This window comes from Coregonus clupeaformis, chromosome 10 (assembly GCF_020615455.1).
Source record: "Coregonus clupeaformis isolate EN_2021a chromosome 10, ASM2061545v1, whole genome shotgun sequence".
NCBI lineage: Eukaryota > Metazoa > Chordata > Actinopteri > Salmoniformes > Salmonidae > Coregonus > Coregonus clupeaformis.
The window spans coordinates 50,345,157-50,489,335 of NC_059201.1; the positions used below are offsets into that span (position 1 = coordinate 50,345,157).

The window sequence follows — 144,179 nt, forward strand, 5'->3', positions numbered from 1 at the left end:
ACCCCAAGAACACCATCCCCACCGTCAAACATGGAGGTGGAAACATTATGCTTTGGGGGTGTTTTTCTGCTAAGGGGACAGGACAACTTCACCGCATCAAAGGGACGATGACCGGGGCCATGTACCGTCAAATCTTGGGTGAGAACCTTCTTCCCTCAGCCAGGGCATTGAAAATGGGTAATGGATGGGTATTCCAGCATGACAATGACCCAAAACACACAGCCAAGGCAACAAAGGAGTGGCTCAAGAAGAAGCACATTAAGGTCCTGGAGTGGCCTAGCCAGTCTCCAGACCTTAATCCCATAGAAAATCTGTGGCGGGAGCTGAAGGTTCGAGTTGCCAAACATCAGCCTCGAAACCTTAATGACTTGGAGAAGATCTGCAATGAGGAGTGGAACAAAATCCCTCCTGAGATGTGTGCAAACCTGGTGGCCAACTACAAGAAACATCTGACCTCTGTGATTGCCAACAAGGGTTTTGCCACCAGGTACTAAGTAATGGTTTGCAGAGGGGTCAAATACTTATTTCCCTCATTAAAATGGAAATCAATTTATAACATTTTTGACATGCGTTTTTCTGGATTTTGTTGTTGTTATTCTGTCTCTCACTGTTCAAATAAACCTACCATTAAAATTATAGACTGATCATGTCTTTGTCAGTGGGCAAACATACAAAATCAGCAGGGGATTTAAATACTTTTTTCCCTCACTGTATAAGCGCAAATGTTCCATTAGCGGGAAAACACCATTATCAAAAGTGACCGCAAATGTGATTATGCATGAAATGCTTTTATTATAAAGGTGCATTTTTACGGTGAAAATTATCTTCCCCAAACTTGAAACTCACGCGCTGCTTATGTATGCCAGCTAGGCCCCATACCCCTTGTAAAGCGGATTAATTTTAAGATGTTATTTGTGATACAAACCTTATCAAAACATATCGGCCTATGGGCTAGGCTACATGAGGGGGAATAGGCATGTTGTGCCCTCTTCACGACTGTCTTGGTGTGTTTGAACACTTCTCAGGCCGGAAGACCCTATTTATTGTTTACACCTGTTTCCCATTATGTTGTATTGTATTCCCTATATTACCCCCTGTCTCTCATTGGTTATTGTGTGTGATTGTTCTTTGTCATTCCGGCAGTTGCTTTGGTGTACGGGTTATTGTGTTTTCCTCCCTGTTTGGAGGTTTGTTGTTTTTGTACTATATTTACTGTGTTCAGTAAAAGTACGTTGCCAGCCGCTCTGTGTCCTGCGTTTGACTTCGCTGACCGCATACACGTCGCGTGACAGAATCACACACCTAGACATGGAGTCAGCAGGAGCGGCGGTGCCAGCTGGATCAATGGAGGAGCGCGTAGCACAACAAGCGGCCATGATCCAGGCTCTCGGCACCGCCATGGAACGGGTGGTGAACACCATGGAGCGATGGGAAAGAGGAGGTTTGACCACACCTCCTCCGACGATACCACCACCATCAGCTATACCCATATCAGCTTCACCTCCGGGGTCCAGTGGGATTCGGCTCTCGCTCCCGAGGGCTTATGATGGCACAGCGGCCGGGTGTCAGGGTTTCCTGCTCCAAGTGGAACTCTACCTGGCAACCATCCACCCGGTGCCCTCGGGATACGAGAGCGTGGCCGCCCTCATCTCCTGTCTGTCCGGCAAGGCGCTGGAGTGGGCCAACGCCGAGTGGGGGGGAATAGACGCCGCTACAGTCAACTATGCGGAGTTCACCAGCCGCTTCAGGGCGGTGTTCGATCATCCCCCAGAGGGGAAGGCGGCGGGTGAGCGTCTGTTCCACCTCAGACAGGGGAAGAGGAGCGCGCAGGAGTTCGCACTGGACTTCCGGACTCTGGCTGCCAGCGCGGGATAGAATGAGAGGGCCCTCATCGACCACTACAGGTGCAGCCTGAGGGAGGACGTACGTTGGGAATTGGCCTGCAGGGACACCAACCTAAGCTTCGATCAGCTGGTGGACATGTCGATTCGCCTAGATACCCTGTTGGCTACCCGCGGACGTCCGGAGTCGGGGCTGTCCATTCCATCCCCCAGCACTTCCGAGCCGAGCCCTATGGAGCTCGGGGGTGCTGGTGCTAGGGAGATCAGGAGAGAGACCAGGAGAGAGGCCGTCCCCTGCACCAACTGTGGCCGCAGAGGACACACTGCGGGTCGGTGCTGGGGAGGGTCTCCTAGGAATCGAGGCAGTAGGCAGCGCACTGATGAGTCATTCCAGGTGAGTAAGCACCCAACTCACCCAGAGCTCTCTGTTGCGCATATGTGTATTAAAGTTGTGTTTCCCGAGGTTTCTCCTCACTCCAAGCATAAGGCGCTAGTAGATTCAGGCGCAGCTGGGAATTTTATCGATCGCCGGTTCACGTATAAGTTAGGGATTCCTATTGTACCAGTTGATGTGCCCTTCCCCATCCATGCCCTAGATAGCCGCCCATTGGGGTCGGGATTGATTAGGGAGGTCACAGCGCCACTTAAGATGAAGACGCAGGAGGGCCATGAGGAGATTATACGGTTATATTTGATTGACTCTCCTGCGTTTCCCGTAGTGTTGGGGCTTCCCTGGTTAACATCTCATGACCCCAACATTTCATGGCAACAGAGGGCTCTCAAGGGATGGTCTGATCAGTGTGTCGAGCGGTGTGTAGGTGTTTCCGTAGGGGCAACGACTTTGGAAAGCCCGAACCAAGTTCCCACCATGCACATTCCTCCTGAGTATGCCGATTTGGCACTCACCTTCTGTAAAAAGAAGGCGACTCAATTACCACCTCATCGACAGGGGGATTGTGCGATAGACCTCCAGATAGGCGCTGCGCTTCCTCATAGTCATGTGTATCCTTTGTCTCAGGAGGAGACGGCGGCTATGGAGACATACGTCACCGAATCTCTGAGACAGGGATACATATGATCGTCCACTTCCCCTGCGTCCTCAAGTTTATTTTTTGTGAAGAAGAAGGATGGGGGTTTACGCCCGTGTATTGATTACCGTGGTCTCAATCAGATTACAATCAAATACAGCTATCCTCTCCGTCTGATTGCTAGTATTATGGAGTCATTACACAGGGCGCGATTCTTCACAAAATTGGATCTCAGGAGATGAATGCTCCTTCAGTCTTCCAATCGTTTGTGGTCGAGATTTTCTGGGATTTGCATGGACAGGGTGTAGTGGTGTATATTGATGACATTCTAAAATACTCCGCTACACGAGCCGAGCATGTGTCCCTGGTGCGTCGGGTGCTTGGTAGACTGTTGGAGCATGACCTGTATGCGAAGGCGGAGAAATGTCTGTTCTTCCAGGAGTCCATCTCCTTCCTGGGACATCGGTTGTCCGCGTCAGGGGTGGAGATGGAGATTGACCGCGTTTCAGCCGTGCGTAATTGGCAGACTCCCACCACGGTGAAGGAGGTGCAGCGGTTCTTGGGTTTTGCCAATTACTACCGGAGGTTTATCCGGGGCTTTGGACAGGTAGCAGCTCCCATCACCTCCCTGCTAAAGGGGTGCCCGGTGCGTCTGCAGTGGTCGGCTGAGGCGGACAGGGCGTTTAGACATCTGAAGGACCTGTTCACCTCAGCTCCGGTGCTGGCACATCCGGATCCCTCTTTGGCGTTCCAAGTTGAGGTGGATGCGTCCGAGGCGGGGATCGGTGCTATACTGTCCACCAAAACTCCGCCCCTGTGCTTTCTATTCTAAGAAGCTCAGTCCGGCGGAGCGCAATTATGACGTGGGGGACAGGGAGCTGCTAGCGGTGGTTCAAGCCCTGAAAGTGTGGAGGCATTGGCTTGAGGGGGCTAAACACCCTTTTCTCATTCTGACTGACCATCGTAACCTGGAGTACATCCGGGCAGCGAGGAGACTGAACCCTCGCCAGGCGAGGTGGGCCATGTTTCTTACCTGATTTGTATTTAAGCTCACTTATAGACCAGGGTCACAGAACGCTAAGGCAGACGCCCTGTCCCGACGATATGACACAGAGGAGAGGTCCATTGAGCCCACTCCCATACTTCCGGAGTCTTGTCTGGTGGCACCGGTGGTGTGGGAGGTCGATGCGGACATCGAGTGGGCGTTACGTGCCGACCCTACTCCCCCACAGTGTCCAGAGGGACGGAAGTACGTGCCGCTCGAGGTTCGTGATCGACTGATATATTGGGCTCACACGTCACCCTCCTCTGGTCATCCTGGTATTGGTCGGACAGTGCACTGCCTTAGTGGGAAGTACTGGTGGCCCACTTTAGCTAGGGACGTGAGGGTTTACGTTTCCTCCTGCTCGGTGTGCGCCCAGTGTAAGGCGCCTAGACACCTGCCCAGAGGGAAGTTACAACCCCTACCCGTTCCACAACGGCCGTGGTCTCACCTATCGGTGGATTTTGTCACGGACCTTCCCCCTTCCCAGGGGAACACTACGATCTTGGTCGTTGTGGATCGGTTTTCTAAGGCCTGCCGTCTCATTCCTATGCCAGGTCTCCCTACAGCCCTACAAACTGCAGACGCCCTGTTTACTCACTTCTTCCGGCACTACGGGGTGCCTGAGGATATAGTGTCTGATCGGGGTCCCCAGTTCACCTCTAGAGTCTGGAGGGCGTTTATGGAACGTCTGGGGGTCTCGATTAGCCTTACCTCAGGTTTTCACCCTGAGAGTAATGGGCAGGTGGAGAGAGTAAACCAGGATGTGGGTAGGTTTCTGAGGTCCTATTGCCAGGACCGGCAGGAGGAGTGGTCGGGGTATATCCCCTGGGCAGAGATAGCCCAAAACTCACTCCGCCAATCCTCCACTAATCTTACGCCTTTTCAGTGTGTGCTGGGTTATCAGCCGGTCCTGGCACCCTGGCATCAGAGCCAGATCGAAGCCCCTGCGGTGGATGAGTGGTTTCGGCGCTCGGAAGAAACATGGAACGCTGCGCATGTCCATCTGCAGCAGGCTATCAGGCGGCAAAAAGCGAGCGCCGATCGCCACCGCAGTGAGGCTCCGGTGTATGCACCGGGAGATCGGGTCTGGCTCTCGACCCGAAACCTGCCCCTTCACCTGCCCTGCCGGAAGCTGGGTCGGCGGTTTGTGGGGCCATTTAAAGTCCTGAGGAGATTGAACGAGGTATGTTATAGGTTACAACTGCCCATTAATTACCGCATTAACCCCTCGTTCCATGTGTCTCTCCTCAGGCCGGTGGTAGCTGGTCCACTCCAGGAGAATGAGGTACGAGAGGCTCCTCCGCCCCCACTAGACATCGAGGGGGCTACGGCGTACTCAGTCCGTTCCATCTTGGATTCGAGGCGTCGGATGGGGGGTCTGCAGTATCTCGTGGAGTGGGAGGGGTACGGTCCGGAGGAACGGTGCTGGGTCCCTAGGAGGGACATCCTAGATCCCTCCCTGTTGAGGGATTTCCACCGGAGTCATCCGACTCGCCCTGCTCCGCGTCCTCCTGGCCGTCCCCGAGGCCGGGGTCGGCGCACGGCTGGAGCCGCGTGTCAAGGGGGGTACTGTCACGGATTCAGCCGAGGCTGCTCCTCTTCCTTGCTCGGGCAGGCTTCGGCGTTCGTCGCCCCCGGAGTACTAGCTACTGCCGATCGATGTTTCGGTGTTTGTCTTGTTTGGTCTTTATTGTTTACACCTGTTTCCCATTATGTTGTATTGTATTCCCTATATTACCCCCTGTCTCTCATTGGTTATTGTGTGTGATTGTTCTTTGTCATTCCGGCAGTTGCTTTGGTGTACGGGTTATTGTGTTTTCCTCCCTGTTTGGAGGTTTGTTGTTTTTGTACTATATTTATTGTGTTCAGTAAAAGTACGTTGCCAGCAGCTCTGTGTCCTGCGTTTGACTTCGCATGGGGAAATATCCTGGCAATACAAAATACTAGGAGCTCCACCGAGCTTCTCTAACCTCACAATAAACAATCACAAACAAAGACAAGGGGGCAGAGGGAACACTTATGCAGGCACTGATGAGGGGATATGAACCAGGTGTGTGTAATAAACAAGACAAAACAAATGGAATGATGAGATGAGGAGCAGCAGTGGCTAGAAGGCCGGTGAGGACGAACGCCGAAGCCTGCCCGAACAAGGAGAGGAGGCAGCTTCGGAGGAAGTCGTGACAGTCTCTCTGCCTCTGCCTGTCTGTCCTCTGCCCCTGGCTCTCCCTCTACCCTAGCCTCTTGCCCTGCTAGTCTGACTGCCATCAACATTGTCCAACGCAACCTGCGCATACAATGAATGACGTTAGCTAGATGTTAGATGTCCTGCTATGTGAAATACTTTCTTACATACATTGGCTATTACAAAACAATTTGACAAGGTTGAAAGTATTGCAGCTAGCTATAGCTGCAATAGTGTCAAACTAGCTTTGGTTTAGCAAACGTTAGCAAGGTTAACAAGGGAACAGACAGAACACGTCACAGAAAGTTGACAAATTGAAAGTACAATGTTGCCATATGGTATTACAATACAAATACTTTTTGCAGTTTAACGTTAGATTTCACCTCATCACTCGACATTCTGTGTGTCCAGTTGTTAGCTAGTAGACTGCTGCTATAGCCATATAAAATGGCTAGCTAGCTATGCCTATGTAAACAAATCCACACGTTTTAGAATGAAAGAGACAGTGTGCAAAGGGGGAATGACTCTTGGCTTGTTGAGAAGGGGGAGGGGGGAGTTGTTTGAAAATAGCCTAACTGTTGTTATAATTCACCAAGCTTCCACAACTTGGGAGAAAAATTGTGATATCTCCTTTAAGCCGTTTACGTGCCCTAATAATTCAAAAGATTGCTCAGAAAACCAGCCGTTTTAAGCAGAGTAAGGTGTTTACATGAGCAATGCCATACTTGGCCTTCTGCCATAATCAGTTTAATATTGAATTATTAGTGTGCATGTAAACATACTCATTATAGACAACCTTTAAAGTCCTATTTGTGTGCAATGTCTGAAACAATGTTTTGTTGCATATTATGCATGTTTATGGCAGAGAAACAAGGGAATTGTCAGAGGTGGTATGTGTGTGTGTGTGTGTGTGTGTGTGTGTGTGTGTGTGTGTGTGGATGTAAGTACATCTGACTGTGAAAACATGCACCAATAAAATCCTCTAGGCATTTTAAGAGGTTCTCAATCATGCTTTGCACAAAATCAGCCAGAGTAAAATAAAATCCCATATACTTAATGAGCACTTACATTACAAAATAATTACAGAGTAATTGCAGTGAAAGCTGGAATAGGGGTTCTAAACGTTTTACCTCAGACTGTTTGAATTACCCAACACACAGCTTGGCTGTGTCCTGAAACGTGCTCTTTTTCCACAGAAAGGAGCCAAAACTTTAAAAGGTCAGTTATTTAATTCTCTCCTGTTTTTCCCGGTCATCACTAGTTACCACAGCCACAAAGTCAGAAGATCCGCCTACCCTACCAATCAGATGAGGGAGTGTGATGATGTGTATTCCGGTTTTTGGGGAAACGCCTCATTTTCGAAATGCCATATCTGGAGTTCAAGTTTGAGGACCAAATAACTAAATACATTCGGAAACAAGAATTGGCAACGTCACTAGAATTCATAACATTGTTTTTGGCAAAAGGGTAAGTTGTCTATTCTTTTTTGGATACTCTCATCTAGCTAGATAGCTAGCATAAGGGATTCCATTCCAAGCACAGAGGAGTTATTCTATTTGACAGAGCAATGTTTTTAGTTTCGCTACAAGCCTTTCATTCTAATAGTAATATATAATATTATTGAACTTCAACACATGCACAGCCTTTGGCAGGAAAACAACGCAGTTGGGAGAGTAAAAGTCTCCCATTCAATGGTGTTCCGTTTCAAGTTGTGTGCACAAAGACGTATGAATGCCACCGTGGGAAAGACAGACAAAAGCCAAAGAGAAATATGCTGCTGAAATGAACAAGAAGGCAGTAAGTTAAAAGACAGATCACTGTCATTTATACCATACACTTTTACAACATTAATTTCATTTTAAAATTGAAGATGGGACTTTAAACGGGTGTCCCAACTCTGTGGTCTGAAGATCCCATGGGGGGCTTATATTTGTCCTGTTTTCACTGCATGTGTATATCAAACTGTATTCCTATCATGTAATACTGTGCATAAAAGTACCATGTATGTAAAGTGTATGAATAATCTATACATAACAAAATCTGTAAAATAACAAAAAGTAAAACAACGTTTATTTTGTCCTCCGAAGAGGGGGGTGGATGGTCCAATAAAATAAACATAAATAAAGAGTATGTACAGTGGGGAAAAAAAGTATTTAGTCAGCCACCAATTGTGCAAGTTCTCCCACTTAAAAATATGAGAGAGGCCTGTAATTTTCATCATAGGTACACGTCAACTATGACAGAGAAAATGAGGGAAAAAAATCCCGAAAATCACATTGTAGAATTTTTAATGAATTTATTTGCAAATTATGGTGGAAAATAAGTATTTGGTCAATAACAAAAGTTTCTCAATACTTTGTTATATACCCTTTGTTGGCAATGACACAGGTCAAACGTTTTCTGTAAGTCTTCACAAGGTTTTCACACACTGTTGCTGGTATTTTGGCCCATTCCTCCATGCAGATCTCCTCTAGAGCAGTGATGTTTTGGGGCTGTCGCTGGGCAATACGGACTTTCAACTCCCGCCAAAGATTTTCTATTGGGTTGAGATCTGGAGACTGGCTAGGCCACTCCAGGACCTTGAAATGCTTCTTACGAAGCCACTCCTTCGTTGCCCGGGCGGTGTGTTTGGGATCATTGTCATGCTGAAAGACCCAGCCACGTTTCATCTTCAATGCCCTTGCTGATGTAAGGAGGTTTTCACTCAAAATCTCATGATACATGGCCCCATTCATTCTTTCCTTTACACAGATCAGTCGTCCTGGTCCCTTTGCAGAAAAACAGCCCCAAAGCATGATGTTTCCACCCCCATGCTTCACAGTAGGTATGGTGTTCTTTGGATGCAACTCAGCATTCTTTGTCCTCTAAACACGACGAGTTGAGTTTTTATCAAAAAGTTCTATTTTGGTTTCATCTGACATTCTCCCAATCCTCTTCTGGATCATCCAAATGCACTCTAGCAAACTTCAGACGGGCCTGGACATGTACTGGCTTAAGCAGGGGGACACGTCTGGTACTGCAGGATTTGAGTCCCTGGCAGCGTAGTGTGTTACTGATGGTAGGCTTTGTTACTTTGGTCCCAGCTCTCTGCAGGTCATTCACTAGGTCCCCCCGTGTGGTTCTGGGATTTTTGCTCACCGTTCTTGTGATCATTTTGACCCCACAGGGTGAGATCTTGCGTGGAGCCCCAGATCGAGGGAGATTATCAGTGGTCTTGTATGTCTTCCATTTCCTAGTAATTGCTAACACAGTTGATTTCTTCAAACCAAGCTGCTTACCTATTGCAGATTCAGTCTTCCCAGCCTGGTGCAGGTCTACAATTTTGTTTCTGGTGTCCTTTGACAGCTCTTTGGTCTTGGCCATAGTGGAGTTTGGAGTGTGACTGTTTGAGGTTGTGGACAGGTGTCTTTTATACTGATAACAAGTTCAAACAGGTGCCATTAATACAGGTAACGAGTGGAGGACAGAGGAGCCTCTTAAAGAAGAAGTTACAGGTCTGTGAGAGCCAGAAATCTTGCTTGTTTGTAGGTGACCAAATACTTATTTTCCACCATAATTTGCAAATAAATTAATTAAAAATCCTACAATGTGATTTTCTGGATTTTTTTTTCTCATTTTGTCTGTCATAGTTGACGTGTACCTATGATGAAAATTACAGGCCTCTCTCATCTTTTTAAGTGGGAGAACTTGCACAATTGGTGGCTGACTAAATACTTTTTTTCCCCACTGTAAGTGGGAATAGGATGGTGAGTTTCCCCTGTCACTGTAAAGAGCTTTGGGTGTAAGTGCCATGTAAGTCCAATCAATTATAATTATTATTATTAAATGTTTTGCCATCTGCCATAGCTTGAAGACCATGCCTTTGTACAGAGATGGAAACTGGTACAAAATAGCAGTTAAGTTAAATAAATGACTATAGTAAGTGCCTAACTGCCAAATAAAGTAACAGGGTTGAAGTTTAATCTTAAATCATCCAAAAAATCTGCCAATTAAAAAATTGAGATTTCTGTGAAAATGTGTGTGAAACTGTATGTTTTACTTGTGCATTTAAAATCTAAACTCAAGATGTGTCAATTTGTCTACATGCCATTTAAAAAAACCTTGCAGGTATTGAAGTAAACTATGAGTAAGGGCAAAATGATAATAAACTTGCAAGCTGAGTTTGAATAAGAAATCTGATTAACACTTTGCATTTATAACGGTTGGATTTATTATATCTAATAAATAACCAAAACATTGATGGATCAATAGATAAAAGAAACGCATGTCTCTCGTCTGCCCATGTAAGCCGGTTGGCATACGCGTCATCACACTCCCTCATCTGATTGGTCGAGTAGGTGGGCCTCCTGACTGTGGCTGTGGTAACTAGTGACAACCTGTTTTTCCTCTTTGGGTAACAGTACACATTGAGCACATCTTCACTAGTAATGTAACCTAATGTAGCAGGCATAAAAGAAACGGCTGAAACTAGATCCCCTGCATCAAGGGTTCAGAAACTTTTTTTTACCTGCAACCCCATTTTGATATTTTAACAAATGTGTGACCCCACCATATAAAAAAAGTGATGTAATTAACTGCCAATGTTTACTTTTTAATTGGGGCTATAACAGTCTATTACAAATCAATATTGAGTACTTTTGGCAGTATTTCAAGCTGAAGGAAGCATGGTTTGAAGTGACTGAAATGCATCAGAAAGGTAATGGGAAGTTCTGAAGATCATCAGGCAATAATTTTGTATGATGTTTGGTGTAGAAAATAACATCATCATTGATGATGTTCTGTTTCCCCCAGTCTGATTTGGTCTTGTCCACTCTGTTCTAAGGAGGCTTGTGGCCATTGTAGAGGGAAACAAAAGATGTGCCTGTTCCTGAGAGTCTTATCTTTCAGTGCTGGGGTCATAATATTTTGTAATTTAAACTGTTCAAAAGATAGAGCTACTGGAGGTTAGTTTCTCTCAGATCCCATTTTCAAATTAGGCGACCCCATATGGGGTTGCGACCCCTAGTTTCGGAAATGCTGCCCTACAACGAGGTCTTGATGAGAATAAAAAAAACTGTTGGGGGAGGTTATTTTCTGCACTGTTCAACCAATCCAGTAAATGTGGAGGAGTTAAGATGTAGTGTCGCCTTGTTAACGTCCAAAAGTGGAAGTCGTGTCACAGGCTCTCTTTCCATTTCCCCTGAAAACCAGAACATATGATTGTTGGGGACACGGCAGAGGCTACTAGTAATGGGGTCTGGTCTTTGGTGAGATTAGACACTTATTGGTTGGAGGGTTCCATGTGAAGTTGTTGAGACGACGAATATCCTACTTGGTGAGAGTTTCAATGCTAAGACAAGAGGGCTGCTAGCACACGTGGGGTTGTGGTGGCCTAACATATCACAGAAGACCAAACAAGTAAGATGATAGAAAGACCCAGCAAGATGATCCCAATCGATACATTTAACGGGTAGCGGTAGGATATCTAGCTGAGCCCATGTCCACACTTGGCTAGCGGATATCTAGCTTACAGACATGGCAGATGTGAGGGGAAAACGACCTGACTACTCCTCCATTTAACAAAGAAACAGAGATATTTGGAGAGCAGACAGGCAAAAAGGGAAAGTGTTAGAGCCCTTGCTAAGGCACGAGTAAACCTTGGATTTGTGTTTACACAGTGGAGAGAACTAAGAGAGTTGAAGGGATTCAAAACTGACCCAGAGTTTGCATTTTTTCTGCTGATAAGGTAAGACATTGCTAGCTAGATAATATATCTTGCTAGATATAGAATAAAATGACGGTTTTGCTATTTAGTTGTAAATATGTATGCAAGTGTTATATTTTGGATTACTTGTTTTGATTGTTGTTTTCAAGCCACACATCCAATAGTTCGTATTAGCTTTCTAGCTAACGTTAGCTAGTGTAGCTTGTTAGCTGACTGTGACTGGTTTGTTTCATTTGAATATAAAATGTCACTTCACTAGATAGTCATAATTAGTTAGCTAAATTATGTGTGTAGCTACTTTACCTTGTGTTATATTTCTGATGTCTGTGGTCTGAAAGCCACGCTGAGATTAGCTATCTAGCTAGCTACTTCACACACTACTCTACTGGCACGGAATAGCCCTGATCATAAAGCCCAGTTCACATACATAAGATGAGACACGACGCAACGGTTAGTTTGATCTGAACGGTCTACTTTTAGAATGTCTCATATCTTCGGCTGGAGTTTCCAAGAAGATTCAACATGTAACTAGGCCTAGCTAAACTCTTTAGACAAATTCTTGCGACGAGACGGATCGATTTAGCTTATCATATTAACAGCACGCTAACATTCTGTGATCAGCCAAGTAGCTAACTAGCTAGCCAGGCAGAGAGCAAGCTAGCTATTTTGCTGTACATAGCTAGCCAAGCTTGCTGATATTTATCTGAGAAGTCATAAAGTGTACCCTATTTCTGGTGCATGTACTGTATACCATGTGTTTCCCGTAAATACGACTACTAAAGCTTGAAACTAATGGTAGGTTCAGAATCTGCTGGCTACATTCTGCCTAATAACCTCCTTTATCCAATTATTTAAAAAATACTAACTCCCTTCATCCTAAACTGAATGTATTTACCCTGGAAATCTAAGACTGATGGTCATGGAAGACAATTCTGTTATAATTGTCAAATGGTATAATCCTATTCCAGGTATGAGTGCCCATCCCTGATCTAGGTCTTAGCTGGAGTCCTTCCATAATCACATACTCATGTACGCGGTTTGCTTTCCCTCCACCAGTCTACGAGGCTGGAACCGTACTGGCAGCACTTGACTCGACCTTTGTAACCATCATCCAGCCCCTTGGAGATCTTGTTCGTTGTCCTCTTGGTTGTGAAAAAGATTTGTATGATGTAATACCAAAAATGACAATTTATTAGGACTCATTAGAATATATTACATATTTTCGCTATTATATTTAACAGATGTCAACACTACAGTTCTGCGCTGATACTAATTACATTATATTATTACCTTTCAGCTAAAGGAGACTCCACAATAACGAGTTTCAAAGGAGGAGTGCCTACGCCAATGATGTATATACACCCTGGGTTGCTGATGCTATATGTATTGGCCAATGAAAGGCTTTGAAGCCACTGCTCAGCCTATTGGCACTCCCCAGTAGGAGCAGTCCTACATTTACATTTTTACATTTTAGTCATTTAGCAGACGCTCTTATCCAGAGCGACTTACAGTTAGTGAGTGCATACATTTATTTTATTTTTAAAATTTTCCAATCCGGTTTAGTCATTAGTAACTTGCTTTTTGGACAACAAACAGCAAGTTGCTGTTGGAAAAACAAAATTGATTTGAGCATTAACGCCTGCAGTTTGGACAAGGCTTTACAGAGGGAAGAAAAACACTGATGCAATACTGACTGTGGAGGTGAATGTGTGAGAGGGGCAGAGAATGACAGAAAGAGGCAGGGGGGTTTGCCTAGAAGAGATTTATAGATACAAATGAAAAACATCAAACACATTACATTTATTACAAATGTATTACATAGTAAACAAATCAAAAGCATTTGCTAATGTTGAGTGTGCTGTCCGAGTGGCACACATCAATAACACCCATCAGAACAGATACAAAATGTTTCAGAGGCAGTCATAACAGGTAAAATATTTGTATCCATTTTTTTATTTTTGACCAACTTCCCTCCTTTCCCCTATGAATCCCTTCCTCATCCAAGGAAGAGCTGGCTGACTTTTCCACTAACATGAAATGAAGGCTTCCAGTCATGCTGTGCAGTGGTTTTAGGGTTATTCTATCTGTGGAGTCTTCTTCTTCTTCGTTGGGATTTTATGGCGGTGTGCACACCAGTATTACGTGCATTACCGCCACCTACCGGGCTGGAGTGTGATGACACTATGAAGGTGTTCCGGATTCTGCACTCTATTCATTTTACATTACATTTTAGTCATTTAGCAGACGCTCTTATCCAGAGCGACTTACAGGAGCAATTAGGGTTAAGTGCCTTGCTCAAGGGCACATTAACGTCATTTAGCAGACGCTCTTAGCCAGAGCGACTCACAAATTGGTGCGTTCACCCTATAGCCAGTGGGATAACCACTTTACAATTTGGGGGGGGTTAGAAGGAACACTTTATCCTATCCCAGGTATTCCTTAAAGAGGTGGGGTTTCAAATGTCTCCGGAAGGTGGTGAGTGACTCCGCTGTCCTGGCGTCGTGAGGGAGCTTGTTCCACCATTGGGGTGCCAGAGCAGCGAACAGTTTTGACTGGGCTGAGCGGGAGCTATGCTTCCGCAGAGGAAGGGAGCCAGCAGGCCAGAGGTGGATGAACGCAATGCCCTCGTTTGGGTGTAGGGACTGATCAGAGCCTGAAGGTACAGAGGTGCCGTTCCCTCACTGCTCCATAGGCAAGCACCATGGTCTTGTAGCGGATGCGAGCTTCAACTGGAAGCCAGTGGAGTGTGCGGAGGAGGGGGGTGACGTGAGAGAACTTGGGAAGGTTGAACACCAGACGGGCTGCGGCATTCTGGATGAGTTGTAGGGGTTTAATGGCACAGGCAGGGAGGCCAGCCAACAGCGAGTTGCAGTAGTCCAGACGGGAGATGACAAGTGCCTGGATTAGGACCTGTGCCGCTTCCTGTGTAAGGCAGGGTCGTACTCTCCGAATGTTGTAGAGCATGAACCTGCAGGAGCGGGTCACCGCCTTGATGTTGGCGGAGAACGACAGGGTGTTGTCCAGGGTCACGCCTAGGCTCTTCGCACTCTGGGAGGAGGACACAGCGGAGTTGTCAACCGTGATGGCGAGATCATGGAACGGGCAGTCCTTCCCCGGGAGGAAGAGCAGCTCCGTCTTGCCAGGGTTCAGCTTGAGGTGGTGATCCGTCATCCATACTGATATGTCTGCCAGACATGCAGAGATGCGATTCGCCACCTGGTTATCAGAAGGGGGAAAGGAGAAGATTAGTTGTGTATATATATACATAAAAATGAGTGGAATTCTACAGTATTTCAATTAAATGTTTCAAGGACAAAATGACATGTATTTAAGTATTTTGTTTTGTTTTAGTGGGGACAGTAACAATAGTAATCAAAAAATATTTTGTTCATATAGATTTTTAAAAAGTATATACTGAACAAAAATGTAAACGTAACATGCAACAATTTCAACGATTTTACTGAGTTATAGTTCATATATATATATCACGTTTCAGCAGAAGACCCAGATGCAGACTACTGGAACACCGTTTCCCATAACCCCTCACATTGGGGTCCGTGGAAAAAAACGGGTGCTCTCGAGATGGTCTCAGTTCAGTTCTCTTCGGGGGCTCTTTTGAGGGGTCTGAGTTCCTTTGGAGTGTTCACACTGCACAAAAAAATTAAGCGAACCGCACTGAGTTCACAAAAATTGTCTGAAAGGGACCAAGTGTGAAAACACTGTGAGTTCCCTTTTTTAGGGAAATGTGAACACAAAGCTCCCCAGGTTCACTTTCAATGATCAATGTTATTTTCCCCCAAGTCTGATGTAGTGCCTGGTCCTGTTCACTGTTTTAGCGAGTCATGCGTGGCTTGTGAGCATTGTAGAGGGAAACTGAGTCTTAAAGGGAATGAACAGTGAAAACTGCATTTATATTTAATTTAATTAGCATAATTACTATCACCAAAGTCTGAAAAATCTATATTATTGCTGTATCTGAAAATCCAATCATGTGACTTGAGTCTGAATCACTCTGTTTTTTGCTTTGCCTCAGGTGAGGTGACGTCAGCTCACCTACTCATTTTAATATGTTCAATGAAATGCTTTGTAAACAAGAATGGCTCGTTACCGTGTCTTTGGCTGTAAAAGCAATTTACAGCAGTTGTTTAACTTCCCCAAAAATGAAGATTTAAGGGAGAAATGGCATATGTTTGTTTCCCAAGCTCAGGGTGCACCCAAAGTTGACCACAAAGAGTGCCATTTGCAGATGAGTGCTTCGAGAACCTATTGAACCAAAATATATATATACAGATATGGGAGATTTTCTAGATAACGCCATTAGCTGTATGATGATAGTGTCACACCTACTCCCGCTCCTCCGTTCCGGCGCTCGATGTCGCAGGTCTACTAACCACCAGCCCTGGTAATCTTCATTATGCCCACCTGCTCCCCATCATTACGCACACCTGCTCTCCATCATTACGCACACCTGGACTTCATCATCACCTTGATTACCTTCCCTTTATTTAGCCCTCAGTAGCCTCAGTCATCAGGCAGTATTGGTTTGTTTTCATTCACGGTCTGTATGCTTCTCATGTTTTGTTTATCTGTGTTCTTCATTATTAAACTCACCTTCTGCACCTGCTTCCTGACTCCCAGTGTATACATGACAGAATACTGCCTCGCAAATTATAGAAGTAGCAGAAGATAAAGACATCTCCCAGACGGTTGGTGAACAGGGACACCTACTCCGTCAACATCACGATCAGCTAGCGCAATTGGGTGTTGCTATGGATGAGGTCCTCTCCGTCCTCCACCGCCTCGACACCACCCAAGAGGATTCACCTCAACTAGCGGAGGGCCTTTTACCTCAAGTCGTCCCAGCGAAACAGCCCCCCAGCCTACCCAGCAGTCCGCCCAGGGAGGTAATGCCTGACTGTCCTTCCTGGACAAGTATGATGGTCTTCAACCATCTACCAGAGGGCAGAGAGGGAGGTGAGTGACTATTCCAGCTCCGGCATGGTGCCTAGACCGCTGCGGAGTATGCCCTCACCTTCCAGACAGTGGCAGCCTCCAGCGGATGGAACGAACCAGCGCAATGCACCCTATTCCGTAGAGGACTGCGTGAGGAGGTCCACACGGAGTGGATGTGACGGGACGACAACCTTTCCTTGGACGCGCTCATTGCAATGGCCAGCTGTCTGGACAACGTCATAAGCCCACCATCTCCTGGTCGAGGATGAAAATCACCACCTTGGCACCAGGATGCCAGAAGACCTGCTTTCCCTTACCTTGTGGTTCCACGTCAGTTGAGAGTCCTGCGAGTGCCCTCCAGCCCACCATTCCGTCCCCCAGTATCGTTAGCCCCGTGTTTTGGGACGTAGATGTGGACATCCGCCAGGCTCTGGAGAGGGAACCCGCGCCTGCTACCTGCCCTCCTGCACGCATCTACATCCCTGCGGGGGTGAGGGATCGGCTGATAACCTGGGCACACACATCCCTCGCCGCTGGACACCCAGGTATCACCCGTACCATTCAATCCATCTCCACAAAGTACTGGTGGCCCACCTTGGCACAGGACGTCACCCGCTATGTCAATTCATGCTCCGTATGTGCCCAAACAAAATCTCCCCGGCACTATCCAGCAGGGAAACTCTTTCCCCTTCCCGTGCCTCAGTGGCCTTGGTCCCATCTGTCCATAGATTTCGTTACTGATCTCCCTCCGTCTGATGGTTTCACCACTATTATGGTTCTTGTGGACAGATTCTTTAAATCCTGCTGTTTTATCCCTCTCTCTGGTCTCCCTACCGCTCTCCAGTGTCACGCTCTGGCTCCGGGACTTTGTGTGTTGAGCCAGGGTGTGTTCGTTTCGTGGTGTTTTGTTTGGTTGGGTGGTTCTATGTGTTGTATTTCTTTGTTGGGTTCAATGACTCCCAATCGGAGGTAACGAGTGTCAGCTGTCGGCTCGTTATCTCTGATTGGGAGCCATATTTATCTGTATGTTTTCCTGTGGATGTTGTGGGTTTTTGTTCCAGGTTCAGTCTTTGTCACTGTTGGACTTCACTATCGTCTTTTGTTTTGTATTTACGTGCTTTACTCATTAAAGTCATCATGTTCCATGTTCTGTCAGTTTAGCAGAGGACTTCACGAATCGTTCTTGTTTTGTTGTTTTGTTCCAGACTTTGAGTTAATAAAGTCATGTTCACTCAACGCGCTGCGCTTTGGTCTGTTCATTCGTCAGACGATCGTGACAGAAAAACCCACCTTAAAAGGACCAAGCAGCGTGTCAAGCGGCAACAGGACCCAGCTCCAAAGGCTTCCTGGACATGGGAGGAGATTTTGGACGGAAAGGGGTCCTGGACTTGGGAGGAGATCCTGGATGGGATGGATCGCCGTCCATGGAGCGAAACGGTGGAGAGGCGACGGCGAGAGGAGCAACGGCGTCAGCAGGGCCATCGTCGGAAGGACGAGAGGCAACCCCAAAAAGTTTTTGGGGGGCACATGGCTGGGCGGCTGGGCAGCAGGAGGCTGCCACAGGGAGACGTGGAGAGAAGGCTATCGGATTACGGGAGCCATTGGCGAGTAGAGGAAGGGAAGTTGTTGCGGCACGGCGTGAGAGACTGATGTGTGTTACCAGTCCGGTCCGGCCCGTTCCTGATCCCCAGTTAAAGCCAGTGGTGTGTGTTCCCAGTACGGACCGGCCTGTTCCTACTCCACGCATCAAGCCCACGGTGTGCGTCGCCAGTCCAGCCCGGCCTGTTCCTGCTCCACGCACAGAACCTACGGTGTGCGTCGCCAGCCCAGCCCGGCCTGTTCCTGCTCCACGCACAGAACCTACGGTGTGCGTCGCCAGCCCAGCCCGGCCTGTTCCTGCTCCACGCACAGAACCTACGGTGTGCGTCGCCAGCCCAGCCCGGCCTGTTCCTGCTCCACGCACAGAACCTACGGTGTGCGTCGCCAGCCCAGCCCGGCCTGTTCCTGCTCCACGCACAGAACCTAAGGTGTGCGTCGCCAGCCCAGCCCGGCCTGTTCCTGCTCCACGCACAGAACCTACGGTGTGCGTCGCCAGCCCAGCCCGGCCTGTTCCTGCTCCACGCACAGAACCTACGGTGTGCGTCGCCAGCCCAGCCCGGCCTGTTCCTGCTCCACGCACAGAACCTACGGTGTGCGTCGCCAGCCCAGCCCGGCCTGTTCCTGCTCCACGCACAGAACCTACGGTGTGCGTCGCCAGCCCAGCCCGGCCTGTTCCTGCCACTCGCACCAAACCTACGGTGCGCGTCGCCAGCCCGACCCGGCCTGTTCCTGCCACTCGCACCAAACCTACGGTGCGCGTCGCCAGCCCGGTCCGGCCTGTTCCTGCCACCCGCACCAAGTCTACGGTGCGCGTCGCCAGCCCGACCCGGCCTGTTCCTGCCACTCGCACCAAACCTACGGTGCGCGTCGCCAGCCCGGTCCGGCCTGTTCCTTCTCCCCGCACTAGCCCTGAGATGCGTGTCCTCAGCCCGGTACCTCCAGTTCCGGCACCACGCACCAGGCCTACGGTGCGCCTCAGACGGCCAGAGTCTGCCGTCTGCCCAACGGCGCCTGAACTGCCCGTCTGCCCAACGGCGCTTGAACTGCCCGTCTGCCCAACGGCGCCTGAACTGCCTGTCTGCCCAACGCCGTCTGAACTGTCCGTCTGCCAAGCGCTGCATGAACTGCCCGTCTGTACAGAGCCTGCAAAGCCGCCCGTCTGCCATGAGCCTTCAGAGCCGTCCGCCAGACCGGAGCCGCTAGAGCCTTCCGCCAGACAGGATCAGCCAGAGCCTTCCGCCAGACAGGATCAGCCAGAGCCTTCCGCCAGACAGGATCAGCCAGAGCCTTCCGCCAGCCATGAGCAGCCAGATCCGTCAGCCGGCCATGAGCAGCCAGATCCGTCAGCCAGCCATGAGCAGCCAGATCCGTCGGCCAGCCATGAGCAGCCAGATCCGTCGGCCAGCCATGAGCAGCCAGATCCGTCAGCCAGCCATGAGCAGCCAGATCCGTCAGCCAGCCATGAGCAGCCAGATCCTTCAGCCAGCCATGAGCCGTTCCAGCCAGGATCCGCCAGAGCCAGCCAGCCAGGATCCGCCATTGAGTCCGGTGCTGTCCCTTAGCCCGGTGCTGCCCCTTATCCTGGTGCTGCCCCTTAGTCCGGTACTGCCCCTTAGTCCGGTGCTGCCCCTTAGTCCGGTGCTGCCCCTTAGTCCGGTGCTGCCCTTTAGTCCGGTGCCGCCCCTTAATCCAGTGGGGTTTAGTTGGGGGGTGGTCATGTGGAGGAGGCTACGTAAGCGGGTAGTGACTTTGGTGGGGTGGGGACCACGGCCAGAACCAGAACCACCGCCGAAGAGGTATGCCCACCCAGCCCTCCCTTGTTTAGCCTTATTGAGGCGCGGTCGCAGTCCGCGCCTTTAGGGGGGTACTGTCACGCTCTGGCTCCGGGACTTTGTGTGTTGAGCCAGGGTGTGTTCGTTTCGTGGTGTTTTGTTTGGTTGGGTGGTTCTATGTGTTGTATTTCTTTGTTTGGTTGAGTGACTCCCAATCAGAGGTAACGAGTGTCAGCTGTTGGCTCGTTGTCTCTGATTGGGAGCCATATTTATACTGTCTGTTTTCACCTTGTGTTTGTGGGTTTTTGTTCCATGTTCAGGCATTGTCACTGTTGGACTTCACTATCGTCATTTTGTTTTGTTGTTTCGTGGTTGCTTTAATATAATAAAGTCAACATGTTCGCTCAACACGCTGCGCCTTGGTCCGCTTTCTTAGACGATCGTGACATCCAGGTTTCCTGAGGCACTACCTGTTCCAGCAGGTCTTCCGGCACTATGGCCTTCCGGAGGACATCGTCTCTGACCGTGGCCCCCAATTCACGTCACAGTTATGGAAAGCCTTCATGGAGAAGCTGGAGCAGCCTCATATCTGTGTACCGGCCTCAGTCCAACGGGCAAGTGGAGAGGACCAACCAGGAGCTGGGGAGGTTCCTTAGGAGTCACTGCCAGGACCGGCAGGGGGAGAGGGCCCGGTTCCTTCCCTGGGAAGAGTACGCCCAGAACTCACTTCTTCACTCCTCCACCGGGCTGACTCCCATCCAGTGGGTCCTGGGGTATCAGCCGGCTCCGTTGACCCCGAGCCAGATCAAGGCCTCTGTGGTGGACAAGTGGTTTCGGCACGCAGAGGAGGTTTGGAACGCTTCCCACGTGAGGCTCCAGCGCGCCGTCCGCCACCAGAAGGAGCAGGTGGATCACCACCGCAGTGAGGCTCCCGTGTTCGATCCTGGTGATCGCATCTGGCTCTCCACCAGGAACCTACCCCTCCGCCTGCCCTGCTGGAAGCTGAGCCCTTGGTTTGTGGTGCCCTTCAAGGTCCTCTGGATGGTCAATGAGGTAACTCCCCACCTCCTACCGGATCTCACCCTCTTTCCATGTTTCCCTCCTCAGGCCGGTAGTTCCTGGTCCCCTGGCTGGTGCTGTCCCCCGCTAAACCCCTCCGCCTCCCCTGGACATCAATGGGACTCCCGCCTAGGCCGTCTAGTCCCTCCTGGACTTCCAACGTTTTGGGGGTTGGCGCCATTATAAACTAATCATGATCATGGATGTGATGAGGTACAGAACTTGTCCAAATCTACAGTACCACACCATTGATAAGCAACGTCATAACTAGCCAACTCCATCACAGCTAGCTACTGTAGTCCATACATGTGCACAGACCAACAACATACAATTATAGACCTAGCTGCTTCAAACACTGTAATAAGTTGTCATAATGCTCAGACAACAGGTAAACATGGCCACAGACTGTTACTCTCACATTTCAAAATAGATAATAAAATAAACAGCAAGCGATCTGCAATAAAACTCACCAGAAATCCATCCTGCTAAATGGTCAATCAAATCAAATTTTATTTGTCACATGTGCCGAATACAACAGGTGTAGACTTTAGCGTGAAATGCTTACTTACATGCCCTTAAACAACAATGCCGTTTTAAGAAAATAGAGTTAAGAAAATATTTACTAAATAAACTAAAGTAAAAAAAAAAAAAAACTACACAATAAAATAACAATAATGAGGCTATATATAGGGGGTTTGTTTACATTATATTGACAAGACCTTTCAACTGACGAACTGCATGTTACTGCAGCATAATTTGGATCTGATCTTGAATCATGACTGATAGGCCTAGTTGGGAAAGAGTGAATTTAGGTTCAGAGTAGTGTTATAATGTACAGTCCCAGTCAAAAGTTTGGACACACCTACTCATACAAGGGTTTCTCTTTATTTTAACTATTTTCTACATTGTAGAATAATAGTGAAGACATCAAAACTATGAAATAAGCTGCTCCCATTGTTGCAAAGAGTTATGGGATATTAGAACCCAGTTGTCTTAACCTTTGTCATCTTCAACCTAGGGTGTGTTCGTAAATTCACTCTAGAGTGCCAGGGTTGCGCTCAGGGGTGCGCTCTGGGCGTTAGTAAATTAGCTCTTGGAGCGTTCAGAGAGCTGATATTTACATTTACATTTTAGTCATTTAGCAGACGCTCTTATCCAGAGCGACTTACAGTTAGTGAATGCATACATTTTTTCCTACCCCCTGTGGGAATCGAACCCACAACCCTGGTGTTACAAACGCCATGCTCTATCAACTGAGCTACATCCCTGCCGGACATTCCCTCCCCTACCCTGGACGACGCTGGGCCAATTGCGCGCCGCCCCATGGGTCTCCCGGTCGCGCCGGCTACGACAGAGCCTGGATTTCGAACCAGGATCTCTAGTGGCACAGCTAGACCACTGCGCAACTCGGGAGTATATGATATGAGTGCACTGTTGAAAATGCATTAGATCTTCACAAAATTATAAGAATCTATGCTAGGCTTTTTTCATCGATTTTGATAGACCTACATCTCAAAGAATACACACACACACCAAAACAGGTTTGGAGTGCGCCCACATCCCATGTTTAATATCCAAAGCTCCACCCCAAAATGTAACTCCCTCCCCGAGTCTACACTGCTAAAACAAGTAACGTTAGCCTATGAGAGCGAGAAGCAGAGTGAAACGGGGTCCTATTTAATTCACAAGGAATTAATTGTATGTGCTGGAATATGCATTACCAAACATATTACGCAGGCGAATGATGAGTTTCACACCTCGCAGCAGATTAAACAGTATCTAGCGATTCGATGAAAGAAAAGACGCACAAAAGAAATGGGAACTGGACGGCAACTTGCAACACTTTCAGTAAATTCAACCCCGCGAAATCCAGGTTATTGCGCCCAGTTGGTTGTACTTGCAGTGGTTTTTATCCAGCTGTGCGTAACATTTAACTTGGAAACCGAAAACCGGGTCGTCTACACTGGACCTAGGGAAAGTTTTTTCGGTTATTCGGTGGATTTTTTCTACAATACTTCATCTAGGTGAGTGCTTATTCATCTTACCCCTCCGTTAGCTTTGCTTTCTTTACATTGTTCTAGGCAGCTGTTTGGCACAAGAATACACAATTGCTTTCACTTCAAAAGTTATGATTTTAATGATTCCATATAGGCTATTTGATATTGTTGTTGTGCACAGTATAATATCACCGTTTAAGCCTGAACGGCATTACCATGTTATACAGCTGTGTAACAAGCCTACTCATACGATTTGAATAACGGTTTGTAGGCTACATAGAGGCAAAGGGAACAGGTTTTGGACAAGTCCACCACCACAGCTCCTGCCACCTTCTTCCCCACACCGCCTTTTGGGGGAATTATTCCCCATTTACCCTCATGGTATGATATTATCTAAAGTTTTAGCTCAGTGGTATTCAATCTGTGGCCCACGAAAATATATATATATAAAAAATGGAGTATCTGACATAGGCTTTGTAAAAGCACCCGCAAATAGGCTACCAGTGAGGCAAGTGCCGCTGGCTGCTGGTAAGCTTTCTTGACTTGGACACCAACACATAGCTAACACATAACACATTTTTGCCAACACACAGCTAACCTTTTTTTAACCAGCTTAATGCCTCGAACACACCTACAGCGTCATTGCGCAAAATGGTACGCAGCATCATCTGGACATGGGTGCACCAAAAGTTCAACATTCACCTTCTGTCAAGCCTCCTACATATATAATTTGATGCATATGTTCGATTTATCCACACAGATAGCACTGCAACTGCCTCTGCAACACAATGCTGCAAGGCAAACCCAGCGTTCCATTGAAAATGAATGTACTTGGTTCTTTTTTATAAACTAGAGTACCAGTGAGCATTTCTTGTAGTGGACAACTGTTTGGAGCTGTTACAAAGTAATTCATAATAATTAGATTTGTTTTTCTCATGTGAATACATTAAGATATAAAGGGGGGACATAGATACATTCAATATAATTCATGAGGTGAATCAAAACCTATGTTTAAACCCTTTCTCGTGCCTGGAGTCTTCACAGATTCTGCAAAAATCGTCTGACATAAAACACTACCTTTCTTTCCTTACATTTATGATAATGTTGTTTGTTGTTATATCATATAGTAAGCATTTAACAATTGAATTACACATTGACCTTGATCCTGTACAATTCCTGGATATTGCTGTCGGACTCTTTTTTTTTGTATGGAGATCTCGGAAGTGTACCATAACTTCATAACATTTCGTATCTCCCTATGTTAAGGTGTGAAAACTGTTTTCATGGGCACATATCCAAAATAATGTATGTGATTGCAAAATCCAATGCTTCTAACAGAAATAGTAACTTTAATATGATTAATGAAACAAACATCGATACTGTCATTAACAGGGTTATTCAATAATTACGCATAATAGTTGTTTGATGCTCGTTTGATGTCTAGCTGTTTAGTTACATGGGGACATTATCGAGCAACAGCTGATTCAGGAAAGGATTTTCTGAATGACAGTCAAGTGATGAAGAGCTTGTGTAATACTGCACACTATTTAACAACAGCCAAAGTGTGGGAATTCATGTTGATCTCGAGGATTGACAGACCATTTTGGTGTATATGTTGTTAAGGGGGTCAAGATACAGTAGTTAGCCTACTTTGTAGAACACATTATTTGAATATTCCTGAGGTAAGATTAAGGTCCGTGTATCTTTTGTTTTCCAAGTTAAAACGGAGCAATCGGGAACGTGAAATGTCCTGATTATTCGTTTTGAATATACATTTTTTTTAAATTAAAAAATATATGCTTATTTTTTCATTTTTGCATATAAAACCCAAAAAACTGCTTGATATTTCGATGTTCAAATGTAGGTGGGGTTAAATGTGGAATGCCTGGTCAAGTGCACAGCCAACACTTCCTGTCCTTTCAAAGAAGGTCACCCTTCAATCTTCAGTCTATGAATCTATTGTCTATTAACTAATTGATTAACAGTTGCCCATACCGTGCCACAGTGCCAAGATTTCTCAATTTCTGCATTAAATGTAGTGTGTATTAGACTTATTAATGAACTGCTGTTACTGTAAATGGTTAGCTGATTGATATTAGGGTTGGGCAGTATCCAGATTTTCATATTGTCATACCGTCCTTCTCTTACCCCAGGATTTACGGTATTACCGGCTTAGTACACAAGGGGGCGCCAAAAAAAAGCCCATTGGGCATCTATTACCAGAATGCTAACAAAATTACCAAAAGTAATAGTGAGTTTCCATGGAGGCTGCTAGCTAAATATGCCAACAGACCGCAAATGAAAATAAACTAATTGCAGACAGGCAACCCAGCTCATAAAGTTATATAAATATAGGTAGAAGCTACCGAATGTCATTTACAAGCAAATGTGATCGAGAGACATTGTGCAAATGAACAAAGTTTTGACGGATGCAGTACTGGCTTTCCAGCAGGATGTCTAGACGCTGTGTCTGTGTGGAGTCTGGAGTCGCTAGGGCAACGGGCCTGCCTGCTCTGCTCTGAGAAGAGGGGGGAGGAGCTGACAAGCCGAGAACGGAGAGGAGAAAAAATGCAAGGAAATCAAGATAGCAGTGGCAGCTGTACAAATAACTCATCCAAAGGGCTTTGACTTCTCAAACACGGCAGAAAGTTAACACAATATAATTAATTATAAATGTATTATTAATTCATTTACCTGATTAATTTAGCCACTTAGATAGCAAGTAATACTTAGGGGTATAACTAGAATTCTGAGTTTAACATTTTTTATTTCTGCGTTTTGTAAACGCAGATCTAAAATGATTCTTATTGTAATTTCTGCTCGGCATCAGACTAATTTTGTGCTTCAGTTGCACTTCTAAACTCAAACTTCAAAGAAATAGTTTCAACGGTATTGAAAAACCATCCCGTGGCTATTTCCAAATACCCCGCTATATGGTATATACTATATACTACCCAAGCCTAACTGATATATCCTAGATTCCTAGCTAACCATTGGTAATCTTATTAAATTATGCTATACAGCCAAAACAACAGTATCTATTGCTAGACTAGAGATATGCCCTAGCTGTAGTTAGTGGTTGCACATCTAACTATTTGGATTTAAACAAGGGTGTAAATAGTAGACATGTGAATATAGCGTTTCACTGTTTACAGCAGGTCTCCAGCTACCCAGACCTGTCTGATCAGGCTGATATGGTGCTGTGGGTGTGTCCAGCTTACACCTGTGCAAATCTGTGTGTGTATAGCAATGGAATTAAACATCCTACCAATTCCTCAAGTGTTGTGCTGTAGGTCCACCACACACCCGAAGGGTTGTGGGGTCCTGTCCAGAAACAACCCCTAACCCCTAACCCTAGACACTTGTGGAGATCTGAGAGAATTGGACAGGTGTAAGCAATACCGCCAAAATTCCACCAAGCCTATCAGAGGGTAAGGTGGAGCTCTCACCCTGTCACCACCCATCAATCCCTCTCAGATCTCCACAAGTGTCTAGACTCTGGGCAGTAGGGTCTAGGGGTTGTTTCTGGACAGACAATGGGTATTATGGTAGCTCAGTCAGTCAATCTGTCTGGCGCTGTCAATTTTTTTGTTATAGCTGTCAAATACTTGCTTCCTCTGTCCTTGGGTGAATCTCAATTGCATTTCCTTGATTCGTTGCATCCTCTCTCCTCGTCTCCTTTTCAAAACCAATTGGATGAGAAGGTCAGAGGTCCCTCCCGTTTCACCTTCTTATCCAATGGATTTTGAGAAGGAGGCGAGGATAGAGGATGTAGGAATGAAGGAAATACAATTGAGATTCTCCCCTTGTTTCCTCCATTCCTCACCTCACTCTCAAAGCACATTGGGGGAGAGGAGTGAAGGTTCCTCCCCTCGGGCTCCAATGCACTTTCAAGGAGAGGCAAGGAATGGAGGAAACAAGGACAGAAGAAGCACACACACACACTGCTTGAAGAGTTTACTGATTATAATGATTTCATTATTGGTTATTATTATTTTCAATGATTTTGTTGACAGAACCCATTGTATTATATTAGTGTATTACATTATTATATCAACTATAAAAATAAATAGAAATCCTGTTGTTTATCTTTTCAATGTTTAACATGGCTATAAACGATAGAGAAGGTGACTAAAGCACAAACAGACCTGGCTACTAGGCATGGCAAAGAAACATGCAGTGTCCATGTTTCATGTGACATTTTGAATGACATGTAGATGTTTTGTTGAGCTATGAGTTATGGTCTCATTGTGTCTATCTGGACTCTTATTCCTGTAACTACACATTTGAAACTGCAAGAAAATCATATTTAAAAGTATATAATAATATAATAATAATAATAATAATAATAATAATAATAATAATAATAATATGCCATTTAGCAGACGCTTTTATCCAATGCGACTTACAGTCATGCGTGCATACATTTGTGTATGGGTGGTCCCGGGGATCGAACCCACTACCTTGGCGTTACAAGCGCCGTGCTCTACCAGCTGAGCTACAGAGGACCATCATTTAGAAATTCTGTCCCTGATGTCACACATTGCAATGACGCTGTAGGTGTGATTGAGGCGTAACAGCTGCTCTTAGCGAAAATGTGTTTGGAGTTTCCTTTCTAGCTAATAGGCTATGTTATAATGTAGAGTTCAAAATAATGTAAAACTATCTACCAAAACGATTCATTTTAAAATGTTGATTACTTCTCCTTACCATTATCATTCACCTGATATTTATTTTTTTGCTAATGTATGATGGGGGTCTCTGGGTCACCAGTTTGCCTGGGAGGGGGTCTCTGGGTCACCAGTTTGCCTGGGAGGGGGTCCCTGGGTCACCAGTTTGCCTGGGAGGGGGTCCCTGGGCAAGAACAGTTTGAAGAACCCTGTTTTAGGTTGTAATATCCCTTTCATACACAGACCAAAATCCCACAAATGTACCATGCCTGCTTCTTGGTATATCTGAAAGGGGTAAGGGGTAAAACACATTGAAATTAAAATCCACATAAAGACCTAATCATGATTCCTGCATTTTCACAGACCCTGTAATCAAAATACAGGTATCGGGTCTTTGTAAATGGTTTTCTGCTTTTTTGCAGGTAAATTCATTAACACTTCCATTGTTTAACACCTCCATAATTTGAAATGCAAACAGCCCCCATGATTTAACAAAAAAAAACACGCCTCCCAATTTGCCAGTTACCCACTACATAAAAGGGGTATACCTGCAAGAAAGTGGTAAATAATGGGATGTTTGAAAAGGGGTCATGTAAACATTGCCTTATATATTTTTTTAGAGGTAATATACCACATTTTCTATCTGAAATTGGTATAACTCAGCTAAGTAGGCTGCCAGATGTTCACTTTCTTCAGCAAAGCCTGTGATGAATGTACTTTGGTGCGAAAAGTGCAAATCAATCCCAGAACAACAGCAAAGGACCTTGTGAAGATGCTGGAGGAAACAGGTACAAAAGTATCTATATCCACAGTAAAACAAGTCCTATATTGACATAACCTGAAAGGCCGCTCAGCAAGGAAGAAGCCCCTGCTCCAAAACCACCATAAAAAAGCCAGACTACGGTTTGCAACTGCACATGGGGACAAAGATCATACTTTTTGGAGAAATGTACTCTGGTCTGATGAAACAGAAATGGAACTGTTTGGCCATAATGACCATCGTTATGTTTGGAGGAAAAAGGGGAACGCTTGCAAGCCGAAGAACACCATCCCATCCGTGAAGCACGGGGGTGGCAGCATCATGCTGTGGTGGTGCTTTGCTGGAGGCCTACAAACCTGATTCGGTTACACCAGCTCTGTCAGGAGGAATGGGCCAAAATTCACCCAACTTATTGTGGGAAGCTTGTGGAAGGCTACCGAAACGTTTGACCCAAGTTAAACAATTTAAAGGCAATGCTACTAAATACAAATTCAGTGTATGTAAACTTCTGACCCACTGGGAATGTGATTCAATAAATAAAAACTGAAATAAATCATTCTCTCTACTATTATTCTGACATTTCACATTCTTAAAATAAAGTGGTGATCCTAACTGACCTAAGACAGGGAATTTTTACTAGGATTAAATGTCAGGAATTGTGAAAAACTGAGTTTAAATGTATTTGGCTAAGGTGTATTTAAACTTCCGACTTCAACTGTATATTCCACACATACATATTCAGCATTTTGGGGGAGTTGGATCAAATACATTAAGGGCAAATTCCAATCCTTGGATGAATAGGGATTCCATGGACTTTGACAAATACAAGAAGGACCCCCTCCCTGCTGTTTTACTGATAGGTGTGTAATGGTGAGTGAGATTAAATAAGATTCAAACATGTAGCTAGGCCTACTTAGCCGATGCCCACGGCAGGTAACACCACTTTTCACCTTTCACTAAGAGGAAAATGTTAGCATTCACAGCTGAAATGAAGTAACATAATTAGGCCTATTTTACCAACTGAAATGGGGGTTTTCTTAGCCTATCAAATTAGGTACTCACTCAGAGTTGCATTCTTTTTGTCCAACTAATGATATGGGAATGTGGTACCACAACCTTCACGGATCAAATTGTAAGTCGCTCTGGATAAGAGCGTCTGCTAAATGACGTAAATGTAATGTAAATGTAAATCAAATCAACAACTGAACTTGTGTAATGCGCTCGCACTTCATACAGTACATCACGTGTACACAAATGATGCAATGCATTGTAGGCCTGTTATTAATATGTCACTTTGACAAGTGCGCATCACTGCTGTGCCACCCCCACCCCTGTCCTGATCCTTTCAAGAAAAATGCATTCAACTTCAAGTTCAGATATTTATGATACATTCTCTCATATTTACAGATTCATTGATGATATAAAATGATATCACCTACAGTAGAAGGGAAAGTGTCATGAAACTTTAACACCATTCCCCTAAAAAACTCACCAAATACAATTTCTAGGCCTATGCTGATAAAACATATCCTAATGAATAGGCTTTTCAGCAATCGTGGTAAAGGCTTATCCTACATTTTAGGACGGACACACACACACAGCCTATTTAGAGAGACCGTCGTCATCAACAGCATCATGGCGGCTGAAGATAATGAAAGGATATGGGCAGTAAGGCATCTGTTATAGTGAACTTCGACTCCCTTTTCTTTTAAATTACCACTAGGAGACCATCAGCAGAGAGGAACTCCAATGGTTTGGACTGAACTGAAGTATCATCTTGCACCATTACTCAGGAAGTAAGCACAGCCCTTGTACATGTAGGTTCATCTCGTGGTAGCAATTGAGCCTGGGGACGAGGTTACATGTAGGTAGCTTGGTCAAATAGTGAGAAATGACGTATCCTAGACCTAGGTTTTGAACAACTACAGTGTCATACTATGGTTGGACTAATCCGAAGAAGAAAAGGGCATCAAGTTATTCATGTAGGCCTAGTTTACAATGGGACCACTCTGGAGACGTAGCTGTGACATTATCATTAGGCCTATAATGTAAGTCAGGGGTTAGGTCACTTGTTGCAAATGCTCATTTCGATAATAGTTAAGGACTCAAATCTGTGGGTCACCATTAACATGGGCTGAGCCAACATTGGCACATGGGCTGAGCTGAGCGATGTTTAAACTAATATCTAGAGGCCTATATCAGCTCCGCCTGTCACAGCACCCCTTCTACCGTCCTCCGAGGCAGAACTGGTTTGATGCCATTGACTGAATAAATGTACACGTTTTCTGACACCAGCGGGGAGGAAATTGCTTAAGTCTCCCTCTGTTTGCTCAGCTAAGCATTGGGGGGGCAGAATGTGTGTTGTGGAGTCGTTACGAAAATGTTGATTCAGTCCTCTTGTAGGAGTTGGCTCTTTTTCTCCCATGGTGCTTTTTTTGCCTGGTCAGGACTGGACAATGTTAGTCTTTGTACTGAAATAAACAAAATAATTCAATAGCTAGCTATTTTTAATGTTTTGATTTCCCTAATTTTATCATATGCCTGTTGCAATTGCTCCTGTCTTGTTTGGGGTCATATGACTCAAGTTGGAGTAGGTGGAGCAGTTGCGGTCGTAGAAAGACAAATAGAGTGACACACTCGCCCGAAAAGTTTGCTGTTTCTCAGCATACCACTGTTGTTTGTGTCTCAGCGACATCCACAGTGTAAGTCAATAAGCCTAGTTAAGATAGAACCCTAGTGTTTTGGTAAAGAGGTTGTCTGGCAATAATATGTAACGAGCAGTAGCTGTAGAATGGTTTTGGTGCATAAGCAATGTTAATGTAGTGTTTCCCATTCTACAGATTGTAAATTAAATATACTTTTTTTTGCTAAAAGGATTATTATATTATTCATCGATTGACTATGACTTTTCAAATCACCCAGTAGTGCTATCTGCAGAGTTAGCGCAATGGAACCAATGGAATAGCCACAAAGGGGCAAGCCCCACGCATATAGCACTCCAGGCAAGCTCAATCAAAGTACTCAAAGTAACTCAAAGTACTTGAAAGAAACAAAAACTATTTGAATCGAGGTGTTCCTATACGTTTGGCCAGTAAATTCGAGTTGACTCATTCATGCATCATTACTCTGATATTGATATTCTTGCTATGGTATGATTTCCCTTTGCTGTATGTTTTCAAATTCTTTTCAGGTGTATATCATTGACTTAAAGGGCACTTAGCAACTCAACACTTTGAGAAATCACAGGAGAGCTCGAGAGTGTATATGAAAGAGAACAGTTCCCAAAAACTCAGTCCTCAAAATATTGAGTGGCTGCAAAGTGAATGGTTTATAGGAAAGTTAATCCCGCCATGTAAATATTCCTCTTATGCTCTCCAGACATTTGGGGGCCCCTTGACTCAGAGGCTGTCTGATCTCTGTTAATGTCATCATTCATCGACATCTAAAGCTTTGCAATTCCCCTGGGCTTGGCGGTTTAGTGTGGCTGCATTGAAAGGGTAGACGGATTGTCTCTCTCTCTCACTCTAGCTTTCTCTCTCTCTGTCTCTCTCAACGGACGTTACATTAAAGTGTTGTTCGTTCTCGTCGTTTCTTCATTTTCAACAGATTGTCGTCTGAAGCTGAATAGCAAGGAAAACTCAGAAAGGGGGTTTAGAAATGAGTCTGCCCATTTTGTATTGCCCCTTTTTCTGCTCCGTCCTGCACCATGCACTGTCCCTAAATCCCCCCCCCCTCCTCCCACTTTTCCCCGTTTAACATTTTACATTCTAATTCTTAGGAAACAAGGCTGCACAATGCCTAATATTCACTGAATGTCTAAGATTACCATCTTGCAAAGTCAGAAAAACCTGCTAACTCCCAAAAAGACATGCTTCCCACTGGGCACAGACGTCAGTTCAACGACTAGTTTTAATTTACATTTGGTTTAGTCGTCAACTAATCTGAAACGTGAAATCAACAAAAAATGTCACCATGTCATTGGATTTAGGTTAAAAGTTGAGTTAAAAAAATACAAAATGCCCTTACGTTGATTACTTTTTGCATATCCAACCAGTTTTCCATGTTGATTCAACGTCATCACATTGATTTTTTTTGGTTGAAATGACGTGGAAACACCGTTGATTCAACCAGTTTTTGCCCAGTGGGTTCTGTCTAGGTACACTTGATAGTCCTGTCAGGCAGAATCAAATCTTGATTCAGTAGCTTATTTCTCAGGCATGGGTAGATGGATCCAGAGATCCTAGATATTATCCTTTCATACCCTCGGAAACCAAATAGTTTTTAACCACAAAACTAAAACCCTCCACCCCAGCCCCTCATTAGCCCAATACCTCAATGAAATGTGTGCCGTGTTTAGCTTCTTTGGTGGAATACTATCTGAACTACTAAATAACTATCTGAACTACTAAATGTTGGATATGTAGTCTTTTTGATGGAGGAAAGATGTTTGAGCCCACTGGAAGTAGACTGGACTAGTATGTGTTTCTTGTTACTTCAGTCTCACTCCATGTTCAAGAATGGCCTTTTTCCCTTTATTCAGATTACAACCTCTCACTTTTGGTTATTTGAAAATGAAATAATCTCCAAAATATAGCTATTTCTTAAAACAAACCATAGAAAGTTGGTTGCAATTTCAGTTTAATCCACCAGAAAAGACAGAACAAATAATACAACAAATATTGTGGTTAAATTCAAATATACTAATTGATTAAAAAAAACATACTTTTTCAAAAAGAAAATTATAATAATCTTTGTAAATTATATTATAAATAGGACTGGTGGAGTTATGTCACACATGCAGCTAACAAAATTATATGGAAATGTCTGCTCTACCCATAATTACAACCAAATAATTGCAGCATTACCGCAAAAATGGAAGAGACAAGTGGAAGGGGGAAAAAGTAAGGAACTTGTCTGTCGACCCTGCATAAAAAAAGTATACCAGTTTAATTTAAGGACCAAAAAATGGACAGCTGTGCAATATAGATTGCAAAATAGTTGGGAAGAGATTTTCGAGGTACCGATTCCATGGCACATGGTTTATGAACTGATACGCAAAATGACACCAGTTTCAAAACTTAAATTATTATACAAAATTCTTGCAACCAATAGAATGTTATATATATAGGGGATACAACCTTCCCAGCTCTGCAGATTTTGCTGCGAAGAGACAGAGTCATTAGATCATTTATTTTGGTCCTGTCCATATGTAGCTTGTTTTTGGTCACAGGTCCAGGAATGGCTGAAGAATTGCAACATTTACCTGGAGCTAACTCTGCAGATAGCACTACTGGGTGATTTGAAAAGTCATAGTCAATCGATTAATAATATAATAATCCTTTTAGCAAAAAAAAAGTATCTTTAATTTACAATCTGTAGAAACTATGAGAATAGAAAGGTTCTGAACTTTTGTGAAACATCACATCACAGTTGAAAAATATATGGCAAATAGAAATCCAATATGGATGGTGTTAAGAGATAGATGGGAGAGGTTGAATGGAGCTGAAGGGTGGGACTAATAACAACAAGACAACTAATGTAAAATATACTGTGTCTGTAAAATTTATATAAGTTCAGAACTTTTGTGAAACAGCACAGTTAAAAATATATGGCAAATAGAAATCAAACTGGATGGACATTAGAAAGGAGGAAGGACAGGACTAAAAACAAACAAAATATAACTTTTGTAAAATAGATTGTGTCTGTAAAATGTATATAGAATGTATAAGCTGGAAGTAGAAGCCTAAGTGTTGATGTTCATTAGTTTACTCCAATTAGGGGAGGGGTGGTAGGGTTAGTGGAAAATAATAAAGGAAAATGTATTTTTAAAAGAGAAGTATAAATATATGTGCAGTGCCTTCGGAAAGTATTCAGACCCCTTGACTTTTTCCACATTTTGTTATGTTACAGCCTTATTCTAAAATTGATTAAATTGTTTTTTTTCCTCATCAATCTACACACAATACACCATAATGACATTTTTGCTAATTTATAAAAGATAAATAAAACATGTCACTTTTATATAAGTTTTCAGACCCTTTACTCAGTACTTTGTTTTAGCACCTTTGGCAGCGATTACAGCATCGAGTCTTCTTCGGTAGGACGCTACAAGCTTGGCACACCTGTATTTGGGGAGTTTCTCCCATTCTTCTCTGCAGATCCTCTCAAGCTCTGTCAGGTTGGATGGGGAGCATTGCTGCACAGCTATTTTCAGGTCTCTCCAGAGATGTTAGATCGGGTTCAAGTCCGGGCTCTGGCTGGGCCACTCAAGGATATTCAGAGACTTATCATGAAGCCACTCCTGCGTTGTCTTGACTGTGTGCTTAGGGTTGTTGTCCTGTTGGAAGATGAACCTTCGCCCCAGTCTGAGGTCCTGAGCGCTCTGGAGCAGGTTTTCATCAAAGATCTCTTTGTACTTTGCTCCGTTCATCTTTCCCTCGATCCTGACTAGTCTCCCAGTCCCTGCAGCTGAAAAACATCCCCACAGCACGATGCTGCCACCACCATTCTTCACCATAGGGATGGTGCCAGGTTTCCTCCAGATGTGACGCTTGGCATTCAGGCCAAAGAGTTCAATCTTGGTTTCATCAGACCAGAGAATCTTGTTTCTCATGGTATGAGAGTCTGTAGGTGCCTTTTGGCAAACTCCAAGCGGGCTGTCATGTGCCTTTTACTGAGGAGTGGCTTCCGTCTGGCCACTCTACCATAAAGGCCTAATTGGTGGAGTGCTGCAGAGATGGTTGTCCTTCTGGAAGGCCGGGTACCAAACTTCTTCCATTTAAAAATGATGGAGGCCACTGTGTTCTTGGGGACCTTCAATGCTGCAGAAATGTTTTGGTACCCTTCCGCAGATCTGTGCCTCGACACAATCCTGTCTCGGAGCTCTACGGACAATTCCTTTGACCTCATGGCTTGGTTTTTGCTCTGATATGCACTGTCAACTGTGGGACCTTATATAGACAGGTGTGTGCCTTTCCAAAACATGCCCAATCAATTGAGTTTACCACAGGTGGACTCCAATCAAGTTGTAGAAACAACTCAAGGATGATCAATGGAAACAGGATACACCTGAGCTCAATTTTCGAGTCTCATAGCAATACTTATGTAAATAAGGTATTTCTGTTTTTTTGTTTGAATTAATTTGCAAACATTTCTAAAAACCTGTTTTCGCTTTGTCATTATGGGGTGTAGATTGATGAGGGAAACGTAACAAAATTTGAAAAAAGTGATCCATGAAGGGAGGGAATAGCCAAATCATTTAAAAACAATAACTTGGGGCGGCAGGTACAGTAGCCTAGCGGTTAAAAGTGTTGGGCCAGTAACTGAAAGCTTGCTGGTTTGAAACCCCGAGCTGACTAGGTGAACAATCTGCCGATGTGCCCTTGAGCAAGGCACTTAACCCTAATTGCTCCTGTAACTTGCTCTGGATAATAGCGTCTGCTATATGAGTAAAATGTAAATGCTTCGTGTACTCCCACTTGTTATTTTTGGATGCTGTATTTTTGCCCGACTGTGCACTAATGTTGTGTTTTTGTGTTCTATTTTAACTTTATAGTGTCAGCATTCTGATTGGTGCTCCCAAAGCTAACACCAGCCAACCGAACGTCAGCGAAGGTGGATCTGTGTACTTATGTCCCTGGAGCCAGGGCCAATCGGATTGCAGTGTCGTCCACTTTGACAATGAAGGTAAGGTACCTGGCTGAATCACCTGGTGGAATTATTTGTGAATGAGTAGCCCTACCGTAGAGCTAACGTATCAACTATCCACTGTGTGATCCTCTCAGCTATTCCATCTCAGATCAAAGCCTTTGAGTAAATTCATTTTTTGATTATTTAACCTGTTTGAGAGGATGAGTAGAATTACTTTATTACTCCTTCATAAGAAAACAAGTACCATTACCATTCATTATAAAACTGGTTGTTTGGATCCTGGATGCTGATTGGACGAGCAGACACACCTATGCCTGCTAACAGTTCCATCTGAAAATTATCACTGCGCCTCCATAAGAATGTCATGTTCATGTTGCTGTCTGAATCATCTCTTGTATTTATCTCAACTCGCACATTATTTCCCTTGCTTCCAGCCTAGCGTTTAGTTTGGTACATGGGGGTTAATATAAGCCTCACTGTCTGCAAGTCCGACCTCAGCAACAATGTTTCACTTTTGAATTTCGGATCTCTGCAGTACTGTACATAGAGTGAATGGTGCCCAGACGAGATGAAAAAACTTTTTCTAAACCAGTTGAAATCACGCATCAACGTCATTATCATGGATATATCCAAGTAAAACCCAAGAGAAAAAAAGCTAAAACAAACAAAAAATGCATCTTGTGTACTGTCATTCCAGGTTCAATGTTTGATGTGACTGAGTTAGCTGAAGTTGGCTAGCTAGCTAGCAAGTGACAAGAACGTTATCCAGCCTGCATACCAACCATTTTGTTTAGAATGGACGACCAGTCCTTTTCCGTCTGTAGCAACATGGCCAAAATAACTAACAACCAGATTTTTGTCCGGACTATATATTTTGGTGGAAGAATGAAATTATATGAATTGACTCATCAAAATAAAGTTCCAATGAAAATATGTAATTCATTGTTATTTTAATATGTTGGTAACAGTTTTATAAAAGCAATAAGGCACGCGAGGCTCTGCTATCGTGTCGGGCAGAACAACGGCATTTACCTGTGACTGTATTCATGATACAGCACTGCCTCTTGTGCCTTGTTGCTTAACTAGTGGTTACAACATGTAAAGCATTATGTCAACTGCCATAATGTGTATTTCCTTGTACAAACGTCTAATGAATTTCCGATTAACAATTTTAACATCAGGTGTCACAAAGGTTTCATACGTACATTTTACAAAGGCTGTCTGCTGCAATGCTATCATAGCATACCTCCAGTTAAAGTTGGATTGTATATCCATAAAAATGTGTCTTCAGCCATTAAAGAATAAGGCTTCTATTAGTGAGCTCACTGGCTATGATGACCCTGAGGTTATAGTGGCAAACCTCTCTGTCAAGGCTTGGAGATTCTTCACCAATGGTGCTCTGTTTTTATTTAAACCATTCTTTGAAGTTTCTCCTCCTGTGCTTAGTAGTGACTGAGCCCTCTCTCGTCTTCCCCCTTTCTAAGGCCTCTAGTTTGAGGTAAAGTTTAGTTAAAGCTCTGTATCCACTACATCCAGTGTCTCCACAGGTCCTTGGTTGATTTCCTGCCTGGCTGGATTGAAGCCCAGTGTTGTAACTTTAATTAGGCCAAAGCAGTGGGCCAGGGTTCCAGTCTCGAACTCCTAGAGTTTTTCTTCGGGACTGCAGTTTAACTGAGGCCCGGACCAGGAAGACAATTTCCATACACGGCCACATAGAGTCAGATTTGAACATTCCTAATAAGACACTTTAGTCATCACCTTTGTGCACAAAACATCCATTGAATTATTAAAATAATTGTCACTGAGGCTGATATTACAATTTTATATTCATCCAATGTCTGCCATGTTTTTGGATAACGTGATGACGTCGTCGCTGCACACGCTGCGCCCTGTGCTCAATGAGTGCTAGTGCGCATGTGATGTTGGTTCGTATAAACCGGATGCAACCCGATATAGACGGTCCATGAATCAGCGAATGCGAACATGAGTAGATAACCTTGAGAACAACAGGCGGACATCTTGGACGCAGTCTCCAGTTGTTATTATACCTCAGTGGGCCAAAGTCATTATGGGGACAAGGACCCCTGGGCTGCCTGCCCCTAGCTCTGCCTGCCAGTGAAGCGGTCACAGCCACATCAGATATAAGCAGGAAGTGATAAGGTCCACCGTTTGAGGATCAGAGAGTGTGTGTTATCACATACGCTCACACACATACTGTACATTACATAGACACATACAGACACTAGATACACATATTCAGACACACAGACATGCATGCACTAAAACTGGAAGCATGCATTCTCGTGCACCTAAACTGTTTATACGTGCACAGCTTACAAACACAAACTATGTACACGTCCACAGGCTTACATAAGCAGGCATGCCCACACACAAACACCCTCTAATATGTACACTCTCCAAATTGAAGACGCAGCTGATGTGATATGTGAATTCATGAATTTAGCTGACAGCCGTTTTACACAGACAGGTAGACACACACACACACTGCCCCAGGCCCTTCCGTTCCCGGGTTTGTGCAATGTAGCGTTTCCCATGCAGGTCTCTGGGTTCAAAGGGCATAGTGTGTACTAACACAGTCCAGACTCCAGCAGCCAATCAGACAGACAGACATAGGGCAGGGCAGTGGTTAGGGAAGGTTAATGTTACTTGTCAAGTCCATGCGTCAGACAAATTAATAAAACCCACACTCCCAAGTCTACCGCATTAAAGGGATGGTTCATCCAAATTTCTAAATGTGTTCACATTTTTCTTACCTTGTATGTAGTCTATTGGCCAGGATTGACTGTCTGCAGTTGACGACTCATGCTTTTTTAATGATGAATTTGGGTGAACTATCCCTTTAAGGAACATTTAGGGGTTTTCATAGCAAGGCTTGTCCTCATTCGTGTTCATTCTCTCTCAACATTACTTAATATATACTGTAGGTTTGACCTACAGTAATGTTACCACCCAGAAATCTTGAGTGTACTCTCTCAAAGCCAGCTGCTCAATGTTTTTGTCTGTCACAGGAAACTGTTTTACCTTCCCCCCTTCATAAAACGGGGACCAGACTACGAAGGACAAATGTTTCGGTTACAGTAAAAACGCGTTCCAAGTCCTGCTGAACGATTTGATGTTTGCCAATAGCATGGTGGATAGATTAAGAGTTGAAACTCGGAGACAGAGGTTATAAAAACATCAATGCTAAAAACCCAAGGACACACATGGGATCAGGTTGAGACATAATTACAATAGACATCACTATGGTTATTTGGAGGTTTTGCTCTCAAATAAGGAGTCACGCGATGATATGTTGTGTGGTCCTTCCCCTACGACTCGGGAAACCATGCAGTTTATTAGCCTACAGATTCAATAAGTTATGATGAACTTCACAGGGTGATGAAAGTGCACAGTGATGAGCTTGATGCTGCTTTCCAATAAATATTGAGGGTCTTATTCTGGTGACATGATGATCGATGCTTGACTGCCGTTTGACAAATAAAAATATTTGTAGACTAGACAACCCACACAGCCTACCCACACTGTATCTGTGAGCTGCTGGGTAGAGCGCAGGTGCCAATACCAGAGTAGGCACATTTGCTATTTAACGCAATCGTTTTTGTGACAAAGCTATCGGTAGAGTTGACAATGCGATGGAAACCCATTGAACACATATTTTTTTAATGCAAATTCTAAAATATTCACATGAAAATCTGTCGCCAATTGGATGGAAACCTAGCTACTCTCACTCAGATATGCAAACATTTCTCTCTACCATATGGCAAAATGTGTAGAATTGCAGGAAGTTAGCTGTAAAACTGACATTTATTATTTCCGACCTATGGCAAAATGTGTAGAATTGCAGGAAATTAACCCTAAAACGTAAATTTCTCTCCGCTGTCAAGAGGGGAGCCGCTAAAATGTTTTGCTCGCAAGGTGGGCCCCCCCAACAAAATGTCACTTAGGGCCCCCAAAAGGCTAGGGCCGGCTCTGACTGCATGTTTGTGGCCCCCACCCCATCAAAGTCACCCATCCCTGCTTTAGGCTATTACATTCATACAAGTATTGTATTACAAATGTAAAGGTGCGTTTCTTTGGCATCTTCCAGGAGATCGCCGTTTCCATGTCAATGACGTCGACGTCCAGGTGGAGTTCAAGTCCCATCAGTGGTTTGGAGCGACAGTGCGTTCCCATGGCAACACTGTCCTGGTAAGATACTATGTTCTGTGGGATAGAGAGGATTAGGTCAGAATCTAACTGTCCGGTTAGAAATGACCATCAGAAAACCAATACGGACTTGATTGATTGATGATTTTATGTGTATTTTGATATTGTTTACAAGTTCTACATGAATCGGTCTATTATTTGACTACTGTCACAAGTCGACCATAGCCCCAGTCATGAAATGCTTTTCACAATGTGTCAGTGATGCCTAGCAACATCTGACAGCATTGTCTTCCGTCAGATAGCACAACGGTGGTTTTAGAATGACGCCATCTGACGGAAGACAATGCATCTGACAGTTGATAGTTGAGTTTCTTGTGTGTTGTTTTGAATGTTAACCCTGTCTAACCCCTATACCCTTCTCTTGAATGTGTCCAAGGCTTGTGCCCCAAGGTATTACTGGAGAACAGAACATGACGCCCCCTTCTCTGACGCCACAGGAACTTGCTACCTCTCCGTGGACAACCTCAAGACTTTTGTGGAGTACGCCCCCTGTCGCACAGGTACAGTACTGCAATGACACCCTGATCCAAAATACTGCACCTGAAGTCAATTGAATGAAGTAGTGCCAAAGCATGCAGCCACGACTTTGAGTTGTGTGAGGGCTGAATCCTGACTCCAACTTGAACTTTCTTGTAAATTGACCACTGATGTCAATGGGAGGTTTGTGTGTGCACGTTATGATACAGCCCTGGCTGGGCTATTTGGGTTGTGGCCTTTCAGTGTGACTCGTCAATGTCTCTTCCGTTTACCTCAGAGAGACATGGTCCTGCCGGACAGGGCTACTGTCAGGGTGGGTTCAGTGCTGACTTCACCAAGGTACGTTCAAGAGGAAAAGGAACAATTCATTAACAATTAAAAATAGATCATCTTGGGAGCTTTTTATATGGGTGCTTATGTCTTGGGGGCTGTTCCAGAAAGAAGGATCAATGAGTTAGCCAGCTAACTGTCCCAGAAATTCTGATAACTTAATCTTTTTGAGAAATATATACTTTAAATTAGCATGGAGTAATTGACTCGACAACCAACGACCTATATTCAAGTTTAGCTTTCTTAATGAATCAGGAAATCAATAGATATATTTGACTGCTTATCCAAGTTAGCTGGCTGACTGAATGATCCTGCTTTCTGGAACACCCCACTGTATGAATACTGTAAGCCACAAAAGACTTACAATTGAGTTTTATCTGAAAGCACCTGATACATATTCTTGATAAAAAGTTCTCATCAGAGCAGTCGTTTTTCTGTTTGTTTCAGGATGGGAAAGTTGTTCTTGGAGGACCAGGAAGCTTTTACTGGCAAGGTGAGTGCACTATAGGATTTATGATAGGACCTTATTGGGACCATATGTGGATTTATATTAATTGGTTCAACTACAGGACATAGAGATAGCATACAGTATAGCATAGAAAACCATACAGTGGGGAGAACAAGTATTTGATACACTGCCGATTTTGCAGGTTTTCCTACTTACGAAGCATGTAGAGGTCTGTAATTTTTATCATAGGTACACTTCAACTGTGAGAGACGGAATCTGAAAAAAATCCAGAAAATCACATTGTATGATTTTTAAGTAATTAATTTGCATTTTATTGCATGACATAAGTATTTGATACATCAGAAAAGCAGAACTTAATATTTGGTACAGAAACCTTTGTTTGCAATTGCAGAGATCATACGTTTCCTGTAGGTCTTGACCAGGTTTGCACACACTGCAGCAGGGATTTTGGCCCACTCCTCCATACAGACCTTCTGCAGATCCTTCAGGTTTCGGGGCTGTCGCTGGGCAATACGGACTTTCAGCTCCCTCCAAAGATATTCTATTGGGTCCAGGTCTGGAGACTGGCTAGGCCACTCCAGGACCTTGAGATGCTTCTTACCGAGCCACTCCTTAGTTGCCCTAGCTGTGTGTTTCGGGTCGTTGTCATGCTGGAAGGCCCAGCCACGACCCATCTTCAATGCTCTTACTGAGGGAAGGAGGTTGTTGGCCAAGATCTTGCGATACATGGCCCCATCCATCCTCCCCTCAATACGGTGCAGTCGTCCTGTCCCCTTTGCAGAAAAACATCCCCAAAGAATGATGGTTCCACCTCCATGCTTCATGGTTGGGATGGTGTTCTTGGGGTTGTACTCATCCTTCTTCTTCCTCCAAACACGGAGAGTGGAGTTTAGACCAAAAAGCTCTATTTTTGTCTCATCAGACCACATGACCTTCTCCCATTCCTCCTCTGGATCATCCAGATGGTCATTGGCAAACTTCAGACGGGCCTGGACATGCGCTGGCTTGAGCAGGGGGACCTTGCGTGCGCTGCAGGATTTTAATCCATGACGGTGTAGTGTGTTACTAATGGTTTTCTTTGAGACTGTGGTCCCAGCTCTCTTAAGGTCATTGACCAGGTCCTGCCGTGTAGTTCTGGGCTGATCCCTCACCTTCCTCATGATCATTGATTCCCCACGAGGTGAGATCTTGCATGGAGCCCCAGACCGAGGATGATTGATCGTCATCTTGAACTTCTTCCATTTTCTAATAATTGTGCCAACAGTTGTTGCCTTCTCACCAAGCTGCTTGCCTATTATCCTGTAGCCCATCCCAGCCATGTGCAGGTCTACAATTTTATCCCTGATGTCCTTACACAGCTCTCTGGTCTTGGCCATTGTGGAGAGGTTGGAGTCTGTTTGATTGAGTGTGTGGACAGGTGTCTTTTATACAGGTAACGAGTTCAAACAGGTGCAGTTAATACAGGTAATGAGTGGAGAACAGGAGGGCTTCTTAAAGAAAAACGAACAGGTCTGTGAGAGCCTGAATTCTTACTGGTTGGTAGGTGATCAAATACTTATGTCATGCAATAAAATGCTAATTAATTACTTAAAAATCATACAATGTGATTTTCTGGATTTTTGTTTTAGATTCCGTCTCTCACAGTTGAAGTGTACCTATGATAAAAATTACAGACCTCTACATGCCTTTTAAGTAGGAAAACCTGCAAAATCGGCAGTGTATCAAATACTTGTTCTCCCCACTGTACATCAACTAGTTTTTTCCCCCTTTTCTTTAAAGGCTGGGAATTCCCAATCTTTCACATTTTTCCTTTTTATTAGACAGATACAGTGTAGAGAGACACGAGAGAGATATTATTTGTGTCAGCATAATGACAGAGTGGGATTAAAACCTGCGCAGATGCGTACATATGGTTTCCAAGTGGCGAAGTTACCCCCAAGACCAGTGGTTCTCAAACTTCTCCTCGGGGAACCCCAGCCGTTCCATGTATTTTATCCATTCCAGAGCTAGCACACCTGGTTCAACTTGTCAACTAATCATCAAGCCCTTGACTAGGTGAAGCAGGTGCGCTAGTTCAGGGCTACAACCAAATTGTGAAACGACTGGGGGTCCCCAAGGAGAGGTTTGAGAAGCACTGCCCTAGGTCTAGACCAGGGGTTTTCAAACCTCTCCTCTTGGACCCCCAGCAGTTTCATGTATTTAACTATTCCACAGCTAGAAAACGGGATTCAACTTGTCAAATAATCATTAAACCCTTTAATATGTGAATCAGGTGAGCTAGTTCAGGGCTACAACAAAATTGTGAAATGCTAAGGGTCTCCGAGGAGAGGATTTGAAAACCACTGCCCTAGACCATTCTCAGGGCCAAACTTCAACAGTCATTTTACTGCAGCTAAAACCCCATAAGACAAAGTTCAAAAGTCACGGCTTGTCTTAACCCCTGACATCTGACCCTTATCTCCATCCGTCCTTCCCACAGGTCAGCTGATCTTAGCCACCACAAAGGAAATAGTCAAGGCCTACTACCCTTCCTACTTCCTGCTCTCTGTTACCGGACAGATACAGACCCATCAGGTGCAGGGGAGCTATGACGACAGTTACCTAGGTGAGCATGGTCCACTTCTTCATAGGAGTTAGACAGAGGCTGCATCTGAAATGACACCCTATTCCCTTCACAGTGCACTGCTTTTGACCAGAGCACTAAGTAGTTGCCTTACCCGATTTCTCATTGCACTCTACTCACTGGTATTGACCCATCATTTTTCTCCCATTCTCTCTCTCTCTCTCTCTCTCTCTCTCTCTCACTCTCTTTCTCCCTCTCTCTCTCTCTCTCTCTCTCTCTGTCTCTCTGTCTCTCTGTCTCTGTCTGTCTGTCTGTATCTCTCTCTCCAGGTTACTCTGTGGCCGGCGGGGAGTTCAGTGGAGATAATATTGAAGGTGAGGGTCATATTTACAGTGTCGACTGACTCGCTTGCGCATGATTGGGTTTTGGGTTTGCTTACCCCATAGCTCTGTCTAATGGTTAATCATCGGAAGTCCATCTAAAGTCCCCTATGCTCTAATATACTCATGTGCTCTAATCATTAGAGCTCTAGTCATTAGAGCACACGAGTATATCAGAAGAATATCAGAGCACAATGTAATAGTCTATTTATTACATAACATTGGAGTCTACTGTACTTAAGTAGCTCACTCAAGGCCACAACATGAAGATGTTCTGCTTATTTTAAAAGAAATGAACAACTTGCACGGTGCACTTGGCCGTATCAATTAGTTTATTAAGCTTTTAAGATTTCATAGAATTATTGCCACAGACCTGCAACAAGCAAACCTCAGCTTTTCATATTTTAAACACTGCTTATGATGAGCAATGTTTTAACCCCTCGGTTGTTCACATTTGGAAGTGCTTGGAGTCCTAGCCCTAGCTTGGACTCAACTCTTGAACTTCCTTTCTCTCTTTCTCATTTTCTGTCTTTGCAGATTTCGTCACGGGAGTCCCCAAGGGACTCATGCTGTATGGTTTAGTAAGGAGTCCTCACATATTTCATACATATTTCATCATTCATTCTAGATTAAAGTTAATGAGGGGTAACATAGGGATGACTTAAGGATGACATAGAGGAATGTTACTGTAAAGAGGAAGAGGGGGTGAGAGGACGCCAATAAATAAAAAGGGGAATAGATTCAAGTTTTAATGTCACATGCACAAGTACAGTGAAATGCCTTTCTTGCAAGCTCTAACCCCAACAATGCAGTAATCAATAAGAATGTAATACTTCTGGAAGTGAATTAAGAGAGGGATTTAAAGAAAGATGTTCTTATACAAGAATGATATGCATACATATTCATAAATGCATGTGTTACAACTAGGGCTGTTACGGTGACCGTATTACCGCCACACCGGCGGTCACGAGTCATGATGGCAGTCAAATTCCATGTAACCGTTTAGTCACGGTAATTAGGCTTCTCCAAGCTCTGATGCTGCTGATGGTCATTAGTATCCTACCAAACTTGCTAATTGCCTGGTACTCAGCACTCTATTGTCCTTCTAATCACTCTGACATCAATGCAAATGTTATCGAAAATCAAACACTTCATGGGAGCCCATTTGCTCATATTGCGCAACATTTCTATAGGCTAAAATCCCTTTTCCCCGCTGCGTGCTGAAGCACCTCTCACTCACATCACCCAGTCAAGTGATCGGGTCTTTCTCAAAGGCTACAAGTGAAGACAGACACATCTGGGACGCAACTGTGCGCGTCCTTATCCAATTCCGAGGTGAGAGACAGAATGACAACAACAAAATCCAGAAAAACGCATGTCAAAAATGTTATAAATTGATTTGCATTTTAATGAGGGAAATAAGTATTTGACCCCCTCTCAATCAGAAAGATTTCTGGCTCCCAGGTGTGTTTTATACAGGTAACGAGCTGAGATTAGGAGCACACTCTTAAAGGGAGTGCTCCTAATCTCAGCTTGTGACCTGTATAAAAGACACCTGTCCACAGAAGCAATCAATCAATCAGATTCCAAACTCTCCACCATGGCCAAGACCAAAGAGCTCTTCGAAGATGTCAGGGACAAGATTGTAGACCTACACAAGGCTGGAATGGGCTACAAGACTATCGCCAAGCAGCTTGGTGAGAAGGTGACAACAGTTGGTGCGATTATTCGCAAATGGAAGAAACACAAAATAACTGTCAATCTCCCTCGGCCTGGGGCTCCATGCAAGATCTCACCTCGTGGAGTTGCAATGATCATGAGAATGGTGAGGAATCAGCCCAGAACTACACGGGAGGATGTTGTCAATGATCTCAAGGCAGCTGGGACCATAGTCACCAAGAAAACAATTGGTAACACACTACGCCGTGAAGGACTTAAATCCTGCAGCACACGCAAGGTCCCCCTGCTCATGAAAGCACATATACAGGGCCGTCTGAAGTTTGCCAATGAACATCTGAATGATTCAGAGGAGAACTGGGTGAAAGGTGTTGTGGTCAGATGAGACCAAAATCGAGCTCTTTGGCATCAACTCAACTCGCCGTGTTTGGAGGAGGAGGAATGCTGCCTATGACCCCAAGAACACCATCCCCACCGTCAAACATGGAGGTGGAAACATTATGCTTTGGGGGTGTTTTTCTGCTAAGGGGACAGGACAACTTCACTGCATCAAAGGGACGATGGATGGGGCCATGTACCGTCAAATCTTGGGTGAGAACCTCCTTCCCTCAGCCAGGGCATTGAAAATGGGTCATGGATGGGTATTCCAGCATGACAATGACCCAAAACACACGGCCAAGGCAACAAAGGAGTGGCTCAAGAAGAAGCACATTAAGGTCCTGGAGTGGCCTAGCCAGTCTCCAGACCTTAATCCCATAGAAAATCTGTGGCGGGAGCTGAAGGTTCGAGTTGCCAAACGTCAACCTTCGAAACCTTAATGACTTGGAGAAGATCTGCAAAGAGGAGTGGAACAAAATCCCTCCTGAGATGTGTGCAATCCTGGTGGCCAACTACAAGAAACGTCTGACCTCAGTGATTGCCAACATGGGTTTTGCCACCAAGTACTAAGTCATGTTTTGCAGAGGGGTCAAATACTTATTTCCCTCATTAAAATGCAAATCAATTTATAACATTTTTGACATGCGTTTTTCAGGATTTAGTTGTTGTTATTCTGTCTTTCACTGTTCAAATAAACCTACCATTAAAATTATAGACTGATCATGTCTTTGTCAGTGGGCAAACTTACAAAATCAGCAGGGGATCAAATACTTTTTTCCCCTCACTCTAAACGTTCTCATCTGTTGCGTCAGGCTCATTGCTTAAAACAGGTTTTTTGATGCTAGTGGTTGTATTAATTTGGGATCTATCGCATCTCACAACTGTCCCGGACTATTTTTGGAATATTTATTTCTCGCACAGAATAGAATAGGTCAACTTTTGTACTATGGGGGATAGTATATTGACATAGGCTAGTGCTAGTGCTTTTGCTATTTGTTAGGCCTACTCATCTTGTTGGCTGACGAAAAGTAAATGTTGACAGTTCTTCCAATATCTTCAATATGCGCCTCGGAATTGGATAAGGACGCGCACAGTTGCGTCCCAGATGTGTCTGTCTTCACTTGTAGCCTGTGAGAAAGACCCGATCACTTGACTGGGTGATGTGAGTGAGAGGTGCTTCAGCACGCAGCGGGGAAAAGGGAATTATAATTATTATATTCAGGCAAGGGTATAACGGGCACTGGCCGCAAAAGGCATTGATTTTTTTAGGGGGATTATGGCCACACAAAGGGGATGCAGCCGGGAAATTCGAGGCATTATCAAGTGCTTGTCAAATTGTGAATGAGAGACTGATGAAGTGTGTACAGCCTGCACAAAAAACTAAGCAGAGCTCATCCCTTTCATGCAACTTTTTTCAAATCATCGTTAGAGTCCCATCATGCAGCATTAGAAGGTATTAACATCTAAACATATAGCCCAACATTTGTATCACAACTAAAGTTACATTAATAACTCTAAATTAAGCATATAGGAGTACCTGTTTCTTTGTTAACTGCTCAACACAAAATAGCTGCATGTGCGCACTCCCTCAAATTATTTGGAGAAAATATCCTTTCTATTTTATTCAGCTATGTTCAATTGTATTCTTCATACTATAAAATAATGCCACGGAATTCTAAGCAAATCTTGTCTGCTAAATGAACTAGTGTAGCCCACAGCCAAATGGCATAGCCAGATCAGGGCCTAACATAAAAACAACGCATAGTATGCTATTCTGTTCTTCTGAAATAGACTACATTTTCTTCATATCATGTTTCTTTAGACCTGTCTAAAATAAATAATGGATTTATTGTGATGGGGTAGGCTATATTACATGGATGTATTATACTTTTTTAAAATGTAGATGTTCCAAAGGTCTGCATCAGTGGCTTGTAGGCTATGTGTGGAAGACAGGAGATGCTAAATATGATTATGTAAATTAATGGACAATTACCGTGAGACCGGCAGTTATTTAATATCTATTTTCTTGACATCACCGCCATAGCCCTAGTTACAACCAACAGTATTGCATGTCTTTTTCTTGATGGTTCTCCTACAATCATGGTTGATAACTGAAGGTATTTTCTGAACTCTCTCAATGCAGGTGTCCATACTCAATGGAACAGACCTGAAATCCATGGTGAACCTAACCGGAGAACAGGTTGGTGCAAATCTGCTTAACAGCAAGGGGGCTAGGCTATACTGTATTTTTGGCGCTTCTGTTTTTATATGCGGGTATATATAGGGGGGCTGAAGGAATTTGCCCCCTGGAGATAACGCTGTATCCCTGGGTCAGAGGTGAGCCCAGAAATGCCTATGTGTTCCATACGTTGTGAATCAGAAACAGAGGCAGAAAGAGCAGGCACGCAATCACATACACATGTAGACACACACACACGTATACACGTACACACGCAAGTACACATACACATGTGTGCGTATACACATGTATACGCATACACACATGCACACACAGTCTTGTACACCTAACCTTGTGGAGACACAAAATTCAGTCCCATTCAAAATCCTATTTCCCCTAAACCCTAACTCTAACCTTAACCCCAAAACCGAACCTTAACCCTAATTCCTAACCCTAAAACTAAAACTAGCTTCTAACCCTAAACCTAATTTTAACCCTAACACCCCAAAAGGTCAAATACTATTTCTAGGGGGTTTAGGGTTAAGGTTAAAATTAGTGTTAGGGTTAGAATTAGTTAAACACGTCCACACACACACACACACACACACACACACACACACACACACACACACACACACACACACACACACACACACACACACACACACACACACACACACACAGTATTACAGCTATATGCTGACTCAGGCTTTTGTGTTGCAAACTAAGGGGGTGGGGAGCTTGCTTATGCCAACCCACCATTGTGCCAAAGGGTTTGGATTCCTCAATGGCTAAATTGCTGGGTGTGTGGATTAAGTGACATGGTTTATTTCATGTTGCTCCTGTAGTCTTCTAAATTCTCCATGGCTGATGAACTAATGTACATACATATGTCTGCGTTGTGTGTGTGCTTTCTGTGTAAGCTGCAAACTGACTGCTAACTGCTTACTGCATAGTGAGAATGATCTGAAATAAACTCCTGGCTGGATTTGACTTGACGGTCTCTTTAGGTTGACTACTCGCCACATGAGTGCCTGGACTGCACCGTCGGACTCAGCTGTGTAAACAAAGCTATGTAAACAATGTATCCGTGCCATACATTTACATATCTTTATACAAGTAGCCATACCATGAAATGGATCTTGCTGGTTAGAGTATACTGCTGCGAATTGGGGGGGTAGCCAAGACCGGGACTCCAACCCAGGTCCAGGGACTGTCAACCCAACACCTTAGCCGTTACGCCAAGAGATCCGAACCTTTTGACGAGGTCGCTAGGTGTTGGGTTACGGTAGCTACACTACAGGAGTTCTAACATCACTAACTCTCAGCTTTATAGAAGGACCACCATACTGTACATTGTCAATCAGTCATAGCTGTGATATAAAACTCTTGACAATAGTTCATCATTTATGGCATAATATAGAATCGTCAAAGATAACAACACTGAGTGACCAATTCTCCCTCTCTCTCTGAGATGCCTATAGCAGCTTGAGTCCCCACCTCCTCCAAACGCCTACCTCCTTCTACCTCTCATGTAGCTTACAGAAGCTCTGGCACTGAGCTTAGAGAAAACAGAGAGGAAAGAGGGAGCCAAGGGGGATGGATTTGTGGGGCCTGATTGAGGAGGAAAGCTTCTGGGTTGAGGGGATATAAGAGAGAGAGAAATAGAGAGAGAGTGAAGGAGAAAGAAAGAGCGATACTATGCCCCACGGTGTGATTACATGCTAACTCTGTCTGCTTTAATGTCTTCCAGATGGGGTCCTATTTCGGCTACGCAGTGGCAGCCACAGACATCAACAACGACGGGTGAGTGAGGGAGCTAGTGGAGAGAAGGAGAGAGAGATGGAAAGAGAGAAAGAAAGAGAGGGAGCGAGAGAAAGAGAGAAAGAAAGACAAAGTGTGCAAAAAGAAGGCAGGTATGGCAAGATTTGGACAGATAGACTTGGACAATGTATGCTAACAAGGGAGAAAGGAGAGAGAGATGGAGAGAGAGTAGGTGAAATACAGTATTTCAGAAGATCCCATGGTCATGCATTTCCCTCTCTCTCATGTGTCATGAAAATTCCTTGTCATACAGTAGCTACTCCTACACTTCCTTTCTCCTGCCTTCAGGTTCTCTATTGGCCAATTCCGCTTCACCTATCTTATTAGACTCATAGTCAGGAAACTCAGGACATCACACTCACTACACTAATGCACACTAGCTCAACTTTAGAGGCCTTGATTTGATCTAAAGTACTAGTCCATTGTAAATCAGCAGAAGTAAAGTTCATTATCTGGAGTTATTTATCTGTCCTCTCCAGGGCTGGCACAATTACCGTATAACCGTGTAACCGACGGTTTTGGATGAAGACCGTCATGAAAATAACCGTAAAATATATATACACTACCGTTCAAAAGTTTGGGGTCACTTAGAAATGTCCTTGTTTTCGAAGGAAAAGCATTTCTTTTGTTCATTAAAATAACATCAAATTGATCAGAAATACAGTGTAGACATTGTTAATGTTGTAAATGGCTATTGAAGCTGGAAATGGCTGATTTGTTATGGAATATCTACACAGGCGTACAGAGGCCCATTATCAGCAACCATCAGTCCTGTGTTCCAATGGCACGTTGTGTTTGCTAATCCAAGTTGATCATTTTAAAAGGCTAATTGATCATTATAAAACCCTTTTGCAATTATGTTAGCACAGCTGAAAACTGTTGTGCTGATTAAGCAATAAAACTGGCCTTCTTGAGACTAGTTGAAACTGGCCTTCTTGAGACTAGCAGCAAGGCCTTCTCCGCCTGGCCTTGCTGCTATTCCAGTTTCAACTGTTCTGCCTGCGGCTACGAAACCCCTACCTGTCCCAGACCTGCTGTTTTCAACTCTTTAATGATCGGCTATGAAAAGCCAACTGAGAGACCTGAGCCCTAGGACCATACGTCGGGACTACCGGCCGTGGTGACTCCTTGCTGTCCCCAGTCCGCCTGGCCTTGCTGCTATTTCAGTTTCAACTGTTCTGCCTGCGGTTATGGAACCCCTACCTGTCCCAGACCTGCTGTTTTCAACTCTTAATGATCGGCTATGAAAAGCCAACTGAGATTTATTCCTGATTATTATTTGACCATGCTTGTCACTTATGAACATTTTTGAACATCTTGGCATGGTTCTGTTATAATCTCCACCCGGCACAGCCAGAAGAGGACTGGCCACCCCTCATAGCCTGGTTCCTCTCTAGGTTTCTTCCTAGGCTTTCGCCTTTCTAGGGAGTTTTTCCTAGCCACCGTGCTTCTACACCTGCATTACTAGCTGTTTGGGGTTTTAGGCTGGGTTTCTGTACAGCACTTCGAGATATTAGCTGATGTAAGAAGGGCTATATAAAATAAAATTGATTGATTGATTGATAGTTGAGTATCTGGAGCATCAGCAATTGTGGGTTCGATTACAGGCTCAAAATGGCCAGAAACAAAGAACCTTCTTCTGAAATGTTTAAGTGACCCCAAACTTTTGAACGGTAGTGTGTATATATATATATATATATATATATATTATGAACAGCTGACTGAATGACCACAATGCAGCAGTAGCACACATAGAAATAGAATGAATCGAATAGAACCGCGGTCATTTGGCTGGCCAATTACCGTCATCCAGAATTCCATGACCATCACAGCCCTACTCCTGTCCTCTCCTCCATCTCCCCTCACTTTCCCCCCACCCCATCCTCTCTTCCCTCTCTCTTCCCCAGGATGGAAGACCTGGTGGTGGGAGCTCCCATGTTCATGCAGAGGGGTTCCGACGGACTGCGTTGGGAGGAGGTAGGCCGTGTCTATGTCTACCTGCAGCGGCAGCCCTTGCTGTTTGAACCCAGCCTGCCCCACCTGGGGGGGAGCCAGGCCTTCGGGAGGTTTGGCAGCTCCCTGGCCCCACTGGGAGACCTCAACCAGGACGGCTTCAACGGTGAGCACTCTGGAAAAGCTTGGGTCATATTCATTAATGAACACTGTAGCAAAACATTTTGCAATGGAAAACAAACATGTGGATTTCTTATTGGACAAGTTCAGGTAGTCCCTCTCCTTAGTTTTCCCCATTTGATGCCTAAAGGCCACACATAAGAATATGTGATACATTTTAATCTTTCATGCAAGAACATAACTAAAATCAGGGCGGAGGGAGTGGGGATAAACCATTATGAAGTGTCATAACTCTGTTGATTATCTGTTGATTAACTTAGATATTGCCATTGGCTGTCCCTTCGGAGGAGACGACCAACAGGGATTGGTCCTCATCTATAACGGACATGCCAGTGGACTGATGGACACGCCCACTCAGACTCTAGCCGGCCAATGGGCCTCTGGCACCTTTCCCGCCAGTTTTGGCTACGCCCTTCGTGGAAACAAAGATCTGGATCATAATGGCTACCCAGGTAAAGGAGAAAATGGTTTAGTCCAATTGCTCAATTTTGTTTTAAATGATTTTGCCATTTCCTGTTTCAGAAGGCATCACATTGTTCTTGAATTAGTGTTAATCTTGGGTCATCTTTGTACAGATCTCATCGTAGGTGCTTTTGGGGCTGACAAGGCTGTTCTGTACAGGTATATCCTCTCACCAGAAATTGATTGGCTCATTGTACATGAAAATTAGCTAGCTGACCAATTACACCCCTTTTTTGTATTTGTATCTTAATTAAACATGTACCTTAATCTGAAAGCATTGTTTTATATGTGACCTTTATGTAATTTTGAATTACACATTATTTTTGTATTGGAATCAAAGCTTTTGATTAAGGTAATCATATCACGTCTTCCAATTGGTTGCTATTCTTCTATCAGGGCTCGGCCTATTATCAATGCCAGTGCTTCTCTTACGCTGCAACCTACCATGATCAATCCAGAGGAGAAGAGTTGTATGGTGTCCAATGGGAACGAGACTATCTCTGTGTCTTGGTATGTTGATACAGATGCGCTATCTTAATTTGACCATGCTTCTCACAGCAGGAAAATAATCCTGCAGCAACAGGAAATGTGAATTATTATGTGGATTATAATTAATGGACATTTTTGTAGGGTTTGATACGTTTTTCATTAGGGCAAATAAAGTCTGAAATGTTAAAGTGTAAAATTCTCTGTGACAACAGATTGATCAAATTAAGATAGCAGATTTGTACATCCTTTTTCCTTTTCAAATAAATCTGATTGGTTGAAACACTGCTGATATTCCATGTGTTAAGATCTTTGTGAAGTCAAGTTTAGCCGGTAACACTTCATGTTGCGAGTCCCCTTGTACAGTACACTGTACACTGTAGATGCTCAAAATATGTCAATTGTACTTCCGGACACCACCACTTTTATTGACTAGGATATTACTTTAGCCTCATACAGACCAACCTTGATAGGAGGGAAAGTGTCTTCAGCAACAATATAAATTCAAGTGCTATGGGACTTGGCCCAACACTGAGTCCAAGACATAATATGTAGTATATTTTCCACTCTTAAACCATGTCAATGGACAAAACGTCCGGTATTCACCACTTGATAATGTCAAATGACACCATGTTTGACAAGCTTTTCCAGTCTCCGGTCCAGTGTGAGCGTTTTATATTCTGAGCCCAAGCAAAGGGAACATTTCCCTACTTTTAGTCTCACAAAAATTCCTTCCATAAATTAAAGTAAAACATTAATTATTTTTAGACTCTTCAAAGAAAGTTACGACTAGTGGCTGGTATCTTGATATCCGCCTTTAGTACAGAACAAGTCGCTTTTGTTTGTGTCTTGATTACTGTTTATGTTGCTGGGAGACTTGGAGAGGCAGAGGGAGGAGTAGAGGTGGGGTGCTGTGGAAAGGGTGGAGAGGGTTGGCGTTCACTTTGAATTACATATTATTTGGCACACCAGCCTAGGACACAGCATGCATGAGGTGACACACCCACACACACATGCACATTCACACATGCGCAGGCAGATGACCATTGGCCACACAAACTCAAACACACACACACACACACACACACACGTGCACAGATTTACAGTGGAGCATATAGATGCTGTATGTGCATGCACACTCTCATAATCAAATACATTCTCTGCTTCTGCTTGAAACGGTTGGGTAATTTCTATAAATGGGGAATTGGGCTTCAATTCTGTGCAAAGACTGAATGCATTTACATTCAACGGTTTTAGCTGAGCATGTACCAATCGGATGAAACTTCTCAGAGATTTCTTCCTATCAAGTCAAATCAAATTGATTTATAAAGCCCTTTTTACATCAGCAGATGTCACGAAGTGCTTATACAGAAACCCAGCCTAAAACCCCAAACAGCAAACAACTCCCTAGAAAGGCAGGAACCTAGGAAGAAACCTAGAGAGGAACCAGGTTCTGAGGGGTGGCCAGTCCTATTACTTGATCATATGTTCAAACTTGAATACAAGATGAATAGATTTCCATTACGGGGTATCTGTTCAAAGGTAGCATTTTTTACATGGAATGCAACATTCAAAATGCAGTAGTATTGTATATTATCACCGTATGTATCAGAGATCTATATGGATCTATTGAATATACAGTATAGTGAAATACTCCCACTCACTATATTCTGTCTGTCTTCACCCCCTCCAGTGTCAACCTCAGTTTCTGCCTCTCGGCCAATGGGAAGCATCTCCCTGCTGATCTAGGTGAGCCCAGTGTTTTCTTTTGGAAGGACCCCGACACAGCTGTTCCCTATTACCTTCCTTTGTATGGCCACAAATATGCCTGAACTCACTGTGGTCAATTTAGCAGTTATGATTAAGATAAAAGGACAATTGTGTAAGTACAGGGGAAACTTTGCAAGGTTTGTGAGTGCATGTGTGTGTTTATGTTTGAGTATGTGGGGGTGTGATTGTGTGCGTGTGTCTGCACGTGGGAATGGGTATTTGTAATTGTGTGTATTGTGTTAGTGTATCCACAATAACTGACTATGTAATTGCTTTAGTGTGTGTACCCATGCATAAATGCATGTGTGTTTCAATGGGTTTGTTTTTGTGAGTATAGTTCTGTGTATGTGATATGTTCTATCGTGTGTGTGCACGTGTGTGTAACCCACCTTGTGTGTGTGGTACAGGTTTTGTGGTGGAGGTACAGTTGGACCATCTGAAACAGACCCAGAAGGAGTCGTCAGTGAGGAGAACTCTGTTCCTGGATAGCCAACAGCCCAGCCTACTGAAGACCATCTCCATGGCCAACGGAGGACGAACGTGTCACGACACCCGCATCTACCTGCGCGTTAGTCACTTCAAACACTCAAAGAAATGTTGGGAGACATATTATAAGCTATTAGGCATTTTAAAGGCTCGGACATGCTTATAACAAGTTATAAAGCATTAAACCTGCAGGCTTTAAGTGAAGTGTTACAGAAATGTTCAAAGACGCGTTGGAAAAATTGCCTGTTTATAAATACGACAATGATCCAATGATCCAACTGTGGGTCTTACCGACCAATCTCTCTTCTCAAGGTGGACTTAACGTTTGCGGGAAAATGTTGGCTGGTTATTTCGAATCCAGCCTTCAAAGACCAGTAAATTGAAACATTTAATGATACATTTTACAGTTAATCTTTTTTTGATTGTAGTTTCTGAAAGTGAACATTTTCGCTTACGCTGTACATTTACACTGATCTGTAACATCTAGAGGCACACAGTGTCTTATCTCAACCAGTTAGTTGACAATAAGTAAAGTAACAGTTAAACACATCATGAACATGAGTCAGTGTAACACCGATTCACTTCCTCTTGAGTGTGTTGCTGATGCCGTTGCCCTTCTTTCCCCATGTGTGTTGCAGAGTGAAGAGGAGTTTAGGGATAAACTTTCCCCCATTTACGTCACACTCAACTTTAGCCTGGACCCTCTCGCTTCACTGGACCTCCATGGCCTGAGACCCATTCTAAACTACCAGACAATACACCTTATAGAGCAGAAGGTATGCATTAACTACGCTATTCAATTAGGAAACAATTTGGAATTGGAATTTCAGTTTATTTCCTGAATTGACTGAATTGAACTGGAATTGACCCCAACCTTGCCAGACATCACACTTTATAGAGCAGAGAGCGTGTACTTCCAGAATATCGTCATATTTACTAGACCACATATCTTACAGTTCAGAACTGGTATGTACACTACACTACTACACTACTACTGAATCTCCAGTCCACACAACGTATAGAGGGTATGAACATAGGTGCACTATGGACAATGTAGTCCAAAACTATCAGACTTCACCACGAACACACATGTGCACCATATCTATATCCCCCAATATCTACATTTTGCGCCATAAAGACTTGTTGAAGTAGAAAGGCATAAGGTCAGAAGTGGCCATTTTTTTTATGTATTTCATATGGACGACCCTTCACTAGTGCTGGTCCCCATATGTCTAAAGGTTGGGGGTTAGTCCTGATACACAAAGCACGGAATTACAATATGTGGTAGCCATAGAGTTGGATAGACGGCACACCTGCTACAAAGCCTTTTTTACTTTACTTTAGATGAAAGCCTTCAATGGCATGCTGTCACAGAAGCAATAATGGCAAAGAACAGGGGTAGGCCCTCTTTCCAATTCCATGGTGGTAGCTTTTCCAAATTGAGAATAGAATCCTCAGGGGTAGGGGTGGTGGGTTGAGCAAGGATGGGGAGTCACGGCTATGCGAAAAAACAGAGGGAGAACTGACAGCTCTTTCTGGGTGGGGCGCTGAGGCTAGCCATCTGGTTGTGGTTTGTTTATGTATGTAGCCTGTGGTCTCCGCCATGTCAAGAGCCAGACGAGCCAGGCTTGGAGCACGTGCATGTGTTTATATATGTGTGTGTGAGTATAAGTATGTGTGTGTGTGTGCACATGCGTGTGTGCGTGTCTGTGTAAAGGTGTGTGTGTATAAGTATGTGTGTGCTCAGAGCCTCTCACTATTGGCAGAGAAACCAATACAACTTAGCTAGAACAGCTTTTAGGAATAGCTCGGACTTTCCATGCTTCCATTATTACACCGAAATATTTTTGCACTCTCTATCTCTCTCTTGCACTTCTCAACAATAAAGCTTTTACCGCCCTTTTTGTCCCACGGAGATGGAGGGATGAAAGAACATGACATTGAGTAAGTGGGGGAGAAGAGAAGATAAGCAGGGAAGGGCAACCCTTGGTGTTTGTGTGTGAACATTACTAGTCCCGGTGCGCTCCTCCGTCTTGTGATCTTGTGCTGACTGACCGATTACCACATGGACTTGAGCGAACGATAACATTGGAGACTTTAAATGAGCCGTCGCCATGGAGACAGAGTGAGTGATCGCCATGCCGACTCTGCACTCTCGTAGAATGATTTTTGGGTCTAATGTTTTCCACATGTTGCTGCCGGGATGGGATAGTATTGTAACAATGGGTTCACAGTACACAGAGCAAGAGCAATGTTGGAGGAGGACAGAGGCGGAAGAGAGGGAAGGGGGATACAGTCTAATCGAATCATATTCGATTTATATTTTATTGTGGTTTGTAGAGTCTTTATAGAGTCAAATTGCTTAGGAGGCCAATTCCTCTCCTCACTAAGCAGCAAGTCTTTATTTTTCCCCTCCTTTCTTCACATTGGAGTCTGTCCTTTCTCGAACATCTTTGCTGTCCTCATTCCACCAAAACGAAACACTGTTTCTGTTCATTCCTTCACCCCTTCTCTCATTTGCGTTCTCTTTTTCCACCCTCCACTTATTCCCTTACTTCTCACACCTCTACCTCTCCCCCTCATTCTCTCATTTAAGGGGTTAGTCTTCATAAAACTTTATTGCTGTGGTAAATTGACCAGTGGTTGTTCGAAAACCAATGTAAATTGTCATAGAACTGCATGCTGTTTTGCAGTCTTAAGAAAATATACTGGTAGTAGGTAATAAGCTGAAAGTCTTAGTGAGTTGTATTAATGTCTTTCTTGGTATCACATAACTCTCTCGCTCTCTCTAAATCTCTCTCTCTCTTTCAGTAGAAGTGAGTTTTAGCATTCTAAGATGAGGAGTTAACTGAACATTACCTGAATTGTGCCAATAAAGGTTTTCTAAAAATCGAAATATCTCCCTCTCTCTCCCATTACCATATCTCTCTCTCTCTCTCTCTCGCTCTCGCTCTCGCTCTCTCTCGCTCTCTCTCTCTCGCTCTCTCTCTCTCCACCCTTCTGTTCCGCAGGCCCAGATTCAGCTGGACTGTGGTGAGGACAACATCTGTGTCCCTGACCTCAAACTGGCTGTTTATGGGTGAGCTGAAGTCCCCTCTCCATTACCTGAAACCAAGGCATTACTCCGGAATATCCTACCTTGCTATTCTCCGCTCTCCCTCTTGACCTATCGATAGGTGAAAGACCTCAGTAGGTCTTCAGCCTATTGCTTTCACCTGTCATGACCTCTCAAAGCAGTGGTAACCAATAAAGAAGAGTAGGAAAGAAACAATTGGATACAGACTTAAGTCGCCCTGCATTATTTCTGCCTCATGCACCAATTCATGTTGTTACTCCTATGACCAGAGAAAGTGAAATATTCCTCGATATAAAAAAAGACACGAGCCACAAATAAAAGCTTATCGAAACACTTTTACTCATTCATTGCAGCTGCAGTGCTGGTTGTAGTGTGAGTGGAAGTAGGGAGAATGCGCATTTTATGGCTTATAAAACTGTTGAACAAAGTATTGACAGTGTTGAATAACAACTTAAACATGAACTTACTCATAAAAACAGCACTTATTTACTGTATTCATTGAGTCTCTCTCTCTAGTCATGGTTTTAAAAGTTTTTAAATCTCACATTATCAACTTTGCTGTGCGTTCAAGGATTCTTTTTACTGTCTATGGCGCGAGGAAACTGTACACGGTGATCTGAGCCATCTGATTGACCAGCGGTAGGCCTATAGGTGCACTTGATTTGCTCTCTGGGACTGCCGGGTAGGCAGAGTTCTACCTTCAGACACATGAAAGGGTTCAAAATGGAAGCCCTTAGCCTTCCTGGCGCTAGGGCAGCTGAATCAAGTGCACCTACCGCCAACAGCGCCAAAAAATATAATTATAATAGGAACGCAAGGCTTTATCGTTGGGGGTTTTACAGAAATGTTTGGTGATCGACTAGGAATGGCTTGGCGATCGACGGTTGGTGACCACTGATATACATGTATGTTTATTTGTCCTTGATTTAAGAAATGCACTTGTATTCCCAGGAGAGTAACCAAAAATGTTTTGTTTTGTTTTGCTGCTCATATCCTCACGACTCTTGACTTGCTCGTGGTTATTTAATGGTTAATCAGTGTTGTTTGAGTGTAGACAACAGCAGAGTGTGTTGCACTATAGGCTGAATGGAACAACTGGTGCCATTCACAAACTAGTAGCTCTTGTTCTTTTCTTGCTCTGTCTTGAGTAGTGTGTTGCACGACTTTGCCATGTGATTTTTGTTAGCGGCAGTGTACAATCAGTTTAAGAGTTTCCCATGGAAAACTGGGGAATGTGTGTATTCAGTTTCCACGAGACCAAGTCAGTCAAAAAAGTGTCTATGATTCAGTACTTTCACTATGCAGCTTCAACGACCTATCACCATTGAAATGTAATACACAGCTCGTTTTTTAGGACTTAAATAGTTTGCTTCCCGAGAATTCCCATGCGAGAGGTTGTTATGTGTTCACAACCTTGAGGCCTATCTCAGAGATAATTGTCCTTTATTATTGGTACTTTGTGTAGTACAACCTCTGGGTTCAATTATACAGTGCATTCGGAAAGTATTCAGACCCCATGACTTTTTCCACATTTTGTTACGTTACAGCCTTATTCTAAAATTGATTAAATTGTTGTTTTTTTCTCACCAAACTACACGCAATACCCCATAATGACAAAGCAAAAACATTTTTGTGTTTTTCTGTGCAAATTTAAAAAATAAAACAAAACTGAAATATAACATTTACATAAGTATTCAGACCCTATACTCAGTACTTTGTTGAAGCACCTTTGGCAGCGATCACAGCCTCGAGTCTTCTTGGGTATGACGCTACAAGCTTGGCACACCTGTATTTGGGGAGTTTCTCCCATTCTTCTCTGCAGATCCTCTCAAGCTCTGTCAGGTTGGATGGGGAGCGTCACTGCATAGCTATTTTCAGGTCTCTCCAGAGATGTTAGATCAGATTCAAGTCCGGGCTCTGGCTGGGCCACTCAAGGACATTCAGAGACTTGTCCCGAAGACACTCCTGCGTTGTCTTGGCTGTGTGCTTAGGGTCGTTGTCCTGTTGGAAGGTGAACCTTCGCCCCGCTCTGGAGCAGGTTTTCATCAAGGATCTCTCTGTACTTTGCTCTGTTCATCTTTCCCTCGATCCTGACTAGTCTCCCAGTCCCTGCCACTGAAAAACATACCCACAGCATGATGCTGCCACCACCATGATTCACCGTAGGGATGGTGCCAGGTTTCCTACAGACATCACTCTTGGCATTCAGGCCAAATAGTTCAATCTTGGTTTCATCAGACCAGATAATCTTGTTTCTCATGCTCTGAGAGTCCTTTAGGTGCCTTTTGGCATACTCCAAGTGAGCTGTCATGTGCCTTTTACTGAGGAGTGGCTTCTGTCTGGCCACTCTAAAGGCCTGATTGGTGGAGTGCTGCAGAGATTGTTGTCCTTCTGGAAGGTTCTCCCATCTCCACAGAGGAACTCTGGAGCTCTGTCAGAGTGACCATCGGGTTCTAGGAGAAGTCTTTTTTTATCAATTATATTTGAGTTTAACCATAATATTTGTTGTAATATTTGTTCTGTTTTATCTGGTTGATTAATCTGAAATTGCAACCAACTTTCTATGGCTTGTTTAAAAACAAATTGTCTGGCTTGCCGTTCCAAATAAAATGGAATATTTTTTGCTCATATAATTTAAAAAACAATTATAAATTGATTATATTTCATGCACATGTTTGTCTGTATCTTATAATATCTTAAAAGCTTTGAATAAAATAAAATTTGACTTACAGTACAACTCCCTCTCCCACCACCACCTTAAACTTTTCCTCCTCTCGTAGTCTGTAGTGATAGAGTATCGATGTTGTCACTTCCTCTGACCTGGCCATAATTGGAATCATCTGTGTGGTCCTGGTGCAGAGTATGAGGACATTGTGTCCAGACCTCTGGTGGACAGAGGGGCGGATGGGAGGATGGGAGGATAGTGATAAGCCAAGGGACCGACCATCAACATCCGTACTCGGCTCTCCCTCTTTCTGCTCAATAGCCAGCATGAATTTATTACTACATTCGGAAGTATAAGAAAGGGTGGTGGGGTGGGGGATTTATCACTACACAGGAAGTGCTAAATCGGACAGATATGTAGCAGAAAAGCCCTGGAGGGGATATAAACCTGAGAGGACTGTTTGAGAGGACTGTTTGAGAGGACTGTTTGAGAGGACTGTTTCTATGAGTTTCAGTTAAGAAAGTGCCCCATCATTTAAAGAACGGTTGAATAATGGAACTTTAGAATCTTTGTGCTGTGTCTAACCTACAGGTTTTAGAATGTTCCTGTGACTCATCAAGTAAACAGCAGCGATGTTTCTAGGCACAACCCAGTTTTAAACCACAAACTAAGAGGATTTAGCTACAACACACTTAGGTGGATACCGGCTATTGACTGTAGGATACACACTTATGGTTACCACCACCATTTGGAATATGCAGGATGCTTGGAGTCAAGTTTGAGACAACGTTGTGTGGTGTTTGTGTGTTTGCTGGGATAACGCTCCCCCCCATCACTGATATTGTGACAGACAAACATGTTCAGGAGCTTCCTAGAAAACATGTAATTGATCTTCAAAGATGAAAGGAGATTATTTTCATCATGTTCATCATATGTAGACAACGCAATCTCCTTGAGAGACAAAACATCTGTGACATGTTTTGGGAAATGTCTGAAAAATGAAACAACTACCTTTGATTGTTGTCCCCCATGATTAAATCTGTTTCCGTCCGTTAGCATTTTCATTAGTAAGTTAGTCACACATGATATCTCAAACAATACTGGCCCGATTTTTACGAAACTTGGGTGAATGATGAGTCTTGCCATAAATATCTGGCATTTAATGCTAACTTTGAAAGGTCACGGCCCTCACCCCATTTCACCTAAAGTCATGAAATTCGGTACATAGGTCCCTCTTCTCACAAGGAACAAATTTGCCTCAGGGATCCCATAAGGTCGCCATGATGGATTTTCCGTCATTTAGAATTTTGTGAAAAACACTTCAAACGCTGCTCTTCTGGCACCGAATGACCGATTTGCACGAAACTTGATATGTGGAATCTATGGACAAAGGTCTCTCAATGCAATATTTTCCAGACTATTACCTAAAACAACATGGCCGCTATTGACCAATAAACATTCACGAGGGCGTGGTCTGGCACATAAATGCGTATTGTAACAAAATTTGCTACAAATGTTGCAAACACTGTCAAGACTCAACATATGCAAGAACATTCATATTGACCTATGGTTGTGCTATATCTCTTGATTTGTTTGACTCCGAGTGAAGAAATTTGGCACACATGCTCAGGTATGTGAGTCTAGCTAACCCATGCGATATCTCAGACACCACTGGCCCGATTTGAGTGAAACTTAGGTGAATGATGCGTCTTGCCATAGAGATCCGCCATTTACAAAATTACACTGATTGGCCCAATGGGGCGCTATTGTACTCAACTGTACGTACATTAGTCACACGCGATATCACAGACACCACTGGCCCGATTTTGATGAAATTTGGGTGAATAATGCGTCTTGCCATAGAGATTTGTCATTTACAATATTGGGGGGCGCTGCATCATTGGTGGGGGATGACATGTTTATTGTTGCTTTGTTTTACGTTGTTGTGTTTTCTTGTGGTTTCCTTAGCGATAGGACGGAGGTGTATCTGGGTGACGATAACTCCCTGACCCTGACTTTCAATGCCAGGAACGAGGGAGAGGGCGGGGCCTACGAGGCAGAGCTTTACATGGTGCTTCCCCCAGAGGCTGACTACAGTGGTATAGCCCGCAACAATGCGGTGAGGGAGCAACCATCTGTCCTGTCCCTCTTAGGGGACATGCTAACTCAAAATAATGCTCATATACAGTTTCTAATGAAAATGACATTGCTAACATAATAAAGATACATACCTGCGCTAATATGAATGCTAATGCTAATCCACATGACAATGACCATAATTTAAGTAATATCAATGCAATAGTGATGATACTAACGATGGCCTGATGACTAAAACGATGGTAATGATATAAATGGTTTGAAAGAATTTGGAAATACTGTGAAGTGAAGTCTATGTCTCTCTCTCCATGTTTGTGCTTGAATCTCATAAGCAGAGTCTGACTCAGCTAACCTGTAGCTACGAGGCAGAGAATCAGACCCGATATCTGGTGTGTGACCTTGGCAACCCTATGAAGTCTGGCACAAGTGTAAGTGGACCATCATGGACTAACTGTTTCTTAAATTCAAAGTCAAATGGAGCTTTACTGTCATGAAAGGAACAATCCAATGTTGCTGAAGCAATATGTTACTTCTGTCCTTCTGATTGTGGATTTCTGTATGTCTGTACAATTATCTGTCTTTACGAATGATGTTGTGTGACCCAGACTGATCCAGGGTCTGTTAATGACTGTGTGTGTGTGTGTGTGTTTATGACGGATTGGCTTTCTAACAGATCTGAGGTCAGTGTATCTCTAGTGTCTTTGTGGCTGATCGTGTGTCTTTTGTGTGGATCTTCACAGTTGTGGGCAGGCCTCCGCTTCACTGTGCCCCGACTGAAGGACACTTACAATACGGTGCAGTTTGAGCTCCAGATACGCAGGTAAGTCCGAGTTGTACCTTCAGCACAAAAATTGTATAAACTATAAATTACTTTACTGTATACTGTATTAATATTTAGTTAAATGTTGATGTGCGGTTGAATGTTTTTGTACCTCAATCCTCATAAATACTTCCATACTTACTCCCGTGTCCTGACTGAGCTAAGTTTAGGGTTAGTGGATAGTTAGTTCAATTGTTGTCGACAGTTAAGTGAACTTCCAATGAACATCTATAAACCATCTATTTGGCACAATCTAAATGAAGTGTTACGCTTCTCTGTTCTCTCTCCACTCAGTAAAAATGAGAATAGCTCCCAGAGTGATGTTGAGCTCTATGATCTTGAGGTGGCTGTGGTAGCTGATGTTATCCTACAGGGGTGAGTCATCAAGGATGGATGGATGGATAGACGGATGGATGGATAGATGGATGGATGGACGAACAAACAAATGAATTGAATGGTCTCCATCACTATACTAATAATATACTCCCTGTTTAGCTACACTCAAAGTGACTGGGTACCAATATATTGTACTTCAACAGCCCCAGCCCCAATGACATTGTAAATAATGTTTCGGTACCACGTTCTGTTGGGTATGTGTACTGCATCGTTTTACTATTTTCTACTTTGTCCTATGGTGTTACTCTCTCTCCTTTTCTCGATTGAAGCGTTTCTCGTCCGGACAAGCTCCTCTTCCCTCCCCCAAATTGGAGGATGAGCCACAGCCTACAAGAGGAGCAGGACATTGGGTCTGAGATCCAGCATGTGTACGAGGTACTCAACGTATTCCACTAGAGTTGATTTTGTGTTATTTTGTTAAGTGGGGTCAAGTGGAGTTGTAGGGTTAGGTGGTTGAACAAATACTTCTCTTAGCTTCCTGGTACAGTATGCTAACATGGGCTCTCTCTCTCTCTCTCTCTCTCTCTCTCTCTCTCTCTCTCTCTCTCTCTCTCTCTCTCTCTCTCTCTCTCTCTCTCTCTCTCTCTCTCTCTCTCTCTCTCTCTCTCTCTCTGTCTCTCTGTCTCTCTCTGTCTCTCTCTGTCTCTCTGTGTAAGTTGGTGAACAACGGGCCCAGTATGATCAGTCAGTCGGTCCTGGAGCTGCGATGCCCTCTGAGAGCTCAGGGTCACGACCTTCTGTACCCTGTGGAGGTCATCACTCAGGGACCACTCAACTGCAGCTCCAACCACACCCTCAATGCACTGAAACTCAAGGTGAGGAACACACTTACACGTACACATGCATGGATATACGCAGGCAGGCACACACAATCATACTGGATGCACACACTTGCTCATACTATACGTCCACAGACACTTATCCTAGATACTGTATACATTCACACCCACCCCTAATACATTGTCATTTATTTTGTGTAGTGTCACATAATCATTCACAGTATTTACGCCACGGATGTGCAGTAGTCCAATATTACTCAAGTTTATGAGTGACAATGACCATATGAGTTTGTGTTATGTGTCAATGAGTGGAACAGTACATGTGTAGTATTCTGTGTGTGTTGCCAGCTCCAGCCTCCTACAACAGAACAGCCTCCCTACTCACAGACGGTCAGCCCTGAACACCACATCCAGAGGAGAGAGGTCTACAGGGATCCTCTGGCCGAACAAGGCAACTTGGTGAGACAGCTTTGTGTGTGTGTGTGTCTTCTGACCCATTAGTGGTACTTTTAATAGGTGAAAAAGGGTTAGGAGGTCAACTTGGTTTCTACAGTCACCTCTCATGTTTGGAGTAGCTTCTATTGCTTTTAGAGGAAGGGGTAAGTGGTGTTAGTGTGATGTTGTTGGCTTGTACTGTGAGAGTGAATACATGTATGGCTGAAAGGAAACCACTGGCCCAAACCCATAAATTACTAAACTCATTGTAGCTACAAATTCTTCAAATGGAAACATGACCATGCACGCACACTCACAGTCATCCACTGACAGAACTGACCATACTCTTAGTGGTAGTGCCTCTCTAGAGCTGTTCATCTGATCCCCATATAAAGACTCCGGGAGATGTTTTCTCTCCTTCTTCTCGTAATTGTCTCTCCTTTTACCTTTTCTTTTCTCTCATTTTTTCATTATTTTTCACTCGTCTTGTTTTCGACATGCTTAACCCCATACGGAGTCAACAGTGACACACAGCCGCTGAGGTCTGTTGACTCTAAAAACAGTAAAACAGTAGATACCGGCTGTTAAATGAAGTCACTTGGCACTTAGCCCAGGAGCACAGAGATTATAGAGGATAGGGGTAATAATGAGTATCTTATGGGAGGCCTGTAGTTCACTAGCTTGTTAAATAGACTGGCCTCGAACACTGCTGGTGCAGCAATCATGTTTATTGGCCTGCCTAACCCCTTCTCTTCTTGAAGTCATTGTCTATTGTTCTTTTTACTTTGTTTGTTGTTTTTCATCATAATTCAGTCTCTTTTTGAGTCAAGGCTTTCGTTTCATGTCCTAACGATAGCCTTATGAGCTGAATTACCACAGAAAGAAAACACTAAGAACCATCCGTGGCTTCCCTAATACCACAAAAGACAAACTGAAAGGAAATTATTCTCTCATAAAAGGGATATGAGGATATCTATCATAATAAGATCTGCTCGTAATTATAAGTTATATAGAGTCGTTGTATGAGAAATAAACTTCTCCGAACAAAACAGATCAAAACAGCTGTCAAATCAAAACAACTGTCAAATCAAAACAGCTGTCAAATCAAAACAGCTGTAAAATCAAAACAGCTGTCTTTAGTTTTTCCCCTTTATGCTCTCCACCCATTATTATTCAGTTATGCAATCATTATTCATTCCCTCTCTCCCCGTCATTCAGTATTCTGTCACTTCAAAAACGAATGACCACAAAACAATTATCAAACAAATTAACCATGGCTCCCCACTTTTCCCAAAGGGCACAAAACTACAACCTAGTATAATTCCCTTTCATTAAAAGCAAAGGGATTATCTCTTCATGGAGAACTTGAAGATACACTAAGTTTAGTTGCTAATTGTTTACATAAAATGTTGGCTTGAGTGATGCCCCAAAGGCAAACGTTCACAATAGCCCCTTACTGCTCATAATCACAGATTGTTAGCTATAACTGTTTGTGAGACTGATTGAATGTAATATGTTGGGGGTCTGTATTGATTACTGTTTTCCTTCCTCCATAGTCATGCTCTACGGTGGAGTGCTGGAGGCTGCGCTGTCATGTGGGGTTACTGGAGAGAGGAAGCAGTGTCATTCTGACCGTTCGCTCACGCATCTGGGCTGAGACCTTCATCGAGGTGAGAGAGCGCGACTGTAGTTTGTACTACTGTCATGTACCGTGCAGTACTGTTTCTATTAAATGGTCATTTGGATAGCACGTGTATATTCTGTTATGTAGATCAAATGTAATTGACCTTAGTACTAACAATCCTTATGATTATGTAGTATTAGTACTATAATACTACTGCTATTATTAGTAGTTCAAATGAAGAATGAAGCTACTTCAGAAAGTATTCATACCCCTTGACTTATTCCAAATTTTTCTTGTGTTACAGTCTGAATTCAAAATGGATTAAATATACTTTTTTTTATCTCACACATAATACCCCATAATGATTTTTTTGGGTTGAAAATCTATTCAAAATTACATACTGAAATATTTCATTTACATAAGTGAAGGCACTGTAGGTCCTGCTGGTCTGTGGTACAATGTCGCCCTCTCCTGGTAGTACATTTGAAAAGCATATTTAAAACATTTTAGAGTGTCCGTTTTTACAGTGAAAGGTGTTGGGTTTTTTGTACACACTTTGGCAATATTTGGCTAAGTAGTTTAGATGATCTATTGTCTCATCCTTTCTTTTCTTTGAACTAATGCCACAGAGGGCATACAAGCAGTATGTGCTGGAGTGTTCTGTCCAGTACGGAGTCAAGAACATGCCCTATGCCATCGCTCCCAAAGTCAAACCCAGTGGATCGACGAAGGCAAGTGCAATTTATTTATTAAACTGTTCATTTTTAGGTTTTTGATGGTTTATGCCGGTCCTGTCTGTATGATTTCTGATATCGTTTGACAAAGTGCACACAAAACATTTAAAAAACATTGTTATGAGTAATGTCACATTGAGATTTTAAGAATCCATTTTTTCCAAGTGACCTCTCACTCCCCCACGGTAACAACATGTCATTGTGTCGCAGGTCCTGACTCCAGTAATGTGGATCAAGCCGGACAGCCAGTACACGGTACCACTGTGGATCATCATTCTGGCCATACTGGCTGGACTGCTGCTGCTCGCCGTGCTCATATATGTCCTATACAAGGTAAGTGTAGCGTAAAGGACAATGAACCCAACGGGCAAAATCACATGCATGTTACGTCATAATGACATCATTTTCTGCTTGTAAACAGTTTTTATGGTTGGGAATACATTATATAACCAGATAAAGATGTTGTCATAGGATAGACGTCATACTATTACAACCTGTTTCTGGTTGCTAAAAATACATATACAAAATCCCTTTACAGCCAGTATACAACCTGACCATGAGGTCCCATAAGAGGTCATCATGATATCATTGCAACTGCTTTTGCCAGCTAGCGAGTAGCATATCGTTCTTAAAATAATATCTCAAAACGATAAAATAAGATCAAGATGAGAAGTGTTCAAAATGTACAGTCTTGAAAGCGGATGTTGTTAGCAAATAACCATGAACTGCAAACTAACTGAACTGGTACTATGACATCTATGAGGGCTATTCATGTAATTATTGACTTTGAAATTGTAATAAGTCTATTTTCTCTTTCCATCCTTCCAGATGGGCTTCTTCAAAAGATCCGATCCCTATGGTACAGCCATGGAGAAAGCTCAACTCAAACCCCAGGCTTCTTCTGAGGCCTAAACGATGGACCATCCCAGACGTCGTTTAGAAAACTGGAAAGTCATTGCGTTGGACTGAACTTGCAACTCCAAATGAACTACAGAATACTCATGCATGAAGGGCAGTCTTCAGCTAATGTCCATAGGATGAGTACCACTGGGACCTCACTGGCATTCAGCCTGGTACTGCACTGAAATGCTCAAGCAGGCAAACACATAATGAGATGTCTGGCCCGCACTACAACAGAGCTATCCTGAAAAATGTCATAATTTCTGGCACGGTTGCATGGACAATAATGTCTTTAAAATCCTGCTTTTTGCTTTGGGGAAATCTCCACCAAAGTAGCAACCCTGGCTGAGGCAATGGAGCGTTCATTCAATTGGTATATTCATCAAATACGTCTTTACTAAATCAAATCAAAGTTTATTGGTCACGTACACAGTTTGGCAGATGTTATAGCGGGTGCAGCGAAATACTTGTGTTACTAGCTCCTAACAGTGCAGCAAAAATGCAAAAACCTGAAACAAGAAATTACGAATGCCAGAACGAATCCAGTTAACAACCCAAATAACACTGTATCAGTAATCCAAATGCAATCTATGCATATACACACTAAAAATATATACTTAAGAACAGTGGAGGAAAAAGTACCCAATTGTCATACTTGAGTAAAAGTAAAGATACTGTACCTTAATAGAAAATGACTCTAGTAAAAGTGAAAGTCACCCAATTAAACGCTACTTGAGTAAAAGTCTAAAAGTATTTGGTTTTAAATATACTTAAGTATCAAAAGTTAAAGTAAAAGTATAAATCATTTCACATTCCTTATATTAAGCAAACCAGACACCACAATGTTCTTGTTTTTATTTATTTAAGGATAGGCAGGGGCACACTCCAACACTTAGACAATCATTTACAAACTAAGCATTTGTGTTTAGTGAGTCGGCCAGATCAGAGGCAGTATGGATGACCAGGAACTTTCTCTTGATAAGTGTGTGAATTGGACCATTTTCCTGTCCTGCTAAGCATAAAAAATGTAACAAGTACTTTTGGGTGTCAGGGAAAATGTATGGAGTAAAAAGTACATTATTTTGGAATAAAGGTAAAAGTTGTCAAAAATATAAAAAGTACAGATACCCCAAAAACTACTTAAGTAATACTTTAAAGTATTTTTACTTAAGTACTTCACACCACTGCTTAAGAATTATATGTACAGCAGTAGGCATTTGACCTACGTACCGGTAAATGTGGAGAGAATGTTGAGGAAAGTGTGCTATTGAAGGGAATCAGTGTGCGGCACAACGGTAACCTCCGGATGCTAGGAGCAGAAAATGACACATGGAAGGGTATCGGTCAAGGTAAATGTTTTCCCAATGTCACAAAACTCCCTCTATCCTCCTGACGTGTGGATGGACCACACATTGAAGGAGTGTTTGCTACTCCGAGTTGCCCTACTGTGGCCCGAATGGGCCATGCCTGACCCTGATGGCAAGCTTACGGCGGCCCACCATTGGCAAAGTCAGCGGTAGCTGACACTACTAACAGCTGCATGTTGACCGTCAGTTGGTCATTGCGCTGTTGGGCTGCTGGCGGTATACCACCATATCTGCCAACACGGGTGTGCTGCCTCATAGCCACCAGTTGTCGATAAAAGCTTGTTAGCTGGAACATTTTTGTTGTTGAGAAAATGCACATGGCCTTTTTGCTGAAACATATTACATTTGTCATGCAGTTCCTGATGCATTATGTTACTGTGCAACTTGACCACATTTGTAAATACATTGCTAGAGCTTATTAGATAATTATTACAGTTGAATGATATATATAACCTCACATCCACTAATCACTATTTATAACACATTGTTTGTGCATTCAACAAAAGGAACTTGGTCATACTTAAGGAAATGTTTTGTTTATTTTGAGGGGGTGAATGTTTCAAAGTTGCACATTTATAATTTCGTGAAGAGTACACTACTGGTCAAAAGTTTTAGAACATCTACTCATTCAAGGGTTTTTCTTTATTTTTACTATTTTCTACATTGAAGAATAATAGTGAAGACATCAAACTATGAAATAACACATGGAATTATGTAGTAACCAAAAAAGTGTTTAACAAATGAAAATCTATTTTATATTTGAGATTCTTCAAATAGCCACCCTTTGCCTTGATGACAGCTTTGCACACTCTTGGCATTCTCTTAACCACCTTCACCTGGAATGCTTTTCCAACAGTCTTGAAGGAGTTCCCACATATGCTGAGCACTTGTTGGCTGCTTTTCCTTCACTCTGCGGTCCGACTCATCCCAAACCATCCCAATTTGGTTGAGGTCAGGGGAATGTGGAGGCCAGGTCATCTGATGCAGCACTCTATCACTCTCCTTGGTAAAATAGCCCTTACACAGCCTGGAGGTGTATTGTCATTGTCTTATTGAAAAACAAATGATAGTCCCATTAATCCCAAACCAGATGGGATAGCGTATCGCTGCAGAATGCTGTGGTAGCCATGCTGGTTAAGTGTGCCTTGAATTCTAAATAAATCACAGACAGTGTCACCAGCAAAGCACCCACACACCATAACACCTCCTCCTCCATGCTTTATGGTAGGAAATACACATGCGGAGATCATCCGTTCACCCACACCGCATCTCACAAAGACATGGCGGTTGGAACCAAAAATCTCCAATTTGGACTCCAGACCAAAGGACACATTTCCACCGGTCTAATGTCCATTGCTTGTGTTTCTTCGCCCAAGCAAGTCTCTTCTTCTTATTGGTGTCATTTAGTAGTGGTTTCTTTGCAGCAATTCGACCATGAAGGCCTGATTCACACAGTCTGAACAGTTGATGTTGAGATGTGTCTGTGACTTGAACTCTGTGAAGCATTTATTTGGTCTGCAATTTCTGAGGCTGGTAACTCTAATGAACTTATCCTCTGTAGCAGAGGTAACTCTGGGTCTTCCATTCCTGTGGCGGTCCTCATGAGAGCCAGTTTCATCATAGCACTTGATGGTTTTTGCGACTGCACTTGAAGAAACTTTCAAAGTGCCGTATTGACTGACCTGCATGTCTTAAAGTAATGATGGACTGTCGTTTCTCTTTGCTTATTTGAGCTGTTCTTGCCATAATGTAGACTTGGTCTTTTACAAAATAGGGTTATCTTCTGTATTTTTATCATTCACTATTGTTATACAATGTAGAAAATAGTACAAATAAAGAAAAACCCTTGAATGAGTAGGTGTTCTAAAACTTTTCACCGGTAGTGTATGTAAAATGCAGTGGAAATACGTTTTTCTGTAAAACTATTCTCTCCCATGTTGGGAGTTGTCATATCTTTTTCATAAGAAATAAATGTACCATTTTATACAACCCTATCCAAATACTTTTGAAAATATAAATGCTAATATTTAATGTGCTTGCTTCTCAAAGCAAGAACACTAGTGTTATTCGCCATACTTATTAGTGTGCCTTTAATTGCATTGAGGAGGAGGGAAGAAGTGCATACTTCTGAGTGAAGGGTGGTACCTGTGTTTGCATGGTACCTGTGTTCCGATTCTCCACCGTTCTCCCCGTCAAGGATTTAACAATGGTGGAGACTCACTCCAGCTAATGCTTACAACAATCCAATGCTTTTTTAATAGGGACGCAAGTTAAATTACATTTTCTTTAACTTTTTTGGATGTGGACGGGTCAGAAGCCTGCCCTGGATTTGATTTTTGTCTAGCAACACTGTTATTGGTTAGAAATAACTAGGTATAGGGAAACAACATTTAACTCAGAATATATGGTGCAGCACCTTGCTTCAGCTCTCACGATCAGAGGGAACAACAAGAGCGGACAACAATTAACCACAGTAAAAGTACAATGCCTCCTGAAAGTATTCAGACATTTTGTTGTGTTACAGCCTGAATTCAAAATGCATTAAATCGATTTTTTTCCTCACCCATCTACACACAGTACCCCATAATGACAAAGTGAAAACATGTTTTAAAAAATGTATTGAAAATAAAATACAAAAAAAGTATTCACACCCCTTTGCTATGACACTCCAAATGGAGCTCAGGTGCATCCAATTTCCTTTGATCATCCTTGAGATGTCACTACAAGTTGATTGGAGTCCACCTGTGGTCAAGTCAATAGTTTGGACATGATTTAGAAAGAAACACACCTGTCTATATAAGGTCCCACAGTTGACAGTGCATGTCAGAGCAGAAACTATACCATGAAGTCCAAGGAACTGTCCGTAGATCTCCGAGATAGAATTGTGATGAGGCATATATCTGTGGAAGGGTAGGCATATATCTGGGGAAGGGTAGGCATATATCTGTGGAAGGTTAGGCATATATTGTCACGGTTCAGACAGACGACAAGAGGACCACAATTGCGTCACACCAGAAAGTTTATTAAAACTTAAGGGAAAAGGGAAGTAGGGAGTGAGTGAAGGCTCCAGGGGTTATCCCGTCCAATGTGCTGGGTCTGTGCCCCCCCCCAGTGGCAGCGATGCGTCCGATGACGCCGGTGGTTGGTGGTCCAGAAGTCCTGGGGGGGGAGGAAACACAGACACAACGGGGCGGATGAAACAGGGCAGAAGTACAGTTCAAGGGAAATCCAAATACGTTGTAGCAAGGCAGAAGGCTGGTCAGAGTTACCGGGGTCGAAGAGTAGTCAGGAGTCGTAATGGCAGAAAGCAGGTCTGGTTTTCCTGGGGCAGAAGAGTATCCAAGAATCAGGCAGGTCCGGGGTCACAAAACAAGGGTGAGCCAGAAGCGCGAGCACACAGGTTCCGGGTGTGAGCTTTGCAGACGATCTGACAAAGGAGAGCTGAGAGACGGGACTTTAAATACTGGGAGAGGTTAGTGGGTAATGCAGCGCAGCTGGCAGAGTAATTAGAGCCGAGCAGAGCAGGGACAGGTGGAGCTCGTTAGGCTGAGTAGAGAGAGAGAGATGAGCAGAGTGGAAGATAGTGGAAACACATTAAGGTGGTAACCCGGTGGAGTGAGAGGGCTCATGACAGAACCCCCCAGGGACGGCCCCAGAAGTCCCAAGAGCAACACCACGCCGGGCGGGAGGAGGGGAGCCGGAGGAGGGCTAGGAACTCCTCCCGAACGGTCCCAGCGAAACGCCCTCATCCTCGGAGGAAGCCGGAGGGCCGTGGTCGGGAGATGGGACAGGTCCCGAGACAGGATCAGGCACAGGACAGGAAGCCGAGCGGGCAGGACGGTTAGGATCCCTCTGGGGCGGCCCCCTACGGATTGCAGGTTGATCAGGATGCCGTTGGTGGAAGGCGGTGATGAGAGTCCTATCCACAATCCGACTAGCTGGCACCCAGGTCCTTTCCTCAGGTCCATAGCCCTCCCAGTCAATGAGGTACTGGAGACCCCCTACCCCTCCGTCTGGACCGAAGCAGGCGGCGGACGGTGTAAACCAGACCACCATCGACGAGCCGTGGAGGAGGAGGACAAGGCGCAGCAGGGACCAGCGGACTCTCATGAATGGGCTTAATCTTAGACACATGGAAAGTGGGGTGCACCCTCATGGAATTAGGCAGTTGGAGCCGGACAGCAGTTGGGCTAATCACTCTTATGATAGGGAATGGGCCAATGAACCGAGGTGCCAACTTCTGCGACTCCACCCTGAGTGGCAGGTTCCTTGACGACAACCACACCCTTTGACCAACATGGTAGGTGGGAGCAGGGATTCTCCGACGGTTGGCCCCGGTAGTGTAGCTGGCAACGGATCTGAGAAGTGTGGCTCGGGCCTGTGACCAGGTGCGGCGACATCGACGGGCAAACGCAAGTGCAGATGGGCAAGTAACCTCCCCTTCCTGACTGGCAAATAGAGGAGGCTGGTATCCATAAACACATTGGAAAGGGGACATACCGATGGCAGAGCAGGTCAGAGAATTGTGTGCGTGCTCCACCCATGTCAATTGCTGCGACCAGGAGTGGGGGGTTGCGTGAAGTCATGCATCGCAGTGCCTTCTCGAGCTCCTGATTTGCCCGCTCTGACTGCCCATTGGATTGGGGATGGAATCCGGAAGTCAGACTGACTGTGGCTCCCAGCAGGTGACAGAACTCCTTCCAAAAAGCGGAGGAGAATTGTGGACCACGGTCAGAAACTACATCCTTTGGCAGTCCGTGGATCCGGAAGACGTGTTCCAGGACCACCTGGGCGGTCTCCTTGGCGGTTGGGAGCTTGGGGAGGGGAATGAAGTGTGCCATCTTGCTGAATCGGTCAACTATGGTGAGAATGACGGTCTTGCCCCTTGAAGGGGGCAGCCCCGTGACAAAGTCAAGGGCGATGTGAGACCAGGGACGTCTGGGCACAGGCAGGGGCTGCAGCAATCCGGCTGGGGGGCTGGCAGGACGACTTGTGTTGGTTGCAGATGGGGCAGGCTTGGACGAATTCCCGTACATCCTTTCTCAGAGCGGGCCACCAGAACCTCTGGGCGAGCAGGTTGTAAGTGCGGGTGGAGCCAGGGTGACAAGCTAGGCGGGAGTCATGTCCCCACTGAACGACCTGGGACCTTAGGTTTTCGGGGACAAAAGGCGGTCAGCTGGGCAAGTGCTGGGACCGGGCTGGTTACGGAGAGCTTCCAGCACCTGTTCCTCAACAGCCCAGGTCAGAGCTGCTACGATGCAGGGACTTGGCAGAATCGACACAGGATCCTTGGAGGGGTTGTCATCCTTCTGGAATAGACGGAGAGGGCGTCTGGCTTGGTGTTGCGTGATCCAGGCCGGTATGACAGAGTGAAATTAAACCTGGTGAAGAATAGGGCCCAGCGGGACTGCCTGGAGTTCAACCGTTTGGCCGTGGCGGATGTACTCCAAGTTCTTATGATCGGTCCAAACGAGAAATGGAATGGTGGACCCCTCCAGCCAGTGACGCCACTCCTCCAAGGCAAGCTTCACAGCCAGCAGCTCTCGGTTCCCTATGTCGTAATTGCACTCAGAGGGGGACAACCGACGTGAGAAAAAGGCACAGGGATGGAGCTTCCTATCCTCCGCAGCCCACTGAGAAATCACAGCACCAACTCCCACATCCGAGGCGTCCACCTCCACAATGAATTGCCGGTCCACGTCAGGCATCTGGAGGATGGGAGCGGAGGTGAACCTTACCTTGAGGGTACTGAAGGCCTTGTCGGCTGCTGGGGTCCAGGTGAAGGGTTGCTTGGTGCTGGTTAGAGCGGAGTGAGAGGGGCAGCAACGGTACTGTAGTTCCGGATAAACTTTCTATAGAAGTTAGCAAACCCCAGAAACTGTTGCAGCTTCTTTCTGTTCTCCGGAACTGGCCATGACGTGACTGCTGATACTTTGGCAGGATCCATCTGGATACTTCCCTCTGCCACTATGTACCCCAGGAAGGCCACTGTCTTGACGTGAAACTCACACTTCTCTGCCTTGGCGTAGAGGGAATTCTCCAGAAGACGATGAAGGACTTGCTGGACATGGCGGGTGTGTTCAGACAGGTTTCTGGAGTAGATTAAGATGTCATCCAGGTAAACGAAGACAAACTTGTTTAACATGTCCCGCAGTACATCATTCACTAGAGCCTGGAACACAGCAGGAGCATTGGTGAGGCCAAAAGGCATAACCAGATACTCGTAGTGGCCTGTTGGTGTATTGAATGCGGTCTTCCATTCATCTCCCTCCCGGATCCGCACTAGGTGGTAAGCGTTTCTGAGATCCAACTTGGTAAAAACAGTGGCTCCCTGGAGCAACTCAAAAGCAGAGGTGAGCAGAGGGAGAGGGTAACGGTTTTTCACTGTGATGTCGTTGAGTCCCCTGTAGTCGATGCAGGGGCGAAGAGATCCGTCCTCTTCCCCACAAAGAAGAAGCCAGCACCAGCCGGAGATGAAGATGAACGGATCAATCCTGTGGACAGAGAGTCATTGATGTAGTCCTCCATGGACCTTCTTTCAGGAGCAGACAACGAATAAAGACGGCCCCTTGGAGGGGCTGTTCCAGGGAGGAGGTCGATGGCACAGTCGTACGGTCGGTGAGGGGGCAGAGATGTGGCTCTTGCTTTGTTAAACACTTCTCTGAGACCATGGTAGCATTCTGGGACATGGGAGAGGTCAGGGGCGGAGTTAGTAGGTACTGGCCGAGGGGGTAGTGCGGCAGCAAGCAGGCAGGTTCGGTGGCAGTCCTCTCCCCACTCCCTGATCACCCCGGTCACCCAGTCGAGCTGAGGGTTGTGCCGGGCGGAGCCATGGGTAACCCAGGATGAGGGTTGGCCTGGAGAGGGGAGCAGGTGAAACTGGATAGTTTCTTGATGGTTTCGGACAGACCCATCAAGACCGGGGCCGTGACATGAGTGACCGATCCGAGTAAGTGTCCGTCCAGTGCCCGGGCAGGAATAGGAGGTGTCAAACGGAGGTTCTCCAGTCCCAGTTGGCGTGCCAGCTTGATGTCCATTATGTTGGCTTCGGCGCCAGAATCCACCAGAGCAGCCAGGGTGTGAGTAGAGTCAGAGAGGCGGAGGTGAACTTGCAGCAAGGGTTTGCGGTCGGAGGACTGGATGGTCATTGAGCTCAACCGGACTCCCCCTATGCCCGGTGAGCTTCGGCTTTTAAAGGGCAGGTTACCACACGATGTCCATCACCTCCACAATAGAGGCAGAGGTTTGAGGTGAAGCGGCGCTGGCGCTCTGCAGGAGTGAGAGAGGCTCGCCCAATCTCCATAGGCTCAGACTGATCAAGCTGACTTGGGTGAGTGGCAGTAGCTGACAGGAGCCCAGTCGGATCTCCGAATGCCGGTAGTTGGTGGACCTTGGCGCCCCCTCTCACGACGAGCGGGTCTGTATCCTTCTGTCGATCTGGACAGTCAGTGCGATGGCTTCATCAAGAGTGGAAGGCAGTTCATGGGAGACCAACTCGTCCTTGATATAGTCAGCCAAGCTATGGAAGAACGCGTCCACCAACGATGGTGTGTTCCAAGAACTTCGTCTTGCCAGGGTTCGGAAGTCGATGGAATGGTCTGCGACTGTACGTCTGCCTTGTCGAATACTGAACAGTTCACGAGACGCCTCTGCGGTTGGTGAATCCAGGTCAAACACCTTCAGCATCTCCTCAGCAAACAGGTCGAAGGTTGCACATGCGGGGGTTTGACGTTCGAACTCTGCTGTTCCCCAGAGTCGAGCTCGGCCCGTCAGGTGAGTGATGGCATACCCGACCCTAGCCCCTCCGTGGCGAAGGTCCTTGGCTGCAAGGAGAACTGAAGTCGGCAGCTAGTCAGGAATGGCCGGACCTGGGTAGAATCGCCGTTGAACCGCTCGGGGTTTCCAATCTTGGGTTCCGGGGCAGCGGCTGAAATGACCGGGGCAGGTAACTCGGAGGCAGGGCTGGTGGGCAGACTGGCTGGGGTAAGGTTGGTGAGGAGTTGGATGATCCTGGCGAGTTGTTGTTGCTGCTGCTGGGACTGCTGCTGGTGCTGCTGGAACTGCTGATGCTGTTGGTGGCCGACCTGAAGCAGAGAGGTGATGTCGCCGCTCATGCGGCCTAGCTCTCTCTCAGTGTGTTCCAGGCGTAGCATGGCGGTGGGTTGCTCAGGTTCTTCGGTTTCCATGTCGGGGGAAGTGTGCGCTGAGTCCATGATGGTCAGATCGTACTGTCACGGTTCAGACAGACGACAAGAGGACCACAATTGCGTCACACCAGAAAGTTTATTAAAACTTAAGGGAAAAGGGAAGTAGGGGAGTGAGTGAAGGCTCCAGGGGTTATCCCGTCCAATGTGCTGGGTCTGTGCCCCCCAGTGGCAGCGATCGTCCGATGACGCGGTGGTTGGTGGTCCAGAAGTCCTGGGGGGAGGAAACACAGACACAACGGGCGGATGAAACAGGGCAGAAGTACAGTTCAAGGGAAATCCAAATACGTTGTAGCAAGGCAGAAGGCTGGTCAGAGTTACCGGGTCGAAGAGTAGTCAGGAGTCGTAATGGCAGAAAGCAGGTCTGGTTTTCCTGGGGCAGAAGAGTATCCAAGAATCAGGCAGGTCCGGGGGTCACAAAACAAGGGTGAGCCAGAAGCGCGAGCACACAGGTTCCGGGTGTGAGCTTTGCAGGCGATCTGACAAAGGAGAGCTGAGAGACGGGACTTTAAATACTGGGAGAGGTTAGTGGGTAATGCAGCGCAGCTGGCAGAGTAATTAGAGCCGAGCAGAGCAGGGACAGGTGGAGCTCGTTAGGGCTGAGTAGAGAGAGAGAGATGAGCAGAGTGGAAGATAGTGGAAACACATTAAGGTGGTAACCCGGTGGAGTGAGAGGGCTCATGACATATATCTGTGGAAGGGTAGGCATATATCTGTGGAAGGGTAGGCATATATCTGTGGAAGGGTAGGCATATATCTGGGGAAGGGTATAAAACAATTTCTAGAAGTTTCCAAGAGCACAGTGATCTCCATCATTGGGAAATTAAAAACATATGGAAGAACAGAGACTCTAGAGCCAAACTGAGCAACAGGGCAAAAAGGACCTTGGTCAGGGAGGTGACCAGAGTTCCTTGGCTGAGATGGGAAAACCTGCCAGAAGGACAACAGTCTCTTCAGCACTTCATCAATCTGGGCTTTATGGGAGAGTGGCCATACGGAAGCCACTCCTAAGAAAAAGGCACATGACAGTACACCTGGAGTTTGCAAAAAGGCACTTGAAAGACTCCAGGCACAGGTCATCACCCATCTAACACCATCCCTACCGTGAAGCATGGTGGAGGCAGCATCATGCTATGGGGATGCTTTTCAGCGGCAGGGACTGGGAGACTGGTAAGGATAGAGGGAACAATGAATGGAGCCAATTACAAGCAAATCCTTGATGAGAACCTGCATCAGAGTGCAAATGACCTTAGACTGGGGCGAAGATTTACGTTCCAGCAGGACAGTTACCCCAAGCATACAGCCAAAGCAACGCTGGAATGGCTTCAGAACAAGAATGTGAAAGTCCTTGAGTGGCCCAGACTTGAATCCCATTGAAAATCTGTGGAAAGACTTGAAGATTATTGTTCACCGCTGTTCCCCATCTAACTTAACAGAGCGTGAGAAAATCTGCAAGGAAGAATGGGAGAAAATCCCCAAATCCAGATGTGCAAAACTGATACAGACATCCCGAAGACGACTCAAAGCTGTAATCACCGCTAAAGATGCTTATACAAAGTATTGACTCAGAGGTGTGAATACTTATGTAAATTATATATTTCTGTATTTCATTTGCAATACATTTGCAAATGAATAAAAAAACATGTTTTCACTTTGTCATTATGGGGTATTGTGTGTAGATGGGTGAGATAAAAAAAATATCAATTTAATCAATTTTGAATTCAGGCTGTAACACAACAGAATGTGGAGTAAATCAAGGGGTATGAATACTTTCTGAAGGTACTGTAAGTATTCAACTTAACTACCTTTGTTGTTACATTTCTTTAATCCTGAGGTGCTGACCTGTTGCACCCTCTATAACCACTGTGATTATTATTTGACCCTGCTGGTCATCTATGAACATTTGAACATCTTGAAGAACGATCTGGCCTTAATGGCCATGTACTCTTATAATCTCCACCGGCACAGCCAGAAGAAAACTGGTCACCCCTCAGAGCCTGGTTCCTTCTCTAGGTTTCTTCCTAGGTTCCAGCCTTTCTAGAGAGTTTTTGCTGGGCACCGTGCTTCTACATCTGCATTGCTTGCTCTCTGGGGATTTAGGCTCGGTTTCTGTATAAGCACTTTGTGACAACTGCTGATGTAAAAAGGGCTTTATAAATTTGATTAAATTGAATCCTTGAAACAAAGTACCATACCATATATCTTGGTTTTTGAAAATGTTGGTGATCATTTCCAGTTGTACAGTCATTAAGAATAATCTATTTTTAATGTGTCTTTATTTTATTTGAAGGATTTCTTTCTCACTGATGAAAGATAAGGGCATATGTTTCAAAAGCTGTATGGAAAGTGATGATTATTGCAGTTTCTAAACGTTAAAACAAATATAAGCACCCCTCATGGGATCTTTAGTAACCACACTTTTGGGACACCCATTTAAAGTCCCATCTTCAATTTTATTGAGGAACATTCCATTGTTAGTTAGTACTTGTAGAAATGTTGTAAAAGTGTATGGTGTAAATGACAGTGATCTGTCTTTTAACTTACTGCCTTCTTGTTAATTTCAGCAGCATCTTTCTCTTTGGCTTTTGTTTGTCTGTCTTTCCCCTGGTGGCATTCATACGTCTTTGTGCACACAACTTGAAACGGAAAACCACTGAATGGGAGACTTTTACTCTCCCAACAAAGTTTTTTTTTCCTGCCAAAGGCTGTGCATCTATCTAATGAAAGGCTTCTAGAGAAACTAACAACGTTGCTCTGTCAAATCGAATAACTCCTCTGAGCTAGCTCATTTAAGATGAGAGTAGCAAAAGACAACTTACCCTTTCGCCCAAAATCTTTGTCCTTTCTCAATGTTATGAATTTTAGTGACGTTGCCAATTCTTGTTCCCAAATGTATTTAGTTATTTGGTCCTCAAACTTGAACTCAAGATATGCCATTTAGAGAATGAGGCGTTTCCCACAAGCCAGAATACGGGTCATGACACTCCCTCATCTGATTGGTTGACCTTCTGAGCCGGCATACGCGTCATCACATTCCCTCATCTGATTGGTTGAGTAGGCAGTCCTTCTGACTTTGTGGCAACTAGTGACGACCTGGTGGAACCAGCCTGACATACACTACATTTTTACATTTTAGTCATTTAGCAGACGCTCTTATCCAGAGCGACTTACAGGAGCAATTAGGGTTAAGTGCCTTGCTTAAGGGCACATCGACAGATTTTTCACCTAGTCAGCTCGGGGAATAGAACAAGCGACCTTTCGGTTACTGGCACAACGCTCTTAACCACTAAGCTACCTGCCGCCCCACTACATGACCAAAAGTATGTGGACACCTGCTCGTCGAACATCTCATTCCAAAATCATGGGCATTAATATGGAGTTTGTCCCCCCTTTGCTGCTATAACAGCCTCCACTCTTATGTGAAGGTTTTCCACTAGATGTTGGAACATTGCTGCGGGGACTTGCTTCCATTCAGCCACAAGAGAATTAGTGAGGTCGGGCACTGATGTTGGGCGATTAGGCCTGGCTCGCAGTCGGCTTTCCAATTCATCCCAAAGGTGTTCAATGGGGTTGAGGTCAGGGCTTTGTGCAGGCCAGCCAAGTTCTTCCACACTCAACAAACCATTTCTGTATGGACCTCGCTTTGTGGATGGGGGCATTTTCATGCTGAAAAAGGAAAGGACCTTCCCCAAACTGTTGCCACAAAGTTGGATGCACAGAATCGTCTAGAATGTAATTGTATGCTGTAGCATTAAGATTTCCCTTCACTGGATCTAAGGGGCCTAGCCCGAACCATGAAAAACAGCCCCAGACCATTATTCCTCCTCCACCAAACTTTACAGTTGGCACTATGCATTCGGCACTATGCATCTGGCATCCCAAAAACCCAGATTCGTCAGTCGGACTGCCAGATGGTGTAGCGTGATTCATCACTCCAGAGAACGCGTTTCCACTGCTCCAGTGGCGAGCTTTACACCACTCCAATGGCTGCTCGGCCATGGAAACACATTTCATGAAGCTCCCGACGAACAGTTATTGAGCTGACGTCACTTCCAGAGTCAGTTTGGAACTCGGTAATGAGTGTTGCAACTGAGGACAGACGATTTTTACACGCTACTGACTTCAGCATTCGGCGGTCTCGTTCTGTGAGCTTGTGTTGCCTACCACTTCGAAGCTCCTAAACGTTTCCACTTCACAATAACAGCACTTACAGTTGACCGGGGCAGCTCTAGCAGGGCAGAAATTTGACGAACTGACTTGTTGGAAAGCTGGCATCTTATGATGGTGCCACGTTGAAAGTCACTGAGCTCTTCAGTAAGGCCATTCTACTGGCAATGTTTGTCTATGGAGATTGCATGGCTGTGTGCTTGCTTTTATACACCTGTCAGCAACGGGTGTGGCTGAACTTGATAAATCCACTAATCTGAAGGGGTGTCCACATACTTTTGTATATACTGTATAGTGTATCATGATATCTGAAGTGAAATGGAAAGGTGAATGAAGCGATCAGGTTGGTTCCACCATGCTAATCATAACCACCATTGATAATGTAATCAGTGCTCTGTGTGTGTGTTTGTGTGTGACTGACCAGTATCTTTGATGAGGGTCCAGGAGCTGATCTACGCTGCCATGCCCATCAACTTGTAAAGTGGTTTCAAGATGATTACTACGGTCGTGTCAATCATGTTATATACTTAGGCTATTGTAAACATTGTAGGCCTACTGCCTCTGCCCATAGGCCTAGGCTTTCATGGCACAGGTCGTTAGAGCTCACTTCGGAACCGTAGGGGCCATGGTTCGAGTCCCTGTTGCAGCTTTCACTTTCTTCTGTTACATTGGTGGCAGCATTGGGATCATGTCCAGTGGTCTCACGTCTAGTGGTAGGAAGCAGTCTTAATCTGAGTTTGTTGCACGAGTACGCTTCTCGAGAGAGGGGAAATGTTGTAAAACAATAGGTGTGTCCCAAATGATACCCAATTCCCTCCGTAGCCCAATGGGCCCTGGTCAAAAGTAGTGCACAAGGGAATATGGTGCCATTTGGGATGCAGACAATGTATGTGAGCGTTGTAGGCTACTGCCTAATGCCCAGAGGCCCAGAATTTTGTGTGGAAGAACACATTCCTTCCTACAATAACCTAATTGCTTTTTACATCTGAAAATGTTTCATGTAGCATAAAGTGGGTAATATGTCTCCTCTGAACAGTTGATGTTGAGATGTGTCTGTTACTTGAACTCTGTGAAGCATTTATTTGGGCTGCATTTTCTGAGGCTGGTAACTCTTATGAACTTTTCCTCTGCAGCAGAGGTAACGCTGGGTCTTCCATTCCTGTTGCAGTCCTCATGAAAGCCAGTTTCATCATAGCGCTTGATGGTTTTTGTGACTGCACTTGAAGAAACTTTCAAAGTTCTTGAAATGGACAGAACTTGTATTTGTTTTCAATAAACATTGTAGACGAAATATAGCTTACATGTTGTCAACGATCGAAGCAAACCTCATCTGTTTTGCCCCATGGTTGCACGCATGTCGATTTTGTTGCTAAAGCGACAGAGATAGAGAACACAGGTATTGTAGTTAGTGAAGGGTAAAACAGGTGAATGTTAATCAGGCTTAAGATTGAGTGAGCCGCTAATATCATTAAGGAACAGAAATGATCCCAGATTTGACCTTTAGCTCAATTCAGGAAAACAGTACATATTTCCCTCATTAAAATGCAAATCAATTTATAACATTTTTTACATGCGTTTTTCTGGATTATTTTGTTGTTATTCTGTCTCTCACTGTTCAAATAAACCTACCATTAAAATTATAGACTGATCATTTCTTTATTTTATTTTATTTTATTTTTTATTTTATTTTTTTGGGGGGGTGGTGGATCAGCTTAATATTGCAGATAGATTGTATCTTCTATCAATGTAATTGTCTGCATCACTTCCAATCCCCCATGTTTTATATATATACTCCCCTTTATTACTTTTCAACCCCGCCATCCTTTCCTTACTTGGAGTAAATTAGTGAACAACAATGCCCAGGCCTCTACTTCCGGTCTATACTTACTATCTACACCTTATGGACACAGTTAATTTTTACAATAATTCTATTATATATATATATATATATATATATATATATATATATTATTTATTTTTTTGCTCCTGAACTTCTTCTACTCTCAACCTCTCCGATCATTTTCATGATGTCCATCCGGTTTGCTTCTATATGCCATATTTTTCTAACTGTGCTCTTTCCCAAAAACTCCCAACATACAACCTATACTTATTATGGACACAGTATGCTTACATTATTAGCTATCTTTGTTATTATTTGTTGATATTTGTTATTAGCCCCATCCTTCAACTCTATTCAATACCTCCCATCTATCTCTTAACACCATCCATATAGGATTTCTATTTGCCATATATATTTCAACCGTACTGTGATGTTTTACAAAAGTTCTGAACCTTTCTATTCTCATTGCTTCTACAGATTGTGAATTAAAAATAAACATTTTTGCTAAAAGTATTATTATATTATTGATCGATTGACTATGACTTTTCAGATCACCCAGTAATGCTATCTGCAAGGTTAGCTCCAGGTAAATATTGCAATCCTTTAGCCATTCCTGGACCTGTGTCCAAAAACAAGCTACAAATGGACAGAACCAAAACAAATGATCTAATGATTCTGTCTCTTCACAGCAAAATCTGCAGAGCTGGGAAGATTGTATCCCCCCATATAAATAATATTCTATTGGTAGCAAGAATTTTATATAATAATTTAAATTGAAAGATTCAAATTTTTGAATCCGGTGTCGCTTTTGCGTGTCAGTTCATAAACACTATGCCATGGGATCGGTACGTCAAAGATCTCTTCCCAACTATTTTGCAATCTATATGGGACGGCTGTCAATCCTTTGGACCTTAAGTGAAACTGATATACTTTTTTATTCATCACAGTTTTCCTTAACCAATTATGTTCTTTAATGCAAGGCCGACAGACAAGTTCCTTACTTTCTCCCCCTTTCACTTTTCTCTTCCACTTTTGCGGTAAGGCTGCAATTATTTGGTTGTAATTTTGGGTAGAGCAGACAGTTCCATATGTTTTTGTTAGCTGCATGTGCTACATAACTCCACCAGTCCTACCGATTATATCATTTACGAAGATTATACCTTTTTTAAACATTCTGTCAAAAAATAAAGTTTTTTTGTCAATTAGTATATTTGAATTTAACCACAATATTTGTTGCATTATTTGTTCTGTCGTTTCTGGAGGATTAAATTGAAATTGCAACCAACTTTCTATGGCTTGTTTTAGAAATAGTGATATTTGGGAGATGATTTCCTTTTCAAATAACTGCAAATTAGTTGTTGTAATCTGAATAAAGGGAAAAAGGCCTTTCTTGAACATTGGGTGAGACAATCTTACTAATTTGCTTGAGAACCAGTTCGGATTTAAGTATAACTTTTGTCTGACTAAAGCTTTTAGTGATAGGACTAAGGAGGGATTCTAGTTGTGGATTTAAAAGAAAACATGAATCATCAGCGTACAATGACACCTTTGTTTTTAAGCCCTGTATTTCTAATCCTCTGATATTATTATTGGATCTGATTTTAATAGCTAACATCTCGATGGCCACAATAAATAGATATGTCGATAGTGGACAACCTTGTTTCACTCCTCTTGACAGTTTAAAACTTTCTGAGAAATAGCCATTATTTACTATTTTACACCTAGGGTTACTATACATGATTTTGACCCATTATATAAGAGATTCTCCAAAATTGAAATGTTCCAGGCATTTATATATAAACCCCAGTCGAACTTTATCAAATGCCTTTTCGAAGTCTGCTATGAATAGCAGGCCTAGTTTCCTATATTTTCCATAGTGTTCTATTGTTTCCAATACTTGCCTTATATTATCTCCAATGTATCTTCCATGTAAAAAACCTGTCTGATTAGAATGAATAATATCCGACAATACCTTTTTAATTCTATGCGCTATACATTTTGCTAGGATTTTTGCATCAGAACACTGAAGTGGTAGACTGATCATTTCTTTGTCAGTGGGCAAACAAAATCAGCAGGGGATCAAATACTTTTTTCCCTCACTGTATTCCTCTCAAGCCAGAGGAAGTAGTTCTTGCTAAACATTACCTCTCAAAAAACGAAAGATGCCACTTCTGACATGTCCTGTGTATATAAACTGTTAGACCCTGATATGTTCCCATCACTGAAGGCAATCATACAGGCCACGCTGACCATCCCAGTTAGCAGCTGTGAGAGATCTTTCAGTGCATTAAGACATCTACATACCTGGTTTAGGAGCCCAATGACCCAAGATAGAATGCGTCATGACAATTGACAAAGATATACAGTGGGGGAAAAAAGTATTTAGTCAGCCACCAATTGTGCAAGTTCTCCCACTTAAAAAGATGAGAGAGGCCTGTAATTTTCATCATAGGTACACGTCAACTATGACAGACAAATTGAGAAAGAAATATCCAGAAAATCACATTGTAGGATTTTTTATGAATTTATTTGCAAATTATGGTGGAAAATAAGTATTTGGTCACCTACAAACAAGCAAGATTTCTGGCTCTCACAGACCTGTAACTTCTTCTTTAAGAGGCTCCTCTGTCCTCCACTCGTTACCTGTATTAATGGCACCTGTTTGAACTTGTTATCAGTATAAAAGACACCTGTCCACAACCTCAAACAGTCACACTCCAAACTCCACTATGGCCAAGACCAAAGAGCTGTCAAAGGACACCAGAAACAAAATTGTAGACCTGCACCAGGCTGGGAAGACTGAATCTGCAATAGGTAAGCAGCTTGGTTTGAAGAAATCAACTGTGGGAGCAATTATTAGGAAATGGAAGACATACAAGACCACTGATAATCTCCCTCGATCTGGGGCTCCACGCAAGATCTCACCCCGTGGGGTCAAAATGATCACAAGAACGGTGAACAAAAATCCCAGAACCACACGGGGGGGACCTAGTGAATGACCTGCAGAGAGCTGGGACCAAAGTAACAAAGGCTACCATCTAGTAACACACTACGCTGCCAGGGACTCAAATCCTGCAGTGCCAGACGTGTCCCCCTGCTTAAGGCAGTACATGTTCAGGCCCATCTGAAGTTTGATAGAGTGCATTTGGATGATCCAGAAGAGGATTGGGAGAATGTCATATGGTCAGAGGAAACCAAAATAGAACTTTTTGGTAAAAACTTAACTCGTCGTGTTTGGAGGACAAAGAATGCTGAGTTGCATCCAAAGAACACCATACCTATTGTGAAGCATGGGGGTGGAAACATCATGCTTTGGGGCTGTTTTTCTGCAAAGGGACCAGGACGACTGATCAGTGTAAAGGAAAGAATGAATGGGGCCATGTATCGTGAGATTTTGAGTGAAAACCTCCTTCCATCAGCAAGGGCATTGAAGATGAAACGTGGCTGGGTCTTTCAGCATGACAATGATCCCAAACACACCGCCCGGGCAACGAAAAAGTGGCTTCGTAAGAAGCATTTCAAGGTCCTGGAGTGGCCTAGCCAGTCTCCAGATCTCAACCCCATAGAAAATATTTGGAGGGAGTTGAAAGTCCGTGTTGCCCAGCGACAGCCCCAAAACATCACTGCTCTAGAGGAGATCTGCATGGAGGAATGGGCCAAAATACCAGCAACATTGTGTGAAAACCTTGTGAAGACTTACAGAAAACATTTGACCTGTGTTATTGCCAACAAAGGGTATATAACAAAGTATTAAGAAACTTTTGTTATTGACCAAATACTTATTTTCCACCATAATTTGCAAATAAATTCATAAAAAATCCTACAATGTGATTTTCTTGATCTTTTTCCCTCATTTTGTCTGTCATAGTTGACGTGTACCTATGATGAAAATTACAGGCCTCTCTCATCTTTTTAAGTGGAGAACTTGCACAATTGGTGGCTGACTAAATACTTTTTTCCCCCACTGTACATATTAACACGCTTGGGAAAGAGTGAAGTCATAGACAGGTGTGCACCTACAGTTTCATTTTGTTTAATTTCCTTTCTAATCTTTATCGATGGACTAACATCCAAGTACTGTGTAATATAACTCGCAAATGTGAGTATTTAGTTGGAGAAAGGATTGTATGCTGGTATGTACATGTGTGTAACATTGTTGTTACTACAGGGGGGTTGGAGGGGGTGTATTTGTTTTTGTGTAATTAAATAGGTAGTAATATTGTCCTGTAGCTAATTGACCTTGGAATCTGTGATTTATTACCACAAAATTGATAAAATCATGATTTTCAAGCATGTTTGGTGCCTGCGTTTTGTACATATCTGTATGTACAAACCTACTGCTAATGTGAGTTTACACAGTTCCAACATAATCCAAAGGATGGGAGCCAAAAATCCCAATACTGCTATATTGCACGTAACTAGAAACATGACTAGCTCACATTAGTTAGCAGTAATGTGACCAACATCAACATGAGGCTTTTTTTATTGCCAATCAAATATTGGACATTGTTTATGAAAACATTTCAACAAAATAATGATACAAATACTTTTCCCAACATTTTTTCTTCATGGAAATGTACGATATACAGTTGAAGTCGGAAGTTTACATACACCTCAGCCAAATACATTTAAACTCAGTTTTTCACAATTCCTGACATTTAATCCTAGTAAACATTCCCTGTCTTAGGTCAGTTAGAATCACCACTTTATTTTAAGAATGTGAAATGTCAGAATAATAGTAGAGAGAATTATTTATTTCAGCTTTTATTTATTTCATCACATTCCCAGTTGGTCAGAAGTTTACATACACTCAATTAGTATTTTGTAGCATTGCCTTTAAATTGTTTCACTTGGGTCAAACATTTCGGGTAGCCTTCCACAAGCTTCCCACAATAAGTTGGGTGAAGTTTGGCCCATTCCTCCTAACAGAGCTGGTGTAACTGAGTCAGGTTTGTAGGCCTCCTTGCTCGCACACGCCTTTTCAGGTCTGCCCACACATTTTCTATAGGATTTAGGTCAGGGCTTTGTGTTGGCCACTCCAATACCTTGACTTTGTTGTTCTTAAGCCATTTTGCCACAACTTTGGAAGTATGCTTTTGGTCATTGTCCATTTGGAAGACTCATTTGCGACTAAGCTTTAACTTCCTGACTGATGTCTTGAGATGTTGCTTCAATATATCCACATAATTTTCCTTCCTCATGATGCCATCTATTTTGTGAAGTGCACCAGTCCCTCCTGCAGCAAAGCACCCCCACAGCATGATGCTGCCACCCCCGTGCTTCACGGTTGGGATGGTGTTCTTCGGCTTACAAGCGTTCCCCTTTTTCCTCCAAACATAACGATGGTCATTATGGCCAAACAGTTCTATTTTTGTTTCATCAGACCAGAGGACATTTCTCCAAAAAGTACGATCTTTGTCGCCTTGTGCAGTTGCAAACTGTAGTCTGGCTTTTTTATGGCGGTTTTGGAGCAGTGGCTTCTTCCTTGCTGAGCGGCCTTTCAGGTTATGTCGATATAGGACTCGTTTTACTGTGGATATAGATACTTTGTACCTGTTTCCTCCAGCACCTTCACAAGGTCCTTTGCTGTTGTTCTGGGATTTTCGCACCAAAGTACATTCATCTCTAGGAGACAGAAGGCGTCTCCTTCCTGAGCGGTATGATGGCTGAGTGGTCCCATGGTGTTTATACTTACAGTGGGGGAAAAAATTATTTAGTCAGCCACCAATTGTGCAAGTTCTCCCACTTAAAAAGATGAGAGAGGCCTGTAATTTTCATCATAGGTACACGTCAACTATGACATACATATTGAGATTTTTATTCTCCAGAAAATCACATTGTAGGATTTTTAATGAATTTATTTGCAAATTATGGTGGAAAATAAGTATTTGGTCACCTACAAACAAGCAAGATTTCTGGCTCTCACAGACCTGTAACTTCTTCTTTAAGAGGCTCCTCTGTCCTCCACTCGTTACCTGTATTAATGGCACCTGTTTGAACTTGTTATCAGTATAAAAGACACCTGTCCACAACCTCAAACAGTCACACTCCAAACTCCACTATGGCCAAGACCAAAGAGCTGTCAAAGGACACCAGAAACAAAATTGTAGACCTGCACCAGGCTGGGAAGACTGAATCTGCAATAGGTAAGCAGCTTGGTTTGAAGAAATCAACTGTGGGAGCAATTATTAGGAAATGGAAGACATACAAGACCACTGATAATCTCCCTCGATCTGGGGCTCCACGCAAGATCTCACCCCGTGGGGTCAAAATGATCACAAGAACGGTGAGCAAAAATCTCAGAACCACACGGGGGACCTAGTGAATGACCTGCAGAGAGCTGGGACCAAAGTAACAAAGCCTACCATCTAGTAACACACTACGCCGCCAGGGACTCAAATCCTGCAGTGCCAGGCGTGTCCCCCTGCTTAAGCCAGTACATGTCCAGGCCCGTCTGAAGTTTGCTAGAGTGCATTTGGATGATCCAGAAGAGGATTGGGAGAATGTCATATGGTCAGATGAAACCAAAATATAACTTTTTGGTAAAAACTCAACTCATCGTGTTTGGAGGACAAAGAATGCTGAATTGCATCCAAAGAACACCATACCTACTGTGAAGCATGGGGGTGGAAACATCATGCTTTGGGGCTGTTTTTCTGCAAAGGGATCAGGACGACTGATCCGTGTAAAGGAAAGAATGAATGGGGCCATGTATCATGAGATTTTGAGTGAAAACCTCCTTCCATCAGCAAGGGCATTGAAGATGAAACGTGGCTGGGTCTTTCAGCATGACAATGATCCCAAACACACCGCCCGGGCAACGAAGGAGTGGCTTCATAAGAAGCATTTCAAGGTCCTGGAGTGGCCTAGCCAGTCTCCAGATCTCAACCCCATAGAAAATCTTTGGAGGGAGTTGAAAGTCCGTGTTGCCCAGCGACAGCCCCCAAAACATCACTGCTCTAGAGGAGATCTGCATGGAGGAATGGGCCAAAATACCAGCAACAGTGTGTGAAAACCTGGTGAAGACTTACAGAAAACGTTTGACCTGTGTCATTGCCAACAAAGGGTATATAACAAAGTATTGAGAAACTTTCGTTATTGACCAAATACTTATTTTCCACCATAATTTGCAAATAAATTCATAACAAATCCTACAATGTGATTTTCTGGATTTTTTTCCCTCAGTTTGTCTGTCATAGTTGACGTGTACCTATGATGAAAATTACAGGCCTCTCTCATCTTTTTAAGTGGGAGAACTTGCACAATTGGTGGCTGCAGGTCATTCACTAGGTCCCCCCGTGTGGTTCTGGGATTTTTGCTCACCGTTCTTGTGATCATTTTGACCCCACGGGGTGAGATCTTGCGTGGAGCCCCAGATCGAGGGAGATTATCAGTGGTCTTGTATGTCTTCCATTTCCTAATAATTGCTCCCACAGTTGATTTCTTCAAACCAAGCTGCTTACCTATTGCAGATTCAGTCTTCCCAGCCTGGTGCAGGTCTACAATTTTGTTTCTGGTGTCCTTTGACAGCTCTTTGGTCTTGGCCATAGTGGAGTTTGGAGTGTGACTGTTTGAGGTTGTGGACAGGTGTCTTTTATACTGATAACAAGTTCAAACAGGTGCCATTAATACAGGTAACGAGTGGAGGACAGAGGAGCCTCTTAAAGAAGAAGTTACAGGTCTGTGAGAGCCAGAAATCTTGCTTGTTTGTAGGTGACCAAATACTTATTTTCCACCATACTTTGCAAATATATTCATAAAAATCCTACAATGTGATTTTCTGGATTTTTTTCTCAATTTGTCTGTCATAGTTGACATGTACCTATGATGAAAATTACAGGCCTCTCTCATCTTTTTAAGTGGGAGAACTTGCACAATTGGTGGCTGACTAAATACTTTTTTTCCCCACTGTATGTGTTCATTACAATCTATGCAAGAATTGGAATGCATGATTTGTCACCAGTACTTGAAAACATGTGAATAAAACAGTAAATACATTACGATCCATACATTCATTCTGCTACAGCAGAAATGGGCTACTTCTTATGTGAATTAACAAGGAGGCGGAACACACCTCAATTCGAAAATAAAACTTGTTCGAAAATAATTTGAAATTGACAAGTTGAAACATAGCCTATAGATAATTAGCAGGCAGAGTGCCTTGGTTTGAGGGCAGCGCGGGTAACTGTCTTGTTGCGTAACAATCAAAGGAAAGGTTAAGGCAAAGCTTGTTTTGGAGGAGAGAGAAACTGTCTCAACCATCTGTGAAAACCTCAGGAGGGATATCCAGCTTAAATGTTTTAAAAGTTGAGCAGTGGCGGGCAGAGAGGATCTCCTTGAATAACTCAAGCTTGAGGTGGAGGTAAAGATGCCGAAAACGGAGGAAGAGAGGCAGCCAGAGAATAAGATAAGCGACCAGCTTAAGAGTGAGCTGGCGAAAGTAGAGGAGAAAAGACAGGCAAGTGAAGAGCACCTGGGCCAAGCTCAGTACTGAACTAGCAAAAAAGCGGGTCAACGTGAAGGAGATCTCCCAGACTCTGGCAGTCAGGCGACAGGCTGAGGGGGAGCAGGACAAGGCCAGGGCCTTCTATATCCATTAAATTGCATAAGCTACAGTAGTAACTGAATTAGGCCTGTTCAGCTACTGTGTTGCATCCAGTGGCGACCCGTCATTCAGGGCAGAAAAAGACAAGTATGTTTTTGTTGTTGCCTGTTTTGCATGTTATTTTGTCATTAATTCGTGTCACATATCAGTTTGCAAACAATGTAAAAAAAACAACAACAAAAAACATCCTTGAGTTAATAAAGCCGCATACAAACATGGACTCTTGAACAAGGCAGCTCCGAAATGCAGATGTTTAAGCCTAGCTCAGTGCTTACTGTGGTGGAGGGACAGCCAGGAAATATACAGAGCGTAGGCATTGGTCATCTTCTCTAGTTGCGCTGTGATTGGCTCAGTGTTCTGTTACTCATGGGGACACTACATCACAACAGAATTTACAGGGAGATCTAGGCAGTTCAAGCCCCCTTGGGTGCTGCCATAGATTTACATTAGAAGTGCCCATCCAAGAAGGCTCAAGGTCATTTGCCCCATATAAAATGGCGTCAAATCACGTTATATCTACTGTAGCTTTGATTGGACTGATCATGTCTTAGCTAGCAAGCTAGACAAGCAGTCATCATCATGAATCACGTCAACAATCTACTGGCAATTTATTTTCAATCCTTGTCATATGAAGATAAATTATAGATAAAACGTATTGTGCTCATTGGACATAAACATTACACAACAAGTGGTGTAAATGAGTGGTTGGAAGGAATCAATGGCTAACTGCAAGTGTCACAAAGCAATCACTATTTTGCTTCCCCTGCCTGCTACAGTGGGGAAAAAAAGTATTTAGTCAGCCACCAATTGTGCAAGTTCTCCCACTTAAAAAGATGAGAGAGGCCTGTAATTTTTATCATAGGTACACGTCAACTATGACAGACAAATTGAGGGAAAAAAAATCAGAAAATCACATTGTAGGATTTTTAATGAATTTATTTGCAAATTATGGTGGAAAATAAGTATTTGGTCACCTACAAACAAGCAAGATTTCTGGCTCTCACAGACCTGTAACTTCTTCTTTAAGAGGCTCCTCTGTCCTCCACTCGATACCTGTATTAATGGCACCTGTTTGAACTTGTTATCAGTATAAAAGACACCTGTCCACAACCTCAAACAGTCACACTCCAAACTCCACTATGGCCAAGACCAAAGAGCTGTCAAAGGACACCAGAAACAAAATTGTAGACCTGCACCAGGCTGGGAAGACTGAATCTGCAATAGGTAAGCAGCTTGGTTTGAAGAAATCAACTGTGGGAGCAATTATTAGGAAATGGAAGACATACAAGACCACTGATAATCTCCCTCGATCTGGGGCTCCACGCAAGATCTCACCCCGTGGGGTCAAAATGATCACAAGAACGGTGAGCAAAAATCCCAGAACCACACGGGGGGACCTAGTGAATGACCTGCAGAGAGCTGGGACCAAAGTAACAAAGCCTACCATCAGTAACACACTACGCCGCCAGGGACTCAAATCATGCAGTGCCAGACGTGTCCCCCTGCTTAAACCAGTACATGTCCAGGCCCGTCTGAAGTTTGCTAGAGTGCATTTGGATGATCCAGAAGAGGATTGGGAGAATATCATATGGTCAGATGAAACCAAAATATAACTTTTTGGTAAAAACTCAACTCGTCGTGTTTGGAGGACAAAGAATGCTGAGTTGCATCCAAAGAACACCATACCTACTGTGAAGCATGGGGGTGGAAACATCATGCTTTGGGGCTGTTTTTCTGCAAAGGGACCAGGACGACTGATCCGTGTAAAGGAAAGAATGAATGGGGCCATGTATCGTGAGATTTTGAGTGAAAACCTCCTTCCATCAGCAAGGGCATTGAAGATAAAATGTGGCTGGGTCTTTCAGCATGACAATGATCCCAAACACACCGCCCGGGCAACGAAGGAGTGGCTTCGTAAGAAGCATTTCAAGGTCCTGGAGTGGCCTAGCCAGTCTCCAGATCTCAACCCCATAGAAAATCTTTGGAGGGAGTTGAAAGTCCGTGTTGCCCAGCGACAGCCCCAAAACATCACTGCTCTAGAGGAGATCTGCATGGAGGAATGGGCCAAAATACCAGCAACAGTGTGTGAAAACCTTGTGAAGACTTACATAAAACGTTTGACCTGTGTCATTGCCAGCAAAGGGTATATAACAAAGTATTGAGAAACTTTTGTTATTGACCAAATACTTGTTTTCCACCATAATTTGCTAATAAATTCATTAAAAAAAATTTTCCCCACTGTATTTGGTGGAGAGGGTGTGTGGTCCAAGTCTGGGTTTAAAGATTTAAAACATCTGTCTGAAAAGGTCTCTTTTCCAAGCTTAAAATGATAAACATTCACACAAAACACCATGGGCCAGAAAAGGTTGAATACATTGGCCATGCTGTCAATCCAGCATGACTTCTGCCGCATTCAAAACAACTGGAAACTCGGAACTGGGAAATCTCAGACTTCAGTGCATTCAAGACAGCTGGAAACTCTGAAAAAAACAAGCTCAGACTGGGTAAATTCTCGAAATTCCACCTTGTTTTTTTTCCCCGACTTCCCAGTAGTCTTGAAAGCACCATAAATCCAGAAAATGCCAGACTTTGATGACAAAGTTTGCCCACAAGAAGGACTGCCGTGCCACTTTCAAAAATATGTATTGTATACTGCTGCATAAATGATGTAATATGCCAGGGAGATATGTATAATGTAGTTAAGAAAGTAATTATAAGTGTATTTTGTGTAGTAAGCTGCTAGTACCCCATGTGTCTCACCCTAAGAATTTGGTCCCTCTCCCCCTCAGAATTTAGCCTACTGTTCTGATTTAGTGGTGCACATGTAGCCTATAGCGTGTTTTAGAGAAATGTCATAATTGAATATCGTAAGAGCTTTCATTGTCTGCTTATATGCCCCCGTTATTTATCCTCCCTTACAAAAAAGTCCTACAGGAAACCTGCACAAAAAATTCTGCAGGATATCCCACAGGGTTTTCTGGGCCACTTTCCTGTAGGAATCATGCAGGTAGTCCTTCAGGAAAACAATCCTGCAGGAATCCTAGGTTTGCTGGAAGTTCTATAAGCGTACTTGGGAGGTCTGGAAAACAAAGCACGCATGGAAGCATGCATTTTCATTCCCTTCGCCAAGGCCATCCCATATAATACCTTGCGACACAGCGAAAATTCCCAAAACTTCTGATTTAATGGCGGACTGAAGTCCCTGCTTGAGAGAAAATGTTCTAGAGGAATAAGGAATAACTTTGTAAAATGTAAATGTTAAGTTTAATTATTCAACAAATTACTTTCATATGAATTTTGAATTCAAATGTTGACTCACTGCTGTTTATCAGCCAGCTAGCCAAGCTAAGTTAGCTTGTCAGACGCGATGGCTAGCTAGCATGCAATCCCGTCCTGGTTATCAGCTGTTTAGGGATGACAAACTAAACAAAGTAATCATAAAATCAGCGGTGTCAATTGTGAAGACCCCAACAGTTTTTTTTATCCTGAATTGGTGAACTTGCTAGCCAGCTAACTGATGCGTTCATTTCACTCCATGGCATTGGCTTGGCAGGACAAAATAGTTGTGGCCTACTGGTTTGGAGGTAAAACATCTGATTCAAAATGTAGGAAATGCAATGAGCTGTGTTCTGCTCAATCTAGGCTTGTTAGCCAGCCAAGTTATTTGTGTTTACCTAACGTTAGCTAACATTCTTCTTGTCACTTTCACCTCCCCTCTTATTTCACCATTGCATACAGAAATTTTTTTAAATAATGAAATGATCAAATAAAAGTCAATCGGTGACAACTTGATCAAGCCTATGAATATGCATAACTGTTTACAAAACCATTGCACATTAAAGCCAGACTCAGTAACTGCAAAATAAAATAATGATTTTTTTTTAATGTTGTTTTATATCTCTCAAATAAGAGATTTTAAGTCTTTATTTTACTTATTCAGTGCTTTGGAACTGGAAATACCGGAGCTTTTTTCCATTTTCCCCCTTCAGGTTTGTTTACATTTTGCAACTGATTTCTCAGCCAGGTGACGTGATGACGTAGGCTCAAGCGTAGCCAAGATGTAATCTCGCTCACGTGCTGATTGATGTTTACAACTCAACTGTCACTCTACCGTAGTGCCGTTTAGCTTTGCAGTCAATCCAGTCGGACTATAACCAAAGATACTGGTAAGAGTACTTTTTGGAATTAAACATTCAATTATTTTATCCATTATATTGTACACTTTGTTCTGTTCTGGAAAATAACTTGTTTCTGCCAACCTGTTTTGCATGTTCTGTAGTGTTTAGCTGTGTTCTAGACTACTGTAGGCAGCTAACTAGCTAGCTGGCTAAATTATTTAGATCGTTGGGCTAGTTAGCAAGCAAACTAACAGTTAGCTAGCGTTAGGCTTGTGTAATCAAAAATTTTTGTTTTCATTTAATGTATTAGCAAAACATTTGGACTATATTTGTGTTAGCTAATTAGTCTCCAATAGTTGTAGCTAAGTTAGCTAGCTAGCTGTCAGTCATAGCTAGGTCTATGAAATATTTAAAGCAAATAATATTACCATCTACTAATTGCTATTCTTACATAGAGTATATTTTCGGTCAATTGCTGGCAGCACCATTTCACCAGGTCAAATTTCTGGTACAGGTAAATGTACTTGGCAGATAAAGATGATCCTGATTCTTGAATTATTGCTTTTAGGAGAATCTGCTGCCTGAACATGGCACACATAGGCCTACAAAGAGAGGGAGAGCCAGGGGCAGAGGTCCAAGGGTCCGTGGAGGATTGCTGAGGGCCAGTGTAGACAGGGGCCCATGTAGAGAGCAGGGCCAGGGGAGGGAACAGGGGGAGAGGTAAAAGGGGCAGAGGCAGAATCTGTGAAATATCCCTGGCTGACAGGAAGATAGTTGATCATCATCGTCAAGATAGACGTGCACAGGTGGAGTGCATTTGGAAAGTATTCAGACCCCTTCCCTTTTTCCACATTTTGTTACATTACAGCCTTATTCTAAAATTGATTAAATAGTTTGTTTTTCTCATCAATCTACACACAATAACCCATAATGACAAAGCTAAAACAGGTTTTTAGACAAAGGTTTAATATAGTGTAAGTGCAAAATTATTTATTTGTTCCACAAATAGTTATTTTTTTATATGAAACAGTATCATAGAACAAATAATTTGACGGTGTGTAACTACATTTATTTAGACATAAGACAACATTCATGAGTGACAAAGTATTCATAAGTTCTATTTACAGGTGGATTGAGTAGAGGGGACTGTACAATACATTATCAATAACATGAGGTTATTTACAATTGCTATTTATAAGCAAATTGGGTCTATTTAATTGAGTAGAGGGGACTGTACAATAACAATGTACAATAACATAATTGTGGTTATTTGTAATTGTTATTTACAATCAACTTTAGGAACTAATTGTTAGCTATTAGTATTCAGTGTGTATGTGTGCATGTGCATGTGGACATGGGGTTTGTAGTCATTGTAGCTGTTCAGATCCTAGGGCGTGGGAGGAAAAGATCCATCTAGAAACATGCTGTTTGACCATTCTTTTTCAAAACAAAGAATCTTATCACTCATACCTAGCCCTCGGCTGACATGTGCCCGAACCAGCTCCTGGATGGGTGGTGGTGGAATGTCAGGGAGAAGGCCAAGATTCCTTGGGTCAATGACTATACAAGAGATGATCCTTGGCATTCCTACGTTGGATGCCAACCTCTGTCTGACCACACCTGCTTGCAGCTCAGGGATGTAACTGTAGGGCTTTGGGGTCTTCTTCGCAAGCACTGTCTGTAGTAGCTAAAGGGTATAGAACACAGAACAGCAAAGAAAGAGTAATTAGTATTACAATATCAAGATATAACCAATAGGCAGTAAAATGTGCTGCTGCACTTAACAAGTTCGGGCAGGTTCTGGTTCTGAACGGTGATGTACATAATATTACGCATATTCAGAACAGGCAAGTGCCCAGAACGGCAGGGAAACAGGAATCACTCACATCTTGTTGCCAGCTTTGTTCCTTGGAAACAGGAATCACTCACATCTTGTTGCCAGCTTTGTTCCTCAGAGCAGGGGCCTCATGTACAAAGACTTGCGTTGAATTCATACTAAAACATTGCGTACGGACAAAGCCATAAATGTGCGTACGCACCAAAAAAATCTGATGTATGAATCTCTGCGTACGCAGCATTCCACATACATTCTCTTTGTACATCCCAATCAACGCGAAATTGAGCGCACATGCACGAGCACCACACCACACCCTGTCTCCTCCCTCAATTAAATCAATTTAAATATGGTAATTAGTCCAATTTGGCAAAAGAAACCTGCAAGAACATGGCTAAAGCAAGCAAGAAACGAAATTTCACTGAAAACGAATTAGAGGTGCTACTATCAGAGGTAGAAACAAGAAAAAAATATTTTATTTGGAAATCTGTCCTCTGGAATTAATAACAAAAGAAAGAAAAAAGAGTGGGCGAGTTTGTCTGATGCCGTCAACGCGGTGGGATCTGAGAGTCGCACCGTAAATGAACTGAAGAAGAAATGGTCAGACATAAAGGTGGAAGTTAAGCGGAGAACTGCTGCGCACCGACAAAGTGTGGGCAGAACAGGCGGTGGTACAGGGACTGATGAACTTGCACCCTTTGATCAGAGAGTTGCCTCTATTGTAGGAGACACGTTAATCTCTGGAATCGTATCCGCTGATGTAGGAGACTCGGATATACTACAGGACTGCCAGCAAGGTGACTCAGATTTATTTCCTTAACTTTGATATACATAGCCAGCCACCGTTTAATTTTAAAATGCATGCAATATAGCAAAAGGTACACCAGAGATTTCACGTATCCACTGCTTTTATTGCAAATGCGTGTACCCATTAATAAGGAACAGACTCAAATTACTGTTAAGATGTGCCTGTGTTTAATTGGACTTAGGAACCGCAGGAACGTCCACTGGCACGCACTCAGAGTCCGCACCACCTGAGCAGCCAGAGCCCATTCAGTCCAGCGTCTCCCGTGTCTCTAATGTTCCCCCAGTGCTGAAGCCCCGTCCATCTGGCCGTGTCTTGACGCATGCTGTTCTGGAGTCACAACAACAAATTGTTAGGGCCATTGAAGAAATGAACAGTCACCTTAAAAATGTCACTGACGCACTCACAGAAATAAGCCATTCATTAAAAGAATTGGTCAAAAAATGAACTTTGTGTCTGAGTACCATTTATATTGTCGCAATTACACGTTGACGGGCCTGAATGGCTTGTTGATTGTGCTGCACATATACTGGTCCTGGGTCAGGGTCATCTGGCGGTGCCCCCACCTCACCAAGGGGTATGCCATGCCTGTGCGCGACATTGTGCAGCACTCCACAGGCCAGTATGATGCGGCAAACCTTGTCAGGGCGGTATAACAGCATCCCCCCGGTCCTGTCAAGGCAGCGCCACCGACATTTCAGCTGCTATGTTTTTATTCAAGCAATCATTGACATGGTAATGTACCAATAGTATTTGAGAAAATATGAAAAAACGGACCCCTTTGGCGCTGTACGTTACATCGTGACGAGTCATGACGTAACATACAGCAAGCACTATGCAACTCATTGTGTGCCTTACAGCGTCTTTCCACCAGGGGTAGCGCTTCTCTCGCAGATTTAAAATCATGCTTAACCATATACACTTGTAAGAAAAGTTCATTATTCATGATCTTCGTTTAAATTAGTATTAATATTATTATGGATAATATTAAACACATTTTTCATGAGTAGGGTGCTAATATCAATGTGGTCATCAATAACACAAACACTGAATCAATCGATAATGAATTGCATGAGACTTTGATGTGCAGAAAAAAAGTATACCACTGCGCCAACCTCTGATCTGCATTTACACAAGCAAACCCGTCACCTGGTATTTACGAGTGCTGTGTGTTCAATAATTGAACTGTGAAATCTCATGTGTGCAATAACGCATGTCCTAAATTCTCACATGTGCTATCTATTCAACTCGTTTGCGAATGACATGCTCTAACCCAAAATGAGATGCGACATTCCTGCGTGCTTCTCTTTCTGCTCGGTGAAGAAAATGAACGACTAAAAGACCAAAGTGCACAGCCAGTTCGGTGACCTTTTACAGCATGTCACCAAACTGCAATAGTTATGGATTATGGAATGTTTTTGGACCATTGGCTTCCCTATAAACAGGTTCTGACAGGAGGCACGACGAGAACGCTGATCCAATGCCTCCCCAAAAAACGGATTGTAATAAAAAAAAGTTTTGTAATAAATAACTGATTGTAATAGAAAAACTGATTGGAATGAATCTATTGGAATAACTGATAGGAATAAAACAATTGATTGGAATAAAATCATCAAGGTCAATAAAAACATATTGCTTGTACAAAAAAACTATTTACAAAACGTTCCAAGTGTGTGTGTGGGGGGGAGTCTTCTCTCTACAGCCCCTGGCTAAGGCTGCACATGGGACAGTACCAGTCACCGTCTGGCACCGCCTCCAACTCCAGGCACTGGAGATGGAACCAGAGCTGACAGAACTCATACTGCACCCACTCGTCAATGTCGTCCTCATCAATCGGTGCCTCGACGTTGTGGCAGATGGCACAGTGCCCCCCAGCGAGGTCTGTTACCTGCACCTCAGCCTAGCGTTTCCTGTTCTCCTCTCTCTTCCTTTGCAACTCCTCCTTCTTCCTCTGCAGATCCTCCCTCTTCTTGCGCAGTTCCTCCTGCCTCCTCTGCTTAGCCTCCTCCTTGTCCTGCTGGATGAGCATTTCATTGAAGTCATCAGCGGTGATGACCTGAGCTGGCAGGGGAAGTCTGCGCCTCACGGTAGGCTGCTGCTGCTGACCAAACTTGTTTGCCAAGATGATGGGCATATAGGTATTTGCCAGCTTCACTGAGACAATGCCTGCAGCCACCAGCGGGTTGGTTGGAGTGACCTGCTAGCAGGTGGGACAGCACACAGGGGATGGGGTTGCTGCTACTGGAATTGCGGTGGTCTCTTCTATGGGGACTGCGGTGGGGGTCGCAGTGTTCACTGCGGTGGGGGCTGCTGTAGGAGCTGCCGGGGTCACTGATGTGGGGGCAGTGGTGGGGGCCTTCCTGAACCCACCCTTGATGTTTTCACTGCTCACCGCCTTGGGGTAGGCCTGGTGCAGCATGGCAGAGAAGTGTTTCTTGCCGATGACAACATGCACCCGCACCGGGCCCAGGCGTGCCGCGTTGGTGGTGAAGACCGACTTCAGGGGGCCGAAGACACTGATGTCCAGTGTGCTGGCAGTAACACCACCTCCACCATGTTCTCTCGGCAGAACCTGACCAACTCCCTGGATGCATGCGTCTCGTGCTGATCCATTATGAGGAGAAGGGGCCTCTCAGCAGGGGCATGCTTCACAAAGAAGGCCAGCCACTTCACTAAGAGCTCCCTGTCCATATAGCCCTTGGGGGAGACTCCATAAAGAAGGTCCTTGGGTCCCTCCAGGGAGTAGGCAGTACTGGGGAGGCAGTGGGGTAAGATGATAAACGGGGGGATACTCTCACCCGCTGCACTCATGCAAGCATGCACGGTGATGTTATCCTTGGTGGTGTTCTGCTGCTGATAAACATGCTTTCTGCCTTTTTGCACCAGCACCCGCACCCTGGACTTGTCCCCGAACCCAGTCTCATCACAGTTAAAGATGAGGTGTGACTTTTTTTCAAACCCGTACTTCTTGAAGATAGGCTTGTAGATGTCGAAGACACCCTTGATTGCCACAGGAGTTGCCCCATGCACCTGGCCCGCTCCAAGGTGTCCGGGATCCTGCTGGACAGTTCAGGGTGGCGAGCCCTGAATCTCGACCACCAGTTGTCACTTAGACCCTACTCTCCTTGAGGATCTCGAGAGCAAGGTGCTTGATGACTGTCCTGTGGAGAGGGAAGGCATGGTTGGCCATCCACAGGATATAGGATACCAGCTGGGCCCTGGGGTGATTGCAAGGTTGGGGTGAGGGGCATTGGCATATTTATTTTTCTTATAGTCCTGGAGAGTGGTTGGTGTGAGGTATCCCGATCTCACGAGCCACCTACCTCAGGCTCCTTCCTCCCTGCCTTACCTCCTCGACAGCAGCCTGTAGCTGTTCGGGAGTGTAGCGGCGCCGTTTATTGCGCTCTTGTTGGGCCTTCCTGTCAAAATAAAATGAAATGAGTTGGAGTTTTTTTTTTTTTATGCAACATAATTTCCAACACAACATTATTGCATATGTCATGGAAAAAGCAGGTGTTCATAAATGTTTGTACACTCACTGTATATGATGGAGTGAGAGGACAGAGGTGAGTTGGTGTTACAAATGTTTTTATATTTATTTTTTACATTACTAAAGCTATGTAATTCATACAATTATTGATCTCGTGCTATTGGAAGTAATAATATTAACCCTAATCATTCTCATGCTTTGTTCATTAACATTACAGTGCATTCAGAAAGTATTCAGACCCCTTGACTTTTTCCACATTTTGTTATGTTACAGCCTTATTAAAACATTTATCAAATAATTTTTTCCCCTGATCAATCTACACACAATACCCCATAATGACAAAGCAAAAACAGGTTTCTATAAATGTTTACAAATGTATACAACATTTAAAACGGAAATGTCACATTTACATAAGTATTCAGACCCTTTACTCAGTACTTTGTTGAAGCACCTTCTCTGCAGATCCTCTCAAGCTTTGTCTGGTTGGATGGGGAGTGTCGCTGAACAGCTATTTTCAGGTGTTCGATTGGGTTCAAGTCCGGGCTCTGGCTGGGCCACTCAAGGACATTCAGAGACTCCTGCATTGTCTTGGCTATGTACTAAGGGTCGTGGTACTGTTGGTAGGTGAAACTTCACCACAGTCTGAGGTTCTGAGCTCTCTTGAGCAGGTTTTCATCAAGGATCTCTCTGTACTTTGCTCCGTTAATCTTTCCCTCTATACTAGTCTCCCAGTCCCTGCCGCTGAAAAACATCCCCACAGAATGATGCTGCCACCACCATGCGAGGCCTAGTATCAAAGTTAGTCTGCAATCAGGGTTAGGAATTTATTTATATTAAGATTTGGTCCAGTAACACTGGGGGATGTTCCTGAGTAGCTGATTTACAGTTTTGACTTAAATCTGCTTGAAAATGTGGCAAGACTGAAAATGGTTTTCTAGCAATGATCAACAACCAATTTGACATAGCTTGAAGAATTTTGAAAGGAATAATGGCCAAATGTTGCACAATCCAGGTGTTGAAAGGTCTTAGAGACTTACCCAGAAAGACTCGCAGCTGTAATCGCTGCCAAAGGTGCTTCTGCAAAGTATTGACTCAGGGGTGTGAATTAGGGTTGAATGGTGGGAACCCGGTTACCGAGAATTACTGCCCAAAACCACTCCCTTTTCCAGGGATAAATAACTGCGAGAAACCAGTAAATTATTATAAATTATTTATAAGAACAGCATGACGTGAAATGGAACTGTTAAATTATATGCAATGTCTAAATCTGGCTGCTCTACGGCCTCTGCATGACAAATCAATGCTCAGGGTGGGGACAGACAGCCCATCTCGTTATGAAGTGCGGTTCAAAATGCATGTAGACCTATCATCTCATCATGGTAACTTTTTTTCTTGTAACAGGTAGGCCTACATTTGCTGCAGAATAGCCTATGCTACAGTAATATAAAGACCGAATGCGCGTCTAATTTACCATTATAAACTGGGTGGTTCGATCCCTGAATGCTGATTGGCTGACAGCTGTGGGTATGACAAAACATGTAATTTTGCTGCTCTAATTATGTTGGTAACCAGGTTATAATAGCAATAAGGCACCTCGGGGGTTTGAGGGATATGGCCAATATACCATGGCTAACAGGTGTATCCAGGCACTCCGTGTTGCGTCGTGCGTAAGAACAGCCCTTAGCCGTGGTATATTGGTCATATACTACACCCCCTCGTGCCTTATTGCTTAAATAGACTATTCTAAGAGGGACGCAAGCTGAATGTTAAATACAATAGCCAATAGAACTCACGAACGCGAAGAGCGAACGCGCAATGGCAGTAGGCTATAGCAGTTATTTATTCAGACCCATAACCATTAAATCTTTGTGAAGAGAAGTGAAAGCCTTCTGCATCTAATTCTAGTCCCATATTATTCAAATATGTCAATAGAATGATGAAGATAAGGACAACGAAACGTATTTAATTTAACTGTTGAAAGCGAGGAAGGAATGAAGCAACAGTAGAGAGAGAAAGAAAGAGGAGGTAGGCTAATAACATTAGGGGAAATATGTTATATTTGAGATTCTTGAAAGTAGCCACCCTTTGCCTTGATAACAGCTTTGCACACTCTTGGCATTCTCTCAACCATCTTCATGAGGTAGTCACCTGGAATGAATTTCAAATAACAGGTGTGCCTTGTTAAAAGTTAATTTGAAGAATTTCCTTCCTTCTTAATGCGTTTGGCCAATCAGTTGTGTTGTGGCAAGGTAGTGGTGGTATACAGAAGATAGCCCTATTTGGTAAAAGACCAAGTCCATATTATGGCAAGAACAGCTCAAATAAGCAAAGAGAAATTACAGTCCATCATTACTTTAAGACATGAAGGTCAGTCAATCCGGAACATTTCAAAGGTGTTGAACATTTCTTCAAATGCAGTCGCAAAAACCATCAAGCGCTATGATGAAACTGGCTCTCATGTGGACCGTCACAGGAAAGGAAGACCCAGAGTTACCTCTGCTGCAGAGTGTAAATTCATTAGAGTTAACTGCACCTCAGATTGCAGCCCAAATAAATGCTTCACAGAGTGCAAGTAACAGACACATCTCAACATCAACTGTTCAGAGGAGACTACATAAATCAGGCCTTCATGGTCGAATTGCTGCAAAGAAACCACTACTAAAGGACACCAATAAGAAGAAGAGACTTGCTTGGGCCAAGAAACATGAGCAATGGACATTAGACCGGTGGAAATCTGTCCTTTGGTCTGATGAGTCCAAATGTGAGATTTTTGGTTCCAACCGCCGTGTCTTTATGAGACGCAGAGTAGGTGAACGGATGATCTCTGCATGTGTGGTTCCCACTGTGAAGCATGGAGGAGGAGGTGTTATGGTGTGGGAATGCTTTACTGGTGACACTGTCAGTGATTTATTTAGAATTCAAGGCACACTTAACCAGCATGGCTACCACAGCATTCTGCAGCGATACGCAATCTGTTTTGCGCTTAGTGGGACTATCATTTGTTTTTCAAAAGGACAATGACCAAAAACACACCTCCAGGCTGTGTAAGGGCTATTTGACCAAGGAGAGTGATGGAGTGCTGCATCAGATGACCTGGCCTCCACAATCACCCGACCTCAACCCAGTTGAGATGGTTTGGGATGAGTTGGACCGCAGAGTGAAGGAAAAGCAGCATATGTTGGATTCTCCTTCAAGACTGTTGGAAAAGCATTCCTCATGAAGCTGGTTGAGAGAATGCCAAGAGTGTGCAAAGCTGTCATCAAGGCAAAGGGTGGCTACTTTCAAGAATCTCAAATATAACATATATTTTGATTTGTTTAACACTTTTTTGGTTACAACATGATTCCATATGTGTTATTTCATAGTGTTGATGTCTTCACTATTATTCTACAATGTAGAAAATAGTAAAAATAAAGAAACACCCTTGAATGTGTAGGTGTGTCCAAACTTTTGACTGGTACTGTATGTGTCAGCCTACTAATTATACAAATAGGCCCTATTATATTTCTAAATTAAAATCTTATACTTGTAACTTTGTAGGCCACATGTGCTGCACCAGAATCACATGTTCTCCCTGCTTTATCATGGTTTGAACGATGTGCGTAATTCCAGTCCGTATAATACAATACAGTACAGTAATACAGTTCACACTCAAGAATATTAGCCTAATGGAACTAATTTCATTTATTTACCCAAGAGAGCATATAGCTAGCTATATCTATGGGCTTTTATGTTTTCTGTTGTGCATAATGTGCAGTCGCCTATATCATGTGTATTGGCTAAAGGCACAATCATTTGGGCTTTTTTGGGCTTATTAAATGTTTTTAATGTAGGGCTCAGGTAGCATCAGGCTTGAATTTTCAATCAAAGCTCTAATCAAATACATTAAAATTTTAGTCATTTAGCAGACGCTCTTATCCAGAGCGACTTACAGTTAGTGAGTGCATTAATTTTTTTTTTTATACTGGAATCGAACCCACAACCCTGGCGTTGCAAATGCCATGCTCTACCAACTGAGCTACATCCCTGCCGGCCATTCCCTCCCCTACCCTGGACGACACTAGGCCAATTGTGCGAGGCCTTCCTAATTGACCTGGCCCAGGTATCCTGGATGGATATAGATCTCATTCCGTCAGTAGAGGATGCCTGGTTGTTCCTTAAAAGTAATTTCCTCTCAATCTTAAATAAACATGCCCCATTCAAAAAATACAGAACTAAGAACCGATATAGCCCCTGGTTCTCCTCAGACTTGACTGCCCTTGACCAGCACAAAAACATCCTGTGGCGTACAGCATTAGCATCAAATAGCCCCCGCGATATGCAACTTTTCAGGGAAGTTAGGAACCAATATACACAAGCAGTCAGGAAAGCAAAGGCTAACTTTTTCAAACAGAAATTTGCATCCTGTAGCACTAACTCCAAAAAGTTTTGGGACACTGTAAAGTCCATGGAGAATAAGAGCACTTCCTCCCAGCTGCCCACTGCACTGAGGCTAGGAAACACTATCACCACCGATAAATCTACAATAATCGGAGAATTTCAACAAGCATTTTGCTACAGCTGGCCATGCTTTCCATCTGGCTACCACTAACCCGGCCACCAACTCTGCACCCTCTGCTGCAACTTGCCCATGCCCCCCGCTTCTCCTTCACACAAATTCAGACAGCTGATGTTTTGAAAGCGCTGCAAAATCTGGACCCCTACAAATCAGCTGGGCTAGACAATCTGGACCCTTTCTTTCTAAAACTAGCCGTCGAAATTGTCGCTACCCCTATTACTAGTCTGTTCAACCTCTCTTTCATAACGTCTGAGATCCCCAGAGATTGGAAAGCTGCCGCGGTCATCCCCCTCTTCAAAGGGGGTGACACTCTAGATCCAAATTGCTACAGACCTATATCCATCCTGCCCTGCCTTTCGAAAGTATTCGAAAGCCAAGTTAACAAACAGATAATTGACCATTTCGAATACCACCGTACCTTCTCCGCTATGCAATCCGGTTTCCGAGCTGGTCACGGGTGCACTTCAGCCACGCTCAAGGTCCTAAACGATATTATAACCGCGATTGATAATAGACAGTACTGTGCAGCCGTCTTCATCGACCTGGCCAAGGCTTTCGACTCTGTCAACCACCACATTCTTATTGGCAGACTAAATAGCCTTGGTTTCTCAAATGACTGCCTCGCCTGGTTCACCAACTACTTCTCAGATAGAGTTCAGTGTGTCAAATCGGAGGGCCTGTTGTCTGGACCTATGGCAGTCTCTATGGGGGGTGCCACAGGGTTCAATTCTTGGGCCGACACTTTTCTCCGTGTATATCAATGATGTCGCTCTTGCTGCTGGTGACTCTCAGATCCACCCTCTACGCAGACGACACCATTTTGTATACATCTGGCCCTTCATTGGACACTGTGTTAACAAACCTCCATACGAGCTTCAATGCCATACAACAATCCTTCAGTAGCCTCCAACTGCTCTTAAACACTAGTAAAACTAAATGCATGCTTTTCAATCGAACGCTGCTGGCACCCGCCCACCCGACTAGAATCACCACTCTCGACGGGTCTGACCTAGAGTATGTGGACAACTACAAATACCTAGGTGTCTGGTTAGACTGTAAACTCAACTTCCAGACTCACATAAAGAATCTCCAATCCAAAGTTAAATCTAGAATCGGCTTCCTATTTCGCAACAAAGCCTCCTTCACTCATGCTGCCAAACATGCCCTCGTAAACTGACTATCCTACCGATCCTTGACTTCGGCGATGTCATTTACAAAATAGCCTCCAACACTCTACTCAGCAAATTGGATGTAGTCTATCACAGTGCCATCCGTTTTGTCTCCAAAGCCCCTTACACTACCCACCACTGTGACCTGTACGCTCTTGTTGGCTGGTCCTCACTACATGTTCGTCGGTCAAACCCACTGGCTCCAGGCCATCTATAAATCACTGCTAGGCAAATCCCCGCCTTATCTTAGCTCATTGGTCACCATAGCAGCACCCACCCGTAGTCTGCGCTCCAGCAGGTATATCTCACTGGTCATTCCCAAAGCCAACACCTCCTTTGGCCGCCATTCCTTCCAGTTCTCTGCTGCCAATGACTGGAACGAATTGCAAAAATCTCTGAAGCTGGAGACTCTTATCTCCCTCAATAACTTTAAGCATCAGTTGTCAGAGCACCTTACCGATCACTGCACCTGTACACAGCCCATCTGAAATTAGCCCACCCAACTACCTCATCCCTATATTGTTATTTATTTTGCTCATTTGCACCCCAGTATCTCTATTTGCACATAATCTCTTGCACATCTAGCATTCCAGTGTTAATACTATTGTAATTATTCTGCACTATAGCCTATTTATTGCCTTACCTCCATAACTTGCTACATTTGCACACACTGTATATATATTTTCTGTTGTATTTCTGACTTTATGTTTTTTACCCCATATGTAACTCTGTGTTGTTGTTTTATTGCACTAGTAATTAATTAATTAATTAATTAATTAACTTATTTAGCAGACGCTCTTATCCAGAGCGACTTACAGGAGCAATTAGGGTTAAGTGCCTTGCTCAAGGGCACATCGACAGATTTTTCACCTAGTCGGCTCGGGGATTAGAACCAGCGACCTTTCGGTTACTGGCACAACGCTCTTACCCACTAAGCTACCTGCCGCCCCCCGCTACTATGCTTTATCTTGGCCAGGTCGCAGTTGTAAATGAGAACCTGTTCTCAACTGGCTTACCTGGTTAAATAAAGGTGAAATAAAAATAAAATAAAATACCCGGGAGAAAAGTGATTTATTCTCAAGATGGAACATTTGTAAAATGCCGGGAAAATATTCAACCCTTACGAGCCTCCTAGGTTTTGTATTGAAGTCAATGTACCCAGAGGAGGACGGAAACTAGCTGTCTTCCGGCTATACCATGGTGCTACCCTACAGAGCACTGTTGAGGCTACTGTAGATACTTCATTGCAAAACAGTGTGTTTTAATCAATTATTTGGTGACATGAATATATTTTGTATAGTTTTATCTAAAAAGGATAACTTTTTTTATGTTTCACTATTTAAATTTTTCTGAAATTCACTGAGGATGGTCCACCCATTCCTCCCCTGAGGAGCCTCCACTGCTAGGGTATTTGTTGAGGGTATTTGTTGATGTGAAAATGTTTTTATTTTGTCTGCTGCGCTCAAGAATATCACAGAAGTCTTCCAAGACCACAGTCGGCGCTGTTTCTCATGATTCCGCAGTCGCTCGAGCTTGACACCTTTCTGGTGTGAGGATTTACTTGACACATCATTGGCTGTAAATATTAGATAACAAAATTGTTGAGCAAATGTTTTTTGCTTACAAATAGGACACACCGTTCATGTCATGTAGCCTTTTATATATCTTTCAAGTTTGCCATTTAATTGTTGTCGCCTTTGCAGCAACATAATGTATTGTCAATCAGACGTTTTTATACTAGCATGCACAAACGAGTATTCTGCCAGCAGCACAAGGGATGATGGCAATATGTATGGAAATGAGGAAACCTTCAAAATAAAAGCCAGCATTTCTAAACTTTGAAATGTGGATAACTCGTTCAAAAGATAAAACTTCAAAATGTTCTCTACACCCCATGCCAAAATGATTGCTTAGGGCCCCCAAAAGGCTAGAGCTGTCCCTGACTGTCCCCCTCAAAAACGAACCATAGAAAATGGCGCCGGAGGAGATGGCAGCCTTTTTTATGGGCTCCTAACCAATTGTGCTATTGTGTGTGTTTTTATGACTTATTTTGTACATACTGTTTCTGCCACCGTCTCTTATGACCGAAAAAGGCTTCTGGATATCAGAACAGCGATTACTCACCTCGTACTGGACGAATAATTTTTATTTAATGAGTCGGACGCAAAGGATTTTCTTAAGACACCCAACCAGGCCCAAATCCCCGTCTCTCACATGAGAAAGAGACAGAGATATCGGGGCCTCTACCATCAGTCCTACTAGCCAACTTTCAATCATTGGATAACAAAATAGACTAACTAAGATCACGGATATCCTACCAACGGGACATTAAAAATGATAATATCTTATGTTTCACCGAGTTGTGGCTGAACGACGACATGGATAACATACAGCTGGCGGGATATACGCTGCATCGGCAAGATAGAACAGCTACCTCCGGTAAGACAAGGGGTGGCAGTCTGTGTATATTTGTAAACAACAGCTGGTGCACAAAATCTAATATTAAGGAAGACTCAAGGTTTTGCTCGCCTGAGGTAGAGTATCTCATGATAAGCTGTAGACCACACTATTTACCAAGAGAGTTTTCATCTATATTTTTCGTAGCTGTCTATTTACCACCACAAACCGATGCTGGCACTAAGACAGCACTCAATGTGCTGAATAAGGCCACAAGCAAACAGGAAAACACTTATCCAGAGGCGGAGCTCCTAGTGGCCAGGGACATTAATGCAGGGAAACTTAAATCAGTTTTTCCCTAATTTCTACCAGCATGTTAAATGTGCAACCGAAGGAAAAAAAACTCTAGACCACTTTACTCCACACACAGAGACGCGTACAAAGCTCTCCCTTGCCCTCCATTTGGCAAATCTGACTATAACTCTATCCTCCTGGTTCCTGCTTACAAGCAAAAACTAAAGCAGGAAGCACCAGTGACTCACTCGGTCAATAAAGAAGTGGTCAGATGATGCAGATGCTAAGCTACAGAACTGTTTTGCTAGCACAGACTGGAATATGTTCCGGGATTCTTCCAATGGCATTGAGGAGTACACCACATCAGTCACTGGCTTCATCAATAAGTGCATCGATGACGTCGTCCCCACGGTGACCGTACGTACATACCCCAACCAGAAGCCATGGATTACAGGCAACATCCGCACTGAGCTAAAGGGTAGAGCTGCCGCTTTCAAGGAGCGGAACTCTAACCCGGACACTTATAAGAAATCCCGCTATGCCCTCCGACAAATCATCAAACAGGCAAAGCGTCAATACAGGACTAAGATTGACTCGTACTACCCCGGCTCCAACCCTCGTCGGATGTGGCAGGGCTTGCAAACTATTACAGACTACAAAGGGAAGCACAGCCGCGAGCTACCCAGTGACACGAGCCTACCAGACGAGCTAAATTACTTCTATGCTCGCTTCGAGGCAAGCAACACTGAAGCATGCATGAGAGCATCAGCCGATGTGAGTAAGACCATTAAACAGGTCAACATTCACAAGGCCGCAGGGCCAGACGGATTACCAGGACGTGTACTCCGAGCATGCACTGACCAACTGGCAAGTGTCTTCACTGACTGAGTCTGTAATACCAACATGTTTCAAGCAGACCACCATAGTTCCTGTGCCCAAGAACCCTAAGGTAACCTGCCTAAATGACTACCGACCCATAGCACTCATGTCTGTAGCCATGAAGTGCTTTGAAAGGCTGGTGACCGTAGACCCACTCTAATTTGTATACCGCCCCAACAGATCTATTGCACTCCACACTGCCCTTTCCCACCTGGACAAAAGGAACACCTACGTGAGAATGCTATTCATTGACTACAGCTCAGCGTTGAACACCATAGTGCCCTCAAAGCTCATCACTAAGCTAAGGGCCCTTGGACTAAACACCTCCCTTTGCAACTGGATCCTGGACTTCCTGACGGGCCACCCCCAGGTGGTAAGGGTAGGTAACAACACATCTGCCACGCTGATCCTCAACACGGGGGCCCCTCAGGGGTGCGTGCTCAGTCCCCTCCTGTACTCCCTGTTCACTCATAACTGCATGGCCAGGCACGACTCCAACACCATCATTAAGTTTGCAGACGACACAACAGTGGTAGGCCTGATCACCGACAATGATGAGACAGCCTAAAGGGAGGAGGTCAGAGACCTGCCATGTGGTGCCAGGATAACAACCTCTCCCTCAACGTGATCAAGACAAAGGAGATGATTGTGGACTACAGGAAAAAGAAGAGGACCGAGCACGCCCCCATTCTCATCGACGGGGCTGTAGTGGAGCAGGTTGAGAGCTTCATGTTCCTTGGTGTCCACATCACCAACAAACTGTCATGGTCCAAACCAAGACAGTCGTGAAGAGGGCACGACAAAGCTTATTCCCCTTCAGGAGACTGAAAAGATTTGGTAAGGGTCCTCAGATCCTCAGAAAGTTCTACAGCTGCACCATCGAGAGCATCCTGACTGGTTGCATCACTGCCTGGTATGGCAACTGCTCAGCCTCCGACTGCAAGTGCATACGGCCCAGTACATCACTGGGGCCAAGCTTCCTGCCATCCAGGACTTCTATACCAGGTGGTGTCAGAGGAAGGCCCTAAAATGTGTCAAAGACTCCAGCCACCCTAGTCATAGACTGTTCTCTCTGCTACCGCACGGCAAGTGGTACCGGAGCGCCAAGTCTAGGTCCAAAAGGCTTCTTAACAGCTTCTACTACTAAACCATAAGACTCCTGAACAGCTAATCAAATGGCTACCTGGACTATTTGCGTTGTCCCCCCCCCCCCCCTCTTTTACGCTACTGCTACTCTCTGTTTATTATCTATGCATAGTCACTTTAACTGTACCTACATGTACATATTACCTCAATTACCTCGACTAACCATTGACTCTGTACCGGTACCCCTTGTATATTTTTTACTAAGCTATTTTTTACTTAACACTTCATTTTCTTAAAACTGCATTGTTGGTTAAGAGCTCGTTAGTAAGCATTTCACTGTAAGGTCTACACCTGTTGTATTCGGCACATGTGACAAATACAATTTGATTTGATTTTACCTGGTTAGTAGAGACCCTATTGAGTATTTCCCACCCCACTTTAGCTGAGACAGGTAGAAAAGTTCTCGCTCTACAAGCAAATATGTATCCCATGTACAGTCTATTACAGTGTATTGTATTGGGGGCTGTGGAAGGAGTGGAGAACTAAATGCTGCTGGATATGTATGACACAGTCCCCTCCAAACGACACATATTTGGTTAGTAGAGACCCGACTGAATATTTCTCACCCCAGTTTATATGAGACAGGTAGTAAAGTATTTTCTCTACAACCCAAAAAGTATGGTGGAGTAAGGAGTCACAGCACTCTGTATTAAACCTGTTGCCCAGCACAAGAAACCAATTTAAGTTTTGTAGACTCTTGAGTAATTCCAATAACATATATTTGTATTTTATTAAAAGTGTATTTCTTTAATTATAGCCTACACCAGGGATTTCTAAACTTTTTCACTCTGGCCCCCCTTCCAGCATTGGGGAACATCCCATGCCCCACGTCTATTTCTATGGGCACCAGCATTGTTCATAACACAAACTGTTCACACCCCTCTTGTTGGTGGAGAGAATTTTGCATGTTTAAAGCTTATTTCCTGCAATTCTACACATTTTGTTATGGGTGCCATGAAAATGTAGCCGTTTTAAAGCTCATTTTCTTGCATTTCTATATAGTTTGCCATGTCTAATGTGTATTCATGTGATATTTGAGGACACATAGCTTAAATTAATAAACTTTAGCTGACATGGGCTAGTTGATCTGGACATTTCTGACAGGTTCTAAATACAGTGGGGGAAAAAAGTTTTTAGTCAGCCACCAATTGTGCAAGTTCTCCCACTTAAAAAAATGAGAGAGGCCTGTAATTTTCATCATAGGTACACGTCAACTATGACAGACAAATTGAGAATTTTCTTTCCAGAAAATCACATTGTATGATTTTTAATGAATTTATTTGCAAATTATGGTGGAAAATAAGTATTTGGTCACCTACAAACAAGCAAGATTTCTGGCTCTCACAGACCTGTAACTTCTTATTTTAAGAGGCTCCTCTGTCCTCCACTCGTTACCTGTATTAATGGCACCTGTTTGAACTTGTTATCAGTATAAAAGACACCTGTCCACAACCTCAAACAGTCACACTCCAAACTCCACTATGGCCAAGACCAAAGAGCTGTCAAAGGACACCAGAAACAAAATTGTAGACCTGCACCAGGCTGGGAAGACTGACTCTGCAATAGGTAAGCAGCTTGGTTTGAAGAAATCAACTGTGGGAGCAATTATTAGGAAATGGAAGACATACAAGACCACTGATAATCTCCCTCGATCTGGGGCTCCACGCAAGATCTCACCCCGTGGGGTCAAAATGATCACAAGAACAGTGAGCAAAAATCTCAGAACCACACGGGGGGACCTAGTGAATGACCTGCAGAGAGCTGGGACCAAAGTAACAAAGCCTACCATCAGTAACACACTACGCCGCCAGGGACTCAAATCCTGCAGTATCAGACGTGTCCCCCTGCTTAAGCCAGTACATGTCCAGGCCCGTCTGAAGTTTGCTAGAGTGCATTTGGATGATCCAGAAGAGGATTGGGAGAATGTCATATGGTCAGATGAAACCAAAATATAACTTTTTGGTAAAAACTCAACTCGTCGTGTTTGGAGGACAAAGAATGCTGAGTTGCATCCAAAGAACACCATACCTACTGTGAAGCATGGGGGTGGAAACATCATGCTTTGGGGCTGTTTTTCTGCAAAGGGTCCAGGACGACTGATCCGTGTAAAGGAAAGAATGAATGGGGCCATGTATCGTGAGATTTTGAGTGAAAACCTCCTTCCATCAGCAAGGGCATTGAAGATGAAACGTGGCTGGGTCTTTCAGCATGACAATGATCCCAAACACACCGCCCGGGCAACGAAGGAGTGGCTTCGTAGAAGCATTTCAAGGTCCTGGAGTGGCCTAGTCAGTCTCCAGATCTCAACCCCATAGAAAATCTTTGGAGGGAGTTGAAAGTCCGTGTTGCCCAGCGACAGCCCCAAAACATCACTGCTCTAGAGGAGATCTGCATGGAGGAATGGGCCAAAATACCAGCAACAGTGTGTGAAAACCTTGTGAAGACTTACAGAAAACATTTGACCTGTGTCATTGCCAACAAAGGGTATATAACAAAGTATTGAGAAACTTTTGTTATTGACCAAATACTTATTTTCCACTATAATTTGCAAATAAATTCATTAAAAATCCTACAATGTGATTTTCTAGATTTTTTTCTCTCATTTTGTCTGTCATAGTTTACGTGTACCTATGATGAAATTACAGGCCTCTCTCATCTTTTTAAGTGGGAGAACTTGCACAATTGGTGGCTGACTAAATACTTTTCCCCCCCACTGTAGCTCTCTAAGGCATGCAATGACTAACATGACAAGAGGAACTGATGATGCATATATTTGAGTTGTTTGCTCTATAACCCATTAATTCATACGCCACCGTGATATACAATAAGGCATTGACAACAAATGGACAACAGTCACACAGTGGTGGAAAAAATTGAACTACACATACATTTGTTTCATCACAAAACCAGAGAGCAACATCTGTCCTGTGAAGTCCACAAAGCAAATATTGCCTGTAACAAACAGTTATATGAGGCATGGTCAAGCAAGTTAACGTTTTTGACAGTTTAATAAATAACTACTGATTTAGAACCACGGAGTTACCGCAAGTCAGCACAAAGACAACGGGAGCACTGCCTCCGCTGTTCCAGCACCATTTCAACTTAAACATTTAAACATAATCAAATCAACAAGGCTATATATGCTTAGCTAGTTTAATACACTGAAAACAAACTTAAAGATACCAAAAACAATTTAGTCCAATCAATGTTGCTAAATATTATGTGGCTGTCCATGATACTGATCTCTGTGTGTGTGCTTTTAGTTTTGGTTTTCATAGGCTACCTAGCTAAAATGCTTGCTAGCCTAACTTCCTTGCATAGGCATCAATGAACCAGCTAAGTTAGCTAGCTAGTTAACGTGAGCTTACTAGGCTACATCTAGGATACATATTGAACTTCAATCGTCTCAGGCCAGGGGCACAATATATTAATTTATAGTTAGATCAGAATCGCCATCGTAATCATTGGCCTGTACAGAGAATTTTGTCAAAACCACATGTCCAAATCTCCATCTCCATCCATGGTTTAGGAAAAGGCCGATTTAACAAGCTAGCTACTGCAAGACATCAACACAAGCAAGCAGACCTAAAACGGGCACGTTTTTCTGACAATTATGATGTTTTTCTCAGGATGTAATTTAATTGGTGTGAAGCCAAATCCAAACTGGCCTCCCTTGGGGGGCATTTTGCTGCGGCAGGACAACCCACTGTTGAGCTCAGTTCAACGCTGATTGGCTAATTATTTTATAATTGTTTTATCAAGGGAGGCCAAATGCTTGCTGGCATCAATCAATCAAATGCTACAGCGGCAACATGTCATACTCTTTTGTTACAGACAGTATCAGATACATGGGCTACACATACTGAGACAGAGGGGCGCTGTTTCCCTCATTCAGATGATTTCTCCGGTGAGATTCAGCCACTTGCGAATTGATGGAAAATTATGAAAACACAGAGAGACGAAAGATTATTTCATAATTGTAATTTTTTTATTGGTCAAATATTTGGGGAAGCCTGGGTTCCCTTGGCATCCATGAATACACACCATTGACTGCACTAGAGTGCATGTCTTGCAGGGGGACTTTTATTTTGAGAAAATCTGCGATCGTGTAGGCAGCATACTATCTTGCTGCTAGGAGAACGGTAATCATGCGCAGCTAGCTGTTTAGCGAGCTCGAGTTGTCCAGAGGCGAGTTTCTCAAAACAGGGCACTTGTTTTTAAACGTTGGCGTTATTCTTTTTTCATTCTACTTGTAGCGTGTCACCTGTCCCCAATGGGGTTCAATAAGACGTACATCAGTATCGGGTATGCCTCTTTTGGCATGCTTATGGGATTCTCAGCGTTTCTCGTGTGGAACATCGCGTACAACCAACCATGGACAGCTGCAATGGGAGGATTATCAGGTAAAAACAAGTATTAGCCAGAATGTAAACAATTATTTATTTTGTGGGTGAGGTTGCGGACAATATGTAACAGTATATAATGCAATATTTTCAGGATTTACCTGTCCATCTGACTACATCTGAGCTGAATATTGCCACAGTAGGCTACCCCATCTCTTACAGTGCACGAGTTTAGATTGACAAATAGTCAGAAGCCCACACTTTATTTAGCCTTTTCAAATTTCTAAATGTTATAGCTAAAGTCCTAAACGTTTTACCCCAGGTATTCTAGAAAGTTGGACTGTTCAACTTCACTTGAGCAGAGAATAGCTACATATCTATACACCAAGCTAGCTCCTACATGATCTCTATGCAACTTTGGCAACAAAAAAAAGTAGTAACATTGCATTACATAGGTCTTATACATGTACATGTTAGTCATTTAGCAGACGCTCATGAATATCTAGGATAACTTTATTACCCAGTAAAAAATAAATAGATGTATATCCAGCACTGTCTACTTAAGTGTTTCCCAAATATTTTCAGCTTCATGCATTTTATATTTTCTGCCTGGTTAACCTGGAATTCTGGATCTTCCGGATGCTTAAACCACACTGGCCAAAAAACAGTCAGGTGTCAACGCAAACTGTGTGTTATTTCTGCTTACACTGTTTGGGACTGAACACTTTTGATAAATCTCCTCCGATTAATTTAGCACGTGTCCTGTTACTCATCCCATTTGAAGTTCTCAGCATCACCATTACAATTTGCTGACCTAGAGTAGAAGCCTGAACCAACCATAAAGTAATACATGTCTATTTCTATGGGCACAAGCACTTTTCATGACACAAACTGTTCACACCGATCTTGTTGGTGGAGAGAATTTTTGCAGGTTTAAAGTTTATTTCCTGCAATTCTACACATTTTATCATGGGGTGCTGAGAAAAATGTGCAGTTTGAAAGCTAATTTTCTTGCAATTCTATACATTTTGCCATGCCTAATGTGTATGCATGTGATATTTGAATGACTCAAACATTACAACAAAATCTATGAGCTAAAAAGCCTATCTAAAAATGTTTTGCTGACATGGGCTAGTTGATTTGGACATTTCTGACAAGTTATAAATAGCTTTCTAAGGTATACAATGACTGATATGACAAGAGGAAACTAATGATGCACTACCCAATTTCGAAATTGCACCTTGTGCTTTCTACTATTACAACTTTCAAGAGTAAATTGAAAGCTGGAATTAGTTCCTTAAAAGAAAATAAGGAAGGACCCCCCTGCCAACCCCTCGCGCCCCCCACAGTTTGAGAACCACTGCACTAGGTAACAAGTGGTGCATTTATGGCTGTGAACTTTGACCTCTCAGGTCAGCAAGCTGATATCTGTGTGACATTCCGCTCATCTCTGTTGTAGGCCTACATTTTTCTTGTGGAGTTGTGATAACATCATGTGGTGCCTGTGCCAATAGAGAGATAATCAATAAGGGTGCAATTCTTGCTAGGGTTTTCCGTGGCATGTGCTTGGTCATATGATTCTAGACCATTAGATGGGGAAAGGAGTGGGGTCAGCATGGCAGATTGACACAGCAGAATAAGCCTAGCCTATTCTCTCTAGCCAGGACTCAGGACGGTCAATTGAACTTCCTTGCTTGGCTGCATCCTGATTCTCTACACTTCCCCCAAAAACCTCCCTGTCATGGATTTAAAAGCATTGGATTGATATAGCCCTAAGCATTGGCTAGAGGGAATTTCAACCATTGTTAGATCCACGACAGGATTTTTGCAAATGCACACTTCAGTAGAAGGGTGGGGAACCGTGACTCAGCCCTACTCACTATCTGACCATGCTTGAAATGAAGCAAGTATGGTACTTTCCAACCTCAAACACTGTTTTAACAACCAACCCTGAAAAAAGTTTATGTAGGCTACTTGCTCATTAGTTTTGGGCCCGAATTCAAAATGAGTGTCAGAGTAGGTGATGATTTAGGATCAGGTCCCCCCTGTCCATATAATTTCATTCATATTGATTAAAAAGGCTAAACTGATCCTATAGGCCTATCAGCAGTACTCCTACTCTGAGACTCTTTGTCCATACGGCCCTTAACATTGCCATTTTGTCCTATCTAGCATGGCCAACTAGTGAAGACCATTTTAGCCTAATATTGTGTAAGATGCGGTGAAAGTGGATTCATGTTAGTGCTATACGCTGTCAAACCCAAATGTGGTTATGAAACAGTAAAAGAGGAACATGGAGGAGTGAGTGACAGAACAGTGTGATTTGAGACACAATGACATAGCAAAACATGATATGCTTTGTCAGGATATGTTCACCCGTAAAATGTACATGACATTTTAGTCATTTAGCAGACGCTCTTATCTAGAGCGACTTACAGTAGTGAGTTCATACATTTTCATACTTTTTTCGTACTGGTCCCCCGTGGGAATCAAAGCCACAACCCTGGTGTTGCAAGAGCCATGCTCTACCAACTGAGCCACACACTGACATAGGCTACACCAACAAGACCTCAGACTCAATATTGTCTACGGACAGCTCAAGATTGTAGTTAGACAAGCAAAGGCATCTCTTGACTTGAGAAAACCCCTAATCTTACAATGCTTTTTCAAATACAGTTCAATTTGATACTATGCAAATACTTGCGATAGTTACACATGCTTGTCTCATGTCAGTAATTGACTTAGTGTAGGGATTGTGAACGGCCAGCCCCTGACTGTGAATGTGCGTATGTCTTTCCCCCTCAGGTGTGCTAGCGCTCTGGGCCCTCATCACCCACATCATGTACCTGCAGGACTACTGGCGCACCTGGCTGAAGGGCCTCAAATTCTTTCTCTTCATCGGAGTCTTCTTCTCCCTGCTGGCCGTGGTGGCTTTCATCACCTTCCTCTCCCTCGCCATTACCAACAAGGAGTGTGAGTCTCACACACCTCCCTTCTCTCACTCATTCATTCACTCCTCCTTTCATCCTCATTTGACCACCCATACACAAAAATGTATGCACGCATGACTGTAAGTCGCTTTGGATAAAAGCGTCTGCTAAATGGCATATTATTATTATTATTATTATTATTTGCTTCTCCTCTCCCCTTCACTTGCTCTGCTGTTCATTTGCAAATGGCTACGTCTCTCCCCCATTTGCTCCCCTTCTCATCCATTGTACTTTTTCTTGTTGGTGCATTAGGATGTATTTAGTCATTAGTATTGCATATTTGAATCCCTTAGGGCACGTCCACATGACTCCATGGGATCATTGCCTTTTGGGTTATGCTACGAGCCTGACGCTTTGGTCACTTTTCCTACAGGAACCTTCATTGAGAAGCACCTGACTCAATGAATTGTGTAACAGTGTGCCAACCATGGCTTTTGCTCGGAGTCTGCAAGTCTCTAATGTCTGTCATATCTCTGTGGTTCCCAGCCATGACTGACCCGAGGAGCCTGTTTCTTTCGGGTGTGTGGAGCTTCATGACCCTGAAGTGGTCCTTCCTGCTGGCCCTCTACTCCCACCGCTACCGCAAGGAGTTTGCCGACATCAGCATCCTCAGTGACTTTTGATAAGGGCCCTTGAACCCCCCTGTGGAGGTCTATGGAAGACTAACAAACAGGGTTCCTAACCTGAGGGTGCTAACTAGGGGAGAAGAGAGGGAGTGAAGATTTGAGGGGTTGGTGAAGCCAAGTAGTCATGAAAAGAGGACTAATACAATTTAAATTGAGCAATGGAATGAGGGTTGATCTGAAAGGTGTGGGGTAGCCGCAAATCCACCAGATCTCTTACACCAATTGTTTGCTTATGAATCCATGAGGGGGAGTGCACGAGGACACACTTCGGGGAGAAGGGTAGTGAATCAGAACGCAACCTGTGTGTTGTCTGTGTTAATTAGGGAATTAGTACCCGGACCTCCGTCCATGCCCGCACCTTCGCGTTTAGGTCACCCCCCTCTCTCTTTCTGTATCTGTAAACAGGGTATGCTTATGCCTTTTATGGATTTTACTCAGTTCCTATACGTATGTATGTGACACTCTCTGTGTTCCTCTTGTATGTCCTCAAAAGTTGTTTTTAGAGTCAATATCTCCCTTTTTATGAGATTTGAATCTTATTTTTGATGACTTTGTAGGTAATCCTTGACAATTATGTACATCACGTGTCAAACTCATTCCACGGAGGGCCAAGTGTCTGCGGGATTTCGCTCCTTCCTTGTACTTGATTGATGAAGTAAGGTCACTAATTAGTAAAGAACTCCCCTCACCTGGTTGCCTCTGTTTTAATTGAAAGGAAAACCCGCAGACACTAGACCCGCCGTGGAATGCTTATATACCTAGGAACAAATTCTTAACAAGATATACAATTTTTCTCATATAATTGATGTAGTTACGATAGAATTCAATTCTATTCTCTTGCCACAAGGGGGAGTCAGTCGATCAAATGTGGCGGCTGTTGGTAAAACATCCCACTCATTTAGGAAAATGGTTCAACTTTGCTCTGTTTTCTATCTGCACACATCATATAACACATACATAATACACAAGAAAAGGACACGTGTCACAGGCTTGTTTGGGAAATCCAAGAAGTCTGTTTTTAGGATGACCGTGTTCTGATCTGTGTTATCCATCTGTGTCCTTTGAGTCCATAGGACCCTACTGTCACCTGGAGCCAGTGTATGGGATGAAGCGACTACATTTAGAGTATCATGTCTCAACACTATTTGGTAACACTATGTATTATGATACAGTTATAATGCTTTGAAAATGTTGTCGTAAGACTTGTATAATGTCTTATAGCATTATACCTGTCAGTGTTAGACACTATTTCACAGCATCCCCTCAAATTGTTTTTAAAAGGATGAAATGAAGGATACCATCCCAGAATGTTAAAACAACTGCTTTTACAACAGTTGCCAGTGAAATCCAACTGTCTCTTTTTAGTGCTCGTCTTATTTGAATTGAGAATGTTCAGACGAGGGAGTTAGTTTGTGGTGTTTGTATTTTTGCCGTGCCAACGATTTAGCTCACAAACATGAGGACTGCTTCCGAAATGGCACCCTACTCCCTATATAGTGCACTACTTTTGACCAGGGGCCTTAGTGCACTGTATAGGGAATAGGGTGCCATTTCAGACACAACAAGGACCAATTACATTAATGCTTCATTAATCATAACCTTTTGTTTATGTTGTTTGCCAGATCCAAAACATTATTGATCATCATACTGCTGCCTATGGAGATTAATTTGTGTTCTTCCTTTTTCCTTTACGCCTGTTGTTTCTCTGTGTGCTACCACATCTATCATATTGTAATATAATGAAACATGACGTTGTGTATATCCACTTGTGTGTATGTAGGAATGTATGTCTGTTGAACAGGTATGTCTGTGTGAGAGCCATATTAATAAAATATAATTTTATGACAGCTGTGTGTATTCAATTGGTAGTGTAGTACATCTCGTACAAAGTCATACACAACAGTTATAACCTTGTGTTGTACATTGTTTGTACAACCGGAGTGTGTACTAGGCCTAGGGCATAGTGGCTATAGAATAATTAGATTTTATAGTTCTTTTGAATTTGTTTTAGTAGTAGACAATGCTTTGATGGAAAGGATTAGCTTAACTACATTGTGGAGGAGGAAGTGGGTGTAGAATAGAGCCCTATCTATCACTTTATATGTTTCGACACAACATACATTTACATTTTAGTCATTTAACAGACGCTCTTATCCAGAGCGACTTACAGTTAGTGAATGCATACATGTTTCTTTTTGTTTTCATACTGGCCCCCCGTGGGAAACGAACCCACATCCCTGCCGGCCAAACCCTCCCCTACCTTGGACGACGCTGGACCAATCATGCGCCGCCCATGGGTCTCCCGGTCGCGGCCGGCTGCGACAGAGCCTGGACTTGAACCAGGATCTCTAGTGGCACAGCTAGCACTGCGATGCAGTGCCTTAGACCACTGCGCCACTACATACACTACACTACATGACCATAAGTATGTATGTATGTAAGTAAGTAAGTATGTGGACACCTGTTTGTCGAACGTCTCATTCCAAAATCATGGGCATTACTATGGAATCGGTCCCCCCTTTGCTGCTATAACAGCCTCCACTCTTCTGGGAAAGCTTTCCACTAGATGGAACATTGCTGCGGGGACTTGCTTCAATTCAGCCACGAGCAGTAGTGAGGTCGGGCACTGATGTTGGCCGATTAGGCCTGGCTCGCAGTCAGCGTTCCAATTCATCCCAAAGGTGTTCGTTGAGGTTAGGGTTCTGTGCAGGCCAGTTAATTTCTTCCTCACCGATCTCGACAAACCATTTCTGTATGGACCTCGCTTTGTGCACGGGGGCATTGTCATGCTGAAACAGGAAAGAGCCTTCCCCAAATTGTTGCCACAAAGTTGGAAGCTAAGGGGCCTAGCCCGAACCATGACAAACAGCCCCAGACCATTATTCCTCCTCCACCAAACTTTACAGTTGGCACTATGCATTCGGGCATGTAGCTTTTTCCTGGCATCCGCCAAACCCAGATTAGACCGATGGTGAAGCGTGATTCATCACTCCAGAGAACGCGTTTCCACTGCTTCAGAGTCCAATGGCGGCGAGCTTTACACCACTCCAGCCGACGCTTGGCATTGCGCATGGGGATGTTAGGCTGCTCGGCCATGGAAACCCATTTCATGAAGCTCCCGACGAACAGTTCTTGTGCTGACATTCCAGAGGCAGTTTGGAACTCGGTAGTGAGTGTTGCAACCGAGGACAAATGATTTTTACACGCTTCAGCACTCTGCAGTCCCATTCTGTGAGCTTGTGTGGCCTACCACTTCTTGTTGTTGCTCCTAGACGTTTCCACTTCACAATAACAGCACTTACAGTTGAGCGGGGCAGCTCTAGCAGGGCAGAAATCTGACGAACTGACTTGTTGGAAAGGTGGCATCCTATGACGGTGCCATGTTGAAAGTCACTGAGCTCTTCAGTAAGGCCATTCTACTGCCAATGTTTGTCTATGGAGATTGCATGGCGTGTGCTCGATTTTATACACCTGTCAGCAACGGGTGTGGCTGAAATAGCCGAATCCACTAATTTGAAGGGTTGTCCGCATACCTTTGTATGTATAGTGTAAATCAGATGCATTATAGGACTTCTCATGAACAAACCTTATTAAATGACATTATAAAGGCTAATACATGGTAATAACAAGTTATAAAGCATTGTACCTGCAGGCTGTTATATACTTGCAGGCTGTTACCCAGTGCTAAAGCAAAAGTAAAGTGTCACTCATATTTTTGTCTAATAAAAATTTATTTAATTCTGCCACCTACAAAACCCCAATTTAGCACCTGTGTGTATTTTGGTGGTTGTTGTGTAGTTACAATGATGATGTTTCTCAGATGGATTCTATGAGGGGACGAGGGTTAGAACGTCTGGGGAGCCCAGTGGGTTTTTTTAGAGGGAAGGAAACATTGTCGTTTTTATTTAGCCCAGGTCAGACGGGGTCAGTGTAGAGACAGACTCCGGCATTAGAGTGGGATTTACACTGAGGAGGAGGCAGCCATTTTCCAACTCACCCAGCCCACATTATAAAAGAAAATACCCTATAGCACTGCAGGCAACAGTACGCACTCTGGCAATAACTGGCACTTTGAAGTAAGGCAATTATTCAATCCGTCCACATTTTTTCTTTTGCCCCCTCAAAGGGAAGGTGGGAGGATGCAAGGAGTTTTGGTGTATGATTTGGTTTAGACATATGTATGACAAAAGGGACTTTGAAGTTGAAATGTCTATGTTGATGTTGGTTACCTCTGTTAGTGAGGTGATTGACGCAACAGATGCAAAAGCTAATAGATTGCCAATAACTTTTTTTATATCGCTAAAAAATAAAAAAGATTACCATAATAGGAAAGCAGTGTGAGTGAAGCTAGCACAGAGCTCTACCAATTATTTAATTAAGTATCTTCAACTTTGATCCTTTATAAGAGACCATTATTGTTTTATCACTGCCATCATTCTACTCTTTTGTTTTAACAGCATTCTTGTTGGTACTTATATATTTATTGCGTTACGTTGGTTTTTTGCAAGCCCTCAGAGTCATGTTGTATAAAGGTAATTGCAATGTTGTGGTTAAGTAGCCATAGCAACATTATGATTTTTTTTATCTTGCTTGTTATAACGTTTTACATTAAGACACTGAAAAACAATCCTCATTACTTTCCATTGAACAAGCTGTAGGGGGTTTGACCTAAAGATCATCCTATTAAGGTTATACTGTAGGCAGTAAAATGTGTGTGTCTTTGTGTGGTATGGGGTGGGGGTACATTTAGTTCAATAATGGGACTCCTTTCCAGCAAAATCAAGGAAGGAAGTAATCTAAGACTTGGCAGAAATAATGAAACTGAAAAAAGAAGAGGAAACTGAAATATTTAAAACGTCCTGTCAAAAAAAAGATTAACAAAGGTAAAAGTAAAACCTTTGCATGTCATTTCATACTATATATATTAATCAAATTAATTAAAATAATGTTTCAATATCTGATATTTGATATATTTGTTTATTTGATATATTCAAATGATAGATTGATTTTGTCAGACGTACTTAAAATATATTGCTAAATGCCAAACAGCAATTGCACATTAAATATTGATGGGCCGCAAATGACCTATGCATAAAGTTAAGTGATTACCTCTTCATTATAATACTATACAGATGGGACAGACACAGTAGGCTTTACCTGTTCACCTTTTATTGATCTTACAACTTCATCACGTGGTAACATCTATATAGGGTGTAGTATAGCATTTACAGTGCTTTCGGAAAGTATTCAGACCCCTTGACTTTTTCCACATTTTGTTACGTTACAGCCTTATTCTGAAATGGATTAAATAAATAAAATGATCCTCATCAATCTTCACACAATACACCATAATGACAAAGCGAAAACAGTTTTTTTTTTTTTTTTGCAAATCTATTAAAAATAAAAAACAGAAATACCTTATTTATATAAGTATTCAGACCCTTTGCTATGAGACTCGAAATTGAGCTCAGGTGCATCCTGTTTCCATTGATCATCCTTGAGATGTTTCTACAAATTGATTGGAGTCCACCTGTGGTAAATTCAATTGATTGGACATGATTTGGAAAAGCACACACCTGTCTATATAAGGTCCCATAGTTGACAGTGCATGTCAGAGCAAAAACCAAGCCATGATGTCGAAGGAATTGTCCGTAAAGCTCAGAGACAGGATTGTGTCGAGGCACAGATCTGGGGAAAGGTACCAAACAATTTCTGCAGTGGCCTCCATCATTCTTAAATGGAAGAAGTTTGGAACCACCAAGACTCTTCCTAGAGCTGGCCGCCCAGCCAAACTGAGCAATCGTGGGAGAAGGGCCTTGGTCAGGGAGGTGACCAAGAACCCGATGGTCACTCTGACAGAGCTCCAGAGTTCCTCTTTGGAGATGGGAGAACCTTCCAGAAGCACAACCATCTCTGCAGCACTCCACCAATCAGGCCTTTATGGTAGAGTGGCCAGACGGAAGCCACTCCTCAGTAAAAGGCACATGACAGCCCGCTTGGAGTTTGCCAAAAGGCACCTAAAGGACTCTCAGACCATGGTAAACAAGATTCTCTGGTCTGATGATTCTGTCGTAGCCGGCCGCGACCGGGAGACCCATGGGGCGGCGCACAATTAGCCAGCGTCATCCAGGGTAGGGGATGGAATGGCCGGCAGGGATGTAGCTCAGTTGGTAGAGCATGGCATTTGCAACGCCAGGGTTGTGGGTTCGATTCCCACGGGGGGGGCAGTATGAAAATGTATGCACTCACTTAACTGTAAGTCGCTCTGGATAAGAGCGTCTGCTAAATGACTAAAATGTAAAATGATGAAACCAAGATAGAACTCTATGGCCTGAATGCCAAGCGTCCCGACTGGAGGAAACCTGGCACCATCCCTAAGGTGAAGCATGGTGGCGGCAACATCAGGCTGTGGGGATGTTTTTCAGCGGCAGGGACTGGGAGACTAGTCAGGATCGTGGGAAAGATGACTGGAGCAAAGTACAGAGTGATCCTTGATGAAAACCTGCTCCAGAGCATCAGGACCTTAGACTGGGTTGAAGGTTCACCTTCCAAAAGGACAACGACCCTAAGCACACAGCCAAGACAATGCAGGAGTGGCTTCGGGACAAGTCTCTGAATGTCCTTGAGTGGCCCAGCCAGAGCCCAGACTTGAACCCGATCGAACATCTCTGGAGAGACCTGAAAATAGCTGTGCAGCGACGCTCCCCATCCAACCTGACAGAGCTTGAGAGGATCTGCAGAGAAGAATGGGAGGAACTCCCCAAATACAGGTGTGCCAAGCTTGTAGCGTCATACCAAAGAAGACTTGAGGCTGTAATCGCTGCCAAAGGTGCTTCAACAAAGTTCTGAGTAAAGGGTCTGAATACTTATGTAAATGTGATATTTCCGTTTTTTATTTTTAAAAAATGTGTACACATTTCTTAAAAACCTGTTTTTGCTTTGTCATTATGGGGTATTGTGTGTAGCTTGATGAGGATTTAATTTTTTTTTATTCCATTTTAGAATCAGGCTGTAACGTAACAAAATTTAGAAAAGGTCAAGGGGTCTGAGTACTTTCTGAATGCACTGTATAAGGCCATATCCACATGATACCATATGTATATACTGCCTTCTATGTAAGGTGAACACATTCTGAAGTTTATCTGTATAACCGTCTAAATATGAACAAAACCTTATTTTCTATGTTGGTTATGTGTATTTAAAGTAGGCCTACATCTGTGTGACATCGATATCCATTGTTGCACTTTGCATATAGGAAAAAACGACTATTAGGAAAATACCCATTCAGCCTCCAACATACTTTGGTTTATGAGTATTTATAAAAAAGGAAGTAAAAAAAAAAACGTGAATGAAAAGCGAACATCTTGATTTAGTAGAGAACCAGATGGCTGCTTTGACATTAAAAAGGCGCTTTGGCATTTTGGAGAAGGCAGTTTCGGAATGATTTCCGAAGAACTTCCGCAAAACGCAGTACAAAGCCCACAGATATTTAAGCAATATCCATTGCAATTTACTGTTTTATTTACAAACTGAAACATATGTCTCTGGACCTTTCGCTTCTCTTCCCTTTCCCCCTCTCTCTTTCTTCTTCTTCTTCCTCTCTTTTCCAGCTAAACCCTCCCTCTCTCTATTTATAAGTAACATCAGGTGATTAACCCCTTCACTTGGCAGCAGTACAGTAGGATGCTCGACCTTCAGGTTCAATCAATGTTTGCCTCTCCGACTCTTCTGTTTTCTGTGTTGCTTTGCCCATGGACCACAGAACCTTGCATCTGAAACATTTTAGGACACACATATTTGCCATTTTAGAACACAAAGGGATATGCTACGGCAGGGGCGGGTGTTTGGAGTGGCTTCAGAGGGAGAACCAGTACCAGAACACAGCCGAACATAACTTTCGTAAAGTAATCTAATCTAATGGAATAGGGGGATTGATTTTACTTTAAAGTATTACGCTTTGAAGCTAGCTACAGAGTTATATTGATATTTATAATACAATTACTCTGTTCTTCGAATGGTGGTACACAGGGCCTGGTCAGAGACATCTTCTGGGTTCACTCTAATTCGTTTTGAAGTCATAAATGTGTTCAAATTGAATTGAATTCTCCTCATGCCCAGTTGGTGCAATGTGTGATCCACCCACTCATCAATGCATTCCGACTCCTTGAGGGGTAGCAACAGATCACTGTCCAATCCCCCCCTCCACTGTAATTTATGTGATCTAAGGTTACCTCAGTTGGATCCACCATCCAAAGACATTCCCATCTATCAGATGATGGGACATTTCTTAGAAGGGCCCAGCACTGGTTTTGTCACACCGTCAAGATACAAACCTGCATAAACTTTGTTCTAAATCTAGATTTTCTGTATATTAATACCAATGGGCAATGCTAGTTGGCTTAATGTGCTGTATGTCAAGTAGTGATAGGGGACTTGTTCAGTCTACGGTCATTTCGTGACAAGTGTGAAAGGAGTTAGCAATGCTAATCTAGCTAAGGCTAGCTTTCCCTACATAGTTCTGCTTGGCTGTGAACTGGAGTGAGCTATGCTAACCTAGCCTAGCCTAACGTGTTCTATATAGTTCTGCTTGGCTGTGAACTCCGCTGGGACTGTTTGTAATGTGCCATGGATGGACCCTGGGACTTAAACACTGTAATCAGAGCCAGCGCAGGATATTGGCTAAATTACACATGAAAGCAGGGACATTTAAGGGAAGCTTGAGCGCTAAATGTTATTATAAATTATAGCCTAATATAGGGAGATAAGTCTCAGGCAAACTGGAATAACACAGGTTAGCACGCAGAAGTGGAGAAAACCCCCCCACTTTTAAAGCAGGATATTTATTTATCTGCCTCATCAGAAAAAGGCTTTCTGGTGCTGCATTGCTCTGCCAAATGCGGCACAGCAACAAACTGTGTGTGTGTTTCGAAGGACCAGATTTGCCATAAGAATACATTGATTTAATTTCATTAGCCATCAAAAAGGAAAGTGGAGGAAGAAAACAATTTTGCTGGCTGTTGAAGTGAATAAAAGTGGCCCCAGACCTGCCTCTCTCCCAGCTTCAAACCCCTCAACCCCTCATCACTACCTATACTCTATATCTAATACATCACCCTTCCCCCTCTGTTCTGCACCCCCGTCCTTCACCGCCATGCACCCACCCCCTCTAAGTCGATACCCCACAGGATGTCCTGCTCTACGGGGGGAAATGGGTCCCAGATGTCTGCTTGTGTCCCATGGGCTCCAGAGGAGGGATGGAGCAGCAGCAGTATGAGGGATGGGTAGGAGGAATGGGGTGAGCAAACTTTTAAGGTGAGAAGTTTGGTGAAGAGTGTATTCTAGGACTCATTTTCAACAGGAACCACATTACTCAATGCTTACATATTATGATAGAAGGTCCTCAAGCCTTGATCAGTTGTCTCTACTAAGAACGTTACAGGAAGGCAGTAATTGAACTGACAGTATTATGGGTTTAAGAAAAGTATTTTTCTTCGTTGCTCAAGAACTTCAAAAGTCCCTCCTCATTCAACATACGCATTCCTCAGTACGGTATTTCACTACTACGGATCAGTTCGTACTAAACCATATGTGCCAAACTTAAAGTGGACATTACGATTGCTTATACTCCTCTTTGATATCTAAGCCATCTCTATATACAGTGGGGGCCGAAATTGTTATAAAATAAATCATTCAAATACTGAGGTATATTGTATTCACAAAAAAAATGAGAAATTATATTATTTTATGCTAATACAAATGCTCAGATAAATAGATTTTTCTCAAAAGGTAGGGGTCAAAATTGTTGACAATATTCTTATAAATAAAGTAGTCAACAAACTCTACAAACATGTTGGATGAATATGCATATTGTTTTGGTTGTGTTTCAGATTTTTTTGTGCCCAATAGAAATGAATTCTAAATAATGTATTGTGTCATTTTGGAGTCACTTTTATTGTAAATAGGAATAGAATATGTTTGTAAACACTTCTACATTAATGTGGATGCTACCACGATTACGGATATTCCTGAATAAATTGTGAATAATGATGAGTGAGAAAGTTACAGAGAGTCAAAGATCATACCCCCAAGACATGCTAATCTTCCCTGTTATGTATTGGTAATGGTGAGAGGTTAGCATGTCTTTATTTATAAGAATCTTTAGGGGTGTCAATAAAAAATGTATTACTTGTTAAACAAAATCTCTTTCTCTGAGCAATTGTATTAGTATAAAATAATATACTTTTTTGGAAGATACATTATAGCTCAGTATTTGAATTATTTATTGTATACAGTCATTGTTGCTCATCTTTATCATGGGTGTCAATAATTTCAGACCCCACTTTATATTCTCTTGATATGGTGCTGTCTATTTGCACCTACAGGAGAGGTTCATTATTACCCCCCAAAAATAAAAGTAAAAAGAGAAATGGGCCGGAGTGTTTAGTGAAACATTATGTCGAGACTCTGACAAGGAAATGAAATGTGCAACATCAATCAGCCTATGAGGATGGAGATCAAACGGCCCTCCACACTCCTGCATCTGGTTCTGTTTGGACTGGACTTTATTTTTTCTCTTCCTCTCCTTTCTTCTCTCTTTTCCATTTCTTTACTCTTCTCCCATTCTCTCTCCCTCTCTTTCTTTTCCCCTCTGTTCTGCGTGAGGGGTGCGTGTTCCATGCTGTTCCTGTTAGCCTGTCGCTCGCTCATTCTTTCCATGATGGTGGCATGGAGGCATGCTCCGCTAAGGTAAGCAGCCCCAAGGTTATCCCCGGACGGCCCAACTCACAACAATGTGCTTCCTGTCCCTCTTCACAAATCCACTGTCTCCACCCGGAGGTTGGAGACAATTTACGTCTAATTCCAGGGAATTGACCTGGGAGTTTCAGTTGAACATTTTAAACGGCCTGTCGTGTAAATAAGACCTGTTACAATTCCAATGTGACATTCACTTCGGTAACAATGCATTATTAGCATGTATAAGCCTTTATAATCTCTTATAATAAGGCTATGTCCGACTACATATCAACATTTCAACAGACTGAAATTGGCTGGTATTTAGTCAGGATCAATATGAGATTATTATAAGACATAAGTGGGGTCATATATGATCATAACAAGTCTTACATTGCATTTTAACTACATCATAATGCATTATACCTACAGGCTAAAGTACAGTGTTACAGTTGTTGTTCACTAGTTTACTCCAATTAGGGAAAGGGTGGTGGGGTTGGAAAGTAATAAAGGGGAATATATATATATATATAAAAAAAGGATATGTATGTATGTATGTATATGTGTATGTATGTATATATATATATATATATATATATATATATATATATATATATATATATATATAAACATGGGGGATTGGAAGTGATGCAGACAATTACATTGATGGAAGTTACAATCTATCTGCAATATTAAGCTGATCTACCCTCTAAAAATAAATAAATAATAATAATAATAAATGTATAGTGTTACCTCCACTTCAATACCTCAGCTGCTGGAATTCCTATTCTGAGTTGATTGAAGTTGAGTGGAGTTGATCCCAGCTCTCTTCAATACTCCCAAATTTAACATACCCTTTGCAATCACAGAGTTCACTAATGTCTCCAAAACCCCTCTCGAATTCTCTATCTTTCTTTAAGTCCTGCTATAAAACTGTCATAACACAAATATAACATCTGTCATAACCTAAAATTACAATTCATATAAATTACTAGAAGTAACTATTCATGTCTACTGATATATTTGAAATCCACGAGAAGGCATACACAACTATGTTCATGGTCAAGAATTGAAATGGCAGGTTCTTTCTCATTCACTTATTGAACTTTTTGTTATCAACAGCTGTAACTACAGACAATGTTACGTATTCTTTATTTCTCATCCACGGTAAGAATTAATTTTGTATTATGATATAAAACAGCTGTTCTAAGCTAATGTAACACATTTATAAGTTTGACTCTTCTAGAAATCGAGAGTTATGTGTCAGTATTTTAAATTAGCAATGAGCATTGGGAAATCTTAAGGATTGCACCTTTCATGATGAGTAACAACACTGTCATGCATGAAACGGTAAACCTATGCAACAGTTTTAATTGTTTGCATCATAACAGTGTTATGGTGGTTTTAATGCATATTGTTGTCGTATTATGTAATCTATGACAATGTTATGGCAGAAAAGTGCAGGCAGCCCATGTTGGTGGCAGTATCGAGTACTTTTATCTTACAATAGATTTCTGCATATCGTTAATGATGTCAGACCCTTTGCTACCTTATAAAGCAATATAGAGAAAAGAGGCACCCTATTTGTTTTAGTTTCAGTAGATATAGATATACAGATCCTTGACATATTGGTTTGGACTTGTATCGTGTGTGTTTGTGTGTGTGTGCACATGCAATTCTATGTGTGTGTGCGTGTGTTTCTGCGTGCATTTGTATGAGTGTGTGTGTGTCCCTTGTGGTGTGGCCCTGCAGGCCCAGATCTGTGTTGCTGGTGTGGAGAGAGAACATGTGTCTACTCCACCAGAGGGCACGGATGGTATAATTAGCAGCCCTCTCACCTTAGTGGGCTGGGGTCACAATGTCACAGGGTCAGAGCTTATACAGGGTCCTCGCTGGGCCGTCCCCATGGCGATATCTCTCCCATATAGTGATTGCAGTGGATTATACATGGAGATATAATTACTTAAATGGAGCCACCCATTCTTGTTATTTTATTTCTATGGGATAATGATGGGCATATTAATACAGTAGATTTACCAGTCTGTTTTGAAAAGTGATTTAGAAATTCATAATTTGATTGATCTAAGTACTTTTGATTTACTAGGTTGTGTGGCATATTTTCTATTCTGATACTGAGAAAATGTAATGTCTCTGTGGCAGTATGGTATTAAAGTTTAAAGGTCATGAACAGTCAAAATCATGTTTTTCATGAAATTGGATGATACTTGAAGGAAACCAGATCAAAGTATGATGACCGAAGTATTACTGTTGCTTCTACATTGATCAAGTTTGATCATAAAGTTACTGTTCTCCTTCCCCATGTCAAACACTTGGATTCATTATTATGGTGACAAGGTGACATCACCTTAGCTCTCATTCGAATACACCAATGGTAACATGATATTCTCTTACCTAATTTAAATAAGTACCGCCTTGTAACCAACATCGGAGAAGGTGTGTTTGCAGAGGGGTGTGGTTTAAATAGCTAGATAGCTACTCTACTGGTGCCAACATTTGACTGTAGGTTGCCAGAAAATATAATTAAAAGTTTACCCTATTCATCTATGGCAAAGATACTTATATGTTTCCCCTTTCATCTGTGTCTGGTGTTAGCTAGTTACTGGCTAGCTAGGTCTTCAGCCAGCATGGAACAAATGGGGGGGGTCGTTAAAAAATCAGACGCAGCTGTCAAGTCAACACATCCGTCAGTGCTGCTGTGAACCGCATCACAAGAGACATGTTAAATGGGAGATGTATAAAATATATACATATATCATGATGCAATTTCAATGTTTTTTTAGTTGCTTTGTGTACCACCACATTTGCTTGAGATGAGTTTACAGCAACACTGCTCACTGCATCCAAGTTGCTTGACATTTCAAAGAGCTGTCAGTCAAGGCGAGCTCATGAATATAAGCTCCCCACCCACTCAGCCTGTCTTTAAACTTCCTGGTAGTTAGCCATGAGAGACACATTTATTTTCAGAATGACTGTTCAGGACCTTTAAAATAATAATCACAGTTGTTTTTTAAGCTTGTGTGAGTTGTCTATTTGGGTACTTTGTAAACAGAAATGTGACATCACAACGTTTAAGTGAAAATCTGTCTAAAGATGTTAATCCACATGTTATTTTCCCCGACTGGCGCTGAGTGACCCTTGGCTCGAGGGATGTGTTTTTATAGTATCATGTGATAGATATTAAGGATGGCACACAAGTATTAGGGAGATCACTTTGACACACTTAACTCACACTTGTTCTTTCTAATTTGAGAAATAATAAACACTTAATCCTATACCTTTATATAACAACATGTAGTCCTTGAGATATCATGCATAAAATATTTTCAGTGTAAGCTTAGTTTTAGGTATTAAATCGACTTAATCTTCACATACCAAAGCATTCACATGTAAGCGTATTCATGCAGTACTAACAAAATGGCTTTTATCGTCCCCCTTAATCAACAAAGAAAATGTTTCATGTCTTAGAAGTTGAAGTGCATAACAGACCTATGAGTCTCAAAGCATGTAATGAATTGATGAGAAGAGAGACAAGAGACAGACAGACAAGCGGGTGTGGGAGAACGCCAGGAGTGCTCCAGCAGGAGAAATCTGGAACCTATAAAGACGTGGACAACTTCTGTAGCTTTTAGCAAGGCCTCTCGCAATTGGCTGAGAAGGCCAAATACCCCCTTTTAAGCCATCCACCAACCTCAAGCTCACTTCCTGCTTCCAAACCACACCCAAAGAAGCCGGTTCTGGCCAATCGCAGCTGCCCGCAGGCCCAGAGTTTGCAGGCGGGTATAAAGGGATAGGAGTTAGCCCAGCGAAGCAGATGGTTTGTTGTTGTTCTGCATACAGGTTGAGGAGATGGGAAACTGGAGGTGAGGAATTCAGCACAGGGAGAAACATAAGTTTTCTGACTGGGAGTAAAGCCAAAGCCTGTGGATCTTCAACAGATTGCAGGTTAGAAGCGTGAAGTGTATCGGTCTCGTTTTTCTTGGTTTCACAGGAGGAAGAAGACAAGACTTCTAGGCCTTTGTCTCTCTATCAGAACTTGCTGGGATAACGGTTGTCCCACACGGCTGTCTGAAGAAGAGAAAAGACAGGGAAAGAGAGAGAAACAAAGTGCAAAAACCACCCTGCCTCGGAAGGGGAAGAAGGACGGTGGTCCTAAGAGGGAGGCGGTGATGCGCGAGGAGGTGTCCTGCGCCAACTCCCCCGAGGGGGGGCTGGGGGCCAGCGAGGAGGAGCTAGAGAGGGGCTCCAAGAAGAGCGGGCAAACAGGGGTCCGAAAGCGGGTGCCGTACCACAAGAAAGACAATCTGGGTCGGGCCGAGGAGAGGGCCGTTGTCAGCGGGAGCCCCAACAGCCTGGTTCCGTCGGGGCCCAAGCGGCAGAAGAAGCAGCAGAACTCCCCCATGGCGGTGGTGTGTGTGGCCCCGTCCTCGCTGGGCTCCGGTGGCCTCGGTTTAGGCTCGGGCGGCGAGCCCTTCGAGGACCTGCACACGCAGCGGGTGATCGCCAACGTGCGTGAGCGCCAGCGTACGCAGTCGCTGAACGACGCCTTCGCTTCGCTGCGTAAGATCATTCCCACGTTGCCATCGGACAAGCTGAGCAAGATTCAGATCCTGAAGCTAGCGTCGCGCTACATCGACTTCCTCTACCAGGTGCTGCAGAGCGATGAGATGGATGCCAAGCTGGCCAGCTGCAACTACCTGGCCCACGAACGGCTCAGCTACGCCTTTTCCGTCTGGAGGATGGAGGGCGCCTGGGCCATGTCGGCCAGCCACTAGTGTCCCCTATCTGTCCTCCTCTACCCGTCCTGTTCTGTCCTAACCCTACTATCTCTGTCCCCCACCTAAGCCACTATCTCTGCCCCCTCTTGTAACCCCTAACCCACTATCGCTGTACCCCCTAAACCCACCATCCCTGTCCTCCCTTAAGCCATTATCTCTGCCCCTCCCTAACCACAACCCAGTGTCACTGTTCCCTCCCCAACCATTGCCCATTCTGTCCCAACGTGGCACTCACCTTTCCACTGTCCCATCTCTCCCACTATACCAGTTCACCCTTCGACCTTGCCCCTCCCCTTCCACCACAAGTGCCCCTGTATGCCTCCTGACAATGTAGCCACTAACTCCACAAGCGTCTACGGTGCACCCCTGCAGGTATGTATAAAAACATGCACACACACACACACACACAAACACAAGTGTCACATATGGCCAAACAGCCAGGTCTGTGGTTTCCCAAAAACATCTTAAGTATATTGTTAAAACCTTAGCAGGAGCATCGTTAAATCTGTGAGCTATTATTCAATTATTTAAAAAAAATTCAGATGTACCATGAGGTTATACTTTTACTTAGAAGTTTTTTTATGAACATGAATGACAACAATGATGAGAGCATGTGTTATAATTCAATACACAGGTTAGAAAAGTGGACACATCTGACATATTTGTGCATCTAAGTAATGTAAATATGCCTTTTCTAATTACATTTAACCAACCAAGTGGGCCTTAGGGTGATTCACAATGCAGAATGTTTAGCAAGCTAACCTTAGTAAACATTCCCAAACAAATCAGGATTTCCGACTCCAGAATGTTTAGAAAAGCAAGTTTTTCTTACTTTTCACCTTCTCTGTAATGTTCAGATATTGATTTGCATCTTCCTCTAAGGAAAGCTGTTTTTATTTGTTTTGATTCAAGTTTAGTTACATTAAGTGGTAAGTGGGAAAGAGTAGGAAATAGTGCAGGTTGTTTTTAATTTAATATGTCAAAATGCATTATGTCAAAAGTTATTTACGCAATAGATAAAAAGGTATAGCCTATTCGCAATCGATCAGTGGGTAAATGTATTTGATAAATATCAGACTGTCACATGTCCACTGCAGTTGTGCATGAGTGCATGCACATCTCTGTATGTTGGTAACTATTGTATAACTTTAAAAAATCAATTTTTTTTTTACATAATAAAAAGTAACAATATAGTTCAAACAGAATGACAAACTATGAAATTAGAATATTTGTATACTAGCCTAAATGACAAATTATAACAAATATTAATGTGGGATTATAATTACAATATACAATATTCAATTTGCTTTCTAATTTTTATTTCAATATATGGTGTGCAGTTTGACAATTTTGACAAGATGACAAACATTTAAAAAATATTATTTTCATTCATATCAAATTATTATTTATATACAGTAATTATAATATAATAATTTTCTCCTTTTATCATAGAATGTATTATCAATCAAATCGGCTAAACATTAAAACAATAATGCTTCAGTTACACAAATATGTTGCTACGAAATGTCCTATTTCATGAAAAAAGCATTTTAATGAAAAATGTTACTGTAATATGTAACAAATTAGCATAACACTGAATCATTTTACACTTTTTGGCTGAAATATTTAGCTATCTGTCTTGGTGTACTCTTAAGATAAGAAAAGAGAATGCCTGACAATAATTTTCTGTTTTACATAATAGTTAAACCCTATACCAGCCATAACGAATACCAGTAGCCCACTATCTGAAAATCAAATTATTGTTATAGTGACAATATAACAGTTTAATTGCGCAAAAACATTTAAGTCAATTATGGATTATAATATATATATAATGTAGTTTCACCATGGACTTCACTCTTAACAAAATTGTTGTCCTTTTTAAGTCCTTTTATCCAGAGCCTCATCTAACATACCTCAGGCAGACTAGACCAGAGGAAACAGAAACTGGGGTCCTGCACAGGTATATCAGGCAAAATAAAGACAAGGAAAAGGAAGGAAAGAGAAAAAGCAGCTCTCCCTCCCTCTCTCTCTCCTTTTCTCCCCTGCAGCCTTGCCCTTTCTCCTCAGGATCTTGTATCCAGTGTCGTGCAATCAGGCCCTGCCGGGTCCCAGACAAGCAGGAACCTTTAGATTGGAAACAGTTGTGAGGCATTAGGAAGGTGTATGTGCCAGGGAAGAGTTTGATGGTGTGTGTGTGCGTGAGCCAATGTATATATGTGTGTGTGTGTGTGCTTGTTTACGTGGAGTTTTTATGCATTTGTGTATCACTGTGTGTAGCCAATGCACTGGTATGTATGTACTTGTGTGTTTACATGTGCATGTCTGTATGTGTATGTATGGGTGTGTACATACATGTTCGTGTGTGCATGCCATTTCTTTGATATTATCGGACTTTGTTATCTACCTTTCCTCTGTCTCTTGAAAAATCGCAAAGTAAACTTTGCGGAATTGGCGGACACTCACTCTTCTGAACGCAGATAAGAACCTACAAGATATGCGTTAATTCAAATATAAAAGATGAGTGTGGGCTAACTGAAAAGCCTATCAGATAACCAGGAAGACAGGATGAAAATGGAGAGGTAGGAAAGAATGACGAGCCAAAGAAAGGATGATGCGGTGCAGAGTGCAGAGGTAATCCGTCAGAAACCAGACTCATGTAAACCTGGACTAGCCTGTCAAGGGAGAGCAGCAGGAAAGGCAGAGCTTTAGAGCAAGAACCCTTTCTTGAACCCCTAACCCTAATCCTAACCCAAACCCAGCGTTTCCCAAACATGGTCCTGGGGACACCAAGGGGTGCACGCTTTGGTTGTTGCCCTCGCACTACACAGCTGATTCAAATAATCAAAGCTTATTATTTGAATCAGCTGTGTAGTGCTGCCCTAACTCCTAACCCTAACGTTAATTATAACCCTAACCTTAATTGTAAACCTAACCCCTAAGCCTAAAATAGCCTTTTTCCTTGTGGGGACCGGCAAAATGTCCCCACTTGTCAGAATTGTCCTTGTTTTACTATCCCTGTGAGGACTTCTGGTCCCCACAAGGATAGTAAAACCAAACCACACACACACCACACACACACACACCATGTGCAGTCTCCAGGTGTTCCCCTTACATTACTATAAAATCCTCAGCGGCCTCAAACTCCAGACTTTGAAAGTTCAACCACTGTGGTTGGAAACCCAAACCCTACATGTGGATGAGATTGTCCTTAACAAGAAGCATAGTCATTACCTACTGTTCTGCTTTCTAAGGTTATCTACTCAACTGTGGACAGTGAAATTCATTGAAATGGACAACTGAAATGGACAGTGTTAGAATATGGAAAAGGTTGTAAAGAAGCATAGTCATTAGCTTTCTAATGTTATCCACTCAACGGTGGACAGTTAAATGAACTGAAATGGACAACTGAAATGAACAGTGTTAGTATAAGGAAGATCTAAAATGGTTGTAATTGATTCTGCTTTTAACATATCGGGGATAAAGAAGGATAAAGTGAGAAAAATATAAATTCCTTCCTAAATGAAACGTGCATGTGTGTATTTGTGTACGTTTACAGTATGCTTCTGGTGTGTGCACAAAGTGTATTTTTTTGTGTGCAACAAGTGTTCGGATAAGGTGTGTGTTTATATGAGTGGTGCATTTGTGTAGCTGTTTTATGTGGATGTGCGTGTTGTTGGTTGCATGTATGTGTATTGCATTTGTGTGTATTTAAGCGGATATGCGTGTTACTGTGTGTATATGTGTGTAAAAATGTGGATGTGTGTGTTGCTGGGTGCATGTGTGTGTGTGTGTAGCTGTGATTTAGAATAGGCTGCTGTGTTTAACCTGGCAACAACAAGCGGTGCTCCACTCTGTTTATCCTCCAATTAAAGGGCTGTCACTGTTCTTCCCTCTGCCAGAACCTCTGGCTCTGCATGTGTTTGAGTGGGTTGCAGATAATTTGGACTGATCTTGGACCAGTCCAAAGTAACATGTGCATGTGTTTTGGGGTTTAGATTTTCTCTTTGGATCTGTTCTCAAACCGGCTGTTATAGGTCCTCTGTGGCACATGTGCCTTTTAAGAGCTTCAGAGCCTTGCAAACAGGCCGGTGGTTTCAGGAGTTGTGGGCTTCTGATACTCATTTTTATTTTTAGGGGTTTGAACTTTGAGCTGATGCAAGAGCAGGTGCTGTATGGATGGATGTGTGTGCATGCGCTGGGCTGTTCCAACAGCTGTAGTGCGTATGTAGTGTACGCAGTGCGCCCCTGAGTTATATACTTTGGGTTTGACACGTATGCAGGAGCAGAGCACTAACCAAGTGGGAGTGTGTAGAAACGATAGGCCATATAAAGATATTGGTCTAATGCAAAGGGAGGTATGATATAGCTCTTCATCTATTATCATTATCGATACAGTGTTACAGTCCATGTAAGGTAATAAGCAACAAAACAATATACATAATCCATGTGTTAAAGGTATAGTTCAGCGAAATTGCATATTTAGATAGGAAACAAATATCTGAATGATGTATTATCGCTGAACTATCCCTTTAAGTTGTTGTACACACAGGCTTAACATGAGTAGGCCTCTGTCTTAGAAATGTTGCAGATGAGGTCAATGCGTCATAGGAAGACTAAAATGCTCCTATGCAAGTATGTGTGCATGTTTGTACCTAAAACTGCGTCAGTTGCTTCTTTGGAAATCAACCGCAGAGAGAGATAAACAAATGCCAAGGAGGCTCTACAGGATAGCTATCCAGGCAGTAGAAGGGGATCTACTGTACTTTTGTTCAAAGTGACGCTACGATCACAACTTGTTATTCGCTGCTGTAGCGTACCCCCATTTGGTACACGAGAAAACAAGTAATTCCTGGCAATTAGTGCATTATGACGTAAGCACAGCAATCTGAAAGAGGACACCCACAAACACACATGCTTACTGGACAGCTTTCTCTCTCTCTTGTCTTCCTCTCTCTTCCCTTTCTCTCTCTTCCTCTCTCTTCTCTTTCTCTCTCAGCATGAAGAGAAACATTGTAATTACAGACAATTGAGAACACTCCAGATGGAATATTTGCTTGTTAAACAAGAGAAAGAGCAGAAGTTTAGCACTGTGGGCTTTTTTTACGCTATGTGAGAAGAATTAGCTTTGTTTGACGGTTTATGTGTTTGTTTGGGACAATGACTTGCACACGCGAATACATTAACGACTTCTCTGCGGATTTTCGCTCATATATTATTTTCCTATACTGACAAAAATGTACACATCCATGTCTGTTTCTTCAGTAAACCAACTTTAAAAAAAAAACTTTTTGCAACAGGTTTTGTGGTTGAAATAGGCTGAAATATGAGGTATAAAACGCTAAAACCAAGATGAAAACTGTTGTTGACGCAGTCCATTTTTCTTTCTCTTTTTAGGAAGGACGCCAAATGGATGGACTCATCGCCCCATCTTAAAAAGGTCTGTTCCTGTCGGTCCAGTAGTTCCCCCTGCTATACCCTTATCTCTCCTTCTTTGGAAGCCCTGCCCCACAGACATGGGCATTGGACCGGACACATGCTTCGGTTTAAGGACAGATATCCAGTCTGACAGAGAGTATTATAATGACAACATACAGTATGTGACAAATTTCGGAAGTCAAGTGAGTAGGATACTTAAGGGTCACATGATGAACTTTCTGTACGTTAAAAACGTCCAACGCATCGACCTGAACCGGGTCTGACAGACTGTCACTGAGGCATGACGATGATCCGCCATTTTTATGCCACTTCAAAGACTCTTTAAAAGAGGAAGATTCTTTGACAACCGAGATGACTTGTGATCATGATAATTATATTGATGATCATCATAATGATGCCAAAGTGATGGATAGCTGGTGGTCCCAGCCCAATTAATGTTTACAGCAAAGATGCTTATAAGCTTTAGGCTTTTCAACCTCAAATGTATAGGTAGGAAAAGTCAAAGAAGCCTGACACACGTTTTCAGCAGTAGTGTAAACTAATCTGCTTGATTTTTCTGTTGCCTTGTACATGTATTTCTCTGTTGCATTATTTCCCTTCATAGCGAAAGGACTTAGCATGTGCATATGCTAATTGCTTATTCTTAAAGGTTACATTTTACATTATAATTACTTTATATCAGAGTAATTAAGCAATAATCTATGCAAGCTACCTGTAATACATTAGTACTGCACACAGATTTGTAGCATGCACA

At 43.3% G+C, this 144,179-nt stretch overlaps 3 protein-coding genes and 1 long non-coding RNA gene across 4 annotated transcripts in view; 3 read left to right on the top strand and 1 right to left on the bottom strand.

The window, feature by feature from the left end:
- Positions 1-22,837: 22,837 nt before the first annotated feature.
- Positions 22,838-70,327, top strand: LOC121575543 (integrin alpha-5-like). Its single transcript, XM_041888712.2, has 30 exons — positions 22,838-23,207; positions 36,166-36,296; positions 40,369-40,469; positions 40,864-40,987; positions 41,242-41,303; positions 41,742-41,787; positions 44,243-44,368; positions 44,656-44,700; positions 45,244-45,287; positions 48,905-48,961; positions 50,694-50,746; positions 52,672-52,883; positions 53,158-53,349; positions 53,473-53,518; positions 53,756-53,869; positions 55,539-55,594; positions 56,023-56,183; positions 56,740-56,877; positions 59,113-59,180; positions 63,811-63,961; positions 64,275-64,367; positions 64,680-64,759; positions 65,054-65,134; positions 65,425-65,530; positions 65,812-65,970; positions 66,283-66,393; positions 67,926-68,039; positions 68,623-68,724; positions 68,938-69,060; positions 69,556-70,327. The coding sequence occupies exons 1-30, from the start codon at positions 22,999-23,001 to the stop codon at positions 69,637-69,639; spliced, it is 3,189 nt and encodes a 1,062-aa protein (XP_041744646.2). The 5' UTR covers positions 22,838-22,998; the 3' UTR covers positions 69,640-70,327.
- Positions 70,328-100,555: 30,228 nt separating this feature from the next.
- Positions 100,556-101,266, bottom strand: LOC123491664. Its single transcript, XR_006661517.1, has 2 exons — positions 101,032-101,266; positions 100,556-100,897 (listed from the first exon to the last, which is right to left on the bottom strand). It is a non-coding gene; the product is annotated as an uncharacterized LOC123491664 (long non-coding RNA).
- A 17,390-nt stretch (positions 101,267-118,656) lies between these two features.
- LOC121575542 (heme transporter hrg1-A) lies at positions 118,657-124,306 on the top strand. Its single transcript, XM_041888711.2, has 3 exons — positions 118,657-118,903; positions 121,649-121,816; positions 122,320-124,306. Exons 1-3 carry the CDS (start codon positions 118,774-118,776, stop codon positions 122,454-122,456), a joined length of 435 nt encoding a protein of 144 aa, XP_041744645.1. The 5' UTR covers positions 118,657-118,773; the 3' UTR covers positions 122,457-124,306.
- A 12,732-nt stretch (positions 124,307-137,038) lies between these two features.
- The window catches only part of LOC121575541 (twist-related protein 2-like), a 7,750-nt gene continuing 609 nt past the window's right edge, over positions 137,039-144,179 (top strand). The window contains exons 1-2 of the mRNA XM_041888709.1: positions 137,039-138,358; positions 143,384-144,179. The exon at positions 143,384-144,179 is cut by the window's right edge and continues 609 nt beyond it. Coding sequence (XP_041744643.1) covers positions 137,378-137,983 — 606 coding nt within the window. The 5' untranslated portion in view covers positions 137,039-137,377 and the 3' untranslated portion in view covers positions 137,984-138,358; positions 143,384-144,179. The remainder of the gene's footprint in view (positions 138,359-143,383) is intronic.

Coding starts and splice junctions, on each gene's coding strand:
- LOC121575542 (XM_041888711.2), top strand. CDS start 118,774: ATGGGGTTCAATAAGACGTACATCAGTATCGGGTATGCCTCTTTTGGC. Junction 118,904..121,648: donor TGCAATGGGAGGATTATCAG/GTAAAAACAAGT, acceptor TTTCCCCCTCAG/GTGTGCTAGCGCTCTGGGCC. Junction 121,817..122,319: donor CGCCATTACCAACAAGGAGT/GTGAGTCTCACA, acceptor TGTGGTTCCCAG/CCATGACTGACCCGAGGAGC.
- LOC121575543 (XM_041888712.2), top strand. CDS start 22,999: ATGGGAACTGGACGGCAACTTGCAACACTTTCAGTAAATTCAACCCCG. Junction 41,788..44,242: donor AGGAAGCTTTTACTGGCAAG/GTGAGTGCACTA, acceptor TCCTTCCCACAG/GTCAGCTGATCTTAGCCACC. Junction 59,181..63,810: donor CTCAAACTGGCTGTTTATGG/GTGAGCTGAAGT, acceptor TGGTTTCCTTAG/CGATAGGACGGAGGTGTATC.